The sequence below is a fragment of the Indicator indicator genome, chromosome 1 (assembly GCF_027791375.1).
Source record: "Indicator indicator isolate 239-I01 chromosome 1, UM_Iind_1.1, whole genome shotgun sequence".
Lineage (NCBI taxonomy): Eukaryota > Metazoa > Chordata > Aves > Piciformes > Indicatoridae > Indicator > Indicator indicator.
In genome coordinates this window covers 87699641-87843819 of record NC_072010.1, presented here as the reverse complement: position 1 = coordinate 87843819, position 144179 = coordinate 87699641, and the positions used below count along the sequence as shown (strand labels likewise).

General features: G+C 41.7%; 3 protein-coding genes across 3 annotated transcripts; 2 read left to right on the top strand and 1 right to left on the bottom strand.

The window, feature by feature from the left end:
- Window positions 1–70573: 70573 nt before the first annotated feature.
- On the top strand, window positions 70574–92772 carry CCDC80 (coiled-coil domain containing 80). Its single transcript, XM_054389129.1, has 8 exons — window positions 70574–70606; window positions 70980–72886; window positions 79193–79349; window positions 83898–84034; window positions 84602–84750; window positions 88109–88212; window positions 89796–89876; window positions 92426–92772. The coding sequence occupies exons 2-8, from the start codon at window positions 70988–70990 to the stop codon at window positions 92770–92772; spliced, it is 2874 nt and encodes a 957-aa protein (XP_054245104.1). The 5' UTR covers window positions 70574–70606; window positions 70980–70987.
- Window positions 92773–100116: 7344 nt separating this feature from the next.
- Window positions 100117–112078, bottom strand: SLC35A5 (solute carrier family 35 member A5). Its single transcript, XM_054382169.1, has 6 exons — window positions 111937–112078; window positions 111039–111137; window positions 109292–109413; window positions 103852–103919; window positions 101651–102446; window positions 100117–100608 (listed from the first exon to the last, which is right to left on the bottom strand). Exons 1-6 carry the CDS (start codon window positions 112064–112066, stop codon window positions 100540–100542), a joined length of 1284 nt encoding a protein of 427 aa, XP_054238144.1. The 5' UTR covers window positions 112067–112078; the 3' UTR covers window positions 100117–100539.
- Window positions 112079–114698: 2620 nt separating this feature from the next.
- Window positions 114699–140009, top strand: ATG3 (autophagy related 3). The gene is made up of 12 exons (XM_054382820.1): window positions 114699–114786; window positions 117754–117795; window positions 120654–120703; window positions 121797–121867; window positions 123587–123694; window positions 125764–125813; window positions 127834–127915; window positions 128420–128454; window positions 129218–129373; window positions 130330–130457; window positions 138971–139039; window positions 139798–140009. Exons 1-12 carry the CDS (start codon window positions 114715–114717, stop codon window positions 139877–139879), a joined length of 945 nt encoding a protein of 314 aa, XP_054238795.1. The 5' UTR covers window positions 114699–114714; the 3' UTR covers window positions 139880–140009.
- Window positions 140010–144179: the final 4170 nt, after the last annotated feature.

Genomic DNA, 144179 nt, shown 5'->3' with positions numbered 1-144179 from the left:
CACATCTCTTTAAATTTGTAGAAAGAGCCTTGATGTCTGCACCTGGATTCCCACAGATTTTGCCATCCACCTCTGTCGTACTATCACACAGGTACATCAAAACCTTTAAAAGGCAAAATCTTTTTCATAGTCACTCTTTACTCGGATTCAGTGTGGAGACTGGATTTTAAATTATTTTTGTTATTGTAGATACGTAAAACAAACAAGATACACATTTTGCTAATTTCTCAGATAAACATTCTGTTTGGTTTTAAGATTATCTCATAAAAAATCACTTCTAAAAAGATACACACAAGCAGAAAAGCTTGCTGGGATTATGAGGTGTATATATAGACATTGCCTTGCAAGGGAAAAGTATTCATACTTTTCAGTGGTGTTTTACTGCTGCTACAGTCCTGCTCACATTGCAATATGGAGCAACCTGGCAGCAAAAAATGATTCCACCATCTATTCACCAACAGTTTTAAGGAAATTGAGATGTTATACCGAAACATGGTTCTTCTGCCTGTGGCTGAAAAAGGTGGAGGACATATTTGAGCCCTGGGTAAACAAACGCGTCAGGAAGTCAGATGAGGGACCCCAGAGTCTTTGCTACAGAAGAAATAACAAAAATAATCTTGTGCTTATAAGAGAAGCCAGGGGCCCACTACAACTAGCCCACTACAGACTTTTGGAAGGAATGAGCTTTCCAGTAAAGGAATGAACCAGTTTCCAGACAGGCTTGCCTTGCTCAGTGGCTGGGGATTGACAATAGATCTATATTAACAGTGCTGGGAATAGCAAGTGTGACATGAAATCTGATATTTATGATGTTATTGCAAGCACCACATACTTATAAATTGCAAATTCCTATAACTTTCATTGGCAAACCTGTTCCCTACTCCACACAGTACAGGCTTACAAAGTCTACATGCCTCAAGAGCTACAGTTCCAGCTCCATAAAAGCAGGTTTCTGGCCTGGAGGTGGATACGAGCATTTGTATGATAATGGCAATATTCTTTTCTCATGAACTTAATGTTTGTTTGAGAGTCCTCAACATTAATTTCCTATTAGGAAAAATACACTCTCTCTCACGTCCTGATCTCATGGTAAGATACTGGAACAGGTTGCCCAGGGAAGTTGTGGATGCCCCCTCCCTGGAAGTGTTGGATGGGGCCTTAAGCATCCTCGTCTAGTAGAAGGTGTCCCTGCCCATGGTAGGAGGAGTTGGAAATAGACAATCTTTAAGGTCTCTTCCAACCCAAACCATTCAATGATTCTATGATTCATCAACCCCTGCCTGATGCAGAGAAATTTTAATATGGAGATAAGATATTAAAAGGCAGCTATTGTCTGATTCTACAAACCTCTGCTGGTAAGCAGTAACTGAAGACTATTGCTGTGGTGATTTCACAGTATCACAGTATATCAGAGGCTGGAAGGGACCTCAAGAGATCATTGGGTCCAACTCCCCTGCCAAAGCAGGATCATTTAGGGTAGTCCACACAGGAATGCATCCAGGTGGGTTTTGAAAGTCTCCAGAGAAGGAGACACCACAACCCGCCTGGGCAGCCTGTTCCAGTGCTCTGTCATCCTCACTGTAAAGAAGTTTCTCCTCATGTTGAGGTGAAATCTTCCATGTTCAAGTTTGAACCCATTGTTCCTTGTCTTATCACTGTGAACCACCAAAATGAGCCTGGCCCTCTCCACTTGACACCCACCCCTCAGATATTTATACACATTAATGAGATTCCCTCTTGGTCTTCTCTTCTCCAGACTAAATAGCCCCAGGGATCTCAGTCTCTCTTCATAGGGGAGATGCTCAAGTCCCCTAATCATCCTCGTGGCTCTCCATTGGATTCTCTCCAGCAGGTCTCTGTCTTTCTTGAACTGGGGAGCCCAAAACTGGACACAGTATTCCAGGTGTGGTCTCACCAGGGCAGAGTAGAGAGGTAGAAGAACTTCCCTAGACCTGCTGGACACACCTTTCTTGCTGCATCCCAGGGTCCCATTGACTCTCTTGGCCACAAGGGCACATTGCTGTCCCATGGAGAACTTGCTGTCCACCAGCACTCCAAGGTCTTGCTCTGTGGAGCTGCTTTCCAGCATGGCAGCCCCTAACCTGTACTGGTGCCTGTTGTTATTCCTCCCCAGATGCAGGACCCTGCACTTGTCCTTATTAAACTTCCTGAGGTTTGCCTGCACCCAGCTCTCCAGCCTGTCCAGGTCATATTGGATGGCTGCACAGCCTGACAGGTGTCAGCCAACCCCCCCAGTTTTGTATCATCAGCGAACTTGCTGAGGGTATTCTCAATCCCCTCATCCAGGTCATTGATAAAGATATTGAACAAAACTGGACCCAGTACCAATCCCTGGGGGACACCACTTGCCACGGGCCTCCAAGTTGACTGTGTCATTGATGACAACCCTCTGAACTCTGTTGTCAAGCCAGTTTGCAACCAACCTTACTGATCAGCCATCTGTGCCACTGCTTCTGAGCTTTTCTATGAAAATGTTATGGGAGACAGTATCAAAAGCTTTACTGAAGTCAAGATATATGACATCCACTGCTCTTCCCTCATCTGCCCATTTGGTCATAATTTCATAGAAGGCTATCAGATTAGTCAGACAGGATCTCCCTTTGGTAAATCCATGTTTTCTTTAACATGACAACAACTCATCTCTAGGTAGTTCACTGGGATCATTACCTGCCAATCAACAGATCCATGCACGAGGCTGGTAAGACTAAACAAAGCTGGAGAGGGTTTAAGGTCATGTAACCAGACTCCCTTTCCCAGTAGTATCAGGACATGTAGAACAGAAATAGTTTCAGTAACATGAAAACAAATCACTGACGAGCAAGGTCAAATTATTTGGTTGTACAATCCGTGAAAAAGCAGCACATCTCAAAAATCATAGGTCAGAGCATACAAAATCTTCCTTAGTGTGCCACAATGATCTCCATACCCCACTACTAAGCCCCTCTCCTACAGGTCTGATATTCACTTATGTCCACCAAGGCTTTTATTCCTATTACCATTGGATCAGAGCCAAACGATTCAGATTACCGCTGAATTTCAACCTTTTCCTCTAAACTCGGGAATGTGAAGACATGGGTCACATATGTTCCTAATCAGTAACAACAGAGCCAGGCCAGAAGAGATTTCTACAATGGAACTACCAAAGGCAGTGAGGACAGCTACCCTAGACTTGTCCCCCCTGTCTGGGTGTGTAGTGGCCCTAACCCACTGGTGGTTCTTCTAGAGATGGTACTTGGATGCAGCATTTCAGTAGGCTCACACTTAGCAGGTTCAACTGGTTACAGAGAAAGTGCCACAGAATAACTTGAAGTTTACCTCCCAGTTCTATATGTACTTCAGAGCCCTACAAATATTGGAATTACTAGGTTTTGGAATAATTTGTTTCTTTCCCAGCTCACTATGCAACAGCCTCTTAAGCCAACCCAGAGAGGCAGCGAAAGAAAGGGTTGGAGCTGTGTAACAAGAGCTGAGGTCACAGCAAACCCCTGAGTTCAAGACATGGAAACCCTGCCTGGTGCTTGTAATTCCAGAAGTGGGAATTCAACATGGGAATTTGTGAGCTAATTGATGAGCTCCTGTGGCAAGAATGTCCCTTATTTTTATTCTGCAAAGTACACAGTATATTTATACCTCTACAGGGGTATTGTACTTACTATGACAACAGAGAAAAATTTGGTTTTAAGTATTCGATGATTTTCACTGAAGATGGATGAATGAAGTTACAGTGTCTGCAGAGGTCGTGCACTAAATACCCACAGCAAAATGTATACAAACATTTCACATGCATCGAAGACAATAAACTGAATCTCCTCAGCACTTCCCTTCATCCTCCACATCATAGTGTTCACAACTTTTGCTTATTTAGTAATATCAGTTGGTGTGCCTAAATTTGCATTTCACAGGATTAGCTGATTTTTTTCCACCAGCAGCTTCTCACACCATGTCACCAGCAAGGTGGCTGAGGGTACACAAGAAATTGGGAGGGAACACAACTGGGACAGCTGGCCCCAACCGACTAAAGGGGTACTCTATACCACAGGATGTCATGCTCAGCATATAAAGATAGTACAAGAAGAAGGAAGGGGTTGACTTGGGGTTATGGGATTTGTTTTCCCAAGTCACTGTTACACATGATGGAGCCCTGCTTCCCTGAAGATGGTTGGACACCTGCCTGCTGTTAATTAATTCCTTGTTTTGTTTTGCTTGCATGCCCATCTTTTGCTTTACCTGTTAATGATACTCAGTCACGTCAAAAGGCTAAAGATGAGAGGCACTACCAGGACCTACCCCAGAAATCTGAACATCCACCCGAAGGTATCCTTGCCGTAAGGTCTAGGGCTGTAAAAATCATCCTAAAGTCTAACCTCCAACAGAGAGTAAATTTATTTCCTACTCTAATAATGGATTAATTATAGTAATTTACTTCAATTACCATGCGTCAGGTAGAAATAGGTCATGGCTCAGTGTGGTAGTTTTAGACTATGCCTTTAAAATTTTTCACAGATCTTGAGCAGACAGTAGTAAATTGTAAATAAATCACTACTGGGTGTGAAAAGGAAAATAAAGATTATTCTAAACAATTCCATCGGAGAGATATCTCCCATAAGATTTGGTTCCCAAAACAATTTCTCTCTCTTCTTGCTTTGGGCTGGGAGATACTAACTTGCTTCTGCTTGACCTTAGAATCATAGAATCAGTCAGGGTTGGAAAGGACCACAAGGATCATCTAGTTTCAACCCCCCTGCCATGGGCAGGGACACCTCACACTACATCAGGCTGGCCAGAGCCTCATCCAGCCTGGTTTTAAACACCTCCAGGGATGAGGCCTCAACCACCTCCCTGGGCAACCCATTCCAGAGTCTCACCATTCTCATGGTGAAGAACTTCTTCCTTACATCCAGTCTGAATCTCCCCACTTCCATCTTTGTTCCATTCCCCCTAGTCCTGTCACTACCTGATATCCTAAAAAGTCCCTCCCCAGATTTTTTGTAGGCCCCCTTCAGATACTGGAAGGCCACAATAAGGTCACCTCAGAGCCTTCTCCTCTCCAGACTGAACAGACCTTGGCTGCACCACTTTTATTTTGGCTAGTCTAATATCCCTGCTTTGGTCTCTTGTCACTTTTGTACAGGGGGGTAAGGGAGAGGCAGGGAGGGAGAAGCTGTTGCATCTCCCCTGGTCAAAGACCAGAGGGATTCTTGTGCTCTTTGTTAATTGTACATATCTGTAAATATTGTAAATACTGTATATTTTGTATTCGTTGCATTTCATTGTAGAATGTAGTCTGTCTTGTAAACATAGCTTCCATTTACTTCCACTGAGCTAGTCTGGCAAAGTTAATTTTGGGGGGAATTTTTCAAGCCACCACACTCAGAGGAAAAGTTATCAGTAAAGAACAAAATTATTTTTCAGTGAAAAAAGGCCACAGCAAGTTGTTTTTCTCTCCCTCTTCCCCCAGTCTTGTTTGTCCTGATTTGGGCTCACAGGTTGTCTCCCCAAAAAGGCTTGGAAAAACTTTTCATCATGATCTCTTCTCAAATCACAGTGAGTTCCCTCAGCATATTTCCTGGCTTGTTTTTTTTTTTTAATTTCTTGCTAAATTATTTCAAAACTGGAGCACAGCTTGCTTTATTTCTACATAACTGAGAAGCTGAGGTTTATTTGATGTGATCTCCAAGTGCAGAAGGAAAACAGGATACTGTATCTGGCAGCAAATATGTGGCAATCATGCAAAGTAAACTCTTGATATGTTTGTAATCTCTTTGTTGGCTTATCCCTGATTCAATTTAAGGCTCTGGGAAAAGCCATCAAACCTCTTCATGTGAAGTGTTAGATGGAACTTATTAGTCATGGCAATTTGCTACTCATGGGATGCTGGCACTTGGAGAGCATTTTGGAGAGCATGATGTATTGAAAGAAATAAACCTAGAGTTTCAAGTCCTGAGTCTCTTAGTCCTCCTTTGAGTTACCAGTGAAAAGAAAGTTCTAGGTAGTTTAACACACAAAAGTTAGGCATCTGAAGGAAAGCATGAGGGAAAGTTCAACTTGCAAACTTTTGGGTTTTGGCTTTTGACAAACTTTTTTTGGCTTTTGTTTTCTTCAGCCCTTAGTACACTTCCAAATGCATTGCATTAAACTCGTTAAATCAAATGGGAAGAGTGGTTGCAGATTGTTAAGGGGATGCAGTTCTAAAAGGGTACAGCTAGAACACAGAAGGTACTTCCAGTATCTCTTCCAGACATCATCTTTTTTGCACTGCGTTCTTATTCTTTTTTAGTTTTCAGGTGACGAGACACTATTCACTGAGAAAAATCGACTCATCTATTGCTATTTCTATTTTCAAAAATCACATGTTGCCCACTCTGTTCCCCCTAACTTATTCTAGATGGGTGAAAACCCCCTTATTTCAGGGAAGCAGGACATACACATGGGCAACAGGTGCTCCAGATATCTACACATCCTATTAGACTTTGGTGGAGGTGACCTGAGGGTGGGACATTTGTCAGACACCTAAAAATACTACCAAGATATATGGGGCCTGAAAGAAGAAGAAGGATGAACCTCCTCACTCAAATATCCTTAGGCTCACCTAAAACATACATGAAGTGCTCACACAGCCTGGCTGGAGGCTAGCTTGGCTGCCATGCATCAGTTTGGACATGCCATGACTCTATAAGACAGGAAAAGTAAATGGGACCCTGCCTATGTAGTGGCCCTTGGTCCCACTCTGCTGGTTTCCTTGGGGCACAGGAGGGGAGTCAGTAGAGGAATTTGTGAGTAAAAACAAGAAGGAATAGTAGGGTGGAGACAAAGAGGAGGAAGGAGCCCACAGTGGGAAGTATCCAAATGAGTGCAAAGGAGCTGTGCAGCAGCAGGTGAAACGAAACACTGGAAAAAGAGCACAAGCTCTCTCCCACCTTCAGAAGAGCTCAAGGGAGCCGTGGCCACCAGGTCTGACCTCATCAGGGGCTGTGCAGAGTCCAGTTCCTGTTAAGCAGCCTCCTTAAGCTCTTGCCTGTGCTTCCCCTCGGGCGGCTCCTCTCTGTGCTCTGCCCAGGGAACATCCCTCCTTTACCAGCTGTAGTGCTGTAATGTTTAGTGTCTACCAGCTAATGGCCAACCAACTGCCAACCACCACAGCAACCTTACCTCCCCACCACAGCATCTCTACACTAGGGCTTTTCCAGTCTTTCCCCACCTATTGCCTAGGGCAGGCCAAGGAGCAGCATCCCAGCAGCAAGCTTGCAATGCCCAGGGACATTCTATCACCCTCTGGGGAGCAACCCATGTGTGCTAAGATACACACTGAAATTTCATACAGCATTTTCATGGCCCTGGGGCAGGGCAAAACAGCCTCTTCTGTAGGGCAGGAGGGTCAAGGCAAGATTTAGTGCAATATGAAGTGGGATTTTTTGGAAGAGAAGCTGGAGAGCACTTGGAAATAGCTCTATTTTCATCACTGCCAGGTCTGGTGTCTGGTATACTGCTAGTAACACCACCCTACCCAGACTGACAAAAATAACCAAGGACAGAGTCATGTTTCTCTGTTTAACTGCTTTTGGTCTGAAATAAAATCAGGGTGAGACACCTGGTGTTTCAAGGCATCCTTTGTAGAGCAAAGTAAGGTAAAATTGCCAACGAGGGTGAGTTATGCTGGTTTAGCAAGAAGCTTGCTTCACAGCCACCAGTGGGCCCTTGAACATGAGCCAATTTCTTAGGGTGGCCTGTGGTGTTGTGCTCTTGCCGGCACCTCCTCCTCTGTGGCTTACAAATCCCTGCCTCAGAAAGCATCTATCTTACTGCACATCAACATATATTAGGATGAGAAAAAGGCCAAACCAAACTTTCCAAAGCTTATTCAGTGAAAAAGCTACAATTTACAAGATTTCATCTGGCTTTTTTGATCACTTTTTTATCTTCTCCCTCCCCTCCCTCCCCCTTTTTTTTTTTCCCTCCTTTTTTCTTTGAAGGACAGGCAAGCTCACTTAGTTGGAAAATAAAGAAAGAGGCTGTGAGAAATTTTGAACTAAATGGAAAAAACTTTTTTGGCAGATTGTAGGGAAAACACTTCCAAATGCTGACCACTCTTTAAAGTTAATTCCTTTAGCTAATTTCCTTAATTCTTTCCCTGAGCTATGAGACAAGTTGCAGAAACAGATGGACTGGCAATTATATTTGACTGTATCTAGCATCTCTTTATAAATTCTTAACCCTCTCTTTCTGTGTCTCCTTTCTTCTTCAGTTAAAATGGTGCAGAAGTGGATGTCAGGCTAAGTTTTGGACTTTGCTGAGAAAGCAACCACAGCCTATGCAAGACAAAGTATGATGCATAACCAAGCAATTCCTTAATGTAGTTCTTAGCATAAGTAAGAGAGGTAGGGTAAAACAAAGCACATTATGGCTTGGACAGAGATACAGTAGAGATGCTAGTCCTTCCAAACTCCAAAGTAGTCCATGAACAGATATCCCACCTTGTTAGAATCTGGAGCAGCTCCTTGACTACCCTTATATTGAGGCCATGTAAACTTTGAGTACTTAAGTTGAAGATAGAGGAATTGTAGTGGCACAAATTCAGGCTTGATTCCCCTCTATGAGGCTGTTCCTTCTTTGCAGTTTTCTAGAAAGCACAGCAGAGAGCCAGCCCCAGCATCCCTATCTTCCAAAGTGACTGTGCAGATATTCCATTACCTCAGTAAGTTCTATCCCCCTTACCATCCCAAGAAACAACAAATAAACGCTACAATGAGCTACTGCAGGCTCACTCCAGACATCTTTGTGGAAGAAGGAAATAGGCTGGCTCCTCTTGTATGACTTTCACTGTCCTACAGTTGTCTCACCATATTTTTGTTCATCCTGACAGAAAAAAAAATCAGTGACCCGTCTGTCAAAGCTGTCTCTGCTTCAGTGAGCTGCTTTACACATTTGTTCACAGAGGGCTGAATAATGGACCAGTGCCAAAGTCCTAATCAAGAGAAAAAACTACTAGTAGTTACAGCTCCTCAGCATTATACATGTTTCTGAGTGGAACTGATTAAGACTGTTGTTTGGAGCAGGGGAACTGTGTCAGAGGTGCCACATCCCATAAATTAATTTAAGCTGAGGTAACGTATGTGCCAACAAACAGCAATATATCTGCTAGCTCAACAAATCTGGTAAGCAAATGTCTGGGAGAAACAAGACCATCAACATTTTCAGGCATTTAATTCAACCAAGACAGAGTTGTACAACTGAGGGCACTTTTGCAGAAGTGCAAATTTATCCATGGTTTGGTAAAAAATGAAGAGTTTTGGATTTCATTAATTTGAAAGGGGGAAAAATAAAAATTTGAGAAAAACAATTGGTGTCCAGTCTCAGTTTAGCTAGACAGGAAGAATGGTCTAGTTCTCAAAGTATGGCATTTGCCACTAGGGATCCCAGAGTTTCAATCCACCCCCTCTACAGCTCCTGTAGCACTCTACAGAAAAGTCATTTAATTCTAGTCCAGACGGTGAACTCTGTGTGCTGCTGAGCAGATTAGTCATACAAACGTGTTCCTTTCTGTGGGACTACTCATGTGAGTAAGATATCAATGGAAACGGGGAGAATATCTGGCCCTCTGTATGGAGTCACACAGGGGGAGAAAAAGCTACCAGAAATTTTAATTGGTCTGGCCTCCTTGGAAGAAAAATTATCTACAGTGCTGCTAGAAGAAACAGAAAGAAAATTAAGAGACCTTGCTGACGGGAAAACCTATTAATCGGAACAGTGGTCTCTTTAAGTAACGGAAGATTTATTGACTGTTTCAAACACAATTAAACTGGACTAAGGAGTCACAAATGCAGGGAATCAAATAAACCCATCTCACCAGGGACACTGAGTAAATGAGTCAGTAAAGTTCTTCTGTTTGTAGCACCCACCATGTCTTACAGCAGATGACTAATATAGCTGAAAGAGGAGCATGCTTCCTGGGAGTGCAACCAGAGAAATGAGGACAACCAAAAGCCAATTAGAAACGTCATTTCTCTTTTGAACCAGAACTAGAATGTTGTTTTGTAGCCTTTGGAACTTCAACTGGAATTAGACCTTCTCAAAATTTATTTTAGTTAATTAGCAAGGGGAGGCAATATTTGCTGTGCCTGAAGTTCTGTTTCACTGGATATTTTCCAGCAACTAACTGTTGTGAGTCAGTTCCAAGTTACCAACAAACCATTGTGGTTAACAAATCATTAGTGGCCCGAACTGAAACTGAGCAGGAACAATTTCAGTTCCAAATAATCCTGAACCGGAACAGAGCTAAAACCCCAACTTACTTGACCCCCTGATATGACAAATCCTTGCTGACACTGCGATTACCTAATCACATGGTTTTACCTGAGGGGAAAAATCTGATGTGAAGCAATCTTTCCTTAGAAAACCATGTTTTATTCACCACATTACCTTTGAATTACTGTCAGAAGATTATCTGTGTCTTCACTACTTGCCACAGAATTCCAAAATACTAGTCAAAAGACATAGTGGTTTATTCGTCTTTCAGAAAAGTAAGATGCCATACAGAGAATACAAACCAGGGCTGGAAGCAGAATGTAGGAATCCTGGTGAAAATCCAGTGCCCTGTCCTGCTCTACCTGTGCAGTAAGACACTGGTGCTCCAGGTACTTGCAAAAGACCTGCTTTGCCCTATAAAGAACACAGCAGGCAGGTTCAGAGTAATTCATCCCTCAAGAGTGCTGTCTTCAAGAGCACATCTTCCACAAGCAGGCATCAGCTGTATTTTGTGGCAATGACATGTTCAAATAAGGTTTGATTCTTCCTTCCCCACCCCCCCCCAAAAAAAAAAAATTAGGAATATGAAGTAGATTTTCTGGACTACTGTAAGTCTAGACTTTACACCTGGGCTGCCAAGATGTGTTTAGACAAGGAAGTGTATAACTGAAACACTGCATGGTTCAAAATCCGTGTGGGAGCTACAGTTTGCATGAGACCGATGTTAAGTGGTACTAGGCCTGGATTATGGACTTGGATGAACCATAAACTAGAATATTTTTGAAAAATGTTCTTATCTTCATAGAGAGGCTGGGGAGAAGAACACGTGAAGGTGAACCAAACAAAGTTTTTATCTCACTGGAATTTACAGAGTAATAGAGGACATGTATGATAGTTTATTTTTTCTTTCCATATCAGAGAGGCTTCCCTTTCAGCAGAGCTTAGATTATTTTCCCTCTGGAAATATTCCTCTTTCTGAAGCCTGTGATGTGAGAGGGTGGTTGTTCTCATTTCAGGGGAAAGAAAAGAAAACTTCCATTAATTCCAAGGATTTAGTGTCATGTTCTGTTACAAGGACTTACAGAGTTTAAGCACCATTTACACTATCGCCTTTAGCACTGCTTAGGCAGATATTTATACTCCCTCCTTCAATGGGCCATGGAGGTGTTGATGATCTTAGAGGTCTTTTCCAACCTCAATGATTTTATGATTCTCTCATATACTTGCACTCTTACATTGTCAAGAGATTAAAAGTGCCTTACAGCCAATAAAGATGAGGCTTTCAGTTTCCACAAGCGTGTGTGCGAAGGATTGCAGAGAAGTCCACAACCCCGGTTCAGGCCTTGTCTCTAGAGAATTATGTTTGCACTGTCCAGATACCAAGCTAGTTCAGAAACAGTTTGACATGGAAATCACTTGGACTGACTGACATTACTGAGAAGATGAGACTCCTTCATACACAGGACAGAGGTTACATACAGCTGGTTCCCCTCTCTCTCCAACATACTACCCTTAAGGCATTCTTGTACATTATATGGCAGAAATTATATTGCGTTAGCCAATCCAAACTCAGACTAGGCATGAGGGAGCTAATACACTGTAAATAGTAAGTCACAGAAAGTTCACACAGTCTTCCAACATATTCAGATACGCAGCATGTAATTAACAAGTTACAGGAGACTGAGAGCTGTAACTGGAAAGGCAGTTCCTGGACAGACAGAAGAACAGGTCCATGTTAACACTCAGAAGTGTTAGGCCTGCCTGGAATTCACAGAGGAAAATGAGTTAAAGAAGAGGGCAACAATTGCATGTTTTGTGCAGCACTTGGCTGCACTGCCAGTGAAAGGAAAAACAGACTCCAGTTCGCAAGCACTTCACTGATCCTTTGCTTTGTTTTCCCTTACCTCACCCTAACACCTTTCAAATTACCTTCTTAACATAAACTACTCGTTGAATTACACAGAGGGTTAGTATTTCCAGGAGATTTAGAGAGGAGTGATAGTCACACAATGGCATCTGCTGCTGATTTACATTTATTTATTCAACAGTGTTTTCAAGTCTCTTGCCCAAAATCCAAACAGCCACCCTCTCAGTGTCAAAAGAATGCACACATGCAACGCTGTCTGAAATTTTAATTGCAGAAAGGTCAGGAAGTTCAGACTGAAGGTTCCCAGGGCAGCTCTAACCCCTTTCCTCTGTGTGTATCCCGTTGTTACAATGGGGTCTTTCATTACATAATCAGGCAGAATGGGCAATTCAGCCTGCTGTTCAACCTATAAACCCATCTCATATGCTGCAAAGGATCTCCACTCCTTTACTGTCACCTCAAAAGAACTTCTTTACTACCTCTCTGGATCCTTAGGATTACTAATCATGTTCTGAAAAACCCTACAGAGCTAGTTAGAAGGGAGTCTGCATGTCTAAGTAATAACACAAACACAAAAAAGTGCTCAGTGCATTTGTATCTTGAAGAAACTGCTGGACTCACTGATTAGTGCACTCACTTCAATTTAGGTACATCTTTAAACAGTGCCCAGGTGAGTTATTGTACCCAGAACATGGAGGAAGGGACCGAATCCAAGTTCTCCTAATTGTTTCTGTGATATACAGAAACTGATAAAGTAGGTTGTAGTGAACCACTTTGCATGATGACCAAAAAACCAAAATTAACAAAACTAACCAAAAACCCCAAACAAAAACAAACAAACAAAACCACACAAAACCCACTATATGACCTTTTCAAGATGGATTTGTTAAGTTCATGAACAGTCCTAGAAAATCTAGGGGATAATGACATCAAACAACTACATCTAGAGAGTCTACAAATCTTACTTAACCCTGTGGTCCACTTTTCCTCTAATTTGGTTTACAGATCAACGACTCTCAGTTCCATATCAGCAGTTCAGGTGTTACTGCCATCTCCCAGCAATTCTTGGTCATCTGCCGGAGCTGATGCTCTGTAGGAGATTTCGAAAGCTCTCAGAAAAGATGTGAATCATTTTGTGTGGGCAACCAACCAAAGCAAGCCTCTGCCTCTGCAGAAAGCTTCAGTGGGTCTGACTCCTTTATGTGGCATGGGTGGAATGCAAAGTATGTTTATACGAAGCCTTGGGTGAGCAAAAGATGTTTCTCTTTTCTATATGGTTGTTCCATTGATATATGTGCACATTTGGGAAAGAAGAAAATTAAGAGATTGTTCCTCTATACAAGCTTAAATTCCTAAAAAAATCAGAACATTAAAAACAAACAGGCAAAACCACAATATAACAGACTTCTCTCCATAGCAGTGGTTGTTTTTTTGTATGGTGACAATGTACCAAAATAAAGTGTGAAATGTCTTCTTTTCTTACTATCTTAGTTATCAATTACATTATATCAGAGCCTGCATACTGCAACTAAGCTGTTTTATCATGCTAAATTCTCTACACAAAGAAAGAAAGGAAACACAAGGAAAGTCCTCACTAGGGGTTCTAAGGGTTATATTGATAAGACAAATATTAGCAGTTTTATAGATGTGAAAACAAGGTGTGAGGAGGATTAAGTAATACACAAACCCAACGACTGAGCTGGAATTGACACACAGGTTTCCCAAGAGTATGCCTTCACTGTCAAGTATCTTCCTTCCCAGCCAGTCTGGGAATACTTAGCCGTCTGTGCTGCATATAAGTCCTATTACCCTTCATGTTCTTGCAGGAGTGAGCCAAATGGGTCTCAAGAAGAGGAAACCCAGGACTATTTATCAAGACAGTTCATTCTACAGTCCACTCCAAACAGCTGGTATAGACATAAACTGTAGGTAGAAACCGTGCCAAACCCAAGTCCACTTTTACAGCACGATCTCAGAATGCTTTGCACTCTCAAGCATTCCAACAAACCCTCATGCTACAGGCCCTGTGTGTAATTTATACCACTGAATTAATCTGATGAAAACATCGTCCCTGTGAGCTGCAATATAGTCCTTTACAATGCAGGCATTTTGAAGGGAAAGAAAAAAATATTTTGACCTACTGACTATATCCAGGGATAAATATGTGAGGTCTGTGGGAGGTGAAACAGCATTCAATGTGTGCATTGCCAGCCTTTTCTAGAGCACATTTGGCTTGAGGAGTAGGTAAGCCACTCACTGCACCTTGGTCTGGGAAAGGTGCATTTGGCAATGTAGGTGTATCAACATGATCAGGTGGGAGACTCAAAAAGCAGGAGAAAACTGAATAATTTATTTTCATTAAATTGGCTGCTACATTAAAACTGATTGTGAGATATTGTAGGGATGTGAGCTGAGAAATACGGTATCCCACCCTGGGTAAGCCATCCGCTTTGATAAAAGCAAATCTTCACTGATGTTGAGTAGAACTTACACAGTTTGAATCCAGATTCAGATTTTGAACCTTTTCTTCTACATACAAATGTAATAGCTATTTGATCAAGCATGAAGCATAAACACAGTACAACAAATGTGAAAGTCAGAAAGGATCTATTTACAAACACCCCTACTTCCTCTCCAAGCTGTGTGATATTCAAATTCTAGTTTTACTTCCACTTGTTTTTCATCTCTGAATGTTAAAATGTTTTGTCCTCAAAGATATTCCTGCACAAATGGAAATAAAACATACTAAGTCAGAAGCAGAGTTATTCTTCTAGGGAATGATGTGCTAATTCTACAACACACTATAGCTCAAGCATTGAAACAGGATTAATTTACAATATCCACTGATTGAAAAAGGGAGAAGGACCAGACCTTACACTGCACAAAACAAATGACTGGATATCAGCCAGCAAATATCTACCTCCTCCATTAACGAGTGCTGACTCCACCTTTCCAGGAAACCTTCCATAGCGGCACTGCTGTGGCAAAACAAATGCTTAGTTTATTCAGTCTTCCCAACCCAGCTGCTGACACCAAACGCTCACAAACTGTGGGATACATCCCTTATCTTCAAAATTCCTTGAATGTTTTCAGCAGCTATGCACTGCATCATAAAGAAATATAGGCAGTTCTCAGGAGGATTTTTGGCTTGCACACAACAGCGTGTTTCTGCCCAAAACAGTGTGTGCATAATATAAGTCCAGCAGCTTCAAGAGATCTCATGATATGAATAGTGACTGGATGTATAACAGGCTCTCCTTTGCTCATAGACCTTGAGCCAGAACTCTTTAATGTAGGAGTTAGATGAGAGAATTAAAGATTTGAAGAAGAGATTATTGTGAAATCTTAGGCCACAGAGAGTGGAAGACAAGTAATGATCACAGCTTTTTATCTGTGTCTATTTACTTATCTAGCATCTTACTGCTTGTGCAGAATCCTAAGAGATTCTGTCTACAGACCTTTACACAAATCTGGGTATTCCCACAAAAATATTGTATGCAATGGTCAGACAAGTATTCACAGAATCATTTTGGTTGGAAAAGACCTTTAAGATCATCAAGTTCAACCATTATCTAATGCTGCTAAGTCTGGTATTAAACCATGTCCCTCAGCACGATATCTCTGTGTCTTTCAAAAGCCTGCATGGATGGGGATTCAACTACCTCTCTGGGGAGCCTATTTCAGTGTTTGAGAACCCTTTTAGCATTTGTGGGGAAAAATTTGACCAAACATCATCCTTCCGATTATAATGTTATGATTAAATTTTACCTATTTAACGATATTTTATTCCCCAACTCATTTAGGCCAACAGGCACTCCAGGAAAACCAAAGGATGTGATTAACACCTGTTACAATAGAAATCCGCTTTCTTCCCAGGAGAAGAGGTAGAAAAAGGAGAAATTCAGTGAGCACTGGTAGAACTACCTCTTGGTTGAATTACTAACATATGATGTAATGCACTTTGGCTGTCCCTTACAGCTTGAGAGCAGTTCAGACTGCCATTCCTGTCTGCAAATAGTCAGAGCAGGCACCATACAGACATACTTGAGCTCATACCAAGGGTGAGGTTGTGGCTGAGGTCAGGGCAATGTTATGGACTCCACTGAAGTGGAGTTAAACACGGTAAATTGGTTGTCTTGATCAGAGCTGTGGAATAGCAGCCAGGTCCAGATTATAATTCAGATAAAGTGCAACTCCATCTACTTCTTGATTTTCGCCTCTCAGACAATTTAAAAAAATTAGATAGCTACTAAAAGTCAAAACTTTAGCTGAATAACTTAACAGCCACTTTGTAAGGCAGGAGCCCATATCACCTCAGCCAGGGGCCTTCTGTAACAGACCCCATGTTTATTCACATGAATCTTCCAGGGGCCTGTGGCTAAATCCAGAAGAATTCAGGGGGAGTTGTTTACATGAGGACAAGCATTCACACCTGAATAACTAAGTGATCAGTAAGTACATTCCTTTAAAGGTTTTTTTTAGCCCTAGTTTGACAGCTTTTGATAAGTTTCTTCCCCTTTATGAAAGCTGAACAGGAGCAATGGAAATCTTTCTCAACACTACTTTTAAAACTAGCTTTAGGGTTCAATTGTCCATAGGTCTGCCTTGCTGCAGAATTTGCTGCAGCTGTTAGTGCTTGTTGCTACACAACCACCTGCTAGAACAGGAGGGAACATTAAAGAGCTAAAGAGACTAAGGACTAGACAAGTTTTGTTCATCACATATTTGAACTAGTGATTACAGGTGAAAGGTTGCAAATATTAGTATCAATCCATCTCACCCCTCCTCCCCTTCAGCAAAACGCTCCACTAACCTATTTTTTAAAAGTGTTTTGGCTGGGTAAAACACAGGTATCAAATGCAGCATAGTTAGGGGATTTTGGTGCAGAAAACCTTCATCACCTTGGCCTTTGGAAAAGTTAACAAAGATGTGAGAAGTCTACTCTGAAGTTAGTCTTTTCAGTCTATCAGAAACCAGAAGATCTGAATGCACAAATGAAAAAGAAGCAAGCTGCTGAGGCTGGGTAACAGACACACTGAAAGTCCTGATGGGACCAAAGAACAGAATGGATGAACTGCAGATGACAAAATGGGCTTCTCTTATGCATGACGACTTTTGGGCTGGATGACTAGAAGATGGTAAGTGTTGCATTAGTTGCTCATGAAAAGTGCTCTGTTATGTCAGAGTGAGAAGTAATGTATTGAACACTATAGAAGCATTACAAGAATCAACAGCACTCCCCTACCTGTAATATTCTAATTTACCTCCAAAAGAGCCACAGAGGACATTCTAGACTTAAATAACAAATGTGACTAGGGGCAGAAGGTTTCTGTATAGAGGGAGACAGAGGCTATTGAAGTCAGAATGAAGATGCTCAAGAAAAATCAGGAAATTATCCAAAAAAATTGCACCATCACTGATCACTGACACAGAATGGGGCTCCTTACCCCTATCTTCTGGATCAGAGGGTTGGAATGTTAAAGTGGAGGGAAACTAGGTGCAGATTAACATCAATCCAAAAAGGTAAGTAGTATTTTGAAGAGGTAAAGTCAAGCTCACGTCTCAGAGAGGAGAAAAGAAGAACCCAGTCAGTCACTGAGGCAGTCAGTAAGGTCAGTAATTCAGTAGCATACAGGAAAGAACTAGAAATTCTATAGGGGTAAAAAACCCACACAGGGTAGAGGATGTGAGTGACAGAAAATGCTATGAAGTAAATTGTGCTGGGCATAACCAGTTTGTCACTGGTGAAAGGAAAGGTGGAAGGACATAATTACAATCAAAAGCCAGTTATTTAGTATTTACTATTGGGACTGCAGTAGCTTTCCTGAAGCAATTAATAGTGGTTATATGTGGATACAAAATACCAGGATAGGTTTAACTAACCCCATGTGGTAATTATTTTTTTTTTTAATTTTAAAAATAGCCTACAGAAAACCACATGAGGTTTAAGAAATGATGAAAGGAATACACTTGCCAAGTGAATTGCATATGGTTTCCCAGGATATTTTGCAAGAATTAAAATAAGCTAAAATTTAAGACATTATGATAATTGCTGCAATCAGATAAGTTAAATTCCATGCTCAGTTATTATATTACTGTTTTCTTCTTGCTGCTTTCTCCTGTGGTACAGGTATGGCTGAATGGAAGATAAACCCATCCAGTGAAACTTGTATCTTGTCACACTTCTCGGTAAATGTTCCACAAACTTTGCCAGCAAATCGAAAAGAGTCACATCAAAATGCATTTTATGAAGGAAAATAGTATCTTCTGGAACACTTGGCTGAAAGCAGTGGAATCAGTTCAGCTGTAGTTCAAATGGGAATTCTTATTACAAAATAAAACAGTGGTCTACTGCCCAAAAGCAGCTGAAAGGAACTGTTATATAGTACATTGTATCATCACCAGACAGCCTGTGTATAGAAACAGCCCTGAATATTGTGGTCTAAACTGTCCCATTTGTTACATGTGTGCAATGATTTTTACAGCTTTAAGTTGGGGAGATTTGGCCCAAAAAGAAGATAAAACCAATGACCTGATAATTTTGCCTCCTTCTGGAACAAAGTAAATTTGCTCACTGCAAAGCAGCTGCCTTTCAAATGCCTGCACAGCTTAGGAGACCTTACAGTAGTCTAATTCCTCACCAGTGAAGTCAGGCCGTAACCATGGCAGCTGTGAGTGCTGATCTCCACTGTATGAAAAGGTCCAGGCTGATAAAGCAGATTGCTGGACAAGTGCATACGTGCCTGTGTCTGTGTATATATAAAGTAAGAAAGTGTATGGCTTAGGGTGGGAGTGAGGGAGAGCAGAATAGCCCACCAGAACCTTTACCAGAGCAAGCTGCCAGCTGGATCCCAGCACTGCAGGAGCCCTGAAGGACACCGCTGAGGACAGACTGGTTGGGGGGTCACAGGATGAGGAGGCAGACAGGATGGGAAGGGATAATCCTGTAAAGGGGCATCACCCAGTGCCAGCTGGTTCTGGCATAACACAGTGATGTTGGCCCTCAGGGGGAAAAACACTAATTCCAGCCTGACCTAGGTCTAAAAATTATAGTTGTTGCACAGAGAAGAGAGCAGGAGAGAGCTCTCTTGCTCCAGTGACTGGAGTGACTGGGGCCCAGCAGCTGGCAGGACACATATCTGTAGAGATGGAGGAAAGGACAGTCTCCCTTTAATCATTCTAAGTCTGGCTTTAGGTCAAGTTTTTCTTCATCCTTTTCCAGGGAAACTGGAGCCTTTGTCCCTTCCTTTCATTAGAAGAAATGAATGTATGATTGATGATCCTGGAGCCTGATGTATCCCACGTATTCAAAGATTAGCTATAGCAGAGGCTACTGCCAGCACAGCACATGTTGATGTGTCACAACCCTAATCTCCAGGCTTCTTCTTAAGGACGTGGAGCCCATTTCCATGGCCTAGTCAGACACTGGCCTCTGTCCTGCTGCAAAGGCACAAGCACGGGGTTGATGTTGTAAAGAGGGGTCTTTATCTACTAGGAATCAAGCTGTGGCCCACCTACTCATCCCAGTGAGGCAGCAGGGACATACTATTTACATGATGGCAAGTGCAATCAAACAGGCAAAACTGAGGTCAAAGTCAAGTGAGTAATTAAACCCCTTCCTCTTACCATCCAGGCACACTGGTACACTTTGAAAATGGGTAGTTTCTCCAGAAAGCAAGTCCATTTTGGAGGGGTTGCTGAACTGAATCTGAACAGAAAACCATTATGAACTGGTATTTTTTCATCTCATATCAGACAGGAACCATTATTATTTTGCTGAAGCTGAGCCAGAATGAACAAACGTTGTTTTCTCTGGTTCAGAATAACAGATCAGGATTTGGCATCTCCACCAGGGGCCCTTCAGCATAGGAATGTCTTGTTTCTAGCAGGCTCTGAACTTCACAGTTGATGCTCCTTGTCAAAGAAACTTGCAGACCTTTTTTGTTTTTTTACTTTCTGTGTCAAATATTCCACGAGACTGCTGAGACCCTTCTGTGTCTGCTCCTTCCAACCCAAGCACCTGCCTGCACACTTGATTGCAGCTTAGGTGCACACGTGTAATGGCTTGATACACGTGCACTTGTGTAATCACAGAATCACACAATGTCGGGGCTGGAAGGGACCTCAAGTGATCATCCAGTCCAACCCCCCTGCCAGAGCAGGATCACCTATACCAGGCCACACAGGAACTCACCCAGGCAGGTCTTGAATATCTCCAGAGAGGGAGACTCCACAAGCCCCCTGGGCAGCCTGTTCCAGTGTTCTGTCACCCTCACAGTGAAAAAATTCTTCCTCCTGTTTCCATGGAAATTCCTATGCCTCAGCTTCCACCCATTGCCCCTTGTCCTGTCATTGGGCATCACTGAGAAGAGCCTGGCTCCATCCTCTTGGCACTCACCCTTTACGTATTTATAAACATGAAGGAGGTCACTCCTCAGGCTCCTCTTCTCCAAGCTGAAGAGCCTCAGCGCCTTCAGGCTCTCCTCATAAGGAAGATGTTCCGTTTGTGTGCTGGACTCTCTCAAGCAGTTCCCTGTCCTTCTTGAACTGAGGGACCTAGAACTGGACACAATATTCCAGATGTGGCCTCACCAGGGCAGAGTAGAGAGGGAGGAGAACTTCTCTTGACCTACTGACCACACCTCTTGTATTACAACCCAGGATACCATTGGTCTTCTTGGCCACAAGAGCACATTTCTGGCTCATGGTCAACCTTCCATCCACCAGGACCCCAAGGTCCTTTTCCCCTTCACTGCTCTCCAGCAGGTCAATCCCCAACCTATACTGATCTATGGGGTTGTTCTTTCCTAGGTGCAAGACTCTCCCCTTGCCCTTGTTGAACTTCATTAAATTTCTCCCTGGCCAACTCTCTCCAGCCTGTCCAAGTCCCACTGAATGGCAGCACAACCCTCTGGTGTGTCAGCCACTCCACACAGTTTGGTGTCATCAGCAAACTTGCTGACAATGCTCTCTGTGCCCTCATCCAGGTCACTGATGAATATATTGAACAGCACTGGTCCCAGTACTGACCCCTGAGGGACTCTGCTAGTTACAGGCCTCCAACTAGACTCTGTCCCATTGGCCACAACACTCTGACTTCTTCCCTTCAACCAGTTCTCAATCCACCTCACTACCTGATCATCCAGACCACACTGCCTCAGCTTAGCTGCAAGAATGCTGCGGGAGACAGTGTCAAATGCTTTACTGAAATCAAGGTAAACCACATCCACTGCTCTGCCATCATCTATACACCTGGTTTGATGTCCAAGTGGACACCAGTGATGAGAGGTATTCCTCAGGAGACAGTACTGGGACTGGTGCTATCTAACATCTGTGTTGGCAACACAGACAGTGTGATCAAGTGCACCCTCAGCAAGTTTGCAGATGACAGCAAGCTGTGTGATGCAGTCAACAAGCCATCCAGAGGGATCTTAGCAGGCTTGAAAGGTGTGCCCATGCAAATCTCATGAAATTCAACACAGCCAAGTGCAAGGTCCTGCATATGGGTTGGGGCAATCCCAAGCACAAACACAGGCTGGGCAATTAATGTATTACAAGCAGCTCTAAGGAGCAGGACTTGGGGACACTGGTGGATGAAAAACTGAATGTGAGCCAGCAATGTGCACTCACAGCTCAGAAAGTCAATCACATCTTGTCCTGCATCAAATGTAGCCAGCAGGTCAAGGGATGTGATTCTCCTCCTTTACTCTGCTCTGATGAGACCCCACGTGGAGTACTGTGTTCAGCTCTGGTGCCCCCTATTGTAAGAAGGACTTGGACCAGCTTTGATAGCCTGAATAGTAGAGGATTACAGTAAATAACAGCTATCCCAAATTACCCTCATATTCCTTACTTGCTGGGACCTGTGCCACCTTTCCACCACTCTGAGGTCACCAGAAAAGCTAGAGCTTTATGCTGACATGAATAATAATTCACAGGTGTTGTAAGAGCAGAAATTTCTGGAAATTAAATAACATATTAAATCTGAATAGCTTAGTCTCAGATGTTTCTCTCAGTTAACTAGTTCTCAGAGATTTCTTTCCTGCTCCCCTGCACACAGGCTTTTTTTTAAGAAATCCTCTTTTCTTTGGGTCAGCTTTATTTTGTGATGAGAATGAAACAGGAGCACAAAGCTGAAGACTAAGTGTAACTGGAAAGATCAAGCTATGAGATTTGTTTTAAAAGTTATTTGATACATAATGAATTGCAAATTCAGTAGAGTACCAGCTGGAAACAACTAAACCCTATACTAGCAAGGGATGGGAAAGAATAATGAAATAAGCCAACATCGTAGATCTCCTGGAGAGAAGGCTTCTGGCACAGCAGGGTAACATAAGCAAGCATGCTATATATAGAATTGGTCCTTGGGTGAATACACAGATATTAAAGACAACCTCAAAAAGAACCTCAGTTCAGATGCACAGAGAAATACATAGGATGGCTCTGTGGTTTGAAGCCTGGGCTGGGAGCCAGGAGTTTGCAGTTTCCCTTTTTCCCAGTTCAGCTTGTCTGCTTATACCGACAGCCCCCAGCCTTTGTTGACACACAGGCAATGATACTGAGGAACTTACAATCTGCAGACAAATGGTGCAGGTCTCTTTTTGTCAGCTGGCTGTGCCAGAGGCCCAGGGGATCTTCTTCTCACACTGTACGCTCTTCACAGCACAAGCTGTGTCTTGATTTGGGCACATGCCCCCACCGATGCAGCTGGCCTTCCAAAGTGTGCAGTCTCTACACATTACCGGAGTCCCCTGTACTGTGCTCTCCTATCCTGTACTAAACATTCACATGTTCCCTGACAAGGATGGGTGTCAGAACTTAAAGTATTAAACTTTTACACTGAGGAGCAGTTTTTAATATATTAGCTTTTATTTACAGTGTGCTCAGGTGGCCAAGGAGGCCAACAGCATCCTGGCTGCTATCAGGAACAGTGTGGCTACTAGGAGTAGGGAGGTGGTTATGCCCCTGTCCTTGTCACAAATGAAGCCATACCTCAAATACTGGGTTCAGATTTGCACCCCCTACTGCAAGAAGGACACTGAAGTGCTGGAGCATGTCCAGAGAAGGACAATGAAGATGGTGAAAGGTCTAGAGAAACGGGTCTTGTGAGGAGTGGCTGAGGGAACTGAGATTGTTTAGCCTGGAGAAGAGAGAGTTCAGGGAAGATTCCATTGCTCTCTACAGCTACCTGAAAGGAGGTTGCAGTGAGGTGGGTGTTGTTCTTTTCTCCATAGTATCAGGTGATAGAACGAGAGGAAGTGGCCCAGAATTGTGCCAGGGGAGTTTTAGATTAGATATCAGGAAAAATTTCTTTACTGACAGAGTGGTCAGGCGTTTGAACAGGCTGCCCAGGGAGCTGGTGGAGTCAGCATCCACTGAGGCATTAAAAAAACTGTGTGGACATGACACGGCACTTCAGGACATGGTTCAATGGCCATGGTGGCCTTAGGTTGACAGTTGGACTCGATCATGTTAAAGGTCTATTTCAACAGAGACAATTATTTGACTCTATGATTCTTGTTTACAGTCTTGAATTTCCCCCAATATTCTGATTAACCATTTTGCTGTAAACATATGAGATGCTTATGTCTACACCAGATCATGGAGAATCAAGAGTGAATATGTAGGAGTGATTTATTTCTGCAATGGGTGTTGTCAAAACATTTCTCTTTTGGAGGATGATGACTGAATTCTGTGTTTTAGAAGCAATGAAGTTACTAAAGGAGAAGGATTTAAAATACAATCTTTGTTAAGATGGGTGTTCCACAGAATAGGAATTCTTTTGAATTCAGTTCTGCACATCATAAATTTTTAATTAATTCTGGACAACAATCCTTAAAAAATATGATATGTTGACAAGCTATGAATATTGGGCCAAGTACTTAGGTTCTTAAGCAATTTTTCCTACAGTCTTCCTCTAGGATTCATTAAAACAAAGTTAACTTGGCTCTCAGAATCTGTTATTTCTTAATAAACAGTACATAGGAGTAGCAGACTTCAAAAAGACAGATTTGCTATTATATAATATCCTTCGGCTTCAGGAATAATTGCATTTGAGAGAAGACATTCTTGCACTGTTTTACGTATTTTTGTTATCCAAATCCTGAATGCCAAACCATTTGCCGCATCTCCTTGGGAGCTGAAAGAAGCTTGATCCAATTTACACCTTTAATTTCATTCGTTCCTTGTTCTTTCTGTTAATCTAAAAAAACAAACACACATACACACAAAACCAAACCAAACCAACAAAACAGTTTGAACAAAACTTAGTCATTAGTTCTGAGACAGAAGCACATAACTCTAGATACAAGGACTAGATAAACGCTGTAGTCTACCTTTTCTTTGGGGACAGAGGAAGGTGACAGTATTTTCCCAAAAGGGTTTCATTCACTCTGCCCAAAAACTGTAACAAAACAACACTGGTGTAATGGCTTTGTAGGACTCTTTTCCTCTGCTTCCCCCACTTTGGTGAAGTTAATTTCTGCTCTATGAAACGTCTTCTGTGCACATTTGTGAGTAAGAGATAACATTGCTGATGAAACAAATAGAGACTGCTTGCCTTCTGTCTCTCCTTCATAAAATCATAGAATCATCTGGTTGGAAAAGGCCTTAAGATCATTGACTCCAACCATAACTTAACATCTCTCTGTACACAGCTGTTAGACCATGCCCCTAAACATCTCATCCAAACGTCTTTTAAACACCTCCAGGGATGGTGATTCCACCACTTCCCTGGGCAGTCAGTTCCAGTGCCCAATGTCCCTTCTGATGAAGAAACATTTCCTAATATCCAACCTAAACCTCCTTGGTGCAACCTGAGGGTATTTCTTCTTGTCTCGTCACCTAGGAGAAGAAGCCAGCTCCCACCTCATTTCAGGTAGTTGTAGAGACTGATGAGGTCTCCCCTCAGCCTCTTCCTTTCCAGGCTGAACAAACTCATCTCCCTCAGCTGCTCGTCATAGGATTTGTGTTGAAGATGCCTCACTCTACAGACATTGCTTGGGACCTTTATTTCTGTTCTTACCTCCACAAACTTGTAGGAAAACAAAGACCATTGAGATTTCCATCAGGTTCAAAAGTTTACTAGGTGAAACTGAAAAACAGGCTTAGGAAAGATAGCCTACTGACTCAGTGGAAAAACCCCAAACAAGAGCCCAACCAATCTCCTTTTGCTTCATATTAGGAAAGCATTATCATACAACCATGGGATACATTGGGTTGCAAGGGACCCTTGAAGATCATCTCGTCCCACGCCTCTTCAGTGAGCAGGGACATCTCCAACTAGATCGAGTTGCTCAGGGCTACATCAAGTCTGACATTGAATATCTCCAGGGATGGGGCTTCCACCACATCTCTGGGCAACCTATTCCAGTATTTCACTATCTTTCTTGTAAAGAACTTCCTCCTAATGTCCAACCTAAATCTACCCTGCTCAAGTTAAAAATCATTGACCCTCATCCTAATTATAGCAGAGAGAATGTCTGAGGAAATGAAAGTGAGTGAAGGTCAGTTAGAAGATTAATCACAGCACACAAGTGACACAGCCACAGCACACAAGCCATTTTTTAAGCACAGGGTGCAAGACCATGAGATCTTCCAAGTCCACACTCCTCTCTGTATTTCTATAACATCTGACATGGACAGATGTATTGCTAATGTTAAGCTCCAAATCAGTATACTTGAGAAAAGAATGCTCCAGAGGGACCTTATAGTGGCCCTCCAGTACCTGAAGAGGGCCTACAAAAAAGCTGGGGAGGGACTTTTTGCAAAGGTCTGTAGTGAAAGGACAAAGGGAATAGATTGAAGCTGGAAGAGGGAAGATTTAGATTACATATTAGGAAGAAATTCTTCACAGTGAGGGTGACAGGACACTGCAACAAGTTGCCCAGGGAGGTCATGGATTCCTCCTCCCAGGAGGTGTTCAAGGCCAGATTGGATGAGGCCTTGGGCAAACTTGGTCTAGTGGATGGTGGCCTGTGGCAAGGGGGTTGGAACTAGATGATTTTTAAGACTCTTTCCAAACCAAACCATTCTATATTTTACTTTCACAGACTTGTCTCATTCAGCTAAAGATTTTCTAAAGAGGTTAGCAGTTTAGCTCTGAATATTTCACCCAAGGCTAAAATTCACAGTGAAGCTCTCATCCTTGGTGCTGCAATTTCTTCATAATTTCAGAAAAAAAATATTTCCACTTATTTCTGTGCAAATAAAGGCCAAGGAAGTGGCAATGCCACTTGCATGACTCAAAACTAACTACGTCTTTTTTATCCAAACTGAAATATTTCAAGCCACTGGAATGTATTGTAGTCTGGTTCTTTTGTGCATTTGGGATTAAAAATAGCCAAGATATTTCCTTTTTTTCCAATAGCCTTCTATATTGTAGAGCTAATTTTTTCCTCCTAATGAAAAAGTTAATTAAAGTCTGCTGGATACAGCTGGATTCATTTCATAGAGCAGAACAGCACGTGAAGTACAGCTCTACCACACACACAAAAAAACCCCAGTTCTCTATGTTCTCCTCCCCCTTCCCCCCCCCATTTTGGCTTCATTTGCTTTAGCAAAGGAAATTTCATCATGCAAAATGTGCAACAGGATAAATTCTGCACTCAATCTTCCTCACTCTTCTCCATTCAGCCACATTCCTCTCAGTGTCCCCATTCCACAAGGATGTTCCTTTCAGGCTAGCCAAACCTTCTGCTTTGGCACAATCACTCTAGAAAACTGGGTGACAAAGCCTAGAGCTGCAGTCTGATCTCATACAAGATGCTGCTTTGAGATATCCAAGGCAGCTGTTCTATGATCCCAAGAAAGTGACTTGGCAGAGGAGAGATGTTTCATACTTCTGCCACCTCCCAGGCTGATTCTCTTCCACTGATCTGACCCATGGGAAGACTTTCTACATAGGGAGTTGCATTTCAATGTCCATTCAACTCATGGATGCTGTCAAAAGATGTCATGAAATATGCTTACACCACTTGCAACCTGCCTAAAGGTAGATAGCAACAAGTTTAATTGAGTGCAGCAACCAAACTCTCCACTAGCATGTGCAAAAGAGCTTTTTTCAGCATCAAATTCATCACCTAACAGCAAAAATTCGGCAGCCAAAGTGTAGAGTATAGAGATGTGTACATGCCAGAGAAAGAAGATAAATGGCTTGTTTGATATCTCTCAACGTTAGTATTGTACCTGAAGCACCACCACACTCCAGTGACTATTCAGTTGAGTATATACAGTCTGACCTTCTTTTTTTCACCCTCAGACCTCAAAGCAACTAAAGGAAGTCTTGTTAAGAGAACAAGACATTTTATAGAGTAGGAAGCTAATGCATGCTGAGATAATGCAAACAAAATGAGGAGTTTAGACACCAACATAGTGGGGCAGTTCAGAACAGCTGGAGAATCTCTGGTAGAGCAGTATTATGTTCTAACCATTTTGAAATTAGAAGAAAGAAAATGAAGAAGAAAAACAAAATAAAGTTGTTTTTTTTTTCCCCTCATACGTGTCATAGATCAATCTGTGCTTTCAGTAACAGGGAAAAAAAAATTAAAAAGGGAAAAAAAATTAAAAAAGGAAAAAAGAGAGAGAGAGAAAGTTCATCTGGTTCTTCATCATCTGTGGAGTACATACTCCACCAGTTACTGTCATTTCCTCACTCTTCAAAGGGTTTAGTACTCTCTTATTTACCCCATCCAAAACAGAACAATAAGGCCTATAGAGACCAAAATTATTCAACTACATAGTACAGTTTCCTCAATAAAAAACAGCTGGTACTGCACAAAACAACATCAGAGCCATGGACTAGTAGGCTCTTTGCAGTCCTGTGCTCTCAGTAGTAAGAACCATGTTGCTTTATTTAAGTAGAATGCAACTCATTATGAGCCATGAGATGACAAAAACAGGTAATTAAGACACAGACCCTGCAATGTTCTAGGTGTCTTTTGCCGAATTTTAATTCCAGTATGAACAGTTTCACAGATTAAACTGGAAAATAACAAAGCATTATTGCTAGAGGCAGCTGACACAAAGCAGGACAAAGGCCAGCCAAAAGCTCTGTCTTGCATAAACTCCATAGATGAAAGTTTCATCATTTTTATAGAGTGAGAGTGAGCATTTTATTTAATTAAATGCTGTGATATAGACACCAATTTGTTTGTCCTTAAAAATAAGTTAGTAAACATCTGACCACTTTAAAAATAAGTTAGTAACATCTGACCAGTGCCCAGTAATCTTATGAACATCTACTGGCAAGATATCTGACCAAACACGAAAATAAGGGTTGCTCACTCTCACCACTTTTTTTTTTTTTTTATAAGAGTATCTCATGAGAGATTCATTTCTGCAAGACCACATATGCTTTTACTCATCTGTTTATTCACATCCTCAACTGTGGTAGATGGGTCAGTTGACCTAAAATTAAGTGACAGCTTGGGTGACCCAACCAACCTTGTTTTTCTTATATATACATATACATATATATATATATATATATATATATATATATATATATACACCTTCTTACAGAAGCATTTTCATGTTTCAACTTTAAAACAACTGTATATTTACTGGGGAAAAAATAATAAAAAATAAAATAATTGTTCCAGGTAGCTGAAGGATTAGATGGAAGCATGGTGGGCTTGAAAATGTTATGTAAACCCTGAGGAAAAAACTACTTTTAAATGTAAGTTTGATGGAAGCTAAGCAAACTCGCATGGAAGATGGAGACGAAAAACAGAGGACAAATTGAGTAAACACTGGGGTCATCAAGTGGCAAGGTGAGATACATCAAGTGTCATTCTGAGGCCACAGGTGATCATGACATGAATAAATACAAACGAGACCTGAAAGCCACTTATTCTTGTCTCTGCAGCAAGAGAATTAGTGCAAGGAGAGAATATTACAAGAGTATTTTGTATGTACAGTCACTCAGCCACTAATTATGGATGAGGTTATTGCTTCCAAAACCAGCTAGCTACAGTGCCCTGCTGTGACTGGCAAAGAAGGGACCTTGTTCTGCAGATGTAATGGTTTCAGTTTGGTATCATGATGTCAACACTTCGGGTTCTTCTGAGTAAAAACCCAGACATCTGGTCATGACAGACTCTCCTCTTTTCAGAAACTACAAGAAACTGCCTCTACTGTTGGGACCAGACTGACCTGGGTGGTTGCATTCCACTTTCTGTGGGTAGCCTAGCCCCTATTCATGCAAACCAGCACAATTTGGGACTCAGAAAAAAAGTTTCAGTTTATTCTTATCTCTGCTCTGAGAGGTAGGTTTACTTTGGTGTCACAAAACCCTACCAGTTGTTTTTGTTCCACCAGTTCAAACACAGGGATGGCTCATACCAATGTTCCTTTATAACTAAACCTCAGTGGTTGGATGGGTAAGATGGTAACATTCCAATTTTAGATAATTTCTGTTTATAAAACACAGATTAAACTGGCAATGGACTTTTACCTTAAAACTGTGCTAATTTTTGCTACTGAAGTGGTAAAGCTTGTCAAAAAGAGCTAAAGGAACTCACATTTCTGATATTCTGAAGTGGGAGCTATATAGACCTGGCTATTAACCTTACCAGACTTTTTCAACAGTAAAGAGTATGATTGGTTCCTTTTCTTTGCTTATATGAAAAACACTTTAGTGATGTATTATTTGCAATTTGCTGCCATGTAGAAAAGCCTGTTGCAGTCTTGCTTCTGAGTAAGATCATTCAGAAAAAAGTCATCGAGATTCAACTATCCATTAAAAAGCAGAAGATTTTACAATAGCAAGGGCAAGAGGCAACGGTCATAAACCTTCCAAGGCAGAAGTTCAGTGTAGTCAGCAGAATTATGCCACAAAGCTGTCTCCTCTTCAGAAAAGTTGCTTTATTTGGTAAGGTGCCTCCCAGCACATCCAGTGGAAAAGTTGGGTTTGTTGGTTTTTAACTAGTGGAGAAGAAATTTTTCTTGTGGCAGGCCCTCAGGACTTTGGTCAGCCACAGCTTTGCAACCAAAACTATCCAATGGTTACATGATATAAATACCAAGCTTTAAAGAAAGAAAAGCAGAGAGAAGCTCTGTGACCAGGGCTTGGCTTTTCTATAAATATCTGCCTAAGTACAGCACAATTAGTTCTAATACACAGAAGATGGATTTCAACAACTATGTCTAGCAACTAGCAAATCATTGGACCAAATGTTTAAAAAAAAAATGTTTCCTGGCAAAATTTTGGTTTTGTCATTCCCTCTGACTATTACAGAAATATCTCCATCTTCTCAGAGATAATTTCTTTACCTCATCACAGTTTCTTTCACAATGCTATTGACTCAGGGTACCACAGAAATGCCTAGAAGGGCTTGAGCTGGAAGGAAGCACAGAATGGCTTGAGCAGGAAGGAGCTTTAAAGATCATCTAGTTCCAACCCCTCTGCCATGGGCAGGGGCACCTTCCACTAGACCGTGCTTCTCAAAGCCTCATCCAGCCTGGTCTTCAACACTTCCAGGATTGAGGGAAACCCATTCCAGTGTCTCACCAGTCTCATAGTAAAGAACTTCGTCCTAATGTCCAATCTAAATCCACTCTGCATAGTCCCTTGTCTTATCCTCACAGGCCCTTATAATTAGTCCCTCCCCAGCTTTCTGTAAGCCCCCCTCAGGTACTGGAATGCTGTTATAAGTGGCCCCAGGAGCATCCTCTTCTTGATATTCTTATCCCCCCTCTAGGAAGACTCTGTCACATCTAAAGAGTAAAAAGAGAACTGCAAGAAGTATTTATTAACTTCTATAAAATGCAAAGCATGAATTGCCTAATATTACTTTAGCTCACTGATGCTATTCATCACCAACCAGGGCCAATATTTTTTCATTGAGTATTTGGAAAGGAATTGTCATTCATAAGATAAGTCACCATAAACTACAGGTGAACTCTAGATAAGCTGTGATGATGGAATTATACTGGTTTATCATGTTCTATCCCAACAGGCTGATAAAACAAAGTTCAATGGATAGACTAGTTCTTAGACAGTCTGGTGCTCACTTCCCAGTCAGCAGTCTTCATTTCAAGATTTCAACAAGAGGAGCTTTCTTCAGGTGAAGTAGCTGTCCCTAATGTTAAAGAGCCACCAGATTGATGGTGTTAGAAGTTAGAATAGAGGGTGACCACAGTGTGAACTAATGCCTTACCTGCATGAGGTACTGCATTAGCAACACAGAATGGAGCAAATGTGGGATGAGCCCGCTAGAGTTAAAATATGCCGGTCTACTCCACAGACATGGGAAATCCTCCAGGCAGATCAAATTAATGCTGAAGTGAAGGTGCCACTCTAGCAATTGCTACTTTTCTTCACATGAAGCAATAACACACCAGTACTTTGCAGTGGGGTTACCAGACACAAGACCGCTAATGTTCATAAGTGCTGCACTAACTACATCTTTTCTGCAGCTAAATAACAGCACAGAGTTAAGTGTCCTGTAGATTAACTACATATCCAGTGCCAGATGCTGGAGGGGATAAGAACTTCGGTTTAGGCAAGGAGGAATTTTTTCACTTACATAGCAATTTCTTTAGATCAATCGTTTTTTTAGTCATGTCAGATGAGTTTAGCCCAGTGATATATTTGGAGTTGAAAGGCTGTGGTTTTTGTCTCCATTGTCTCAGTTTTGGCACATAGGGATAATGAATTTCACTAACCAACAGTACATGTATTCATTGGCATTGGCTGCTGTTGACCATGGGAGTCAACCCAGTTTCTTTATGCTCCTTTTTTTGGAAACATTCAAACAGAGATGAGGAAAGGAAGGTGACTCTCAGTAAACATTCCTTCTCCACAGCCCTAAATAAACAGCAGAGAAATTATACTCTGCCTAAGTCCTCAAACAGCTTTGATTTTGCTTAGATGTTATGAAGGAAGTTCATCATAACACAAAGGGAATTAATTTACATTCTTTCCTTTTTTTTCTCTAAGACATTGAAAATATTAACACTGGCTCTGCCTGAGTAGCATTTAATGTCATTATCTCAGCATTTAAGCCAAGTGCAATGCTGACTTTAAAAGCAGGCTACAGTCTAAAAAGTGCCTCAGTAAAAGTGATATTGGGGTACTCTACATTCACTCTCATTTATCTCTCACAGAAAAGACAAAAGGTAAAGGCAGTTTATTCCTAATTTTTTAGCTGTCAGTGTTCTGGTATTAAAAACGTTGGAAATTGTACCAAAAATAAACTAGGAGAAATCAGTTGCCAGCTTGATGAAGGAAGTAAACAAGTGCTAACTCATCTTCCTGTAGCAGACGTGGCTGGATGTCATTAAAAGAAGAAAAACCTCTCTGTAGCTCAATTCTCTCCTCATCATCTCAAAATCTGCAAACACATTGTCAGTGACCCCTTTCCCATTTAGCTGACATTTTAAAGGATCAGCTTTAGAAGTGCTGCCTTTCACTTTTACTATTTTTTTCTTTTCCTTTTCCTTTTTCCTTTTCCCTTTTCCTTTTTCCTTTTCCTTTTCCTTTTTCCTTTTCCTTTTCCCTTTTCCTTTTTCCTTTTCCTTTTCCTTTTCCTTTTTCCTTTTCCTTTTTCCTTTTCCTTTTCCTTTTTCCTTTTCCTTTTTCCTTTTTCCTTTTCCTTTTTCCTTTTCCTTTTTCCTTTTTCCTTTTTCTTTTTCCTTTTCCTTTTTCTTTTTTTTCTTTTTCTTTTTCTTTTTCTTTTTCTTTTTCTTTTTCTTTTTCTTTTTATTTTTCTTTTTCTTTTTCTTTTTCTTTTTCTTTTTCTTTTTCTTTTTCTTTTTCTTTTTCTTTTTCTTTTTCTTTTTCTTTTTCTTTTTCTTTTTCTTTTCCTTTTCCTTTTTCTTTTTCTTTTCCTTTTCCTTTTCCTTTTTCTTTTTCTTTTCCTTTCCCTTTTTCTTTTTCCTTTTTCCTTTTTCTTTCTTTAAAGAGGAAGCCAAGACAAGCAGCCTTTATTCTGTTTGCTACTGTATGTAAAGTACCTTCATAACCACATTAGGGTTTAAGAAAAAGAGAACACGCAAGGCTTCAGATGAAAGGATTTCCTATTCACCACTAAAAAAATTAAGAAGCAATGAAAAGAGGCAAGGCCTTGTTTCTTTTTACCACCTACACAAAACTCTCCTCAGGAGAAAGCACACCAGGCACAAATAGCCTCAGTGTAAGAGGGTTCAGGTAGAGGCTTTTATTTCATTAGCTGTGAAGATAAGGGCTCCCTGCAAGTATTTGATGATGGGCTGATCATCTTGAAAGATCATGGTCATCGCTTCTTTCTGCTGCGTGAAGTAGCAAGGAGAAAGGAAGTTAAACTGGAATGAAAATACCCAGTGGAGATGCTTCCTGAAATAACTTTTTTAACTAAAAGGGTACTGATAAATATTTTTAAGCTAACATCAGCTGGTTTGACAATTGAAGGTTGCAAAACTTGCCCTGAACACAGGGTCAGGTGCTGAAAGACTCTTTTGTAAATGAGGTAAACTGCTGTGGATAGACAGAAAGCAAAATACATGCATGATCACAAGCCTTCAAAAACCAGTCCTACGTAAAGGACTTAGAAAAGCAAAAAAAACAGGGAACCATTCAGTTTTCAAATCAGCCAGGAACAGATTCTCTTGCTTTTGAACACTTATTTTTCTGCCAACAGCAACAAGTTGAAAACAAAAGGGCTCTTTAAAAGAGTTATTTCAGATTTGCATACTGCAGGCACACCATCCTAGGTGAGATCAAAAGCATGACTCCACATGACACTTCTTCCTCAAGGTGTCTGGAAAACAGAATGAGAAAACTCAGGACCAAGTTAGACAACTTTGTAGAATCACAGAAGGTTTTAGTTTGAAAGAGACTTTTAAAGGTCATCTACTCCACCCCACCCCCTACAGTGATCAGGGACATCTTTAACTAGATCAAGTTGCTCAGAGCCCTATCCGTCCTGACCTTGAATGGTTCCAGGGACAGGGCTTCTACCACCTCTCTGAGCAATCTCTTCCAGAATTTCACCACCCTTGGTGTAAAAAAACCCAAAATATTCTCCCTTGCGTCTAGTCTAAAACTCCCCTCTTTTAGTCTAAAACCATTACCCCTTGAAATGTTGCAACAGGCCCTACTAAAAAGACTGTCCCCACCTTTCTTATAGTCTCCTTTAAGTATAGAAAGGCTTCAATAAAGTCCCCCCTTTTCTTTTCTGACTGAACAACCCCATCTCTCTCAGCCTATCATCATAGGAGAGGTGGTCCAGTCCTCAAATCAGTTTTGTGGCCATCCATTGGACTCACTCCAACAAGTTGAGGTCCTTCTTGTGCTGAAGGCTCCAGAGCTGGACAGACTACTCCAGGCTCTCACAGGAGCAGAGTAGAGCAGCAGAATCACCTCTCTTGGTCTGCTGGTCACACCTCTTTTGATGCTATTTGCCTTCTGTGCTCAAGTGCACATTGCTGGTTGAAGCAACCAATGCCTCCAAGTCCATCTCCACAGGACTCCTCTCAATCACTTCATCCTCCAGCCTGTACTGCCATTAAAGATTGCCCTGACCAAAGCTGTAACAATGTGAGAGCTGAAATACCCGTCCCACACCGACAATAACCAGGCTAGCTCAGTCTGGAAGCAAATGAAAGCTGTATTTACAAGCAAATCTACAGTCTATGACGAAATGCAATGACTATGTACAAATATATACTACTCAAAACATTTACAAATATGTACAATCAGCAGAAAAGCACAACCAAGCTCCCTTTGCTTCCCCCAGGGGGTCTTCCCCAAAGAGTCTCCCCCCCCGCCAGAAGGAATCCCCCCAGACCCCTCTGGCAGAAGGCAGAGAGTCAAGAAGCAGAGAGGCTGTTAGACTTAGCTTGTCAAGGTCAGTGTGTTATCTTCAGCCAGAAAAGAAGAAGAAGCAGACAGACAGAAGCTGAGCAAGCCGAGAACTGCCCAACTTCCCCAACCTTGTTTTGAGTAGTGGTTCTTAAACATTTCTGTCTCTCCAATGGAAGTGTTTAGAATAATCATTATTTTGCTTTCTTACACCCAATAGAGATTTATTCACATTCGTTCACTTTCTCTGCTTGAATTTTGTGGAAAAAAAAAAAAAAAGAAACAACAAAACACCACAGTCTTAAAACCATCAGAAAAGTGGTTGAATCTCATGAAGTTCTCTCCAACTTAGAGAGAAGAACGCTGGGGGGGGGGACATCAAAGGCTTTACAGAAGTCCAGATACGTGATATCTGTAGATCTTTCTTTGTTCATTGATTCATTCACTCCATCACAGAAAGCCACTAGATTTATCAGGCAGTATTTGCCCTTGGTAAAGCCATGCTGGCTTTCTTACATCACTTCCATGTGCCCAATATACCTTAGTGTAGCTTCTAGCAAGATCTGTTCCATGATCTTCTCAGGCACAGAGGTGCAGCTAACAAGATGGTCATTCCGAAGTTCCTCCTTTCTACTCTTTTTAAAGATGGGTTCAGAGTCACCAGAAACTTCACCTGACTGTCAGGACTTTTCAAATATCATGGAGAGTGGCTTGACAACTACGTCAGTCAATTCCCTCAGGACTCTGGGCTGTATCTCACCAGATCCTATAGACTTATAAATGTTCAGGCTCCTCAGGTGGTAATGAACCTGATCTTTTCTTACAGTGGGAAAGACTTTGCCTTCCCTGGTCCTTGTCTTGTGGTCCATCAACTTGAAAGGTGCGAGGAGTGAGGTTGCCAGTGAAGGCTGAGGCAAAATCGTTGTTGAGAACTTCACAGCAGTTCTCATTACTGCCATCTGCTACCACTGAAAGGCTTTGGCACTCCCTACAGCCTGTGACCTGGACAGTTGCACATTTTTGTGTGACCTTGACAAAGACAGCTTTGATCTTTTAAAATGTTGGTCAGAAACATCCCATTTTGTCACTCAGTGTGGATGCAAGAGAAAAGAAAAAGGGAGGTCAACAACCTGTTTAGCACTTTGCTTGAACTTGAGGACCTTGGAGGAAGAGGACAGGAAATGTTCAACAAATACAAGCATTGGGCTGGGATAACTGAGCACTCTGCTGGAAAGCATGGAAAAGCAAAACAAAGCAGCTGTACTGAAAGGAGTCACCTACACACATGGGTGACAAGTACATAAGCCTTAGCACCCCGTGGCAGGAGGAATTAAGACTGTATGGGAACAACTTCAAAGTATTTCCAACCTGAACAAACTGCTAAAGGACCAAACACTATTCATGTATCATCATTATTATTACAGAATTTTCTATCTGAATCACCAAAATATTTCATTTTGATACCCTTTAAGAACTTTAATGAGGTGATGGGAGCCTACAGGAAGGCTGGAGAAACACTTTTCATAAGGGTGTCTAGCAATAGGACAAAGGGGAATAGTTTTAAGCTGAGGGAGAGTAGGTTTAGACTGGATCTTAGGAAGAAGTTCTTCCGTATAAGGGTGGTGAGACTCTGAAATATGTTACCCAGGGAGGTTGTGGATGTCCACTCCCTGAAATTGTTCAAGGCCATTTTGGATGAGATCTTGAGCAACTAAGCCTAGTTGAGAGGTGTCCCTGCCCATGGCAGGGAGATTGGAGTCCCTTCCAATGTGAGCCGTTCTACAATTCTGTGATCTTGAGAGTGTGGGGGGAAGGGAGGCAGTGGGGAGAGGGGTGTTTGTTACAAAAAAAAAGAAAAAGAAAAAAGAAAAAAAGTGTCTTACCTTTTCAAAGACAAGTAATTTTGCATTTAAAAATTGCATTTTTAGCTTTTAAAATTGTGTTTTGATGCAAATTTCCATGTAATATGAGTCAGAAACACTTGAAAGTGACTCTTTCCAAGTTCTCACAAGAACCTAGAGGGTTTCCAGCAGAGCAAAGCATTTAAACCAAGCCTGCTCTAAAGAGGATGCAGTTCCCTCCTGTCACTGTCATCCATACCACCCCTTCTAACAAGAATACCCTCAGAGAAGAGGATATTCTGCTTTCTATTTATGCAAGATCCTACCAAAATAACGGGTTCTAGTGCCAGCTGTTTCTAAAGCTATACAGTCCTGCCTACCTCTGATTTGCTTATCAAAGCATGTCCTAGGACCATAGCTAAGACCTAGTAGGGTAGGCACATGCCTGCCTTCTGTGCAGTTACTGAAGAGGGCTCTTTCTGCAGAGTATTTTGTGCTGGACCTTGAAATCGTTTCCACTGTGCTCAAATGTTAACAATCCCATGGTGTTTTTCAGTTATCGGGGTTGTCCTTAAACAAAATCTCACTTCATTTTTCCTTTTTAGGCAGAAAGCCCATAGCTAATTGGATGCATTCTCTCTTTTCTTCAGTGACTAAATGCAGTGCTGATGTGTGCATATAATGTGGGAATCACGTTAATCATAGGCACACAGATTTCAAAGCCAAGAGTGTTGGTTGTGATGACCTAGTCTGATCCACAGTGTAACACCAGGCATAGAATTTCTGCCAGTGATTCCTGCCTCAAACCCATGATTTTGCACCTCAGTTCCCATCTGTATAAACTGAGTTGCAGCTTCCAGACACAGGGTTTGTTATGCCTCTCTCTGCTACATGAAAGAGTTCTTTGTTTCCAGAAACCTTGTACCACACTAAACTCTTGTGGGCTCTCACCAAGCAACCACTTCACCTTCTCTTTGCTAAAATGAATAGATTAAGCCTCTTGTATCTACCCCCAAAGTAAGGTTTCCAGGCTTTGCATTATTCTCTAAAAAGACCACACAGACCTACACTTTTGGTATGTCCAAAAAAACCCAGACTTGAAAATCTGAGGCTTCTGCAGTATGGGCTGTTCAAAGGCCACACTGTTAATTGTCAAGAAGTTAGTCATAGAAGAGTAGAATTGCCTGGTTGGAAATGACCTTAAAATCATAGACTCCAACCATAACTTAACATCTCCCTGTACACAACTGTTAGACCATGTCCCTAAGCATCTCACCCAAATGACTTTTAAACACCTCCAGGAATGGTGGCTCCACCAGTTCCTTGGGCAGCCCGTTCCAGTGCCCGGTGACACTTTTGAAGAAGAAAGTTTCCCTAATATCTAATCTAAACCTCTCCTGCTGCAGCTTGAAGCCATTTCCTCTCATCCTGTCACTTGTTACTAGGGAGACTAACATCCACCTCAGTACAACATCCTTTCAGGTAGTTGTAGAGTGATGAGGTCTCCCTTCAGCCACTTCTTCTCCAGGCTGAGCAAGCCCAGTTCCCCTAACCACCTCTCATAAGACTTGCAGTCAGGACCCCTCACCAGCCCCTTTCTGGACATGCTCCAGCACCTTAGTGTTCTTATTGTATTGAGGTGCCCAAAAGTGAACACAGAACTTGAGGTATGGCCTCCAGTTGAATCCACAACCTTTGCTTTGTCCCTGAGCATGTGTTATGTCTTCACCTGATATTTCTTGGTTTATCCAAAAGAATATACCTTGTGCAGAAAATAAGTTTTAAATGGGTCTAACTACTCATAAGTAGGGCTGTGGATCCATATTCATAGCAAGGGCTAAGAAACTTGGTACACCCTCATAACAAACACAGGGCTTAAGCTAAAAGCAGTAAACGGTAAGAATTATTTCAGCAGTTATGAAGGGTGTCACAAGCAGTTTTGGCTTGTCTGGTTTAGACTCAGAATTTTAGTTTGGTCTGTGATTGTTGGCTTGGCTGAAGGAGCTGCTCCAGTGCTTCCTGTTACTCTGCTTGACCTACAATCCTTGTATGCAAGTCAAATGTTAGCTCCCCAAATATGCTGTTTCTGTAACTACTAGCAAGACCACACGTAATCCTTGTCAAACTAGCCCTAATTTTCATGGCAAGATTCTCAGGTTTTGCAGTGATCTGATGTGGAAGAGAGATTTCAAGTAGTTCACCAATGTTGAAATGTACTAATGTTTTCAAAGAGATTCATCAGCAAATTAATAAATAGTGCAGAATCCCCATTGCTATAGCATCTATGTTGGAAAGATATATCACAGTTACACAGTGTAGTAGGGGTTGGAAGGGACCTCTGGAGATCAAATCTGACCCCCTCTGCCAAGGCAGGTTCACCTAAAGAAGTTCACACAGGAACATGTTCAGGTGGGTTTTGAATGTCTCCAGAGATGGAGACTCCACAACCTTTCTAGGCAGCCTGTTCCAGTTCTCCAGCACCCTCAAATTAAAGAAGTTCCTCCTCATGCTGAGGTGGAATTTCTTACCCTTCAAGTTTGTGCACATTACCCCTTGTCCTGTCACTGGGCACTACTGAAAAAGCACTGGCCCCATCCTCCTGACACCCACCCTTTAAGTATTTGTAAGCATTTACAAGATCCCAACACAGCCTTCTCTTTTCGAGACTAACAAGATCAAATTCTCTGTCTTTCCTCATAAGAAAGACATTCCAGTTCCCTCATCATCTTTGTAGCCCCTCATATAGACATATACACAGACATATACACACAAAACTCCAGTTTGCACAATCCTTGCACCTAATTGCATTGTAAAAGTCACTGATTTTAAGAAAGCAAGTGAGATTTGTGAAGTTTAACAGAGATGCCTAAGTGCCATGTATGTTCTTTAAGGTGTCCAAGATACTAAGCAGTCCATAACTGCATGATATCAGAGGGAAACTCATCAATAATTGCCCTAATCAAGCTAATGAGAATTGAGAGCTCACTTTAAAGAATAAATTTCAAATGTTTGCTTTTTGGGTTTTTTTTTCAGGGCTTTTGTTTGTTAGTTTTTCATTTCCCAATTTTGGTCATGTATTTTTTTAAAAAATAAATCAAAAGTTTCTTTGTCCAAAATCCGTTTTGCTACACACAGCTGCTTTCACCTGTTTATATTTATTTATATTTTATATATATATATATAAAGATATAAAATATATAAATATATATATTTATATTTTTGCATCTTAAAAAACAGGGAGCAGACAGAGAAGGAAGGAGCTTGGCAAATAGAACAAGAAAACATTATCAACATTTCCCTCTAAAACGTGTTTTTCAAAACAACTCTTTCAACAAAACATATTTGTAAAATTACTTTTTTTTGTTTTTAATCATTGAAAATCCATCAGGTATAAAGACAGCAAGTCATACACTTTCAAGATGACGTTTTGAGCTATCTGCAAACTGAAAAAGTTTTAAGGTTATTTTCATAGGCAGTAAGACACGACTCTTTTCCTTTTCTATAAATGCTGGGAGTCTCAAGCCCCATTCAGTGGTAATAGATGGCCTAAATCTTTGACATACATTTGGCACTATTAGCATTTACTCTAAGTGTAACATTACTTTTTTCTTGCAAAACTCTGAGACACACAATCCATACAGAGTGTGAGGTAATGGTTTTATCCACTGGTCAAGAAAAAAGTTAGGAACCAGAAAGCTGCTTTTTCAGCAGAGTTGAGTCAGTGTTTTCGTTTTCAATGTGCTTTGCACTAAACATCACTAAAGCCCTTTCACTAATTCTGATCTTGTGATTTCTACCACCGACAAGTAGAAGCAGAACCCAGCAGAGCAAAGTGATGTAGCATTAGGGTATTGTTTCAAAAGCAACATCTAAATGTGACAGCTGCTCCATTGTCTGGCTCTTTAAACCCAGCCTAGGATTTTCCTTATGGGACAGTGCTCCAGCAAAATAAATAAATGGGCAGTAGTCAAAACTGCAAAGCCCTCTATAAGATGTTATTGTGTTCCAAGCTCAGCAATAATAGGAGAGACATCACACTAAGGCAGACGTGCACTTCTGCACTTTTGGAAAGATCAAAGCTTGCCTTGTTTGCAATAACTTTGGATAGCTGCAAGATGGCTTGAACCAGCATGGTCTAAAACAGAACAGGGGAAAATGTCATCAACATCCTACAGGCTAACTTAAATCCCAATTTCTTCATATTGTGTCACTGACTGAAAAGCCTGAAAAACAGCATAATTGCTTTGCAGCTGGTAAATGGCTTGATGGTGAGGAGAAATGCAAGTGGAACAGGAAGCACCATAGAAGGCACTACATCTGTGGGGACTTGTGGAAAACAAAGAGCAAAGATTCCATACCTTCAGGTGGAAATGCTTTACAAAAGGCTTAATTACCAGAAGGCGTGTTCCCCACATTTTCTACACCAGCTTCAAAAACAAACACTCCACCAAATCTTGGCCATTGTTCTTACAAAGGCCTCAAACAGAGGCAGTTCCAGCCAAGTGGAACAGCCATCACCAGGTGCCAGATACTTCCCCATGAAAACCTCTCCGTAAGTTACTGGTCCTGACTCTCCATACATTAAGGTAGGGGGCCTTGATATTTCCTTCATCTTCTTTGCATGTTCTGCCACCTGCTCTGACAGAAGTTGAGTGAGATGAAAGCTTATACCAACTTTATCCTATGCCTGGAGGTCTTTCCTTCCTGTCCCTTGCATCAGGGAGAGCTGTGTGGCCACCAGCAGAGTCAGGAGCAGAGTTGAGCTGTTGCATTGGCCCACAGGCTTCCAGGGATGGCTCAACATGGTTGTGACAGGCTGGACACACCAGAGCATGCACTGGCTGAGTCTCAGTGGCCTTTAAAGTGTCACAACTCAACCTTCAGAAACAACCCATAACTTCTGAATTGCCTCAGCCTGAGGATATTGGGGTTGGACTCAAAGTTCCCTTCCAACCCCTAACATCCTGTGATATCGGCTTACACACATGGAGTTGTTTCAAGAGCTCAGTACCCTGAAGAGTTCGGCCCAGTGCCTGCTGGGCTACAGTGCTCCCACAAGAGCTGCAGCCCCTCAGCAGTAAGGTTTTAGGACACTGGGAGTCTCACAGCCCCAGGCTAGAGGGATTGCAAGTGTGGCCATGAAATGGCTTTCTGGATGCAGGCAGGGAGCGAGGAAGTCCTGGAGGAGATTCCCAAGAGCTGGCAGCTTCCCCACAGGAAACCTTGGCTGCATTTTCTGCTGTGTGGGTTGTGAAGATGGATGTTCATGCAGAAATAGTGTGTGAGGTGAGACATACCCTTTTCTTCCTCATTAGGGACACTAATGTCTCTGGAAAATCAAGCACAGGATCACAGAATGGTAGGGGTTGGGAAGGATCTCTGGAGATGATCAAATCCAACCCCCCTGCCAAAGCAGGATTACCTAAGACAGGCCACAAAGGAACACATCCAGGTGGGTTTTGAAAGTGCCCAGAGAAGGAGACTCCACAACCTCTCTGGGCAGCCTGGTTCAGTGCTCTTATAGTAAGGAATTTTTTCCTAGTGTTGAGGTGGAGTTTCCTGTGTTCCAGTTTTGGTCTGTTGCTCTTCATCCTTTCACCAGGCACCACTGAACACCTTGCTTAAAGACAATGATTGGTTAAGCAGGACACACAATATAGCCCTCACTTCTGCTCCTTTAGCCTTCAATCAGTTTCATTCAGGATCAGGGGCTGATCTCATACAGTCTTATAGAGGCACTACCTCATTGGGCAGCTAACATAGGTCAGCTGACACAGGAGGTCTGGTTGCGTCGTATACCTTCAGTTAATTCCTGTCAAAACTGACTAGTTACACTAGTTCAAAAATGCAAAAATTAGCATGTAGCATGCTGTATTCTTCCAAAGTATGAGATACTACTGCTGACCTGCTGCTCTGGTGAACATTTATAAAACCTCAAATGTGTTCCTCATGCACATTAGGTAATCAGCCAGGGCCCCTTCAACTGAAACACATTGTACCTTCCATATTGCAGTCATCCTGACATAGATTAGAGGTAATACTTCATCCTGCTCAGCACACCAAACATCTCAGTTTTGCCTTGCTGCTTAACAGGAGACACATAAGTTATTTGTAGAAGAGTGAGTTGTTACTGTTGTTAGCTGTTGGTGGTGGTTGTTGGTGTTGGTTATATGTACTCTTTCCCTTGTAGCATTCTTTGGAGTTCCAGTGACAGAAAAGAATCTTGCTATGCTAGATGCCATACAAAACCAGAGCTAAATGAGCTTACCTTCTAAAAACCCATTTAAAAAAACCCAAAGCAACAAAAAAAACCCCAACCAACCAACCAAACCTACAACAAATCACCAAACCACTCAAACCGAACAAAACCAAGAAACCCAACCAAAACCATGTTCAAATGTGATGCAGAACAGTTAAAGAAATAGGACCATTTGGGTCCACAATCACCTAGTGTTTTGATCTGGCAATATGAAATGGCTCAAGGGAATGACACAGGAAAACATCTAAATGCTGGGTGCTGGGGGGAAGATTAAAGGACAGCTGATTTCAAGCACCTGAAACTAATCAAGACTAAACAGAGTTTGTACTGGTGGCTATACACTAAAGTGACTGTGGAAATGCAGTTACATTTTGGGATCTCATTTCTCCAGGTGTCTCCTATCCCAGCCTCTTGAGAGCTTTCTAAGAGCAGCAGTTCTACAAGCCTAGACAGCCATTGCTCAACTATCCTCACAGACAGAAAGAGTTTGGGGTTTTTTTAATTCCTTCCTTAAAGATCTAACACATCTTCTTTGCTGAACTTAGGTCAATTTCTTCTTCCCTTACCCCATTTTGCCCTGTAGAATTGATCATTGTCCCATCTGTAACACCCTTAGAAATATCTGAAGACTATTACATTTCCCACCTCTGCTCCTGTCATGTTCTCTTTCCTAGACTAAACAAAACTGATTCTCTCAGCCTTTACTCACAGTTAGTGTTTTCTAAGCCTCTTATCAATCTTGCTGCTCCAATAGTGACTTTTTCATGTTCACCTACATCTTACTGACAGTGGAGTCCTTCCAAAAGGGACATCTGGCAGGGTGTGAAATAGAATTACAAAGAAGGGAGAGCACTCATACTGCAAGAAAAACAACAAACTAAATATCATCACTAGAGTGGTAGGATTAGGTGAGACTAAATATATTGTTTCTATCTTTTGTTTCTTCTGGAGTGGAAGTAGATGGAAGAGGCTGCAGCACTAAACATTTAATCAACTCATGCTTTCATGAAGAAGTCATTAATAAGACAGCTCTTCCCCTGTCTCTGGAAAGCAGTCAGTGCCCTATCAGAGGAAAAGATGGATTAAAGGATGCTTTGGCTCAGAAGATTTTAGTGTCACTAAAATACTTTTACCTGATGCTGATGAAGAAGCAGCATAATGATATCAGATCTCAGGCACACACATGTCCCTCCTGTGCAAAGGAACACAGTGGAAAAGCCCTTCAAGCTGCTGTCTGCCTTGCTGGCTCTGTAATAGCAGACAGTACTGTTTTACCACACAATTTTGTATCACAAAACCACCCCAAAACTCTCCTCTGCCATGTCATCTTTTAGGTCCACAGAGAATGCTTCTCATGTAGCTTTTCAGCCTCATCTAGTGTAAGCCTGATTTGGTTTATGTTTAGTTGCAGGTGGTGGGTTTGGAGGGTAGTAGGGTGAATCAGAAAGGCTTCTTGAGAATGGAGCCCCTGTGGCATGTTTATTAGCCAATTCAAAGACCATCAAAACCCGTTATTTTTTTCTGGACTCTGAGATGAGTTTTTTATTTGGCACTGGCTCACATGGTAGTGGACTCAGCTGTAGAATCAACCTACTCCACTCCCTCTTTTTCCACTTCCAAACAAATCACAGGGATGCATCCAGCTCTGCCCCATTCTGCTGTGGAAGTTTACTGGGTCCCTTGCTGGGGCCATCTGTCAGCACCAGCTTTCAGGGGCAAAGCCCGAGAATCTTTCACAGAACAAGCCAGAAAAGTGTGAGAACAATTTGGGGTGGAGGGGAGATGGAGGAGAGACTATTTTTTGCTCTAAGTCCTAAAGGAAAGTTTGAAGCCACAGTTTGTTTATCATTTGATTGTATCCAGCTTTTACTATGAGAAATAAGGAAAGGGAAAGCTATGATTATCTGGAATAGGTTCAGATCCAAACTATGCTGCTGAGAAAAGGAAAAATATCCAGAACAGCCACATGCACAAACACACAGCTAATTCTGCCAATTCTTTACTTGGCTGTATCACTCCTCACCCTGTACACCTCAACTACTGCCTCACCCTCCTCAGACTAGGGATTATGCTGTGCTGCTTCTCCAGTACTCCTATGCATTGACAGCCCAACTCTCTCTCTGCCCCATGTTTCTTTAATCATTTACACCAATACCAAGAGAAAACTATGAGGTCAATATACAGAGCTTCAGCCAATGGAAATCAGACAATCATCACCCACATTAGCGAGGCGTCTACTCTACTGCACATTACTTCATGGGATGAAATTCAGGGAAGAAAGCCCTGCAGTTCTTATCATAGAATCATAGAATTGTAAAGGCTGGAAGTGAACTCAAGGATCAGCCAGCTCCAACCCCCCTGTCATGGACAGGGGGCACCTCACACTAGATCAGGTTGCTCAGAGCCACATCCAGCCTGACCTTAAAAACTTCCAGGGATGGGGCTTCTACCCCCATCCATCTTCTCTAAATCCACCTCAGTTTGTCTAGACATGTACTAGCACTTTCTCTTCATGTTGTCTCAATACCCTTTTTCTCACTGATTCCTCTCTGCAGCTCTTGCCATCTCCAGCAACATTTGTAAAAGGCTGTCTACCCCACAGAAGACTACTTCTCAATAGCTGTGTGTGTGGCACAGGCAGGAGGGTGTTCTTGGGGTTCTTTTCCTGCTTTGATCTCACTCAGTTTGTGACTAGAGTGGTAAGACTATATGGTCAGGATCCTGTTGTGGCCCAGCCTCCATTGCTAACCTAGATCCTTTGTGAGAGATTTAAAAAATCAAAAAGGAGATGGAGGGATTAATTTAAACCAGAAATTAAGTAATAATACTATCACAAAATAGATGTCTATTCTTCTGGAATCTTTGGGCTTAAGCATTTACAGATGGGAAATATGGACATCTTTCTGCATATTATTTTTCCCAGTGCATTTTACTTGGCAGCTCCAAAACCTTATAGCAGGAAAACGGCTGTAGCATTTGGGAGATGAGTTCAAAGCCTTGTGCTCTAGCAGATCATCTGGTGTTTGACCTACACAAACTGAAAGCCTTGGGAAAAACACCACCCTGGAATTTTAAAATCATTTAAAACCAAGATCTGTGTGAGCACTGTGCTTATGCACATCCAAAACACATGCAGAAGTTTAGATCCCAACAGGAACTGGGATCGCAGTTGATATCATCCATACACGATATCAGCAATGAGCTAAAGTTCCTACATGCACTCTACTCACCAAACAAATATGAGTCTGTTACATCTTAGGTTAATGACCTGAGGTATCTCAGGTCTTTCACCGTGGTTGGAGCAGGTTTTTATTTGATAGTAATAAATAGATTATGCAGTCTGAAGCACACTCAGTCCTGGCAGCTCGTCTGGCCCAAGATAATCAGGTAAATGGTGATAACATCGTTACCTGTCTGAGCAGAAGGTGCCTCAATCTAACTCCATAAGGATGAACTCTAAGACTAAGAACTGAACTTGGTCTCCCTATTCCACCTAGTCCCCATGCTTCTTGCCTAGCTGGGGAAAAAGTATTTCCAAGGGCATTGTTTGTGACGTGCACATCAAGAACATCCACATCTGCATCCATACCTCTGAGCTGGCTTCCAGCACACACAGCCCGTGCATGTACAGCCTGCCCGCTCTCTGGGGTCTGGGATCACACATGGAATTCAGTCAGCCAGGACACGTTGTGTTTATCTGCCTACATGAGCCAGAACTCTGCTCCTGCCAACAGCCATTATTTTTTATTCTATATCTGTCTGCTTTTCCTAGCACTCTGTGTCGTAGCATCTAAAATCCAGCAAGGCACAAGCAGTTGGATGGATCAAATAATTTTGTTGAGGTGCTCAAATACACAGTGGGTGGGTAATGGCTTTTTGGTCAAAAGCCATGTTAAGACTGTTGAAAAGGAAGTCTTGACAACAAATCTCAGGACTTGCAGTGCCCAGTCTTAATTGTGATGAATTTAAACAAATTATTTTTTTTTTTTAAAAACTATTTTCTTGGGTATCCACTAGTGAAGTTCAGATCATGCTGGTAGTTTAGGATTCACATTGTGACTTATCCTAGGTGACACACTGTGTTTTTATTCACTTACTTTGCTCAGAAACAATCACTTGATATTTTATGATAAACATCTGTCAGGAAACAGATCATATCCTATAGGAACAGGAGGAAACTAAGCTTTGTTCATGAAATGCTAAGAATGTATTTTTAATGACAGAAGCCTGAGGCAATTTCCCACAATTAGTTTACAGGAGTATGTCAGAAAATCTCTGGCAGGCTGCACAGTGCTCATAAATCTGCACGACTGTGAAGTATTCCAGGGTCCCTTCAAAGGGACTGGATCAGAGGCAAATATAGCAGGATGCCCTTCATGTGGTAATCCCAGCCTCTGCATACCAAGAGGTATCAGAAATCTTAATGAGGAATCCAGTCCCCAGAGACTTTTACCTCTAACGCACACCAAAGAGAAGGGAGGGGAGAATAAATAAATAGAAGTGCTCACATCTTTTGACAGATTCAAAATGGGCTTCCAGAGTCTTTTAATGTTCTCTCATTGCTGATTGGCTGTGACCCTGTAAGATGAAAGAAGTCAATATATTCTTCACTAGAAATAAGGCCAAGTTCCCAGGCAAAATTTAATGCATCTCCACTGGTGTTACCTCCAGTTTCTCCAAGAAAATGCCTTCAGTGCTGTATCATGTAAGATGGAAGGCAGAATGTATTTTCTGCCAGGATGTAGGAGAGTCAGAAGTGGTACATTCAAGATTCAGAAGGATAGACCTGCTTTAATGAAGGTAGAGTCACCCCAGTCAGGCTCACAGCACTGGGAAGCTGTTTACGTAGGAGAGCGAGCAGCAGCTGCCCAGCACCCAGGCAGGCTACACCTCCAGGGAGGCAGCTAAAGTAAAGACTGCTGTTGTCCTGTGGTGGGAATGGTTTCTTCCCACAGAGATGCAAGCACCCACAAAGCAAATCTAAAACAAGTTAATTTCTTCATTAATTTGCCGTTAATTTCTCTTAATTTTCAAACCCTGGAGAGGTTATACAGAGGCCCTGATGAATATCACTGCTCCACTGGCAGGTACAACCGCAGTGACTGGGGAAATTCTTTTTGTTTGTTTATTTGGTTTTTTGTTTGTTTTTCTTTTTTTTTTTTTCCCCTAGGGAAGAAGGCAATGCCAGTCATTGTCATCTTTACAGTCCTCCAACACACTTCCTTTGCTTGCCTCCCACAAAGCCATGCAAACATTTCCTTATTCTCTGCTTGTGGTTTCCGCAGACTCAAGATAAAATCTGAGTGAATCAAGAAGAAGAAAATAGTAAAATTGAAACAATACTACTAAGAGAAATAGCAGTATTTAACAACTCCTTCAAACTTTGCATCTGTGCATCATAAGACACTTCACAGAGACCTGGTGTGCTCTGGTGGGTGATAGTGCCCTTTTCAAAGCAAAGGCCACTAAGACAGAAAGTGAAATGCAGTCTCCTGACTCATAGATCTACGTTTTAAAACAGAAATTCATTATTGTGGGAAACATTTTGCAATATTCCAAGTTAACACTGTTCAGCCTGGAGAAGAGGCAAGTCCCTGGGGAGACCTTATAGAAGCCTTCTAGTACCTGAAGGGGGCCTACAAGAAGTCTGGGGAAGGACTTTTTTCAAGGGCTTGTCATGACAGCACAAGGGCAAATGGCTTTATCCTGGTAGATTTAGACTGGGGATTAGGAAGAAATTCTTTACATTTGGTGTGGTGACACACTGGAACAGGTTGCTCAGGGAGACTGTGGATATCTCCTCTGTGGAGGTGTTCAAGGCCAGGCTGAACAGGGTCTTAAGCAACCTGGTCTAGTGCAAGGTGTCCCTGCCCATTGTGGGGGGTTGGAACTAGGTGATCTTTAAGGTCCTTTCCAATCCAAACCATTCTAAGATTCTGTGATAATTCTTACAAATGAGGGCCACTTCCTTGGCAAATCTGATTTCCAAATCATTTAACAGTTACTCTCCTTAAATTAGCACTCACATATTTCTGTTAAAAGCATAGTTAATTCTTTTTTTTTTAACTTCCGGGCGGGGTTATGTAGTTTATTCTTAAATATGAGTTAAAACACACATTCTGTTCATCAGCTGTTATCATTCATCCATTTCTTTCATAAGACCAGATGGTTTTGCTTTCTGATACTGGTGTGCTACCAAAGTACCTGTGCCTTTTGTAAATATGGTATGACATAGGGCAATAAAAGCAATTTAAATGTATTAAATTGAAGTCAGAATTGAGATTGAATTGAGACAGAAGAATAGTGAAGAGGTGATTTGGTACAATCAGCATGGGTTTACCAAGGGCAAATCCTGCCTGACAAACCTGGTGGCCTTCTATGACAAAGTCACAACATTAATAGATGAGGGGAGAGCAACTGATGTCATTTACCTGGACCTGAGCAAAGCCTTCAACACTGTCCCGCACCACATCCTGGTCTCCAAACTGGTGACACATGGGTTTGATGGGTGGACCATGAGATGGATAAAGAACTGGCTTAATGGCTGCACCCAAAGAGTGGCTGTCAATGGCTCCATGTCCCAGTGGAGGCCAGTGACAGGTGGAGCCCCTCAGGGATCAGTCCTGGGACCAGTCTTGTTCAACATCTTTGCTGGTGACATGGACAGTGGCATTGAGTGCACCCTCAGCAAGTTTGCTGATGACACCAAGCTGTATGGTGCAGCAGACACATTGGAGGGAAGGTATGGCATCCAGAGGGACCTTGACAGGCTGGAGAGGTGGACACAAGCCAACCTCATGAGGTTCAACAAGACCAAGTGCAGGGTCCTGCATCTGGGAAGAGGCAATCCCAAGCACAAATACAGGCTGGGCAGTGACTGGCTGGAGAGTAGCCTTGAAGAAAGGGACTTGGGGGTGCTGGTGGACGAGAAGCTCAACATGAGCTGTCAATGTGCACTTGCAGCCCAGAAAGCTAACCAGATCCTGGGCTGCATCAAGAGAAGTGTGGCCAGCAGGTCGAGGGAGGTGATTCCCCCCCTCTACTCAGCTCTGGTGAGACCTCACCTGGAGTACTGCATCCAGTTCTGGAGCCCCTATTACAAAAGGGATATGGGAATGCTGGAACGTGTCCAGAGAAGGGCCACCAGGATGATCAGAAGGCTGGAGCTCCTCTCCTATGAGGAGAGACTGAAAGAGTTGGGGCTGTTCAGTCTGGAGAAGAGAAGGCTCCGAGGTGACCTTATTGTGGCTTTTCAGTATCTGAAGGGGGCCTACAAGAAAGCTGGGGAGGGACTTTTTAGGATATCAGGTAGTGATAGGAATAAGGGAAATGGAATAAAGCTGGAAGTGGGGAGATTCAGACTGAACGTGAGGAAGAAGTTCTTCCCCATGAGAGTGGTGAGAGCCTGGAATGGGTTGCCCAGGGAGGTGGTTGGGGCCCCATCCCTGGAGGTGTTTAAGGCCAGGCTGGATGAGGCTCTGGCCAGCCTGATCTAGTGTGAGGTGTCCCTGCCCATGGCAGGGGCTTGGAACTAGATGATCCCTGTGGTCCCTTCCAACCCTGACTGATTCTATGATTCTATGTTTCTAAATAATGAAAAACTCTTATTCAAACCTTCTCTTGAAATAAATAGGGCAAAGCTTGCCCTTTGGCAAGGTCTTTTAGAACATATAGAGGAACATAAGACTTCAACTCCATTCTGAAGTCGTTATTCAGAAGTAACACAGCCTGAGCACCAGAGGGTTAAGGAGAGTGAAACCTCCTTGATCTTTCATTCTTATAGAAGTTGTCTTAGTCCCATCAGTGAGAGACCTTGGGACTATCCCGTTGATTCAGCAGATTAGAGATGCCCCATACAAGGATCTACACCAGGTCAGACAATATCCTCTGCCTGTTTCTCCCTCTGTTTCTGTCTTCCATAAAATGAAAATACTTCCCATTTGTAAAGATCTTTTAAAGTTAGAGAAGAAAAAACAGATTGAAATGCAACAAACAATTATCCAGATGACTTACCAGTATATAGACTCCAGTATGCAAAGACCCGACGACCAAGACAACATCTGCAGAAGGCAGTTATCTTTCAAAAATAGGTTTATCCTTCAATTTTAGATAAGGAAATTAATTGTCCAATATTTTGCATTTATGCCAGCTACAGACAACTAACACCAATACAGGGACCTGAGCAGCCCCAGTAAGTCAGTGGCTTTAATTCTCATTATATTCAGAATGGTGGGGCCCAACTGGGAAAGGACATCAGGAACTTCTCACCAGCTGGCAACAATCAAGAACTAAGTACATGGAGTGAGTGAGTGCTTCACTTCAGACACTTGAATGAAGTCATGTTTTACAGTGCTAATGTAAATACAGTTCAGTGGAGAAGATGCTGGAAGGAAGCCACAGCAAGGACATAAATTCGTGGTGCTGGAAGACCAGTTTGGCTTGGCCTGCTGAAGCAGTTCACAAAACAGTCCAGCATCTCATATAAATAAACTTTTTTGCCCAGGTAGTAAATGAAGAGAAATCCTGGATTTTCTATCAGATGTCATGATTCAACAGATGGTTCCATTTCCTCCACAATTCACCATTGTCTTGAAAAAGACCAAGTAAAATGAAAGAAGTTCTCAAATATTTCTGTTATTTCAGCTAGCTAGTTCAGTTGAACAGTGCATTAAGCAAATGAGAAGCTACTCTCTTCTTGCTTATTCTCTTTTGCATCACTGTAAATGTTAATTGATACTGTTCCAAACTAGGAGAGCTGGGCTGTGAGTGTATATCTTCAGTGGCCCCTCTAAAAAGAAGCCCTCAAAATGTTCCTCCAAAGAGTATCCATACAATCTTCTTGGATTATTAGTTAGTAGCATTCTGTAGCCTTTCCATTCGCCTCTTGCAAAGCTAAGTCTGAATGAATGCTTAGGAATCCCTCTAGCACCTGGTTTGCCTGACACAGGAAGAGTGTTGGAGGTCAACAATGTCTGTAGGCATTTGTCTTCACTGACATCTGCAAATAGTCTGATAGAGGCAGTCTGAACTCAGCAAAAACACCACAGAGTGGTTTAACATTTTGGATCTGGTAGATTAATCTAGTAGCTGTATCTTCTGTCAACAGTAATGGATAATGCCCCAGATTTTGTGTTGACTCAGTGAAGGTCCTCAGTTTACCTCACTGCTTGCAGGCTGCTGTTGAAGACTGTCAGTTTCAGGAGGTGTACCTCTTGCAGGCTTTCTATTTCGTTCTTCAACACCCTGCTCCCTTCAGCTTGAACCTGTGTGGTGGTTGATCAAAAGTAGCTACTACATTTTTATTCTCTCCTCTTTTTTGAATGGTTAGCTTTGTTCTCTTGCAGTCTTTCAAATAAGCTGGAATCACATGTTTCTCAGACCACAATGTCTTTAATCAAAGAATTTCTATCTGTGACCACCAAGGCTGCATATTATAACACAATATACCTAGAATTTCCTTCTTCCTCCCCTGGTTTTGAGGACAAAACATCATTCCCTCTTCTCTCAAATAATAAGAGATCACTGAACTCCACAGACATTGCCAGCATCCCTCCCAGTATCTTACATGTCACAGCATTCTCTGGGGGAAAGCCGCCTCACATAGCTCTTTGCGTAGTGTTCCGAAACCAAGAAAAATATAGCAAGCTGCTGCAGTACAGAAGACACCAGCAGTGCAGCATGCTATGCCTGTTCTGTAGGATGACACCTAGGATGCTTGAGCTCAAAAGGAAGGCTGTGGGTGCAGGGTCTCCAATACATCTGGAATTCACATAATGCAATATACAGCCTTTGCCTTTACTCCTGACTCTAATGCTTCTCTTGACCTATAGAATCTCCAGAGACATCAGTGCAAACTCTAAGCTCTGATTCTTTATAGGTGCTTTTATCCCTAATATGAGCATGTGTCCTCAGTATGATTTTAGAGAGTGTGCATTTGACTGAAGAAGCAGGACTGAAGAAGAACACAAGCAAATTTAGATACCTTATTAGACATGCAGTTATAAGGGTCTTCGCTTTCCAAAATGTATTAGATTCCCAGCTTGACCAGTCAAAAATCTTTGATAGTGTTTCCTGTGCAGTAAATGAATGAGTCAAACATACCCAAAGCATTTCTGCAGTTTGCAGACGTGGTCCAAATAAATGTGAGCTCCTTCCGAGGTCAGTTGTTTAGGCCAGCTCCCCAACATACTCCATCTTTTTCACATCAGAATTTACCAACAGCTGGGACACAGACCCTGGATTTAGAGGGTCAAGATTCTCACATCTGGGATTATCATTGCCATCTCAGACATGCCAAGTTGCCAGTGGATGCTGCAAGAAGTGACTTATAATGGCCTGTGGAGAAAGGACAAGGGACAATGGTCTTAAACTAGAGCAGGTAGATTTAGATTAGACATTAGGAAGAAGTTCTTTACTATGAGGGTGGTGAAACACTGGAATGGGTTGCCCAGTGGAGTTGTGGATATCTCATCCCTGGAAGTGTTTACGACCATAGTGGATGAGTCTTTGAGTAACCTGGTCTAGTGGGAGCTGTCCCCGCCTATGGCAGGGGGGTCGGAACTAGATGATCTTTAAGGTCCCTTCCAACCCAACCATTTCCATGATTCTATGATTTAAGAAGCAGAACTGAAATGAGCAATAAGCAGCAATGTAGTCATTCATAAGCAAGTTTAAACTCCAGTCTTCAAGCCAATGGAGGGGAAGAGAGAGAAAGAAGGGAGTCTTATCCTAATGAAGAAAAGGAAAGCTGACAACACATGCAGAAAAAGTGGCATGTGTGGAGAGTTAGAACAGTAGTACATCTAGAGCGTACTTTTAAAGCCAGAGAAAGAGGAAAATCTTCTCAGCCACAGTCAAAGTAGAAGAGATGGTGCCGTGAAGGGAAGGTTTAGTGGTGAGTTAGTTTGTACCCTCCATCCTGTCATCAATTGCCAGTCCACCAGCAATTGTGTTTATGCTGTGGCAGGCAAGGCCTGAGTGAGCCTGGAATATGTTGCGTAGCTTTGAAGCCTGTCCTCTGCTCTCCCTGCTGCTTTCCTAACGTGATCTTGGATTTTCATTCTTTTTGGTATTGGTTTTCCATGCATAGCTGCCCATCAGGCCTGCTAAAGTTGAAAACCCTTCTCTGACATCAGGGCTGCATCATCATTGTTATCCACGCTCAGGAAAAAAGCAGGTTACTTTGGGGCTTTTCAACAGACAAACTGGCAGCTAGCACTCTAGCATTCCATGGGATGGAAAAACTGCATGAGTGGGAATCCTGCCTTTTGTGGCTAAGGACAGGAAAGACAGAAACACACAGATGAGGTGATGAGAGGCCCACTAGTAGCAGTAACAGAAAAAATACATTTTTAAAAATGAATCATGCATTCCAGGGTTGAAAATATGCAGTGTCCTAAGACTGGCTGCCTTTAACAGGACATTATGGACATTTTAGAATTAAAACTACAGAACTTGGGTCGTATCCTTAGGAAGCTTTTCAAGGTAATACACAAGAATACAGGATAATCCAAATATTAATTCATGTTCTTTTCTTCATCCTCATAGCCCATCATTTCATTGACTAAAAGAGCTGATAAGAGATAAACTCAATTTCAAAACTAGCAGGTCTGAGTCCATGGCCTGCGTAGACAGAAAGGGAAGGGGAACTAATAGTTCTGAAGTTTATTCCAAATAAAAGGATCATAGAGTGGTTTGGTTTAGAAGAGACCTTAAAGATCATCTAGTTACAACCCTCTCTGCCATGGGCAGGGACACCTTCCACTAGAGCAGGTTGCTCAGGGCCTCATCCAGCCTGGCCTTGAACACCTCATGGGAGGGGGCATCCATGACCTCCCTGGGCAACCTGTTCCTGTGTCTCACCACCCTCACTCTAAAGATTTCTTTCTAATATCCAGTCCAAATCCACCCTTTTCCAGCTTAAATCTATTTCCCCTCATCCTGTTATCTCATGCCATTGTAAAAAGTCCCTCCCCAGCTGTCTTGTAGGCCCCCTTCAGGTGCTGGAAGGCCACTATAAGATCTTGCCAAGGCCTTCTCCAGGCTGAACAGATGCAACTCTCTCAGCCTGTCCCCATAGGGGAGGTGCTCCAGCCCTCTGATCATCTTCATGGCCCTCCTCTGGACCCAATCCAGCAGTTCAAAGTCCCTCTTTTGCTGGGTGCACCAGAACTGGGTGTAGCACTCCATCTCACAAGAGCAGAGTAGAGAGAAATCACTTCCATTGTCCTGCTGGGCACACTTCTGTTGATGCAGCCTAGGACACAGTTGGCTATCTGGGTTGCAAGTGCACATTACCAGCTCATATTGAGTTTTTCATCAAGAGACACCCCAACTCCTTCTCTTCAAGAAAAGGAGTGACATATCAAGCCACCGACATTTTCTACCCCTCTGTTTCCCTGTTTGCAAACTATGGCTAACACAAGGGCTTCCATGAGCCACTGGCTATGTTTGAAAAGTGACCTGCAGAGGCTTGCATATTGCTAAATGTCAGCTCTCAGTTCTAGGATCTCAAATAGGAAATAATAGATATAGACAACATTATCCTCTATGCTAGGCCACAACGTGTGAAATAGGAAAAAAAATACAGCATTGCCATAACAGCTCCTTTGTGAATGGCGCGACAGGGACTGAGGTTTGTGTTTATATGCGTCTGTACAGATTCTCATAAAAACACTGGCCTGAGATGGGTCACTGAATGTACTAAATGAAGGCACCATGGCATTGTTCTGCATTGTCCCACTTGATTCTAATAAAAACACTTATCAATGCCTAGCCACATGTATTTCTGACCTGATAGATAACATGTTATTACACTTGCTTCCTGGAATAACAGAAAAGGAACCTACCTTCTACAGAGGCGGATCTGTGGTCAGAGATTTTATGACTAAAATAGACTTACCACACAAAGAGGGCTTCTAGTTATCACTTCATCGCACCTCATAGCTTCTGTTCAGACTACACTCTGCCTTCTAGAGGGCATCCAGCAGGATGGAGAATTCTCCCGGTCTGAATGTGCTCATTTTTTCCCTACATACACAGGGAGTGGAAAGTTTTAAAATACCATTTTTCCCCCTATGAATGAGTTTGGCCTGTGGTGGAGTGCTACTGAGAGAAGAGTGTATCCCTTAATCACAGTCCTCCATTTGTAAAGTCAGCTAGAGAAAGGGGCTGAGGGAAGAGACGTGTGGCTTGGATTAAAGGGTTATTCCAAAATTTTCTGTTCAGTGCAAAACCCAGACCAAATGTTTGCATTGTGAAACAGCCAGAACCCTTCAAAAGGGACAGGATGGGAGGAATACAGTAGATGCAGAGTAACTTCCTGTTATGACCTGACCAAGGATGGCAAATGGAGAACCAGAGTAAGAAGGGTCATTAGAAAGGGTGAGAATTAATTTACAAGCTTGCTGCAGGATAAGAAGGGCTTCACCATTCCTCAGAATTATTATATTTTTTTCATACATAAAATTTTCATTAATGTTGTTGTGGTTTTTTTCTTAACTAGAGAAAAAAAATAGTACCAGATCCAAAGTTAAAAAAAAATTAAATCAAGAAATAATTCAACATTTAACAAAATACTGAAGTTTGAAAAAATATGGGGAAAGAATATTTGTGGCTTTCTAGACAGCTAAAGATTGTAGAAGGAGGTTATTGGCTATTCTACGACTCTTTTTGCCTCTCATTCCTCACAGATCTATAAATCTTGGAAGCTTGCTATGTAGCAGACTTATCGAGTGGAGGATCATCAGTAAATTCTCAGCAAGGCTTCCATTTTAATAGGCCTCTGATTAAGGGGAGGATATTTTAATTCATTCTAAAAGAAGAGTACCAGTTTAATTTACATACTGTGTTTATCTGGGGGAGATTTCCCCCTGAAACGTAACTGGGAATGGTTTTTATTTATATTAAAAGGAGAGAGGCATTTGTATATCACAAGACCTCACACCAAGACGTGGAGCTAGAACAGGACTGTGGCTGACAACCCAACTTCAATGCTTCCTGGGAACAGGTTACTGCTTCAGTGGACAATTATAACTTTCATTTAGAAAACACTAACAGCTCGTATCCTATGGTTCAAAAGTTCCTAGCCTGTCTCTTAGTCTAATTGTCACTGTAAAATATTAACATTTCTCCTCCTTGCAAAACCATTGGCTGTTCAATTCCATGGAATAAAATCTGACGAAGGAGTTTCAGAGTTTGAGGCATCCGTATGTGTCACTAGATGGCGTTGCAAAACAGTTACGGTATAGTTTGGTGGCCAATAGCAAGGCTGTGAAGATCGTGTAATAGACTTATGGAATCGTTTCAGTTGGAAAAGACCTCTAATATCAAGTCCAACCATCAACCTAAGACCACCATGACCGTTAAACCATGTCCCAAAGTGCCACGTCCACACATTTCTTGAACATCGCCAAGGATGGTGACTCCATCACCTCCCTGGCCAGCCTGTTCCCATGCCTGACTACTCTTTCAGGAAAGAAATTTTTCCTAATTTCCAATCTAAACCTCCCCTGGCACAGTCTCAGGCCATTTCCTCTTGTACTATCACCTGATACTAGAGAGAAGAGACCATACCCACCTCACTACAACCTCCTTTCCAGGAGCTGTAGAGAGCAATGAGGTCTCACCTCAGACTCCTTCAGACTAAGCAACTCCAGTTCCCTCAGCCACTCCTCATAAGACCTGTTGTCTAAATAGGCTGCTGTGTTACCATGCAATGCCCCAGACAACCTCTCTGTGTCTGCGTGGTCACTAAAACAGGCTTGTATACCATCATCCATCTCTTCTAAGCTTGTTTAATTCAGATGTGAATAGACTGAAAGAATTGATCCATGGAAATCATCAGTTTTCTTTCTCTGCAACAACTCCTACACATTGCTTCTGCAGGGGAAGTGGCACAGTCTTTCACACAAAGTTAATCCACTGAAACCAGGGGCAGTGGGAAAGTTAAGGCTGTTTCCATACTGAGTATGGCCATGACTTGGAAAATTTGTCAGGCACATTTCTAACATCAAGCAAACAACTCACTCACTGCCTTCCCTTAAAGACTGTGAAGTACCTGATTTTCTAGAAATTGAAGTGCTATGCCTATTAATATTTAAGATCAGTTCATCAAACTTTAACAGTTTAAAAAATAAAAGCTAGGAATTAGCTTGTCATGCTGTTGAGAGCTCCTTGGAATCAAGCTGATATCCCACCTCCCATTACACCTGGACCAGGGCTGCCAGCTGAGTTAAGCTCCAAATTACAACTGCACTGCCACTTGCCACACAGGTCTTCCTTCAGCTGCAGCCGTGTTAGAACTGGCATATAGGAAAAGAGAAAACTATTTGGCTGCGCCTTTACATCTTAATAAGTTTGCTGATGATGTGTGAACCTAGCAGAGCCCAGCTCACTCGTTGACATCTGTGCCTGTTCTGTAGGATCAGTAGGCTCATGTTTATAATGGGTCAAGTCACACCTGAAGCTTGGGTGGACACTTCCTATTTTCCTTCTTTCTGCATAAGATGTGTATGTATTCAGTACTCACCAGGACTGGAATGCCAGAAAGACACGGAGCAATGCAAAAGACCAATCCAGTCATCTAGGACTTTTTCCCCACCAACAAGATATTCTCTAATGCTCTGCCCAGCTCAGATTTAAGTGACTCAGGCACATGAGATGTTGCTATCTCTCTTGGGAAGCTCCTTGCAAAATTATAATACATCTCCTCAGCCTCAAAAGCCTCACTCCAGACTTGCCTTTGTCTGGTATTCCCATTGCCCTAAACTTCCTATCAAAAAATCTTCTGTTCTTTGGTTGTTCATATCACAGCCTGGGCTTGTTGCTTGCCCAAACTTAACATACCTACTTATTTCACTATCTCCTCATAAATCAGTCTCTCACTCTTTCAATCACTTGTGTTGTTCTTCTCAAAGAGAATTAGACCTCTCCCTCTATAAATAGTTTTGTTTGGTGTTCCACTCTGCTGCTGATCTTTCCATTAGCAAAACTTCTTGACATTTTATAGCCCACCGTCTGCTGTGCATGATGGCATGCAGATGTTAGTCACACACATGTCAGACTTTTCTGGCTACTGGTAGAGCAATAAGGAAATATTTCTCTAACACGAAAACTTGAGATCTTGCCTTAAATGAACTAAGCAATGAAAGGTTAGTGCTATACTGGGTTCTCTTTGTTTCTTGCTCTTGATAAATAAAATCATATTTTGTCACATTTGTCACATTCTTCTCCTTTATATTGTTTCTTAAAAATCCCACAAATCTCCTCTTTGCTAAAATGCTTCCACTCCACTACCGCTGAGCTAATTGACAAAACTTTGGCCACTGGTGGGCTATGACAATGGCCTGGCACTCCTGCCTCCATTCTCTCATGGTCCCTTGAGCTCTGGCATCCATCAATCCACCTAGTGTCTTCAACAGAGATTATAGTCTCCCTGAAAAAAATATTTTCTTCCTGTCCGAGATTTTTTGATTGCAAGTACACTAGCATGTTGACCACAGCCAGGCTCCTTAGAGCTACCATGGATGAAGTCATAAAACCATTCTCCTTAAATGAATTCTTAACAGTTAACAAGAGTAAGGTTGTTTTAACATCAAACAACTGTCAGCAACAGTTATTTGCAGACAGTTTTCAAGAGATGGGGCATTAGTGGAGGTGTAAAACCAGTAGAGTTCGGCAGGTAGTTTTTGATAAATTGCAACGTGGTTAGTCCATAATAGATTGGGTTTCTTTCTCTGTCTTGGCGTGTTTTTTGCCCTCTGGGAGGGGTAGCAAATGTAATACTGGCAACACAAATTCGAAACAGAGAACACTCTGTGGAAAAGGAATGAGACAGACTGGGTATCTGGTCATCTCCTTTGTATCCTGCAGTGAGGTATAGATCCAAAAGGTCTTGGAGAATGTGGATATGTGTCCTCATGTTTCTGGGGATTAGAAAATTACTCCCTATGGGAGGTGAAGTGAGTTGGTGACTTTATAAGAATATGCATCATATGACCATTTAGTATTAACCACCTCTGTCCAAAGGACAATTAAGAGAACTAGAGGGCCAAATACAGTGGCATTTCTAACTGCAGTAGACATGCTGTGCTAGATGCCTTCACATCCGAAGGTGGTATTAGTGTAAATTAGACTTCCTTACTCCAACAATGTGACTTTCTAAGATATCTGCAGCACGTAAGATAACTTACCTTACTATACATTACTTGGTACTTAAGATAATCTCTTCTTCACAAGCAGCAGTTTTCAGTTCCTTGCTTTTCATTTTGAGTCCATGGACACACATATACACTCACAAAATTTTGTATTTGACTGAACTATTTCTGCTGTATCTTGATTTTCCTAGTGCTGACACATATGAGTAAAGCGGCTTTAACAGTTCTGGTCGTTTGTATGTTACATTTCCATTGCTACTGGATAAAACCCAGGTCACCTCCCCTAAGTGAAAGCAGGAGCTTGCTATAGTAATTGTGGAAAAAATAACAACATCCAGACATGAAAACTTGGACCATTTGTTTCACCTGGGATCTCATTTACAACGTATTTCCTTTCTCGTTTCTTTCTCTTTAATTTTTGGAAGGCTGTGATCGCCCTTAAGTTTTCAGCTTAATTGTGTAAATACAAGCAAAATCCAGGATCCTTCACTGAAGACTGCAACTTTGCCATTGATCTCAAGGCAGCAGGGCTCACGTATCAGGAAGACATGTGGGTTTATGCACAAGACTGCCTTTAGCATGAAGATGAGAAAGCAAAACCAGCAGTGGAAATATCCTGACTCTCCTTACTGTGAAGTGAATCTGCCATATAGATTCCTGCTATACAGATTGCTCTCTCTTTTTCGTTCTTTTTTGGAGATCATGAATTATCAGGGAGATTCTTGTTATCGGTATATGTCTCTAAGGTGACATGACAGGGAAACAAACAGAAATCTTTTGGACTTCCAGGTTTGCTCAGTACGAGCCTCCTGCCACAGTTTCTCCTGTGACTCATCCCATTCATTGGACAGGAATGTTGACAACATGGAACTGCTTTATCCCATGTATTTAAACAGATGCTGCCTGCACTGGGAAGTCATACTGTACATAGAGAGCTACTAAACTCGGTGGTAAGAGCTTACTACACTGTAGTAATACCAGTGCTTCCAGTACATGGGCACTAAAGTGCTCCAGAAACAGCTCACAGCAATCATCAGCTGGAGAAAGGCAGTGACAGTTTGTCTCCAAATGCTTAAAAATAGCAATACGGACAGCCTTTGTATATTGTAAGAGAATCACATCCAAAAAAAACCCAAAACAAAACCTTGAAATGCTATCTAGTATATAGCCTATCAAATGTGTCATTTCAGATATGAGCCTCTATAGGGGTACAATCCAAGAACAGCAGCAATATATTAATAAAACATGCTTCAAACACATTTTTTTTTCTGGCAGTTAGTATTTTTGCACTGCAGTCCAAAATATATAATGAAATCCAGATCTCACTAGTTGCTGGAATGTCCTTTGTCAATTACTGTGAAAAATGTCTCTCATCCTGCAGTGCAAAACTGAGCTGTGGAATTTATGTGCGTAAGTTCTTCCACCCTTAAAACTATTTTTTATCCTGAATGAAAATACTGACACTGATTGTGCATGGCAGAGACCACTCCCTACCTCTGCTGTATATCCTAATCCCTTCTGCACCAATTTTGTTTATGTGGATTTATTGCCTTTAGAAGGAGACTATCTCAGGAACCTCAACCCCCCAGACTTTCTATTATTGCTTGATTAAAAATTAGCACCATAGGACCATAGAACTGTTGAAGTTGGAAGAGACCTTTGAGATCATCAGGTCCGACCTCTTGCCTAGAGCTCACAATCCCACCACTACCTCTAAACCAGTATTACTGCACAGGAAAGAGATGCATATGTACATCTCCTCAATGTGAGACACTGTATCAGGATCCTTTTTTATTTGTTTTTTCTGCTAGGAAAATTGTTAGGATTCAATAGCATTGTTAGTTTTTGACCTGGTGAAAACCTCCCTACATAGCACCAGTTTGGGTTTCATTCCAATCTGAGTTGAGATTGGACCACTGACCTTAAAAACAAAAACTAACAACCAAACCCCTAGTTTGCAAATCCTTTGGACCAATGTCATGGCTCGTGACTTCTCACACCATTTTGCACTACTTCCTTCATATGTTTTTAGTTGAAAGCACCAGAGCAGTCAGCATTGTTCTGACCACTCAACCATCATTTTATGAACTATGATTTGAGAATGAGTTGTCTACATCATTCTACACCTGTTTCTGCTTCCAGAAGTAGTGCAGGAAGGTCACAGGATTCATGTGCCTGTAGCCTAGTAGAATGATGAGACTAAGCAAATTAGCTATTTGTCTCCTCTCTCAGGTGAGTAGGCTCTGCCCCTAGAAACCCACAGAAGAGAAATAAAATTCTGCAAGAAAACAGGAAGAACTGTACTTGCCATCCAAACAGCATACTCAGCAGGCTGACACAGGCCTTCCCAAAACAAATGAAACCCCTTACAGGAAGCTGTGGGATCTTCATCTCACTCTAAATGATTTCTAAAGCCAGCTTTCACTTGATTTTCATAGAATTGTAGAACCATTAAGGTTGGAAAAGACCTTTAAGATCATTGAGTCCAACCATAACCCAACTACCATGACCACTAAACTGTATCCTGAAACACCAGATCTGCACTATTCTTGAACACCTCCAGGGATGGCGATTCCACCACCTCCCTGGGAAGTCAGTTCCAATGCCTGACCATTCTTTCAGTAAAGAACTTTTTCCTAATATCCAGTCTAAATCTCTAAAACAATTTTCTAAATGCTTGAGTTTAAGCAGATACTTGGTCTTTTCTTCCCTGTCTCCTAGTGTGCTTCTCCAAGGTTTGGGGTGTAGACACTAGTGATGAAAACTAATTCAAGAAGAGAACTTAAGAAACCTGGAGTTCCAAGTATTTGTATTCCTTTTCTCCCTTTTTATGACTCCACATTTTCTCCTGTTTTTTTGTGATCCCTGGCCTGTGGAGCATCTGATAGTCAGAGAACCTACTGCAATGAGTGCCCCTCCCTCCTCTGCCACCCATCAATGAAAGATTCCAAAAGCATCTGGCAGAAAAGATGTAGTTCAGCCCAAGGGAGATGGGGGAGAGCTGCAGGCTGCCGCTGAGTAAAACACAGGAGTGCTCATACACATGAAGGAAAGAAGAGTGACTCCACTGAAGATTAAATACTGCAATGTGCCCAATAGCATATAAACAAAGGCAAGGGCAATGAATTCCTGCAAGTGAGCATAAATAGCCTGACGTGAAGAGTGGTACATGATATTATTTCCATCTGTCACTTTCAGGCTTGAACTGTCTTCAGCCTGACCTGAGACAAAAGGACATAAAGATTACATTCTTGTTCTACTTCATTCTCTTGCCTTGCCTTCCCTTCCCTCCATAGAGCCATGAGAGCACCAAATTGAGGTGAAACTTCAGTATATGCTTAAGTGCTTTTCTGACTTAGATCCATTAGAGGATTTGAATCTCTTCCATGGACTAGCAATGAATGTTAGGACAAGAATGCATGCAGCCATGTAACCAGTAATTTTTTTATATTCATCCCCAAAGCATTCTGACACATAATTACTGAGAGTAATCACTGAGCACAGCCCTATTTTGGAAGGCTCTTTTATTGCTGAACTGTAGCACAGTCTGTTTTTTAAATATGATCCTCCTCTACTCCTACCCTTCCAATTTTATAACCAAAACAAATCTTTAGGGAAAAAAAAAAAAACAACAAACCAAAACAAAACCAAAGAATCTTTTTTTATTTAAATTACAGAGTGCAAGAAAAAGATCTGTGAACCAGAATATTTTTTGTTAGGTAATGAGACCCACAAATATGTGCAAAAGTAATACCCTCTGTTTGCTAGCTGAATCTCATTGAAGTTCCTCTACCAGGGTAGAGGAGAGCTGAGTTTTCCCTGGTAAGTGCATAAGCTGATTTTATTGTAGGAGAGTTTCTACCTGATCCTCTTCCAAGTGTGAAAATCCATAAGTGATTGCATTTGGACAAAACAACTATCAGAGAGCAGACCTGAGACCTCTGAATTAAGAATTCAAGTCCTAATATTTGTGCAAAGAGAGAAGTTGCATAAGCACCAACTTCTCTCCTGCATACATCTGCTGTGTTCCACAAAATTGGGCCAGGAGAGGCTTTCCCTTCTGTTTAGAAGGGTCCAACATCAGCTGGCAGTTCCTCAGATGAACAGAAGTTGAAAGGAGAGAAATAAGAAAAAGCCATGTCTGAGAAAGGAGGTTGCATGGATCAGTGTTCAGACCTATGCCAGCACAAAGCAGTCTGGTGCAGAGGTGAATTTGCACCCAGGCCCTTGCAGCTGGTGAGTTCATTCCCATGGTCAAAATCATTTTGCCCTGCAGGCACATGATTTGGGAGAGGCAATCAATGGTATTTCATGGGACAATATTGAACCTGCACTTGATGAGATGCCAGTAGTACAGCTTCCCTGTGGGTTTATACTGATGTAAGAGAGGGACATTGGCCCTTTTCATTGATCATTGGAGCTGATGAAGTCTCCTTTTCCAAATCATAGAATCATAGATTCATAGAATCATAGAATGCACTGGGTTGGAAGGAACCTCTAGAGGTCAGCTACGCCAGCCTCCTTGCAGTAAGCAGGGACATCCCCAGCTTGATCAGGTTGCTCAGAGCCCCACCAAGGGATGGAGCCTTCACCACCTCCCTGGGCCACCTCTTCCAGTGTTCCACCACCCTCATAGTAAAGAACCTCTTCCTAATGTCCCAGCTAAATCCATACTTCTCTAGTTTAAAACTGTTGCCTCTTGTCCTAGTGCTACATGTCCTTGTAAACAGTCCCCAGCTTTCTTGTAGCCCCCCTTCAAGAACTATTTCTGTGACTGTATGTGACTATCCCAAGACTATTTCTGCTGTTTTCTAAATGCTGCACCATAGAGCTGTGTCATCAAGAAATCCTTTGCAGTACATTGCCATGGCTCTATCACTCCTGGTTTGCAAGGCCAGCAGATGGCAATCTTTGTATTCATGTGCTCTCCAGCAAAACACTTTCATGTTAGTGTACACAACACCAGTTGCATCAGTCATTTTGGGGTAGAACTTGTGTCAGTCTTGGCCAGATGATGTTTGGCTCTCTCTAGCTGATGTTTCCATCCCAGATGTCAACCAGATGTAGAACAAGAAATGGGTCCATGTGTGAGCCTTCCTCTCACCAGGAAGGTCTGTAAACCAGTCAAGGAGAGGTGCTAAATTCAAGGTCAGCTTCAGCACAGACCAATAATAACACCCAGACAACAGGATTTCACTATGTCTCAGACACATCCTGAACCTTTCAGGCTGACCAACCCTTGTCGGTACCTAGAAGGCTTAGCCTACCATTTAAAACATTTAATTTTAAAGTCTGTAATATTTATTTTCTTAAAGCCTGAAGTGTCACGTTGCATCACCAATTTCTAAGCAACATCCCCAGAGACTCCACAGAAAAAAATGTATATTTAAAAAGTGAAGACCCAAATGAGGCCAACGTATTTATCAAAAGTGCCTTTCTATTTTAGGAGCCTGATCTGACTAACCAGGCACTGCTCTTTTTATTATGGGTCACTGCTTTTGCAAGCCTCCCTGCATTGACTCCTTTTCCTGCTTACATGCAGGGGGTTACAGCGCAGTTCCCCCATTTACACTATTAGTTGTTATTTCCACAGCTGCTGGCTGGGTTGTGACCCCAGTCAGATCGCTAATAATAGCCTCCTTCCCTCTTAGGAAAGCCAAGAGCCAGTGGGGTTCAAGAAACCTGTCCGTTATTACAGCATGAACAATGTCTGGCTTCACAGGATTCAGGCTCTGGTGCTCTTCATTCCAACAAACCCCCAGCGGCACTGGCAGGGAAACCTACACCTGCTTATCTGGCTACCAGCTCCCCAGCACTGTACAAAGCAGCTTTCCCAAGCCTCTTGCTTCTTCTCACCTTCCTTGTAAGCAGTCTCTCCCATTCTCTCTAGGGGATTGCCTGGATGTCTGTTGAAATAGAAAGCTCTTCCCACTCCCTCCCCTGGCTGTTGTCTTCTTGTTGCGACCTTAACTCTCCAGGTTTTGTAGAAATGAGAAAGAATCCTAGTTCAGGAGGTAGCTGATTTTCCAGTTAATTCCTTAGCACCCAAAGTAGTGTAGCTGCGTGCACACCCCTTGTCACACTCGCTATACATGTTTTAAAGTCTGACACCTAAAGCAGAACACAGAAAGACTCACAGTACTTAAACAGATACATATTTTCCCTTTGTGGACATAGCATTAATTTTCAGTTCCTTATTAAAACCGTTCTGAGGGCTACAGGGTTTGAACATTGCATTCTACCTTTCTCAAATTGCTCATGTCAGTTTGGTGGGCTAAAGAGTTCATTTCCACAAGCCTCCAGACAGCTGCATTCTTCAGGGGTGGGTGCCATTTTGATCTCAAGTTTCCTATATAAATGTGTCCATAGGGATCTTATTCCATCCTTTTACCCTGGCTTCCAGTCCAGCCAAAAGCCTTGATTTGAAGACTAAGCAGCAGAAAACAACCACATTCCTGGGGAAATTATCTCAGGGGTTGGCTGACATCATTATTAATAATTACAAACAATTGCCATTACTTCAAGTCTGCAATTGTCAAGATTTAATTCCTAATCCTTGTTCATCCTTCTGCCCCCCCTGCCAGATTAAAAAAGCACTTCATTTTCAGAAGCCACTTTCCTTTGTATGCCTGAGCAGACCATGACCGAGGTGTGACTGTGACTTCCACACAGTTATTTCCCCTCCTCTCTTTCAATAGGATCATATCCAGGTATCAGGTCACTTTTTGAACCATTTGCAACCCTTTTGAAAAGCTTGATGTGTAACCATTTTATTGACACTACATGCAACTTCCCAGCTTCCCACTGGCATGCTCACAGACCTTCTCCTTGCTGCAGTATCTCAACAAAAGCTTTTTTCCAGTGTCTTACATATCGTGACCTTTAAGACTCTTACAGAATAGTTACCTTCTAAGATACTGTTCTTTACTGAACCATAGATGTGTTTAGACTAGAAAATACCTTTAAGATCAAGTCCAACTGTTAACTTAGCACTGCCAAGATGACCACTAAACCATGTCACTAAGCACCACATCTACACCTATCTTATGCATGATTCATGTATCTTTTCACTTCTTGTTGTATGACCTTGCATTGGCCCCTTAAAGTATAAGTTCTCTTTACCAAGAGGTCCACGTTGGCCTGTATAAATTATTTACTTTCTAAGAAATCCTGATGCCAAATATTTCAAGGTTATTCCTCACCTCAGATAAAGATACTAATAGCAATTGGCCTTGAGGATAATTCCCATGGCTCTGTGTCTTCTTGTGTGCTAGTCTCTTCCTACAGCTGCCTTACAATCTATCATCTTCACTAATCTGCCACTCTTGAATACATTTAAGACAAATTCTGTAGCATGCTACTCTTTACATCAGATTGGGAGAGCAAAGCTGTGTGTTCTCACAGAAAATATTTATGCTCTATAGATCTATGTATTCTATATATCTATATGTACGTATGTGACATATAATTCTATACATCTATAATATGATAGACAGCAGAGATAATATAGAACCTTCGTTCTTTGTTGTCATGTACTGAGTGTGTTTTCCTTGGTTTCATTACACCTATGCAGATAAGTGGTGTTTTGCCTCCATATGCTTTCAAATTATCACCAAACCCAAGAAAACTGAGGTAATGTATTTCTGGGTTTGTTTGTTTGTTTGTTTTTATTGCTGTTGTGTTTTGTTTTGTTTTGTTTTTACTAATCTATCCCATATTAAATGCTTGGTTTCAGCTTTGTAAAGCCTTTTTTCTTTCTTTTTTTTTTTCAATCTTTTTAATAAAACTGGAGGAAACATTGAAATGCAAACCTCATTTTAAAGTTTGGTTTCTTTAAAATGTCACAATGAAATGGTATAATGTTCAGAGTAAATTTTTTTCCTGTCAAGATTAATAAACCAGCAGCCCTACCACTGATTTCACTGGAAAATATTACCCACACCTGTTCTGCAGAACTCCAGTTTTATGATCCTTGTGAGAGGTACCTCCCAGTGGATGTAGGATATGATATGGTATTATAGGATAGGATAGGATAGGACAGGATAGGACAGGACAGGATAGGATAGGATAGGATAGGACAGGATAGGATAGGAAAGGATAGGATACGATAGGATAGGATAGGATACGATAGGATAGGATAGGGTAGGATATATTGAATACATCTCTGGAGTCCTCAGCACAGTAAGGATGTGGACCTGCTAGAGTAGGTCCAGAAAAGGGATATGAAGATGATCAGAGGGCTGGAGCCCCTTTTCTATGAAAATAAGCTGGGAGAGTTGGGGTTGTTCAGTCTGGAGAAGGCTCCAGAGAGATCTTATAACAGCATTTCAATATCTGAAGGGGATCTACAAGAAAGCTGGGGAGGGCCTGTTTATAAAGGGCTTGTGGTGCCAGGACGAGGGGCAATGGTTTTAAACTGCAGCAGCGTAGATTTAGGTTGGGCATTAGGAGGAAGTTCTTTATAATGAAGGTAGTGAAATACTGGAACAGGTTGCCCAGAGAGATGGGGGAGGCCCCATCCCCAGAGACATTCAACGTCAAACTTAATGGGGCCTTGAGCAACCTGATCTAGTTAAAGATGCCCCTCCTCACTGCAGGGGGGTTGGACAAGATGATCTTCAAGGGTCCCTTCCAACCCAGTGCATTCTGTGATTCTGTGATAGAGGCCAAGCACTTTCTCATTTTAATGTGATCATGGGCATTCAGCATCCTACCCTTCCGCCAGGGCAAACCACTGGCCACAAAATGCAAAAGCTGTGGACACATATTAGCAAAACCACTACTAATTTTTCTCAGTGCATTGGACAACTTCAGGAATAATGAAACAAATAAGGAAGAAGAGAAAGAAAAGAAAGGGTTTTTTATCCTTGAAACATTAATTTTAAGGGAAGTAGAAGGTAGATCTTCCCTTCCTCTAAGAAAACTGAAGTCAAATACAATATATTATCATGGAAATGTAACAGCATCTCTGTAAATAAGTGAAATATTGGAAAATAGTACAAGTAGCATTAAGGTCCTGGATGTTTCTATGTGTTGTCCATTGACTACAATTAAGTGGTGTTTCACACTAAAGGTGCACAGCACAGTAAAGCCAGTGTGAATCACCTAAAGACCAGGTGCTGGCAGTATAGCTGTGCCAGTTTATGTCAGCTCAATAGAATGGTGTCATTTACACCATGAGGGGAGAGCAGAGGACATGACCCTGTCTTTATCCATGTCTCTGTAGACATTTCTGTACCTTTTCTCCTTTTTCTTTTTTCACTGATAGTGCACATTCATGGGAAATACATACAACTCCTGTTTTAGTACAATAATAAATATCCTGATCTCTTTAAAAACTGCAACTTAACAAACAGCCATGCTCATCTGGTGTTTGCAGAAAAGACTATACTGACATACATAAGGACCTGAAAAAGAAATTGAATCTCACTGGAGAAGTCCAGGAAAGCAAACAAACAAGGAAAAGAAGGATAGAAAGCAGAAATAATGGGGTTTTGAAAAATTAACTTTTAAACACCAGAGCTGTTATTGTCACTGATGGGGAAACACACTTCTCACAGGGTTATTTTTCCTTGAGACAGTGTCTATTTAATGGGAGGAAAGAGAAAGACGTGGTTGGGGAGTGCCAGGAAGCTAGGACACGTAAAGGAAAGAGTTAAAGCTGGAGTCACCATCTCTGAAGTGCTCTGTGATGCTGTGCAGTATTTCAGCCCCCAGAGCATTCCTCCTCCTCCTCCCTCCCTGTGCTGGAGTGGGGAGGAGGCGGGTTCTGCTGAGCTGTTAAATCCTGAGTGAAGTTTCCCCCGTTTCCAGTGGCCACCGTTGTCTGAGGCTGGTTCGGAGCAGGGCTGGGGTTACCCTGACATATCTGGGACTGTGGCCAGCCAGGAAGGGAAAGGAAAGAAGAGTCTTTTACAATTTGCTTTTGTCCAAGTGTGGAGAAAGGGGAAAGGGAAGCGTCCTTTTTTTTTTCTTTTTTTTTTTTTTTTTAGCATCACATTCCTGTATTTTTCTTCAGCCTGGAATATTAATGCTGGTGCTTTCCTCTCTGGAAACAAAAGAGCTAAACGGGACTGAGGAAGTAAGGAGTGGGAAGGAGGCTTGGGAACTTTAAAAGAAAGAGACTCGGACAGCTGGGAGTTCCCTCTTCTTAAATGAAATCCCTGCCTGTGTGGGTAACCAGTACAGCAAAAAGCCAGACCTGCAGGTAAATGGCGAAGCAGACGTCCCAAAGGAAATTTCCACTAACCTCATCCCACTTGTCAAGAAGCTGAAGAAGAAAGAATCTGAAAAGATATACGGGAAGACAGGCTTCGGGACCTGTTGGGCTGCATAAAGTTAAATCATTGGGCAGCAGTACATCTGTATGGCACTGGTCTCCTTTTAAAGGAAAAGGACGTGAAACCTCATCTCTGGAAGGAGAGCTTCCCTGAGAGAGTAAGTCTCGAGTGAAATTCTTGTCTTTCTGCTCTGTGTGCTGGACCCTTTCTCTGTGCGTGTTTGCATGTGTGTATGTGAGAGCGTGAGAGAGACAGAGAGAGGGATGCAGATCACAGTGTCCTTTTGGATAGACAGAGTCATGTTACAGATGGATGATCTCATCTTTTTGCATGAAATGATCCACTTTGTGCTTTCTCAAAAATAAACTGTAAACAGTACAAAGCCAGCAGGACAGAACTGAGGTGTGATCAGCACTTTGAAATTGCAACAATAGCCAGCTTGATCTTTGGGTTTTTTAATCACTTGCGCAAGATATCAGCATACTGCTAACATCTCACTTTCTTCTCTTTCTCCTCCTCCCCTGGAGCAGATTGCACAATGAACTGGAGGCCAGCTCTCAGCTTAGCCCTGCTGTGGGCAGTGTGGCTAGTGTGTGGCTCTGAGAAAACAGGGAGGCTAGCAGAGAGAGTGAGACATGGAATAAGAAAAGTGCCGCTGGCTTATAAGGCTCCAAGCAGTCTCATGAGAAGGTCTGAAGAATCCTTGAGGAATTCAAACCCAAATCTCCAACACCCTGTCACCAAGAGGGATTCTTCAGCACCTCCAAAGGCACCTGCCAATCTCGGGCATGGAGAAGCACGTTCCCAGGCCAGGGGCATAGGGACCAGAATGAGACGAGTACAGAGACTCACAGCTGCAGCCAAATACTCCAAGTCTGAAATGATTAAGGATGAAGGAATATCTTCTGCCTCACAGTCACGAGCAGTACGCTTCCCTTCAGGGTCAAGTTCCCCCAATGTCCTGGCCAGCTTTGCTGGGAAAAATCGGGTATGGGTCATTTCTGCCCCCCATGCCTCTGAGGGTTATTACCGGCTCATGATGAGCCTGCTGAAAAACGATGTTTACTGTGAACTTGCTGAGAGGCACATCCAGCAGATTGTGTTGTTCCACGAAGAAGGGGAAGAAGGAGGAAAAGTCAGAAGGATAACCAATGAAGGAAAAATCCTGGAGCAGCCACTGGATCCTGCCCTCATCCCTAAGCTCATGAGCTTTCTGAAACTGGAGAAGGGGAAATTTGGGATGGTGCTGCTGAAGAAAACTCTGCAGGTGGAGGAAAGGTACCCTTACCCAGTCAGGCTAGAGGCCATGTATGAAATCATTGATCAAAACCCCATCAGAAAGATTGAGAAGATGAGGCAGAAGGGCTTCATCCAGACTTGCAAAGCAGCTGGAGTGGAGGGACAAGTTGTTGAGGAAGGCAATAATGGGGGCAGCACCCAGCCTACACCTGGTGGTGGACATGTCCAGGTGTCAACAAGGAAGGAGGAGCCCAGGAAGAGCCACAATCAGCCAACAAGGACCAAACTAGTGAGGAAACCAATGACAACCACAGTGGCCACTCCCCTACCTACAGTAAAGGCTACTACCTTCCCTCCCACTTCCACAACTACCCATGCCACCACCCGTGCAGTGACAACAGCAATCCGATCTACAACCACCACCACACCCCTCCCCACCACACAGAGAACCTGGACCACAAAATCACATTCTACCACAGAGTACCACAGGCTGCCAGTAGCCCCTGATGCCACCACACCACGAATCACAGCTTCTGAGAATTTCTACTCTCCTGTGTGGAAGGCAAGCCGCAAGGACCGGCAGCGTGGCCACCCAGAGAAACACCCAGTGGCCACACGGAAACCAAGCAAAGCTGCTGCCCGCTATGACAGCTTCACAGAAGTCCCAACAGCTCCCTCAGTGCATCACACAAAGGCAAATGTGGGTAGATTTAAAGATAACAGAACAGACAGGAAGGACTATAACCATAGAGACCTAAATGTCACACCAGGGCAACAGAAAGCAACTAAGACTAAACCAGTGAAAAAGAAGGCCCAAGAAAAGATACTGAGCAATGAATATGAAGATAAATACGACCCGAGTAAGCCTGCCAGTTCCCATTTAGAGGAAGAGTTTGCAGTGAGAAATATTCCTTCAAAGAAAGGAAAAGAATCAAAGAAGCATGAGCGAATAGATAAGCCTGAGAAGAAGAAGAAGAAGGACAGACCTGACAAGCTGCAGAGGAGTGAGAAGCAGTCCAAGAAGGACAAAGCTGAGAAAAAGAGCAAGCAGGACAAAGACCGTAGCAAGAAGAACAAGAAGGGGAGCAGGACTGAAAATGAGGATTTCCCCAAGCCGAATAAGAAGCCTTTCCTACAGCCTCCCAGGAAGTTGGTGACCGACCTCCTGGAATACTTTGAAGGCAAAAGGCGACTCATTGTAAGTAATTTGTTCATCTGATTACCTAAGTGAAGTCACTTCTCCCTCCTAGTAGAAATATGTGGAGCAGAAATTTTGTGGTGGTTTTGTATTATTCCTTTCTAGTGCTCTTGCTTAAGAGGTAAAATTTCTAGACCCCAATGATCATTTCCAACAGGGAATGTTTAGCAGCCTCATTTGGAAATCTTACATACAATATGAACATCAGTCACTCAGGAATTAAGCTAAAGCCTCTTCCCAGACACTTCCATGAGCTACCCTATAGCTGTCAGATTATTTTGTTTCCAGTGGCTGTGTAGGTGTCAGGATCTGTATAGTTATGATCAATAAAATGAGGCTCCAGTGTGGATTACATCCATTCATCACTTTGGGGTACTTGCCAATGTTACCACATTTCAATGCTCAGCGTGTCCTGCCAGCTGGCACGCTTGTTTTATATTGGTGCTGGTGTCCTAAAACTGGAAGCAAGCCAGGTAGCTTGGCAGTGCTAGTGCCTGTCTGACTGAGGAGATGCATGGAGGCATATGATCAGATGCCCTGAGGTAGGGTTCTTACATTTGCCATTCTTTCTGTTGGGAATTTGGCATTCAAATCTCCTAGACATCTTCAGAAATATCATGCAAACTGTTTTGTTTGGGTTTTTTTCTCCTGCTGTTTTTATTAAACTATAACAGTATGGTAGCTTTTCCAGTCTGAGAAACTCAGCGTCATCTGGAGTCTCTTGTCCCAGGGTTTAATAGTATTGTATGTTTTTCCAAATACTTATCTGAAAAAACACTTCACCTGGGACAGGAAACAGCTTAGCTGTAGTACAAATGTTTTTCCTGGCAGATGGCACACACCATGAAAAGTACACTTTGAAAAACAGTTCTTTAAAAATATTATTGTGGGTGCTGGTTTCTTGCAATTATTCCACTGTGAGCTGGCCTGTTTCACAGTTATTGTCCAACAGTTAGTGTCACAAACACAGCTTTGACTCTCATGCCTCATGTTCCAACACAAACAGATAAGATGCTAAACAAAGATTTAGAGAATCATAGAAGCACAGAAAGCTTTGGGTTGGAAGGGACCTTTAAAGTCCACAAACACAGACACCCCTCCGCTTACCCTCAGTAAGGAAGGATATCTTTGTCTTGGACAGGTTGCTCTGAGCTCCCCCATCCAACCTGACCTTGAATGTTTCAAGGGATAGGGCATCTACCACCTCTCTGGGCAAACTGTTCCAGTGTTCCACCACCCTCATTGTAAAACATTCCTTCCTCATATCTTGTCTGAATCTCCCCTTTCAGTTTAGAACTATCACCCCTTCTTCTGTCACAACAGGCCCTGCCCCCGTCTTTCTAACAGGCCTCCTTTAAGTATTGATAGACCACAACAATGTCTCCCAGAGACTTCTCCAGGCTGAACAAGCCCCCAGCTCTCTCGGCCTGTCCTCCACCCTTCTGATCATTTTTATGGCCTTCCTCTGGACCCGTTCCAACAGGTCCATGATTTTCTTGTGCTGAGAACTCAAGGTGAGGTCTCGTGAGAGTGGATTAGAGCAGCAGAAACACCTCCCACGACCTGCTGGCCATACTGCTTTTGATGCAGCCCAGGATGTGGCTGGCTTTCTGGTCTTCCAAAGCATATTGCCAGGTCATGTCCAGCTTTTAACCCACCAGCACCCCCAAGTCCTTCTGTGCAGGGCTGCTTGCAATCCACTCATTCCTCAGCCTGTATTTGTGCTTGGGATTGCGCTGACCCAGGTGCAAGACCTTGTGCTTGGCCTTGTTGAACTTCATGAGGTTTGCATGGGCCCACCTCTCAAGCCTATGAATGTCCCTTGGGATGACATCCCTTCCCTCCAGCGTGTTGACTGCACCACTCAGCTTGATGTTGTCAGAAACTTGCTGAGGGTGCACCCAAGCTCACTCTCTGTGTCATTAATGAAGGTATAAAATAGCAGTCACCAGTCTCCATCTGGACATTGAGCTTTCGACCACTACCCTCTAGATGAGACCATCCTATTAATTCCTTATCCACTGAATAGTCCACCCATCAAATCCATATCTTTCCAATTCAGAGAGAAGGGTGTTTTTTGGGACCAGGTTAAAGGCCTTACAGAAATTCAGACAGATGACATCCATAGCTCATCCCTTGTCCACTGATGCAGTCACTCCATCACAGAAGGCCACTAGGTTGGTCAAGCAGGACCTGCCCTTGGTGAGGCTGTACCCACTGTTTTGGACCACCTCCCCATCCTCCATGTGCCATATCCCATATCAGAGCTTCAAGAAGCAGTTGTGGATTCCCCCTCCCTAAACATGTTCAAAGCCAGGTTGGATGAGGCCTTGAGCAACCTGGTCTAGTGGAAGATGTCTTTGCACATGGCAGCAGGGCTGGAACTAGATGATCTTTGAGGTCCTTTCCAACTCAAACCCATGTGTGCCCTTTCTGGAGGTATTTAAGGCCAAGTTGGATAAGGCCGTGAGCAACTTGGTCTAGTGGAAGGTGTCCCTGCCCGTGGCAGGAGGGTCGTAACTAGATGGTCTTTAAGGTCCCTTCCAACCCAAACCATTCTGTGATTTTATGATTCTATGATCTGCTCCATGATCTTCCCAGGAGCAGAGGTACAGCATCCTCCTTTCTAGTCTTCTTAAAAATGAGTACAATATTTCCTTTCTTCCAGTCACCAGGGACTTCACCTGACTGCCAGGACTTTTCAAGTGTCATAGAGTGCCTTGGCAACTACATCAGCCAAAAGTCAGTTTCCCTGAACAGGAATTTAATTGGACAATTATTTAATTGGACCACTGGAATTTAATTAATCATTCTGCTGATGATTCACAGACCTGAACAGAAGCCCATTTTCTTTTCCCCTTCCCCATTCTTCCAGCAGTAGGGACTGTGCAGAGCTAGCAGACTTGTATTCGCCAACCTGTTGGAAGTAAAGACAAGACATATATTTGAAAAACGTGAACTTGATTGAATTTTCCAAATAATGCCTGTCTTATACTTAGCCAACTCAAAAGCTCAGAGAAACTGCACAGAAGTTATGGTGCTTTGAAATTGGGTCATATATCTTAATTTTGTGGCTTCTAAGAAGGAGTAGTATCAGGACAAATAAAACTGCATTTGTAAAAAGAGTCAAAAAACAGAGCTCACAGATGTCAGGCTGCTGGTTCTTTACACCAACACAGTCCCTCCAACTTAAAGGATGATCTGACATTTGAGCCTTCTAATACTAAGTCACCTTTCAACTGGATCTCCAAGAAAAATGTTGCACAATCTCAGGTTGTCAGGCCAAAATTCACTGAAGACATATGATTATGCCACCATGCACTTCATTTTACCAGTATTTAACACCATCCTCAGCCTGCTTTCTCTGAAGTTTCTTGGAGAATAGGTTTGATTTGGTCATCAGTAAAGCAGTGGCTGAACTCTACTGTCTCTTTGCCGTGCAAGGCACTGTGGGAATCAAGGAACTTCTCAAGCTTCTTTGAAATCACACCACCTATCAAACTGTCCAGTTCTCTTAGGGTCAGTCTTTCCAGCTTGATGAACTCAATCATTTGTGAGTCTCCAATCTCACTCCCTAGAGAATTCACCCACACTGCTGCAGAAGTGGCTCTGCCTGAGTCATTCCCCATCACTATACGTTCATCTTTTAGCCGCTTGAATAGACTGACTCCCAAGGAGATTTTTTCAGTCCTTTTCCAAAAGTCTTTTGAGAGGGATGTGGTATTTTAAATCTTAAACATCACCGAGGATTTCAGATTGTAAATTTCACTGTGAAGTTGAAAGATCCAGAATTTTGAAGGCTATTCTAAGTTAAGTTCAATTAGTCACTGAATCACAGAATGATAGGGGTTGGAAGAAACCTCTGGAGATTATATACTCCACTGCCCCTGCCAGAGCAGGTTCACCTAGAGCAGGTTGCATGGATGGCATCCAAGCACGTTTGAATGACTGCAGAGACAGAGACTCCACAACCTCTCTGGGCAGCCTGTTGCAGTGTAAAGAAGTTCTGCCTCATGTTTAGATGGAACTTCCTATGTTCAACTTTGTGCCCATTACTTCTTGTCCTGTCAGTGGGCACCACTGAAAAAACACTGGTCCCATCCTCCTGACACCCATCCTTTAAGCATTTATAAGCATTGATAAGATTCCCCCTCAGTCTTCTCTTCTCCAGGCTAAAAAGCCTCAAGTCCTTCAGCCTTTCTTCACAAGACGTTCTAGTCCCCTAATCATCTTTGTAGCCCTTGCTGTACCCTATCAATCAGTTCCCTGTCCTTCTTGAACCAGGGAGCCCAGAACTGGACACAGTACTCCAGATATAGCCTCACCAGGGCAGAGTAGAGGAAGAGGAGAATCTCCCTCAACTCGCTGGATGTACTCTTCTTGGTGCATCCCAGGATACTCTTTGCCTTCTTGGCCACAAGGGCACAAATATAGGACCCAGATGCAGAAACTGAGAAAAATATGTGGGTTGTGAATCCTTCAGCTCTGCCTCTCTATAGTGCGGCTTTTGTTTCAGTCTTACTAGTGTTGAGATATCTTGGCTTATTGAGTTCTGGGGTTTTGTTTATTTCTCTGGTGATGCAATTGTGACAGTTTGTATACAACACTCTCCATCTATACACACACATGTATATATGCACATACAAAAAAGTACTTGCAAATACAGATTTGGTGTGAGCCCCACTCGATTTCTTACACAATTTCTTGCCTTTGCTTGGTGTCAGCTTGGCCAACCCTTGTAATACCGTTTTTGATGTAGTAAAACAGATATTCAGACATGAGTGGATCTTCATTAAGATCAGGAGTCTTTTTAGGTGAGAAGACTCCAAGTGTTCCTCTTTCTTCCTAAATGGCAACTCCCATTTCTGCCTGGGTTAAAACAATCCTGGCACAAAGATTTGATTTGAAGTTTGATTTGCTTCTTAAATGTTCCCTGCTTTGTTCTACAAGGTTTGATGACGTAGATCAAATTCAGATTTGACTGCATGTTCCTGCTTAGAGCCTCCAAAACTAGGAGGACAATATAAACTAATGGTCTGGTTTTGATCTCAGTCCTGAAATCCTTTTCATGATCCTTTTTTCATTTGAAACATTTCTGTGCGATTTAGAAGCAATGTGTTACATGTTATGGCCCCAAAAACAAATCCTCTTTGTGTCTGACTCTCATTCACCTTCATGTCCCAATGCTGTAATTGTGCCAGGGGGACTTTGCATAAATGACAGTCAGATCTCCTAAGCCCAGAAATGTCTCTTACATATCAGTACTCTGATGAACTGGATTTATAAGAAGTATATCATAAAAATTAGCCCCCAGGCCCTATGAAGGCAGCCAGAAGATGACTGTACCTGTTAAATAAGTTTGCAGTTGAAGGATTCTGGTGGTTATTTATGACCTTAAACCATAAAAATTTGATGCAGATTCAAACTCCCTTTGTATTTAGGCATCAGTGGCAGGTGCTTGATGGCAGGTCACGGCTGTCAATTAGAATGATTACATTGCTAGAGCTGCAGCATTCCTCTCTACCTTCTGCTGGAAACTGCTGCATAGGACCACTGCACGTTGTTATACACACATAAACCCCCATTCCCTGGAATACCTGAACCTCAGTCACTGATGAAGTACCTAAGTTGTGTGTTTTAAACTTTTTAAAAGTTACATCTTTGCAATTGTCAGGAGGCTTTGAACTAAACTGTAGAGATTTACACACTTTTGTTGTAATTGTTCCTTCTCCTGCTTTTCCCTCACATCCATGTCTTCTCAGCAAATCTAAGGACCTTAAGACATCAAAATGGCTTAGAACAAACAAAAGCTAAATCAGCAATTTTCAGATGAGGTCACGGTGGCCTTAGCAAGTCTTCAAGGTCTTCATATGGCCGTTGGTTACATGTATGTTCATGTAGCCCTAATTGTATCCACTCCCTGACAGTCAGAACAGCCACTGAGAGCCCTGCCTGGACCATGAGAGGAGGCCAGAGCAGGTGCCATAGCACTGCTGAAGGCTGTGAGGGAGACCTGGTGGGACAGGCAGGGCAAAGGATAATAGGAGAGTACATGGCTTTCTGTAAAATCCACTGCCATTTCTTCTAGCACCAATATGGAAAGGCAGTGCAGGAGCTGGTGCCACCATCTGGCTGTACTTCCAGAGGTTTTTCTGTGGCTGGTTGAATAACTTTGCATCAAGCCAGGGGCCAAAGGTACACTCCTGCTTTGTTTGCAGACAGTGACTAGTTTTCCTTCAGCAGAATACTCATCTGCTTCATTCCTTATTCTAAACATGCCTTTTTTTTGTTCCTGCTACCAACCAGCTGATCACAACCCCCAAGGCGGACAACAACATGTACGTACAGCAGCGAGACGAGTATCTGGAGAGTTTCTGCAAGATGGCAACAAGGAAGATATCAGTCATCACGATTTTTGGCACCATGAACAACAGCAGCATGAAAATTGACCACTTCCAGCTAGGTTCTTTATCTTTTAATATTTTCTTTCCATGTCATGGGAACGATACAGACAACAAAGGGAGAAATCTCACCAGCTTGGGTCAAGATCTAAGCAAGATCATTTGTTGTGGTCCATCTACACTTTCAAGCTTCCTTCTCCTTCCCTGCTAACTATCCTGCTTTTGCATCTACTTCAGTGTCTCTGGTGTTTTCCATGTTTAGGTTTCCAGTCCTGTAACTTCAACACCTTCAGCTTCCTTTGTGGGAATTCTTAAAGCCAGTGAAACACTGAAAAGGCAGAAAAATGTGATGAGGTCAGGAGACAGAAAAAAGAAATTAGGTTCTTCTCCACTGATATCATGGATACCAACCTCAGTGTCTAACTGAATGGCTGCCCTAACATAATGCTTTTGCAAGATACTAGGCATGGGTGGCTTGATACTGGCTAGCATGATTTAAATGCTGCTAAAAGAAATTGGCTGTTGTCATGAAGGATGGGAGATTGGGGACAGGAAATGCTGAAGGGAACTGTTTGAGATTATAGTCAAAACTTGGCCCAAGTTAATTCTGTTTTAATTCTACCACGTAACATTTTCTTGTGCCTCCCAAAGCCATGGAAAAAGATTCATTTCCAGTGGCATGCAAGGTCTAAACCCAGGGCAGAGAGAGGCATGCTAGTTAGACTCCTTGCTGTGAGTTCCTTCCCTTCCCAGAATCAGTTTTTCTAGATTTAAGAGCTGATTTCAATATATTCACAAAGTGAGTATTCTCCACAGTAAGGGGAGGTCCAGGTGCATTTTCTCCTCTGTACTGGTAAGTAAATAATCTAGGAGTTTTCAACCGTAGCTTTTAGATATGGACAACCTTAAAATTTTGCACCAGCATACCTGATATTAAAAGGTTTGCCATCTGAAGTCCTACCTCTTCTCTTTACCCACAAACCAAGACAGGGGAGTGAAATACTGGAACAGGCTGCCCAGAGATGTGGTGGAGGCCCCATCCCTGGGCCCTGAGCAACCTGATCTAGTTGGAGATGTCCCAGCTCACTGCAGAGGGGTTGGACAAGATGACCTTTGAGGGTCTCATCCAACCCGATGCGTTCTGTGATTCTTTACCCATCAATTTGACTGCTGATTTTTGGCCATTATAACTCAATGAAGACAGAGGTTTTGGAGGCACTATAAATCAGACTATGCAGAACATGCAAAGTAGCTCATTCAAATATATTTAGTAACACCTTCTTTACATACAGAGTTCCCATATAGATGGGTGACACTGAGCACCCACCTCTCTGAGGTGGCTTTGAAACAACTGGTTCAGGTCCTGGGGAAGTACCCACCAAAACCAGTGAGAACCTTTCCTTTCATAACAGTAAGTTTTGAACAGACTGCAGGTCCTACTCCAGCAAAGCACTTAAGCTCAGGTGTCTCTTAAATCATGTAAACAATCTCATTGCTGTCTACAGCTAAAGGTTAACACCACCATGAATGCTTTGCTGGACAAAGGCAAAGAAATAGAATAAAAACTACTGGGTTTGCTTAGAAGTCCACCACATCTCTCTTCTGGAAATTCATCTTGGTTTTTACCAGACCTTGGGAAAAGATGCATGGTGGAACAGAAGGCTCAGGACCACGCCAGTTCCAGGATATTTCAGGTCTGACATACAACAGGTCAGAAGATTGCAGATTAATGTCTGTCTTCCAGCCCTGCTGGAATCCTTCTGCTGCTCTCAGAAGGAGAGGACTTAGTGGAGGACCAGGATCCTTGCATCCCTGAATAACAGTGAGGCTCAGATCCTGCCAGACTGCCCATTTGTGTACCTGTTTGACAAATCTGGAGCAGCACAGGATTTTCCACATCAGGCCAAGGTTACTTAAGGTCACATTTGTGTACCTAGACCCATATGCCTGCTAGTGAGCTCATTGGGATTAAATTTAGCTCCAGTCAGGCTAATACACACACATTCACTCTGACACAGACCATACCCTTTCAGCCTGTTCCAAACTTAATCTAAACCCAAACTTTCCTCAAACCACATAAGTTTATGTAACAGTTCAATTCTCACAGGAGAAATCAACTTGTTGGAGAAAAGGAGACTTAGAAGGGTGTAAGTTAAACCTTACATGAAGTTCACATTATGTCTTCATCTAAAACAATCCTGAGCTTTTTAAAAAGTTTAAACAATGTACACGTTTTTCTATTCTGCATCCCTTTCTACCCTACCCTTCCTGCTTGCATGGCCTCTTCATGACTGCTCTACTTCAGCATCAGAAGTAGCAAAAGCTCCTATGAAATATTTTGTTCACAGTATGTATATTGTAGTGAGAAGCATTAGCACTCAGCATGATGAGGTCTACTTGTAGTGCCTTCATCATGGGACTAAAATACAAACGACACCAACAGAAAAGTCCATAGAAAAGTCTTTTCATTTGAAATTTCAAACACATTTTGAAGTAGTGAATGAAAGAGAGCTCAGTAACACTGCTTTGCCAAGACCAGCCCGTACTGAAACCAAAGAATGTTTCCCAGCTTCCCATTGGAATGACACAAAATCTGAGTGCCACTGCAGAGTTCTCCTCACGCTAAGTAAGCCCTGTGGTCTCTTTTCCCCAGGTCATAGGAACAGGGCTTTAATCAGCTAAGCACCAGTCCTAGGCTGTCTGCCTTACAGTTAAAGCCAGTAACTAATCTATTAGACTACCGTACTGCTACAACAAACAGCTGAACTTCTTTGCAGCTGCACACAGTAGGACACTGGAACAGGCTGCCCAGGGAGGCTGTAGATGCCACTACATCTCACACTAACATCTTTTGCATTATTATTCCTCCATAGAGGATATTGAGAAAGTCTTTTCTTTTGTAGGAGTTGTTTGCAGGTATAAGTTTGAATTTTTTGTCTATGTTTTGGTGGTCATGCTTGCCAGTAGTAAAATGTAAATCTCATTTACGAAGCACTGATGCACAACTTACATATATTTTATGCAGCAATTATCCAATTAGTACATCCAGCAACCCATCCCATTGGGAATTTATAACATTGTCTGCAATTCTTTACAAAACTTTTGCCTGAAGCACACATAATCATGCAAAACTATGAAAATCATGTCTATAGCTTGATTAGTACAAAGAAATTTTAACATTTGTTGGTTTGTGGGTTTTTTCTCTAAAAAGTGGTCTCAAGGTATGAAACCTAAAGGTAAGGTTCTGATTCAGACATTTTCCCGAAGTTTTGTTCAGTTTATTACAAAGATCAAACCTACTGCAAAATTTCAGTCAGATCAGTATGTTCCTTAAAGGCTATGGGTATTTAGAAAATTATTTTAAATGCTTTATTGTGTAATGGATCAAATCCTTTCTGTTGCTGTGTGATCAATTTGGATCAATTAATCTCATTTCTATTTGCTGGTGAATACCAGTGGAGCAGGAGACTGGAAAGTTGTACATCTTGGTCAGCTCTCATTTCTCTGACTTCAGGCAGGTCGCTTAAGCTGTGGCTAAGATTTCTGAGTGGGGATATGTATATTTACATTCAGAGTGGTGTCATAGGGAATAAGCAAGTAAGATTTGCAGAGAGCCTTTTGGACATTCCATTTTGCGTGTGTCTTAGCTGGTCTTTAGCTTTCCAGGCTCACAGCTGTGTGTGGAGACATGTTCCAGCATTGTTGCAGCTGTATAGCGCTGTGCTGAATGCTGCAGCTGAGGATGAGCTGATCAGACAGAGGGTTTCAGGACTTGGCCCTAATACACCCTAGTTTTAGGGGAAGGAAGGAACTTCAAAACCTCCACAAGCTTGTCTTGCACATACTTCATATCTCTGCCATAAGAGATCTTCTCTTTAAGCGTTTCTGAATGAGTTTTAGGGAAGAGCAATGAGTAGGTACAAATCATTCTTAAGTATTTTCCTTCAGGGTGCTAGAATGGGAAACGAGCACCAGCAAGCAGATGGAGGAGGAGTAACACAGCAGGGTATATAGAGTTAAAGAGCTTGGACTGCAGTATTCAAGACACAGTAAACACCTGCTGTTTTCTTACAATTTCTGGTTTCTTATAGTCACTAAACCTTCCATGTAACTTTTTAATACTGGCAAGGTTAATCTAGTGTCCTGGCCAATTTCAAGCTATTCTAGCTATATTTTACTCACTTGAATTCTCTATCCTGTTTCATTTGGATATGGTGCTTTCCCCAGTTGAACAGTTTCTATTTTCTCTCCCCTAAGGAGCTACATTTCAGGAGCTGGTGCAAGAATTAGCACATGGATATACCCATGTAAGCATATTGAAAAAAACTAAAAGATCTCTCCAGGAAGGAAAAGCAGCCAACATTTTCCAAAAGCAAGTAGAGGAGTTAATTATTGAAGTCTATGTGTCCTAGGATTTTTAAAAACATTGGGACTGAAAACTGGACAGTTAAAGGCCACAGTACCATACTGATGCTTTTGAATATCTTGTCTAGGCAGCGGGGAAAAGGGCTTCTGAGAAGTGAATTTCCCCCTTTCTTTTGAGATGAAATTAAAGGCAGAGTGCTGTGTGATTCCATTACTATTTTATTTCTTCTTTGTCTCACCTTAAGACAATGAAAAGCCCATGAAAGTGATAGAGGATGAAGATCTTGTGGATCAACAGCTCATCAGTGAGTTGAGGAAAGAATATGGAATGACCTACAATGACTTCTTCATGGTGCTTACAGACACAGACATGAAGGTCAAGGTAAGAGTTTTAAATCCCTGAAAGAAAAGGCATTGAAAAATATGAAAAATCTGAAAAAATTTGGGAAATTACACTACAGGCTTGTATGCAAGACACATATGAGACTGATGCAGGCCTTGGTCATTTCTGGAGGACAAGATAAGGGACAGTAAGATAAATTTTCAGAAAGTAGGTAGCTTTCTTCATTTTCTGCTGCTAGGAGATTTCGGAAATGTTAGGCTTCTGCTCGAATAGTGAGCCAACACCATAGGAACAGGACACTCTCCCCACCCCCCCTATATAGACACGCCCTTGCAGGGGTTTTAATGTAGTACCTGGCATTCTAAACCACGCAGCTTGGCTGCTCAATAGGATGACACGAATACCGAAAACATGCCACTTCCAAAGAGCAGTCTGACTGCAAAACCAGTACATTTCTCATGTTTTCTAATCTGTTTTAGGCCATGTAACCCGTGTGTAAACAGGAATACTTGCATCCCTGTATATGCTGCAGTGCTGTGATGCATGCAGGAAGACTGCTAATATGTACATCCTTTTATTCATCCATTCTTTTTTTTTTCTGAACAGCAATACTATGAAGTACCCATAGCTATGAAGTCTGTGTTTGATTTGATCGACACCTTCCAGTCACGAATTAAAGACATGGAAAGACAGAAAAAAGAGGGCATTGTCTGCAAAGAAGATAAGAAGCAATCCCTTGAGAGCTTCTTATCCAGGTATTACTTTCTGTTCATATCTACTGTAAGTTCTAATAATTATTGTCTTATTGGAAAAACACCCACCCAACTATTTCTGACTTTTTAATATAGGTTTCTCAGTATTTACAGTGTTAAGCAAATAGAGAGGTAGCCATAGCTGAATGCAGTCTTGTGCTGAGCACTGGAAGTCAAGATGCACATTATGTTTACTGACCGATTGCCAGTTCTTTGGACACTAACTTTCTGTACCTCAGTACCCCCCACCATTCCATGGAGATAATAACACTAATTTGCATTAGAAGAGCAAATAAGGATTAATTCACAGACATTAGCTCAGTTTTGAAAATATGAAGCACAGTGTTTTATGTGTTCCAATCATCAACCATCTCAATCTAACCCCTTCCATGTAGCCCAAATCAGCAATTAATTCTCTGTAACTTCCTTCTTACCCTGCTTGAGATAACAGTTGGTCTTTGCTAGTATTAGTCACACATATTATTAAAGGTCTTGCAGATGTCTCTTGCAAAATGTTTGAGAGAACCTTCCGCAGAAAAGACAGTTTTAGTTCTGCAGTCTCTGTAAGGCGTGTTACAGCTCTACCTGCAAGACCTAAATTTCAGGCAAGAAACATGTCTGGATTGTGGGAATTCAGATCCACAAAAGAGCTGTGCCCTCTCTACTACAGAAAAATTCACATAAAATTAGGGCTATGCCATAACTCTAGGCTTTATCTGCTACTACTGCACCCTCCTCACCTGCTATCAGAATCCATGGGAATACACCGTTAATGCCAGAAGGCTATAAAAATTCCTGAGGCAACATGCTGGATTATGACTTCTGGAGGAAAAGAACACCAGGTAAATGAAACAGTTTGTTGGCTCATAAACATTTTAAAATTCAATAGCCACTTCGACAGAAAGAGAACCTTTAACAAGATCCACCCCACCCACTTCACCACCTCCTGTTTAGATCTCAGTGATTTCATCTTCAAGAGCCCCAAGAAGAACCACAGTTTGGAAACAGCTGGCCAACACAAGAGTGAGTTTTTATGCTGGGAAGCGGCAAGCCTCAAATCCTCCTTTGCTTGGAAACAGCCCTAGTAATAAACACGCATTAGAAAAACAGGCAGGAAAAATGCAGAATGTTTCATCTTTAAACAGAGCTGCTGCTGCAGAGAATGCATTTGTTGTCTGTGAAACAAGCATCAGGCTTTAAACACTGGGTGGACTTCAGCAGCTACATTAACTGGTCAGATTCCCAGCAAGACTCATTCCAGCTTTGTCCAAGATCATCTTCCCAGCTGAACAAGAGTCCTGGCATCATCTCCTCAGTGTTCATTATTGGAGAGGTCAGTTATAATAGTGCAAATATTGTTCTTAACTAGCCTGCCTGGCATGGAAGGAGAGACAGACCTGTCCTGGGTAATGCTTAAAAGCCACATGTATGGGGAGGAGATGCTTCAGTTTGTGGGGAGGAATTCCCCTGTAATACAAAGACACTGGCTGTGCTGCTCTCTGGGCTCACAAGCAAGACTGGGGTGCAAAATAGGTAGAAGAGGAAAGAAAGGGAAGGGTTTGGCAGGTTTGTCCCGACAGGAATATTGGCCTATGGCTTCTGATGTGAACTGATAGCTGTGAAGGACCAACTGAGTTAATTTCTCAACCCACCACACTACATCTCACCCTTAACAGGTCATCCAACCTGGCCTTGAATACCTCCAGGGAGGGGCATCCACAACATCCCTGTTCCAGTGTCTCACCACCCTCACTGTATAGAATTTTTTCCTAATATCCAGTCTAAATCTGCTCTCCTCAAGCTTCAATCCTTTCCCCTTGTCCTATCGCTACAAGCCCTCATAAAAAGTCTCTTCCTGGCTTTTTTGTTAGCCTCTTCCGGGTACTGGGAGGCTGTTACAAGATCTCCCTGGACCTTGAGTGGCTTTCAACCCTTTTTGTCTCTGTGCATCTCTAAAGGAGATACTCAAAAAATCAACAAGGAATTAAGAGTGTCTTAAAGCAGCTCACAGATAAATTTCCATCCTGATTTATGCCCTAGATAAAATATGATCCAATGTTTACATTCTTGGTCAATGTTTACAGGTAGCCAGGTCATTTTGCTGTACAAATTATCAGAGATTGCTTTTTTTCCCTGCATTTTGTCCCTTTCTTTTACATCACATATGTGATTCTTGATGCTGCTCATTCCTATTCACCCAGTTGTATACACACATTCATGTCTTTCTGCTGCTCTTCCTGGGCAAGACTGAAATTGCAGAGTTTTGCTTTTTAAGGATTTACTTTTTTAAATTATAAAAATATATGCAGTATCAGTCAGTCAACAAGACAAAGACATTAGCATCCCCTGCTCTTTCAGCGGCTTCTTTTGTGAGTTTGAGCAAGTTCCATCATATTTTTTGCTTCTTTCAAGTGGAACAGAATTGAGCCTTTGAATTAGCCATTATTTTGAGATCTTCACACGGCAGACTATTATTATAACAGAGAAACATCTGCATCCATTTAAAAGATCATTTCCTGCTATGAAAATATCCCTGCAGCTTTGCAAACTCCTATAAATGTGATTTATTTAGGTTTAATGGAGAAGTACCTCTATTTAAAATAAATAAATAAATAAATGCGGGGTGGGGTGGGTGTTTGGAAAGTATTAAAACGTCTATTGTTAGAATTTTTAAAGGTTTCAAGTGTCCTTATGGCATTGCCTTTCCTTAAGAGGACAACAGAAGGTACTCCTTGTGCAAAGCTTTGGTTAGATGGGGCATGCAATATTAAAAAAATATTCAAGATTTATCTTATTGCCCTATGCATGCCTTTTATAGCCAAAGGCTCACACAACCACATACTTACAAACAAGCTCAGATTTAAAGGTATTTTGAGCAAGTGTGGTATAGAAGAGGTCAGTGAATATTTACACAGAAGTATGAGTTATGTCTGAAATGAAGATACACCCTTCTTCTCAGACAGCTCTTGGACTGCAGAATAACTGTGCAGTTCCAGCAGTGGTGAATGACGTAAAAGCTGAATGCCTAGTGAGAAATTCTACAGGATTTTTTCTTTCTCTTGAATATACACATCTCAGCACTGTTGTTCTAACTACTGAAGGGAGCTTTGAGCAAAGATTGGAAGCTTTGCAGTGTTTGTTCAGCCAAGCAGCAAAACTGCAGCTGTTTCTCTAAGTGTTTTGGAACTGTAAAATTTGCAACGGACTTTATCATTTCCCAGTGCTAGATAGAACTGGGAAGATCTCCCATCCAGCTGTTACTTAGAAGCTGTGAGAAGTATGCCTACAGAGAACATAAATGTTGAGAGGATTTGAGTCACATGTCACAACCATGCCCTGCCACACTTTTGTCTCTTTCCAGGTTCCGATGGAGAAGGCGGTTGGTGGTGATCTCTGCTCCCAGTGATGAGGACTGGGCTTATTCCCAGCAGCTTGCTGCTCTCAGCGGACAAGCCTGCAATTTTGGTGAGTCAAAAGAAATTATACTCTTGCTCCCTGAGACCACATCCTTCCTGGTGATGTGATGGATTCCTTTACTCAAGTCTGAACCTAGACAGTCTGAGGAGCCTGACAACTAAAAGATTTGCCATAGCTACTCTAAATCCAAATGGAAAAGACATTGCTACACAGGTAGCACACCCTGACAGCTAAGACCACTAAACAAAGAGCTCCCTAGAATCATTTGTATGAGGCAGAAAAGGTTAGCAGTCCAAATCTTCTCTCCAAGCTTGCACTTCAGGAGATCAGTTATATTTTCTATTTCTTACTGCTCAAATAAACAACGTAAGTACAATGCTTTGGGAAGGGCAGATCCACTAATACCTAGCTCAGAAATGGGTTAGTTATCAGGGAGATACATGGACATCTTTTTTTCCCCCCCTTTCCTTCCTGCTTCGTTGCCAAAAATCTGTAAAACTATGAATGGAAGCCAGTTTAATGCAGCAAGGATCCTGCTAGCTTTCTATGTACTTAAGATCCAAATACATAGTGGAGAGAGATGGGCTCCTCCAGGAGGCAATTGAGAGCAAGACCCAGAAACACTATTCTAGATTTCCATTATGAAGCCTAGAGAGACTTACGTCTCACCTCAGGTTCCTAGCAATGCAAATACAGTACAGGGCCTAGATTTGACTCCTACAATAGAATTAAACAGGTCCCATACAAAAGCTATATTTAAATATATTTCAGTTGTCCTTAAAGGGAGATCTGCACAGTATTACTGCTGATTCATTATCACTTGCCTTTTATTCAGAGCCTCAGCATCATCACGTTTGTAACTACCAAAGTATATGGTGATATGGATCAGTGTAAAATCCTTTCCAAAAAATGGAATGTAACTAAAACAGTTAATTCTTCCCATCATTTGATAGAGCCAACTGGAAGGAGATCCAGTGAGTTCCTAAAGCATTTGTCCTCAGTGGATGTTTTAACCAAGTGATAAGTTTCCAAGCATCCTACCTCTAAGTTGTAAAAAACAATTCCATCAAAGATTATGTAGGTCATACAGGAACAGCTTCTACAGCCCCCATGGTCCTTCTTCAGAGCAGAGGCAATAGTCCAAGCCTCTGACCAGAACAAATGAAAGAAGTGAATGCCCATCATAAGTCATTCCCTGCAGTCATTTGGAGTTTAACTATGTCTAATTACTTTGTAGCTGTGGGTATGGTAAGTAGCAGCTTTACTGGTGAACAAAACAGTGCAGAAACATTCTGAATTTGGGCAATAGCCTCTGCAATTCAGTGGTTTTCTGATGTTTGCATCCATATGCTACAAAACCACACCAAATGCTCTTGTCTCTGGGACACTAGAAACAGCTTTTGTGCAACAGATACGGCAGTTGCTCAACACAATAGCTTATTCCCATGCTTGCAACAGCTGATGTGACTGGCAGAGACTCCATAAAAATCAGGTTACTCTTTCTCCTAGGATGGTGGCTTATAATGGACCCTAATTTAACATACACAGACCTGTCTGATTAAACTGAATTCTGCCCAAGAATGAGCATAAAGAACTGGTCTGACCTAGAACCTCCTTCATTTCCTCCACAGGTCTGCGCCATATAACTATCCTCAAATTGCTAGGACTTGGAGAAGATATTGGAGGTGTCTTAGAGTTGTATCCAATTAATGGTAAGTGACTTTTCAGTTTCTTTGGTACTACCCACAAAAGGCATCACATAGTGCTGAGTGTTTCTTTGCTGTAATTTCTTTAGAGGGATGGGCATGACTGTGGTTTTCTCTTTCTTTTTGCTTCTCTTAAGAAATGAGACAAAAGCAAAAAGCTTTCTTGGTGCTCCTGTGCTAAGCACTGCATATCATCTGTAGGTCATCTCATATCTTTATTTTCCACTTAAACAGACGGTCCCAAATACAATCTTCTGCCTGCCTTACTGTCAAAGACAAAGGGATGTCTGTGCCTTTTACACACTCAAGATTAATCTGAGTAATAGAAACACAGACTTGGAGAATTCTCCTATATAGGTCCTCATTCACCTTCATAGAATGGTTTGGGCTGAGAAAGACCTTTTAAAGATCATCTAGCCCAACTCCTCTGCAATGGTCAGGGACACTTTCCACTTCATCAGGTTGCTCAAAGTCCTGTCCAATTTGATCTTGAACACCTTCACTGATGGGGCATCCACAACTTCCCTGTGCAACCTGTTCCTGTGTTGCACCATCCTCATCCTAAAAAAAATTATCTTCCTTTTATCTAATCTAAATCTACTCTCTTTCTGTTTAAAGCCATTACCTCTTGCCTTGTCTCTATGGGCCCTTGGTGAAAAGTCTTTCTCCATCTTTATTAGAAATTCCCTGTAAGTATTCCACTTGCATCCCAGCAGGCTACTTCAGTTAGCTACTATCAGGAGATCTTCCTGCCAGGGTACATTTCAAATGCTATAGGTGCCTCTACTACCTAATCCCAACAACTGCCTCCATCAGTGGAAGAACAGAGAGGAAGAAGCTTATTTATCCCATCACCATTCCTACTGCTTCGTGCACGAAAGCATCTTAGTCCTTCTACTGCATACAATCATCAAGTCCGTGTCTACAAAAGAGTATCGAAGAGAGGACACAGGTGTCGTACTTCTTCCATCAACACTCTTGCAGCCTCTGCTTACTTTTCACTGAAGGACTTCATGACCTTGGTTATCATTCCTATTTATTAAGATCAGCAGATCCCTTTTCAACTTATTTGTCCTGAACATGGTCCCTATGGCTTTGTTTGATATACCTTATCTCTTGTGTGGGGAAAAAGCTAAACATTTCATCTCTATCTATCCCTGAAGCAATATTCACAATACTCTAGGTCTTCTGGCAAACCATTTATTTTACAGACTTTTGTCTTTACTTTAGGTTCATTGTAACCTGTGATCAACTTTGTAGCCTTTCTGACTTCTTTCCCCAGCTCTACCATATTTTTTTTGGAGGTGAGAGAACCATAATTCCATGCAATATTGGAGATGCACACAAACAACAGGTTTCCATAGTGACATAATAATATTCTGTTTTGTTTGTTATTATTTTCCTCATGTTTTATAACATCTGTTTTGGCTTTCAGCCATTAGTGAGCACTGAAACAGCCTTTCATGAAACTATTATAGCCCCAAGATCTCACTGCCAAGTGGCAATCATCAGACTTCACCATTTCTTACACAGAGTTAGCAAATCTGTCACCATGTGCATCATTTACTTCAATCTGAATAGAATTTCCTCCATCATTTCATTAACCAGTCACACAACCTTACATGGGTCTTCCGCACTGCATCACAATCACCCCTTGCTCTTACTACTCTCCATATTCTCACTACACTTCCTGACCCCCATACTCATACCTAATGTGCATAATTTATAAATGCCAGTCCCATCACTGGATGGCCTCCCTCTACTCTAGAAACTGATCATTCACTCCCACCTGGTTTCTGCTTTTCAATCAAACTGCCAAAGTTCTTTTTGAAGCCTTCTGGAAATCCACAGAGCCTGTACCAGACCACCCTTAGCCACCTACTTGTAGATTTCCTTTAGAGAGTTATCAGCAAGTTTGTAAAGCAGGATGCCACTTGTAAGATTGCTGTTGCCAAGCCAAGTATGTATGTGTGTCTGTGTGTATGTATAGGTGCCCACTGGTCCTAGTTGTCTTGCAGTTTCTACTCATTTATCCAACACAGACTTCACACTTCCAAGCTTGGAGTTCACCAGGTTTTTGCTAGAACACGTATGTTAAAGTGGATGTGATGTCTAGCACATCCCGTATCTCACATGACAGTTCAGGAGGGAAGCTCTATATTGCAATTAATGACCCAGCAAATTCATCCTGCAATTCTTCACATTGTCACACTTCAATTCTTGGGATTTCTATGACTATGACTGTTTCTCACACATGCCCTCAATGACCCAAGTTGCACAGAAGCCGAAGTGTATGTGTGTTGGGTGACAAAAATGTGTGCCGCAGTCTAGTAAATTCAGCCTAACTAACCTAACAAAACTATTACAAATGCATCTTTACTACACAGTGCAGCAGTTTTGTTTTGGAACCAGGAAATCCTGAGCTTGTAAATGACAAGTTATCTGACATGCACAACTATTGGGCTGTATCCTATTTCACACTGCTAACTCACCTACAAACTATCACCATTGCCTAAACAAAGTATCAATGTTGGTTTTATGTGATCATTTTCTAGGAAGCTCCACTGTAGACCGAGAAGATATCCCAGCTAATTTGGTGAAAGATATCAGAAACTATTTCCAAATTAGCCCAGAATATTTCTCCATGCTTCTGGTTGGGAAAGATGGAAATGTCAAATCCTGGTATCCTTCTCCGATGTGGTCTATGGCGATTGTGTATGATCTGATTGATTCCATGCAGCTTCGGCGACAGGAAATGACAATTCAGCAATCTCTTGGCATGCAATGCCCCGATGATGAGTATGGTGGGTATGGGTACCATAGCTATCACCAAGGATACCAGGAAGGTTACCAAGATGACTACCGTCACCATGGAAGTTACCACCATGGATATCCATATTGAAATGAGCAACTTAGCCTCCAGCTGCCCTGTGTCTGTCTTCTAATAGCTATCCAAGCAATAGGTGGCCAGTTGCAGAAAGCATTCCTAGTCCACCATCCATGCCTCATTCTTCCACTGTTCAATCAAGGAACTTTGGTCATTTGCCTTCTCAAAAACAGAGAAGTCTTTACAGTGAAGCAATTCAAAACAGTAGTATTGAAGCTTTAAAAAATAAAGACTCCGTTATATTTTTAAACTTTTATAAACAAAGGGCATCAGCAGGTGCTGTTTGTATTAAAACTAAACCAAAAAAAAAAAAAACACACCGACCAAAACAAAACCCACAGCCCCCATGGACACTACTGTAGGACAGGACACAAACTGTCTGGCAAATATTGCAATGCTCTTCTTAGTATTGTTTCTAAGGAGAAAAAAAACGAGTGTATTTATTGGAAAGTGAGATTGCATTGTGCTCATGAAGAGGTGCAAAGAATCACACTTCAAGACTTTCCCAGAAAAGGAAAATTTAAGAAAGAAGCATGGCACAGGCTCTTTAATAATAACAGCAATAACAATAAAATCCTTTTGAAGTACTTTGTCTAAAAAGACAGCTTCCCTTCTCAGTGCATTAACATTGTAATTAGCAAACTCTGTCAATGAAAATAAGAATTTATGGCTATGGCAGGATTTGTTCCAATAAAATACAGTGTAAAGTTCTTAACTACAAGGCTTGCTGGACAGCCATTTATTCTTTTAGTTGGAGTCCCTCTTCTCTTTAGGTCCTGCCCACCTGGGAGTTAAATCTGAGATAATGAAAGCCAAGTGGAAACACCAATCATAGTTACCATCGTCTGAGATACAGAAACCTGAAAAGCATTATTTTCACCAAAAAAAAAATTTCTCTTTCACATATATTTTAAATCAGTTGTAACGACATAGAGAGCTCTATAATAATGTTTTTAATTAAACTATTGCTCTAAATTTCAAATTTTCTTCTATCTCTTCTTCTAATAATCTAGACTGTTTATAAAACTATTTGGGAATAATTTTATCTGCTCTACTTCTACCACACTTTATGAAATTATTTCCTTCTCCCTTCTCATTGGTGTCTTTGGGCATTGTATTTACTGCACCAGGCTATTCCTGCCGTGGCAGAACTGCACTCATTGCCATGCTTTCAACTCCACATGGCTCAGATTTCCAAACATTAAAGATCCAGCAGAAAGACTTAGAAATATCCTGAAGTGAAGGTAACATGCAAGCCTTCATAGTGGCACAGTGGTCCCTTCTGATGTTGAAGGCATGCATGACAGAGACGTGGGTGCACACACCAGGTAGATACATGCAACAAGGAACTTACCAGGCTTTACCATTACAGCAGTAGTACAGAGAGAAGCTACAGCTTTAAGCTGGCCAGAGCATACCCCACAGTTTGAGTTTTAGCATTATACAGATTTATTTATTTATTGTCCCAGATGAAAATAGAACTGGAAAAAGCAATGATTTCACGCAAAATCAAGTGGTTTCTTTAGAAATGTAGTCACAAAAGGTCAGACTTTCCTCACCTTTCTTCATGTCAGAAAGGCAGACAGATGTGGAGAAGTTACAGGACCTGGCCAATTCTTTAGTTTAACAAACCTGGTCACTCTCTGGGGAAGCTGCCCTCCATACCACAAGGTCTAGTCTGCACAGGGTACAACTTCCAACTTACCTCTCTCAGGTGCCTGGAGCTAAGCTGGGGAAGACAGGCAAAACCAGATGACTGTGAGTGCCAGTGGGGTTGGAACTAGATGATCCTTAAGGCTCCTTCCAACCCAAACCATTCTATGATTGCTGCCTACACAGAGCTTCCAAGCTGTCATTAACTAAGCATGTCCACAACCAAAAGAGCAGACAGAGACATTAAAAAACCAGGGAGGAGCTGCAGAAAGAATCACAGAATTGAAAGGTTTCTAGAAGAAACTGAGAGGTCTCAGAGCTCAGTTTTAGAAAGTAAGTACTTATTGGATCAGTGTATTAAGGTCAACTGCCTAACTTTCTTTGCCTACAGGAAAGGCAGAGGGAAGTACACCAGATGTTCCATAGATAAATACCTTCAGTGTGTTTTCTTTTGGGTGTTCAATTTTTCTGTAATCTTATTTTTAATGTAAAGTCTTTCAATGAAAGCACTTTTAACTCACGTTACAAACCATGGAAACTAAATGTCCTGTGCTGAGCAGGAGGAAGAGACAGTTAACTTTCAAAAGCGTGCAACACCTGATCCAAACTGATTTTTTTTTCTCTCCTCCTTTCTTGAAGTTATGTTGTGCAAGTACCAAACCTAGCCTAGGTATTCAGTGGGAGTTGAATTAAAAAGACAACTCCAAACAAGTTGTTCAAATACAAGGCAGGTTGGGAGTTGTTCACATACAAGGGAGGTTGGGATGGGCTCTTAACCAAAACTACATGCTCAAGTATCCACAGAGTGTGAGAATGTCAGTATTATACTGCATTCTGGCTCATAATTACCAAAAAAACTTTAGCAATGATTTAAAATCCCAATTTTGTAACCTGCCTCTCCCTATGGAAAACTAAAAGCAAAACCTAAAGGAACAAGCCAAATATCCATTCAACAACAACATATAGGTATCTTGAAGATTATAAAGATTCAGGAGCTACAATACTCCAAATTAAGATTCCATTTTGCAAAAAAAAGCAAAGCAAATCCAAAGCACTGAATCTGACCCTCCGGAGTCACTCTAAGGACAGGCTTACTGAGATTAAGGTCCTATTTCTACAGCCCTTGGTGGGAAGATTTTATATGATGGAAAGAAAAAACTCTTTTTTCTTATACATCTTTCCAGAACTTGATTCAGCTCCATGATGGCCATTTTCATCCACAGCACGATGGTTCAGTTGCTACATTCACAAAGCGTCTGAAATTTACCCCCCCCCCTCCAAAATATTGCTTTAATTGGTTATAAAAAACAAACAAACAAACATGAACACATCTCTCATCCTGGGAGGTTTTGTAAACTATTTCCGCAAATCTGGAGGGAGGAACATAACAAAGCATCCTCAGCAGCAATTAAGTTTGAGCATTTGTGAATTAGGCCTCTAAATCACAGCTTAGAGCTCTCTGCCCAATGTATTCATTACAGTCTACACACCAAACTAATGAATGCTGCCATCCAAAAATCTTCTCATGAACTTTCTTATTGTCATTTCATGGAATCATATAATGTTGGGGATTGGAAGGGACCTCTGGAGATCATCAAGTACAACCCCCCTGCCAAAGCAGGATCACCTAAGGCAGACCACACAGGAATGCATCCAAGTAGGTTTTGCGAGTCTCCGCAGAAGGAGACTCCACAGCCTCACTGGCCAGCCTCTTCCAGGGCTCTGGCACCTTCACAGTAAAGAAGTTTCTCCTCATGTTGAGGTGGAACTTCCTGGTTCCAGCTTATGCCCATTGTTCCCTGTCCTATTACTGGGCACAACTGAAAAAGACTGGCACCTTCATCCTGACACCCACCCCTCAGATATTTATAGACATTGTCAGATCCCCTCTCAACCTTCTCTTCTCAAAACTAAACAGCCCCAGTTCTCTCAGTCTTTCTTCAGTAGAAAAACAGTTAAGTTTTCCAACATGGAGCGGGTCGAAAACCACACAGCAAAAATGCTTAATCCAGCAAGATTCACATGATGTGTTTGATGCATATAAGGCTATGCTGCCATTCAGTGAGATATGGACAGACTGGAGAGCTGGACAAAGGGGAATCTAATGAGGTTCAACAAGAATAGGTTTTGAGTCCTGTACCTGGGTAGGAACAACACCATCCTCCAGAACAGATGGGGGGTTGACCTGCTGGAAAGCAGCTCCATGGAGGAGGACCTTAGACAAAAAGTTATCTATAGGACAGTAATGTGCCCAATGAGGCAAATGGTATCTTGGTGCATTAAGAAGGGTGTGGCCAGCAAGTCAAGTGAGGTTCTTCTCCTTTACTGGTGAGGCCACATATGGAGTATTTATTGTGTCCAATTCTGGGCTCTCCAGTTCAAGAGGAACAGGGAACTACTGGAGAGAGTCCAACAGAGGGCTATGATGATGATGAAGTGTCACGAACATGGGTTTTATGGGGCAAGGCTGAGACCTGGAGCTGTTTAGCCTGGAGAGGAGATGACTGAGAGAAGATCTTATTAATGTTTATAAACATCTGAAGAGTGGGTGTCAAGGAGCAGCCAGTCTCTTTTCAATGGTACCCTGTGACAGGGTAAGGGGCAATGGACACAAACTGGAACACAGGAAGTTCCACCTCTACACAAGGAGACACTTCTCTATGGTGAGGCTGACAGAGCACTGGAACAGGCTGCCTAGAGAAGTTGTGGAGTCTCCTTCTCAGAAGACTTTGAAAACCCCTCTGGACACATTCCTGTGAGACATGCCCTAGGTGATCCTGCTTTGTCAGGGGGGTTGGACTAGATCTCACAGAATCACAGAATGTTAGGGGCTGGAAGGGACCTCGAGAGATCTTCTACTCCAATTCCGCTGCCAATGCAGGATCACCTATACCAGGTAATGCAGGAACTCATCCAGGCAGGTCCTGAATATCTCCAGAAGTTCCTTGTAATCACTACCATTCTGTGATTCTATGCCACTATGGAATAGGGTGGTGAGACACTGGAACAGCTTGCCCAGGGACATTGTGGATGCCCCCTCCCTGGAAGTCTTCAAGGGATGCGTGGAGCCTTGAGCAACCCGGTCTAGTGGAAAGTATTCCTGCCCATGGCAAGGGGGTTGGAACTAGATGATCTTTAAGGTTCCTTCCAGCCCAAATCATTCTGAGATTTTAAATGCAAAGCAATCTAAGGGTAACAGTACTTCCACTCCTCTTGGAAATACCTCCTAAAGTTGATAGCTATTATCCTAAATGCAGTAAACTCAGGAAGCTAAATATTGCAAAATGTATGCAACAGGAAAAAAAAACAAAACAAAAAAACCCTAAGTTTCATTTCCCAAAATAGGAAACCCATGAAATCCATGTTTCTGGAATTTACATTGAAATATCCTTTCTGAATTTGCCAACAACACCAAGCTGTGTGGTGCGGTGGACTCTCTTGAGGGAAGGGATGCCATCCAGACAGGCTTGGGAAGTGGGCCAGTGCCAACTTCATGAGGTTCAACGAGTCCAAGTGCAGGTTCCTGCAACTGGGTCAGGTCAGTCCCAGGTGCAAATACAGGCTGGGTGCAGAATGAGTTGAGAGTAGCTCTAAAGAAAGAGACTGGAGAGTGTTGATTGATGAAAAGCTCAACATGAGCCAGCAGTGCACTCATGCAGCCCAGAGGGAAAAACATGTCCTGAGCTGCATCAAGTGGAGTGTAGCCAGCAGGTCAAGAGAGGTGATCTGCCCCTTTATTCTGCTCTTAGGAGACCCCACCTTGAATACTGCATCCAATTCTGGTGTCCTTATCATAAGAAGGTCACAGAACTGTTGGAGCAAGTCCAGAGCAGGGCCACAAAAATGATCCAAGGGCTGGAGCACCTCTGCAATGAGGATAGGCTAAGGGAGCTGAGGTTGTTCAGCCTGGAGAAGACCCTACAGGGATCTTACAGCTGCCTTCCAATACCTGAAAGGAACCTAAAGAAAGGCTGAAGAGGGACTTTTTGTAAGTGTGTCTAGTGATAGGATGAAGCGTAATGATTTTAAGCTGGAAGAGGGTAGATTTAGACTGGATATTAAGAAGAAATTCTTTACAGTAAAAGTGGTCAGACAATGGAACAGGTTGCCCAGAGAGGTTATGGATGTCCCCTTCCTGGAGGTGTTCAAGGTCAGGTTGGAGGAGGCCTTGAGCAACCAAGTCTAGTTGAGAGGCATCCCTGCCCATGGCAGGGAGTTTGCAGTAGACAGTCTCCAAGGTCCCTTCCAACCTAAGCCATTCTATGATTCTGCAAACAACTACGATTCGTTTTCTTGAAATGGTCTCCCATGCAAGGACAATGAGAGTAGCTGTGAAGAATTTTTCAACCACAACATTCATTTTGTTTTGTACAGTTATTCTTAATATACCCTAGAAAAAAGCTAATACTCCCATTAAAGAGTAAGCAATGAAAATAATTTTATTAGATTCCTAGCTTATAACTTGATAGTGATGGCCACACACAGAAAAAAACTGCCCCTCTTGATAGATCAGTGACAGGAGGTATGTTAATTAATATAGCAATGAGCCATCAATACAGGATACATAAGCTGTTATATACAGGATGGCACAAAGGAACAAAGGCAGGACTGTCTTCAGTCCACAGAGAAATGCTCACTAACTGATTACTACACACTGTGGTATGAGGCTTTGACACTGAACTCATTGCTTATCTTCTCAAGAATTCATTTCACAGTATCTTTCAACTATGAAAGACATTTTTGAAGGGAGGAAATTATAGACCAACATCTTTTCCAGTGTTCTGAGAGAACAGGCTTTAGGAACGTACCAAGAATCTCTTATCTGCATTCCTACTCCCTTTCCCCTTTTAAAATTCTCTGAATTACTTGGAACCTATTTTTCATCTCACTCAAAATACAATCCAGCAGATGCCTCAACAGTGACTCTGAGATCAGTATGCCTGGCACTCTGCAGTATGAGTTCTCTCTCTACAAAATGAATGCAAGATCTTATCAGTCTGACAGGGTGGAGCAACACTAAATGATAGTACCACCTGCAACCTCCTGCTCAGTGCTCCAGATGCTGAAAGGTATCACTTGTGCAATAATGGTTTTCAGGTAATTGCCTCAGAGCAAACTAAGCTTCTACACACAAAAAGCCTTCTAAACACAAAAAAAGGTCCTGTAAAGCATTCATAATGTATAACACACTTTTGTTTTATTCAAGCTCTTTCAAAGTTAGGCCACATAAGTTGCATGTAAAATTCACTATCTGCTATGAAGGCATTCCACGTTTCCATTTCCCCAGACACTGGGAGACAGGCACACAAAGGTCTCACAATGAAAACGTGAGGACAACTAGCGGCTGAAATCAGTGAAATCTGTTCTGCTCTCAGTCACATCAGAGAAGAGTCCCAAAGGACGGACTCCACAGGAGTCAGTATAGAGTTACATTGATGTGAAAACAGGAATGAAGACAGAATTAAGACCATTCAAACTCAAATCACACACTAGACACCCGACAGATCAACATATCCTTAACTCAAACAATTTGATTTACTATACATTCTCAAGTCAAAGTTTGATGAGGTTGATTCAGAGGGACTCAGCTAGGGATATGTCAGTCTGAATTACCAAAATACAGTAAAATAGCCAATAGGACTCATTATTTATGAAAAGAAAACTTACTGGAGCATTTGTACATTGGAAGATGCAGCAAAAATATTAATCAATGCTCACATCACTTCTGGAGGTGAACAGTTTCATCTTTGCTTTGCTAACCAATGAATTCATACAGGAAGTTACAGTGACTCGAGACAATCAACCACAGCAGTAAAGACATGATTAGAGTCCAGGACTGCCCTCCACAGTGCAGCACCTGTCACCAAGACCACTCAACCTAGGATCCAAGCCTCTTTTTGTTTGCATCAGTTGCAAATATTGTTTCTTTCAATAGGATTCTGAACTCCTGATGGATAGGAGGATGGAATGCAACTCACTATATATAGGGTATCAGTGTTTCCTCATTCACCTGTGACATCCAGACCTAAAACAGTCTCAACTGGTCTGCAAGTGGGGAAAACTGACCCTTTGCTATATTAATAAAATATTAACATTCTCTCACTATGAGCAATATAGCATCCCTCTGAGCTAGAGGGAGTCTTCATCTGTATCCATGTCACTGCTTGGTTTGTTCAGCCTCTCAAACTCTTCTCCATCCTACAGGAATGAGAAACAAAAGAGAGCAAATGTGAACAAAGTTATCTTATTATTAATACAAAGAAACAAGGAAAAAGCCAAAAAGGGGGGGAAAATAAAAAGAAAAAAAAAGAAAAAAAAGGGAAAAAAAAAGATAGTAGAGGTAGTTTTAAAAACATCACTTATATAAAATTTAGACCCAGCAACTGAAATTTCTTACCGGCGTGTTATAATCATCCTCCAAGGTACATATGATACACATGCTCATAAAAACCACCCCCTTTAACACTTTAGTGACTCACTCCATAAAATAGCACATAGCCTATTCCTTCATTGGGAAGCCTGCTCACATAGTGCTATTTGGTTTAACCATAGCTGCTCATTTTTAAGTGTTAAAACATGTAACACCTGCTATAGAAAAAAAAAAATATATGATTTTGTGTTACTGACTGCTTGTTAAACAACAAGCTAAAAAGGCACCACAACCAGTTCCGGAAAGCATCTCTTCCCAGTTTAATGTTTCTTAGAATTAAATGAAGACAGCACTCTCTGCTGGTTGAGATGTGTTACAAAACAACAGGGAAAAAAGTTAAAACTCTATATTTAAATGTTATCTTTTTGTCTTCAGGTTATCTTTGACTGTTAAAGTAGTAACATAATCTTAGCATCAAATATATTAACTTTTTCATGATGTGGGCTTGGCTGTGCAGATTTATCAGTTCTACTTAAGTACAATTATTTCCCAGGTATCACTTCCAATTTCTGGAGGCCCAGGGCTAGTAAAATATTTTGGTTATAAAGGTTTCAAGACAGGATTTATGCAAAGGCGAAGCTGCTCACAGGATTCTCCGTGGTCACATCATGAAAGCAATGCTTATCTAGGCTTCACTAAATGAAAAAGTGGAATATGCAAAGCAATGCCCAATCTATTTAGAAGATTTTAAGAAGTTTGGTGTTTGAGGTGAGGGCTGAGTCCAGTGAAAATGCATCTTCCAAATATTTGATAGCACGACTGAAGGTGAAACAAAAGAGAAACCAGGAGACAAGTTCTGAAAAGCCTTACCCCGCTTGACCTCTCCCATGCATCTCCTTTGACAAGTTTGCCCCTTTCCCGCAGAGTGATGTATTCTAGGCCTCTTGGTTTGCTGGAATTGTAAATGAATATGGAGAGAAGCACTACAGGAGCTTCCAAAAAGAACTCTAGAGAAGGCCTGAAGTCAAAAATGATGAAAGAGACGGTGGTGATGATGACAGTGGTGATCTGAGCAGTCATAACATGGAACATATTGTCTCGGAACTTCAAGATGAAGGCTACAGACAGCCCCAGGAATGCTGTGACAAATATGAGAGCCACTGAGAAGATGTTGTGCCCATAAAAGAAACCACAATTCTCTATCTGCCTTCGGTCCTTAGTCCGCAGCCCCAGCATAAGCCCATTGAACAGCACCCCAAAGGCATAGAGTTTGCTGTTCTGCGTGAAGATGCTTTCAGCAAGCTGATCCCCATCTTTCAAGATCTTTTCGTTGTAGATGTTAGCCAGGGCAGAAATGAAACACTGCACTAGAATAAGCAGATGGCCCAGACTGAGGCAGAGAGGCTTCAATGCTCCTGCCATAGTACTGGTGACATTCCACTGGAAGCTGGGAAGGAAACTTGGTGATACGCAGTTGCCTTTTTCCAGGCATGCTTCCTCAGGTCTGGTATAGAGAAGGCAGTGGTTAGATGGACTGAAAAACATACTGTGATGGAATCCATGTACAGCCAAGCTTTGCTGATGGCCTCCAGTTCCTAGAGTCAGCGCAACGATGGACAGGAATAAAATGACCAGAGATGCCCATTGTACCCAAGAGAGTTTTCGCCTAGGGATAGACAAAAAGAGCCACTAACTTTAGAAACACAGTGGCACAAATTAAATGACATGAGAAGAAGCTCTACAAAACACATAAAAGACAGACGTCACAGACAGAGGAGACGGAGACAGGTACCGAGAAAAAAAAATCTTGGCTTTTCAGAACTGACAGTAAAATGCCAAAATGCAGCATGCTTTTCTATGGCAAGGGGGGGCCAGCCTGGCACTCACAGAAATATAAAATGGAGTATTCTGTAGAGACAATTTAAGGAAAGTCTTTCAAGATCATGTTAGTTCTAGATACTGACCACTTAACAACTTAAAAGCAGCTATTGTCTCCAGAGGAGCACAGGTCTGATGGATAAAAAGAAATCACAGACACCAAAATAATTACTCTCTTTCTTTGGTAAGCTTTCACTACATTTCACATTTCCCCCATAGTTTTTTGCACAAACAGGCAAAGAGGAACACACAGGACTTCTGTCACACATGTAATGAAGAAGGGACATAAAACTACTTTTTAACATAAATTATGCAGTTGACTAGAAACACATCAAGGCTGGCACAATACCACACACGATACCTCTTATCTTTCGCTCTCACGTACCTCATACCCTTTTGGTAAATGACATTTATATTCAGTAAAGTATTAGAACAGACTGGAAAGAAGTACTGCTAATCATGAAATACGAGATTTAATCACAGAATGGTAAGGGGTGGAAGAGACCTTCAGGGACCATGGAGTCCAACCCCCCCACCAAGGCAGGTTCACCTAAAGAAAGTCACACAGGAACACGTCCAGTCGGGTTTTGGATGCCTCCAGAGATGGAGACTTCAACACCTCTCTGGGCAGTCTGTTCCAGTGCTCCATCACCCTTACATTAAAGAAGTTCCTCCTTATGTCTATATGGAATTTCTAATGCTGAAGTTTGTGCTCATTACCCCTTGTCCTGTCACTGAATGCCACAGAAAAAAAGACTGGTCCCATTGTCCTGACACCCACCCTTGAAGTATTAATAAGCATTTATATGATTCCCCTTCAGTCTTCTCTTTTCCAGACTATAAAGACCCGATTCTCAATCTTTCCTTTAAGAGAAATGTTCTAGTCCCCAATCATCTTTGTAGCTCTAACTATAAAGGAAATTACACAAACCTCAATTTTGACCGTCCAACAACTTTATAATCACAATTTCAGTTATTTTCTATTACAGCTGACCAAATGTATACAGATAAGAAGGGACTCCTAATAAGCTGCCTACACCTTCAGATGTATAAAACAAAGCCATCTCTCCAAGTAGGTATAGTCGTAAGAAAAGAGAATTATTGCTCCCATCAGACAAAGAGAAAGAATGTAGCTTAACTTCATCAAGGCTAGGAAGACAGAAAATTTTATTTCTTTAGTGAATATTACTTACTTTAGGACTATCCTGAAGAGAAGAGCTGTTGTTATAATGACAAAATTTGAGAAGAGCACAGCCATTGCCTAGAAAGAGAAGAAGGGAAACAGTTATACTCCAAACAGAGAGGACATGAAAAGCCTACCGACTTCAAGTGTTCACCTTTCTGTAATGTGCCAGAGTGAAAAGCATCATCCTGGTACAGAAATTTCTACCTTACCCAAGTGCTAGAACAACATGCCCCTAAATGACATTCGAGTGATGTTTCAAAATCTCAAGCAAACCACAGAGCCTAAGTTCCTCTGTAATGAGGAAAGCTGTGCTGAAACAAAGATGTGAGGAAACCAATCCCAGAGTAAGAACTTACAAAATTATTTAGTTTCCTGTCAGGTCAGTTCCTCAGTCAGTTTGATCAGTTAGCTGCAAAACCAGCTGTGCAAGCTAAAGAAGGAAGTTGTTTCAGTATGAAAATAAGAACTGGAGAAGCTGAGGGTGCTTCTGGCTGTAATGCAAGCTTGCAGCATTCATGGAATCCCAAACTTGGACAAAGCACTTGACATAAAATAAGTTTATTTTCTGCAAGTGCATCTGCTGCCTTCATTAGCCTGGAGACGACTGAGAGAGGATCTCATTAATGCTTACAAATATCTGAAGAGTGGGTGTCAAGAAGCAGCCAGTCTCTTTTCTCTGCTTGCCTGTGATCAAATGAGGGGCAATGGACACAAATGGGAACACAGGAAGTTCCACCTCAATATAAAGAAAACTTTCTTTATTGTGAGTGTGTTGGTTCGCTGGACCAGGATGTCCAGAGAGGTTGTGGAGTCTCCTTCTCCAAAGACGTTCCGGACTGGATGCATTTATACATGACCTGCTCTATGTGATTGTGCTTTGGCAGGGGTTTGAACTAGATGATCTCCGGAGGTCCCTTCCAACCCCTACCATTCTACGATTCTCTGATTTATCAGAGGTAAGGAGGCACTTGACTTGAATTTTCAAGACTGCAACTGTACTAAGAAAATTCACCTGTTTCAAAGTAGAACTGAAGACAACTCTAAAGCTCCTGTCTAATTTGGGACTAGCTGCATAATAATGACAATACCTGAACCCATGGCCATGACCCCAAGCTGCAAACTCCTTGGAGCAAGGCTTGTCTTTGTCGTTTCTATATTAGACACACTATACTGGGACAATGGCTACTTTAGGCACTGCAGTTACCATGAAAAATTAAAATCTACCAGGACCACTGGGGACAACACTGGTGATGGGGGTGTTTCCCAAATCATGTGTTATTCAGGACTGCCTGGTATAGAAAGTACACATACAAAAATCTAGGCATCTGAACTCTTTCATCTAATTCAGCCTTAGAGTGAGAGCTCTAAGACAATTTTATGCACACACACAAAAAATATGGATTCAGAAATCTAAAACACAGACTTGACCCTGAATTTTCTCACCTTGTTTCCAATTCTGCAGTAGCAAAGTCCATTTCATTTACTAGAGAAAATGCACGGGTCCTTTCCCCTTACCTTAGTTCCACTCTATTCCAACACACTTTCTGCTGAATAATAAATCTCACAGGGTCTCAAATAATCATAGAATCTACAAGGTCGGAAAAGACCTCAGAGATCATCAAGTCCAACCTATCACCCAGCTCCTCATGACTAACTAAACCATGGCTTCAAGCACCATGTCCAATCCTTTTTTTGAACACCTCCAGGGATAGTGACTCCACCACCTCCCTGGGCAGCACATTCCAATGGCAGATCACTCTGTGAAGAACTTTCTCCTCACCTCGAGCCTAAGCTTCCCCTGGTGCAGCTTGAGACTGTCCTCTTGTTCTGATGCTGGTTGCCTGGGAGAAGAGACCAAACCCCACCTGGCTGCAACCTCCCTTCAGGTAGCTGTAGACAGCAATGAGGTCTCCCCTGAGCCTCCTCTTCTCCAGGCTAAACAGTCCCAGCTCCCTCAGCCTCTCCTCATAGGGCTTGTGCTTGAGATCTCTCACCAGCCTCATTGCCCTTCTCTGGACACATTCAAGTATCCTTCTTAAATTGAGGGGCCCAGAACTGGACACAGTACTCAAGGTGTGGTCTAACCTGTGCTGAGTACAAGGGCAGAATGACTTCCCTGCTCCTGCTGGCCACACTATTCCTGATGCAGGCCAGGATGCCATTGGCCTTCTTGGCCACCTGGGCACACTGCTGGCTCATGTTCAGGCGGCTGTCAGTCAGTACCCCCAGGTCCCTTTCCACCTGGCTGCTCTCCAGCCACTCTGACCCCAGCCTGTAGCTCTGCATGGGGTTGTTGTAGCCAAAGTGCAGCACCTGGCACTTGGACTTGTTGAATGCCATCCTGTTGGACTCTGTCCAGTCTGTCAAGGTCCCTCTGCAGAGCCCTCCTACCCTCTAACAGATCAACACCTCCTCCCAGTTTGGTGTCATCTGCAAACTTACTAATGGTGGATTCAATCCCGTCATCCAGATCATCAATAAAGATATTGAACAGGATGAGGCCAAGCACTGATCCCTGGGGGACACCACTAGTGACAGGCTGCCAGCTGGATGTGGCACCATTCACCACCACTCTCTGGGCTCAGCCCTCCAGCCAGTTCCTAACCCAGCGCAGAGTGCTGCTGTCCAAGCCACAGGCTGACAGCTTGGCCAGGAGTTTGCTGTGGGGGACAGTGTCAAAGGCCTTGCTGAAGTCCAGGTAGACTACATCCACAGCCTGCCCCACGTCCACCAGGCGGTCACCTGATCATAGAAGGAGATCAGGTTGGTGAGGCAGGACCTGCCCTGCCTAAATCCATGTTGGCTGGACCTGATCCCTTGGGTGTCCTGCAGGTGCACAGTGATTGCCCTCAAGACAATCTGCTCCATAATTTTCCCTGGCACTGAGGTCAGGCTGACAGGCCTGTAGTTCCCAGGTTCATCCATCCAGCCCTTCTTGTGGATGGGCATCACACTGGCCAGCTTCAGTCATCTGGGACCTCTCCGGTGAGCCAGGACTGGTGGAAAATGATGGAGAGTGGCTTGGCCAGCTCATCTGCCAGCTCTCTCAGCACCCTAGGATGGATCCCATCAGGTCCCATAGACTTGTGAATACCCAAGTGGCTCAGCAAATCCCTAACTACTTCCTCCTGGATTTCAGGGGGATTATACTGCTCCCCGACCCCGTCTACCAGTTCAGGAGGCCAGTTATCCTGAAGTCCTCCTGCCTTACTATTGAAAATTGAGGCAAAAAAGGTATGTAGTACCTCAGACTTTTCTTCATCTTTGGTTATAATATTCCCCTACAAGTCCAATAAAGAGTGGAGGTTTTTCTTGCCCCTCTTTTTGGCATTAATATATTTATAAAAATGCTTTTTATTGTCTTTCACGGAAGTGGCCAGTTTAAGTTCTAACTGGGCTTTTGCCTCTCTAATTTTTATAAGCTAAAGACACTTAAGAAACCACAGCTGAATTTTCACATTCGGTAAACACTATGTAATGAGAAAAATACTGGCTAAGCAAATGAATCTGGCAGAAACCCCTCTGAAAAACAAAACAAAATGACCCAAACAAAAACAAACAAAAAACCCTCAACCTGATGCAGAATGTAGAAGTGATCCATGCATACTCTGGTTTTGCTTTACAGTCAAAGCCCCTCATCCAACCTCTCTGATAACATAATATGATCAAACGCTATAGCAGGATGGATATAAGACATTAATTTTGAGTTGCTTTGTTCTATGAGGCCTCAAGGACCTCCATCCTAGATGGGAAGAAGTAAGAAAAAAATTTACTAAAAATCACCATGCCACTAAGTTACAAGGCACAAAGTCTCCAAAAGTAAACCTCATCAGTAGAAACTGCTAGCCTCTAGAGTATACATAGTTACAGCTGAGACTTCAAGCAAAATGAAATAAAAGTCTCAGCAAAGCAACTCTACTTCAAGAAAATGCTCGCCCAGGCACTACTTAGTCCCAAAACTACTTAAATTTTTGAAGTCACACAAAACCAAGTTCAGACAGGTACAACTGCCTTCTTTCAAGCATCTTGCCTCCATCTTTTCATTTTTACAGATTTGTACTCTGTCAAGGTATTCTGTCTTACAGGTATTTGTTTATCTCTTTTACCATGGTAATGGTAAAATTTCATCTAACCATCATAACAAATATCCAATTAAAAGGTGTAAGACACTAAGTGTTTTTTAATAAAGGAATCTTAAAGCACATGTTCCAAGGGGAGAGAAAGTATGAGGGGATGCGTGCACGTAAATTATAAAAGCTGTGCCTATTACAAAAGATTACTTTAACAGAGCCAGATCATATTGCTTAAGAAAGCAATAGTGTTTATGTAACCTTCTAAACATCAGGCTTTGCTATTACAAACATTATAGTTGAATTTCCTTCCTAAAGTGAAAAAGAATTCCAAACAACAAAACCCACCCTGACCAACAACCCCAACAACAAAAACCTAACCAACAAAAAAACACCCAAAACCAAATAAACTAAAAAGCCCAAAACAAACCTACCACCAAAAAACCCTGACAACAAATCCCAGACCCAGGCAATTGTGCATGTTATTTTAAGATGTACAACTCCTGATTTTTAATTAGATTTTTCCAGCCAAGTCTTGTTCTAGACTCTGGCCTGTCCTTGACAGATAGGTACACCTAAAAGGCCAGTATTTTAAAGAGAAATTCTGAAGGAGAAGGAGCAGAAACATTTATATTTACTTCTAATGTCAAACAGGGGCAGCCATAGTAGTTTATGGCAAGCACTAAGAATGTGTTTCCATCTAACTTCAAACAGATTCTGAACCAAAAAGCATCCTAGCACAAACATAAAAGAAAGCTCAGAAACTGCTATCTTCTGAGCACATGTAGATTCATTCCTAAGGATCAATGTAGCTTGAAGAAATTACCACTTAAATTTTCTTCTTAAATGTAACTGATAAACAAATGCAAAAAAATAAAAGTTAAGCAGTTTTCTTTCTCCCCTCCTCAGTTCCTGTTACACTTACTCTCTTTGTGGCATTACATTGAATCACTTTTATTTAGTCAGTGAGGAAAGAAAACAAGTCATCATGTGAAGTCACATACATAAAGTTCTAGAAGCCTCACAGAAAAATACAGCTCAAGTACTAGCAGGATTAGCAAATGAACTAAAAGAGAAATACAGAGTTGAAGAAAGTGAAAGACAGAAAGCAACAAAAATCTGCCTAGTACTTAAGCAATTCTGCCTATTTCTAAATCACTTTGGATGGAGAAAATTGCTATAGAGACTCTCCTCTACTGAGAGCTGTACAACACTGACCAGTGGGCAAGAGGATGGGAAGGTCTGACTGGCCCAGAAACAGACCATTCTTTTACCTGCAGACCTTGCCTTGCCAGTGTTAAAACTGTAGAGAGCCTAAGGACGTTACCTACCCACTATGACACTGGGAGACACCTTATCCAGTGTATGCATACTTACTGGCTGCAGGTAGGACAGCACATAGAAGACAATCAAGTTATCCAAAAAGTAAAGAAAGGCAGGAATTGACCATTTCATGGAATTACAAAAATTCTTCCAGGAAAGGCATTCAGAGGCATGATCTGAAATGAAATGAAATCAGTAAGAAAGACATCTTTCTTATTATCAAAAGATAATAAAGAATAGGTACCACTGTTTTGTTTTCAGGAACACCACTGGACTGAAAAAAAAGTAAGGTACCACAGCCCCCTGGTGACACAGAGAACAGATCCGGGGCAGAAGACACAGGTAGAATATCCCAATGCCTACACAGTACTTGTCCTCTAGGAGCAAAAACTCAATTATAACCTGTTCTTTGAGGGCCAAAAGCACCCTGAAGTCCCCATACAATAGCAACATCAACACTAGGTATGATTTTGCTGATGATTCTCAGTCAAATCAAGAACTGAACCAATGACACAGACTGTGAATCTGTTCACACAGCACACAAAGGGCAGCCAGCAGCATTGGAAATATGCAATAAACCAGAACTCAGTATCTATAGCACACAGCACATGATCTGGGTAAAAAGAGAACATACAAGAAGGAAAAAGAACAAGACACAAAGAATGACATTTACTCGTATTCAGGACACACACTATAGGAGGAAGACTGTGATAGGCCTTAAACTACTCTGATAGTACTTTGTTAGCACAGATTTAAGACTACAAATGATATCTAACCCTCTTCTGAACCACCAAGAAACTGAGCTCAGCAAAATTCAAGACATCTGAAGAAAAAAAAAGAAAGAACTGGAAAATGTGTAATTGGCAGTAGACAATTATGGCAAACATTGACTGAATGTATTTACTGTCTTAAGTACTAAACTGTCGACACAAAAATCTCATCAGCTTGCCAGAGCCATGACTGTTGCATGGAGATGTGGACAAAACCAACAGTTCAGTTTCACACGAGTCTTCAGTGCCTGACACCCTCTTCCAATTTAAGTATCTGTTCTCTATGAAGTTAAACTCTCATCCTCTTACACCAGGACATAAAAGCCAAGAAATAAAAAAATTAAAATAGCCTGCAATGTAAAACTAGTAGCCAGTGAAGCCTGAACACTACTTTTTCTGAACAGCAGCCCTAAGATCTGACTTCACAACAAAGGTACCTTTAATTATACCATTGATGTGTTACTTCTGATTCAAATACCACTACACATACACAAAGTTTCTCCAGTGGAAGATGGTGGTACTTCTAAATAAAAGTGCTCAGAACAACAGAATGTACAGGCCAAGTCTTCTGTTTGTGCAACTTAGAAGCTTCTGTTCAGTTACAACTTCAGTGAGGTGACTCTTATTACCCTTGCACAATACTGGGTTAAAATATTTAAAACGTTAGACTTATGTCTTCATTCCACTTTCTAACACAACTTACCTGTCCTTATTTTGGCTACCATACAAACAACTCAAGAACACTTGAATTTACAGCACAAAGCAGAATTATAAAAGTAAAGTTTAGTTATAATTCTGTATGAAAGACAATTCCAGTGAACCTTAACAGAAGGACCTAGTCCATATTATTACATGTGAATCCACCATTTAAAAAAAGAAAAAAGAAAACAAAACAAAACAAAACAAAAAAAAAAACTCCACAAAACCCCAAACCGAACCAACAAAAAAAATCAGACAAACAACAGAAAAAAATCAGAAGTAGAAAAAAAGCTTAGAAAGTCAACACATTTTAGTTAAATATAGGTACTCACCTTTTTTCTTAGCCCAGAGTGCCAAAATCACACACAGGACCAGTTTTACAACTTCAGAACATATGTTTACTGTCGTAGGAAGGTAATCATATTTGTTATCTGTGGGATTCAGCAAATCATCGAGAGTACACAATCAGATTCTGCCTCCTACATTTATGAATTAGAGCAAGAAACTATTTTAACCTCTCCAGTACAATTTTTACACTTTTCACAAATGCAAAAGGCTATGTTAGCACTTTCACTACAAATACTCTAATTGTTACGGTATACAACTTCCTCAATGGCATCCTTTCCGGGATTAAATCTTTCCTCATGTGGTCGCAGTTTACAGCAGAACTTTTTGGAAGAAGTAAGGAATATAACTGTTTAAAAAAAAAATTAAATGGGGATGTTTTCACCAAACAGCAACATTCTAATTTTTACCCCCTCATGAAAAATGACTTCCAGGATGACATAACCTTCTAGGATTGTATCTGTTGTTAGCATATTTTGGTAATATTTTGTGAAAAGGGGCACACTAATAATAGCCAGATATAGCACACCCACTATGATACTTTTCTCCTAAGCAAGAAAAATACTTCCATCAAGACATGTACCATTGACAGTATTCACACAACAATTTAGTCTTTGAAAATCAGCTATAAAGTAATTACCTGGCTCATCATTTAAGGGTGAAATCTCCACTTGGACCATAGACCTTGCAACCCAAGTTATCATGTTATGTTAGATCACTGGCTATACAGAGATTTTCCAGTAAAAAAACACGTCACTACTTATATAATAGAATACTTATGCTAACAACTCTGCAGGTGGACAACCAGGCTTTTGTGTATCCATTTACCCCAAATGCCAACCCTGTCTTAATTGGAGGTATACTATGTTGATTGCCCAACAGCACCTTCATTCGCAGAATACTTCATCAGGAGGATTCGACTTGAGCCCAACACAATAAAGACTCCTCCAAGCAGAAAGGTATAGATGGTTGTCTTGGAGCAAAGCACAAATCGACCACAGCACTTGGTCTTCATTCTGCTGTCTTGCTGTCAATGCCCTTTGGATGACAAAATGAAAATACACTGTAAACAGTACTTCCCAAAACTGGTTACACAAGGTGAAATGTATTTTACTGCTTTGTGTTACTTTATACAAAAAGATGCTTACACCACAAGCCATGAGCATGCCTGTGGCCAGCAGTGTTCCCCAAGGATCAGCATGGGTCCAGTTTTGTTCAGTATGACATGGAGGAGGGGATTGAGAATACTCTGAGCAAGTTTGCTGATGACATGAAACTGGGAGGGGTGGCTGACACACTGGAGGCTGTGCTGCCGTCCAATGAGATCTGGACAGGCTGGAAGGCTGGGCGAAGGTGAACCTCACCAAGTTGCATAAGGACAACTGCAGAGTCACCACTACAGACTAGAGGTTGTTCTGCTGGAAAGCAGCTCCATAGAGACAGACCTTGAACAGCGAGTTATTCAGGGGATAGCAATATGCCCTCATGGACAAGGGCAATAGTATACTCAAGTACATTAAGAGTGTGTCCAGCAGGTCGAGGGAGGTTCTCCTCCACCTCTACTCTGCCCTGGTGAGACCACAACTGGAATACTGTGTTCTGTTTTGGGCTCCCCAATTCAAGAGAGACAGGGATCTCCTGGAGAGCTACAAGAATGATTGTGGGACTTGAACAACTCTCATATGAAGAAAGACTGAGAGACTGGGGACTATTTAGTCTTGAGAACAGAATGCTGACAGGAGATCTTATCAACGTCTATAAATATCTGAGGGGTGGGTGTCAAGATGAAGGTAACAGTCTTTTTTTGGTGGTGCCCAGTGACAGGACAAGGAATAATAGACACAAGCTACAACACTGGAGGTTCCACCTCAACACAAGGAGACATTTCTTTATGGTGAGGGTGACAGAGCACTGGAACAGGCTGCCCAGAGAGGGTGTTGAGTTTCCTTCTCTGGAAACTTTCAAAACCTGCCTGGATGCGTTCCTGTGAAGCCTGCCCTACGTGATCCTGCTTTGGCAGGGGGCTTGGTCTTGACGACCTCTAGAAGTTCCTTCCAATCCCTAACGTTCTATAATTCTGCGATCTCATTTTACAATTATCTTTTTCTTTTTTTATTAAAAGATATGCAATGGGGACCTAGCAAAGGCAGATAACCAATGCATATACAGTCACTCAGAAGGTGACACAAATATATCAGTTTGTCGGAGGAGTGCAGCTGTTAGAATGCTGATTAGCTAAAAGGATTACATAAACTAAATGCTTATTTTTCTTTAATTACTTTTTAAAGTGCTCTTATTCCTAATTCCAGCAAGGCAGTTTTACTGCTGTGGCGCAAGAGCAGCACTTCAGCACAGGCCCTTGCACAGGAGGAATACAGATTGCTGCCAGCAGAGTCTCGGCTATACCCGTGGTCTCCATCTCCAGCGCTGCCGTTACTCAGACGAACCGTTAATTGGCCCCCAGGCCTGAAAAACCGGCTAGCAGACGGCCAGAACCCGACCCTGTGCCGGGGCCGCCCCTTGGGGCCGGCTGCGGACGAGACTTTCTTAAAGGCCGAGACATCCTGTAACAACTGGCACCGCCCCACCCCAGCGCGGCCAGCCGAAACGCGGCACCACGACAGGGCGCGGAAGGAGGCAACAACAGCGGCTTCAAGCCAGGCCCCGACTGCCAGCTCTGCAGACCTCGGGAAGACAGCCCCCGCCCCTTACCTCGCAGCGGCGACGAGAGCGCAACCCCGTACTGAGGGAACACTCGCCTGGATCTGCTCACCGCCCTCTGCCACGTCGCTACCTCAGGTCGACGCCAAGCTGCAGCCAGGAGCGGGGCCGCAGCCTCGCAGCACGAGCAGTGCTCCAAGGCGGCAGCAGCCGGTGATGAGACGCCGCCACCAATCACACCTGGCACGCGGGCTCCAGAAAAGCCGCAGCACCGAACCGCACTTCACCCACGCTGAATGCTCACAGGACCCATCACCAGCCTCTTCAACACAGTCCCCCTCCCGACAGGCCGTGCAGAAGCACGGTTATGTCCCTCAACGTCCTGCACCAAACTCCCCGCTCCCCCGGCACAAGGGAGGACGCTGCCCAACTCCCGCCCCGTCCCATCGCACTAGCCTCACCTGGAAGGGCGGGGCAGGGCGGGGCCCTCCCACCCGGTAGCGCGCGCGCGCGCGCCCCCTGGAAATCCTCCTCGCGCCGCCGCCCGCTGCGGGGGCGCGCGCGCGCACCTCATCCCCTGTGACAACCGGCTCCTGCCACGTGACCACGGGGAACCGCGCTCCTCCCTTTAGCCACGTGACAGCCGCGGGGCGCGCCTGCGCTCCGGGAGTCGTCGGTGCCCGCTGCCGCCCTCTGCTCCTTCCCGCTTTGCGCACGTTACAGTGCAGGTGAGTAGTTGGCTGTCGCCATCCTCACCGGTCCCGCGCAGGCGCATTGGCCGCTGCGCCGGGCGCTGACGTAAAGTTGAGCGCCGGTGTGTGTGTGTGTATGATGTGGGGGTGGGCGGGAAGAGCTCTGGGAAGGGCGGGGCGAGGTCACGTGGCCGGCACGGGTGTTTGGGGGTGGGGAGTAGGCGGGTCGTGCTGCCGGGGCGGCCGGCGCCGTGGAAATCCTTAACCAGAGGGCCAAGTGGTTGTCCTCTTGGTGGGGCCTGCCGGCAGCATGCAGAACGTCATCAACACGGTGAAGGGGAAGGCCCTGGAGGTGGCCGAGTACCTCACTCCCGTGCTCAAGGTGCGGGCCCGCGCGAGAGCCTGGCGGGGCGACGCGAGGGGAGGTGCTGGAGCCTTTACGGGCGGCGGGGTAGCCGCAGGGCCGTGAGACAGTGGGGTATCGGGTGGTGATGGAGCGGCCCCGGTCTCCTCTGCTGTCCCTGGGGTGTTGTCTGCAGTGTGGCTGCTGCCCGCCTGCTGGCGGCTCCTTACGGCCGCTCCCGCCTGCGCGGGCATTTCCCTGCCGTCCCGGGAGTTTCTCTTGCCTTCCTGGAAGCCTCCCAGTGGCCGCGGCTGCGCTCGTCGCGCAGGCCTGAGGAGCTCTACCGTTGCGGCGGCTTTACCTAACGGGCGAAGAGAACTCCGAGGGCGCGATGCTCCCTCGTATCTCAGCAGAAGGTTGAGCTGGGGCAGCCTTGCAGCAGCAAAGCTATGCTCAACCTGCTCTAAGGCCTACGGGATGGAGGGAGGCTTGAGTTACAACTCATACCGCATTACAGGTGGGAGTACTCACATAGAAGGTGCAGGCCTTCAAAGACCAAGTGTTACTCATTCTGATGTTCGAGGAATAACTTAGTTGTGGCTGCCCTTTAAGCGATATCGTCAGAAAGGAAAGTACAGTACTGACAGGTTTAACCCTGGGTTTAGGGATGCATTGCAATGGTTATTTTGGGTAAGAGTGAGACAACAAAAACCTAATTGCACTTCCATCCTGTGAGCAGGTATAACATTATGTAGCATAGCTTATTTCTGTATCGACGTTACCGTGTTAGTACGGGCCTCTTTGTGCTAAAGTAACACCAAGTAGTAGAAATGGGCTGTTTAGCTCTTGAGACTGAGTTGTAACAATCGGCTTGTAGAAGTGGATGGCACACCTGTTATATTTTCTGTTATTGATTACTTGTGTAGAAACAGCGTTGTTCTGAAGTTGTTAGACTGTATGCTATCTTCTGCCTCTTAGTTACAAATACTTCTACTGTAATTGTTTATGACAGCAGTCTCTCTGCCTGTGGTTTTATGGTATGACCTATGTGTCTTGTACTCTGCAGCGTCGTTCTTTAGGCAGAAAATAGCGATATTCAATTATTAATTGAATGTTTGTGGTGTATAGTATACTCTTGCCTGGATAGTGGACCTTTCTAGAGTTGCCCACCGATGTGACATTGAAGTTGTGTGGAAAGGTGAAGTGACTTGTTTACCATAGTACAGCTGCTGTTGCACAGCTAGCGTAGTTAATAGTGGAGGAATTCTTTTGCCCAGGTGTACTCCCAATAGGTAGGAGGCAGGAGCTGAACTTTCCAAAAGTGGGAGGTGATAATATTATGTGTATGTTCACCCTTTAGGAGGGGTTGAAATAAATACTGTAACTTGGTAGGTAACTTTGGAAGCAAACTAGACCTGTGTGTCTCCTTAACTTACTTACTACAGAATGTACAGAGAGCCAGAAGTGAACTATTGACCCTCACGAAAGAGAGGATAGGCATTTTACACCTTTTTATTAAGTAAATCCGGAAATACAGGTTTGTTCATGCTGCCTACTGCTTAAAGTTCATTTTAAGGTTAAATAGTAAGTTGTCTCCATTGAGGTGTTGCATAAAGTGTTATTGAGAATTCTGCATTTCATAGCAACCCAAATTGCTAAATTAGAGTTGTTTATATTTCTCTGAATTCTGTTACTTAGCATATAGTGATGTTACAGCATTTGTATAGCTGCTGTTTTGTTTTATCTTAATCTTGTTCTTCAGTGTCTATAGAAACAAGGGAGGAAAAGTTACCAGTTGTGCATGAAACAGGCATGCTGATTTCCTTTTAGCACAGATGCTAGCATGCACCAAGGTGAAGCATCAAGAATAACCAAGTCAGTCAACGACTGGCTTTCTTTAATGATTTCTTAATGACTCAATATGGTGAAGTTGTACCAAGAAGTGAGATACTTTTAAGTTGCTTCTTTTTGTCTTCATAGAAAAAGATTGAGTTCTTTAGGGCAAGAAGTTAATCAAGAAATAACTGATGATGTGAAAACTTAACTTCCCCTCCATTGGTCAGTTTTAAGACTCAGCTTGATGGGATGCTGTGCCATCTCATTTGAACTGCACTATCACCTAGAAAAGTTGGACCACATGATTCTTGGGGTCCCTTCCAACGTGGTGTTCTGTGACTAAGTGAGCTATGCCATGGTTGAATTCTGTTCTCTTTCAAAAGCCATTCTTAGGTAGCTCTAGTGCTGGGAAGCAGTACATCTCCTTGGTGCTTTTGAGACTCTCCTGGAGGAAAAAACAACCAAACAAACAGAAGTATTAAACCAAATACACTTTGGGTTTGAATATGCTAGTAAAAGTTGCTTCCTTAAACTTTATGAATGTCATCTTTAATGCAAAAGTACTTAATTTTTTCATGCAGAATTAAATTGCATTATTGCTTCCATCTCTTTTTTTCGATAAAAAAAAATCATGATGAGAAAATCAAAAACTATTTCCATAAGATGCATAATGAAGTCACAGAGATAAGTATTAAAAGAAGTTAACAGTTAAGACTTTCTACCTGACTTTTCGTACCACATGGCAAAGTTGATTTAGTCATTCATTTCATGGCCTTTAACTGCAAAACCTCATGTTGATGTATTGCAGTGCTGTTTAGTGCCTAGAACAGAGTCCTGACTGTGAGAATCGCTGCTTCCAGGACAGTTTCTGTCTCTTGGTGGGCAATATAGTACCAAGTGAGGGATCTTTTCTTTGTTATTAAAGTAATCAGCTGGAGGAAAAAAAAAACAAAATGAATTTGTATGGGTAATCTTATAACACCCCATATTTCGCCATACATTATAGGATATGGACATCAGCTGCTGATCAGCACTGGCAGAGGTTGCCTCCAGTCTGGTTCACAGATCTCTGTGGACAGAGTTAATGCCAAGACAAAAGCAGAGTCAATAAAGTGGGGTACTTTTGAATTGTCAGCAGTTCTCAAAATTTCTCAACTTTCTGTATTGCAGGAGTCCAAGTTCAAAGAAACAGGAGTAATTACACCTGAAGAAGTAAGTATTTAGAAATTTTGAAAGTAACTATGTTTTACTCAGAAATGACCACGTTCATCTTGACAGTTCATGTCCTTGTCAACTAATTGTTGCCTCTTGAAACATTTTCCATGCAGTGGAAGTTGTAAGTGGCATTTTTTCCTTATGGACAAAGTAGAATAACAGAATTTCTCTCAAGCTGACACTTGGCATCTGAATGTGGAATGCTTTTTTTTCTGTATTGTATTGTGAAAAGTTTGCAACAAAACTTAGTGCTGGGTCAACAGCTGCATTTGTCAGAGTTCAGGACCAAAACAGGTATATATTTAATTTGGAAGTTTTTCCTATAAGCAACTTAAAGGGGAACTTGTATCTGGGGAACAGTTTCTGCTTGTCTCACTTTTGACTCTTTTCCAGGGTTCTGGGTGATTCCTTACCTGTGCTCGTCCACATCCAAGTATCTAATGATGATTATTTTTTCTCCACTCTTCTCTATAGGCTACTTCAAACTGGTTGTGTTTTGGATTGCTGCCAGGAAGTCTTTTAGAGTCTACTGTGAAGAGAAACAAACAGGATTTTTTTTTTCTAGCATAGTAAAAACAAATTATGCAGTGCTGTTTTGACTTTGCTGTTCTGCTTTTACTCATAGTAAAGTGCTACTGATCTGAAAAATATGTCTTTAAAGGGGTATAAGAAAACAATGTTAAGAGTGTTAGGTAGAATGAAAGAAAAGTGAATGCAAGACTATGGAGATTGGAAAAGATAGAACAAACGATGACTGATGCAGGCAGATAGTGTAGAAAAAAATACTTTTCCTAATGTTGGTGCCTAGCATTTTTCTGCTCAGTTGCATGGCAAGAAAGCACTCATACTTCTATGATCCAGAGGAGTACTGCTCAGAAAAACAGGCTTAGCAGCATGATGATCTGCTCTTCTCATAACCATACATGTGTATGTTTATGCATTTATAATCTATATTAGATATGAAACAAAGATAACAGAACATCTAGACAAATTCTTAATCCCTTTTTGGTCTATGACTGAAAACTTTGTAGTATTTCTGAAAGAAAAGGTGCTTTCTGTAAAAAGTAGCAAAACCCACACTGAGTTAAACAGTTTGCAGCATTTCAGCACCATTAATAGTATGTATTCTCTATAAAGTTGGATGCTAATAGGATAAATCAATTGAATACTTCAAGGAAGTAGTCAAGGGAAACAATTACACAGCAAGATTAACTTTTTGTGAAATTTAGATGAGGTTGGAGCATGGATCTGCTGATTGTTCTTTTCAGTCTTTCTTCTTCCCTGATTTTGGTTTTTACATAGTAACAATTGCTAAAGAAAAATTGGAAGCCATTGATAATGATACTAGGATGTTATCCTTGAGTTAATTTGGATTTCCTGGGTAATGAATCTCAGTTAGACTGTATTTTAGTCTGAGACACTGGCTGTCATACAGACATTGGGGAGTTCCTGTGCTTTGCCTCTGAAGATGAATCAGTTAGCAATAAGGGTAACAGTGATTCATTAATCAAACTCAATATCTACTTCCTCTTTTCATATATATCTTTACTTGATTTAATTGCAACAAAATCTTTACTGTCAGGATTTCTTGCTAGGTAATACCTCAGAAAGGTACACCTGTTTTCATTTTAAATGTAAGTACAGGCAAATATTAAAAATCATTCCTTCTGGAAGCAGAAATAAGATATTGTTTTAAAATTGACCTCTTGCCACTTCTGCAATATTGACTGAAGTATGAGATGATGTCAGTGCTTGAGAAACAGAAAGTGAAACCAGCTAGATAATTTTGTTCCCTGTGATGAAGGAGATGTAAGTGAAATGTCAAGTATTGTTTTAGGGTTTTGTATCTGTTATACCCACAAAGAATACTTGAATTTTTTTCACCTTTAATAATATATTTTAACATTGATCCCACAAACAGTGTTGCAGTTTCTCAGTTTCTCAATCCAGGGAATTTTAACTAATTTTAGAGTTTCATGTTTACATATTTATTATTACGTAAAGACGAATGAGTTTCAACATTTCCATGTGTATTAGAAGGGATTGGTGGTTTATTTAAAGTGGTGATTTTGCTTTTGCTAGAGACTTCTGTTGGAAAATGGATGAAAGAAAGCATGTTGACAGAGATTAAATCTGTTAATCCATATGCAGTGTGCATTGTGGTGTTTTCCACTGTGCTGGTACGCAGGACGTGGTGAGAAAATGGCTGACACACTGCAACCCCAGGCAGCAGTCTATAAACTGGCATTTTTAGACAAGAAAGCATCTGCAGCAGTAGGTGTGCACCTCATTTTCAAAAGTAATTGCTGCAAAGACCACACATTTTAAAAAGCCGTTTCTTCAGTACAAAATTATATGCAGTTTTTCAGTGTACTAAATATCTTATTCACGTTTAGCTAACAGTAATGAGCTATTGCAATGATGTATGTTACTTAACGTATACTGTTTGTTCCTCTGATGCAGTTCTCTCACTGATGCAGTAAAGTCAGTGTCAGTTTTCTTGCTGCAAAATTTTTTCAAACACTGAAAGAGAAATAAATACGTTTTTTACATTAAGCTGTATAAACTGGTAAGAGTGGCAAATAAGAACAGTTCTTGTCACAATGTAAACAACAAGACAGGGTCTAGAAGACTCAAATTTTCTGAACTTGTAAGTGTGCTTAATATGCATTTCCCTCTAGTGAAGTGGGTTTACTTCTGTGGTTTTCATGGTTAGCTGAGATAGAGTTAAAGCATCAAATTGATTTAAGCATTTATTAGCTACATAGTTAATCTGACAAAGGAATGTGCAGCTGAAACATTACTATCAATTACCATCTGAAATATTACTATCAATTTTTTCCCTGCCTTAACAGTTTGTCGCAGCTGGAGATCACTTAGTTCACCACTGTCCTACTTGGCAATGGTAAGTAAAATCAAGGAAGCTAGTACCCCTGTGTATGCTTTTGACATGTTTAGAGCAGGACATGGACTCTTAGAGTAGAACTTGCTCTGTTTTTATGATGAAGCTGTCCTTAAGTCAGGCAAGGGCTTATTTATTGCTCTGCATAGCTGTAGTTGAGAATTTGTTTGGGGATTTTTGTTTGTTTTCCTAAGGTTTTAGAGGAAGTAAGCTGGTACATACTGTGAATGCTTTCAGTGCTTAGCTGCTGTAGCAGTATGTCTCCTTGAGCTTGTCTTGGTGATTAAAAAAGCAAAGGCCATGTGCAACTGGAATTGCTAGGAAGTAGTTGTGATTGATATATTTTAGACAAACATTTGTAAATTTAGTATGTTCAAATGGGCCCACATTCTATGACTTTGTGCAGTGTGTGAATGATATAAGGGTGCAAATAAGGTGCATCCTCATGTTGTATTTGTCTTGCATTGTAGAACTAATCAGTACCTAAGTGGGCATTGTCTGTGCAGATGGTATCATCAAGGTTCTTTGCTTCATACTGGGCCATGAATTGCCAAAGAAGGAATTAATTCATTGAAATAATTGTTTCTTACCTTTTTACTGTTTCCTTCAGACAAAAGATCATGAGTCTGGCCTGTGTGCCAGCAGTTTGGAAGTCAGAACGTTACTCTAAACCAAAACCCACTCAAGGTGAAAGCAAGTGTTTGAGTAATTTGGACTTGACAATGATTACTTGAGCTCTAGTGACTATGGGCAGGTTTTATTTCTGGTGGTCTATTTTTTGCTTTTTCCTGACATTGCTTTCCTCAGACTTTTGGGACTATGTTGTTGCTGATCCTAGAAAATTTTGTGATTGTTCTGTTAACCTGTCTTTGACTATTTTAAAGGGAAAGTAGTTTTAATCCAAGACTCCAATCCCATAGGGGTGGCCAACCTTTTGAAGTCTTTGTACAGGGAAGAGTAAAGTCATAGCAAAGAAATTCAAGAGAACAGGCCAAGAGGGGAATGCAAAATGTTCCTGATAAACACTGAAAGGAGAAGAGCTTTTGTTTACAGGTCATCAAATTCTCAACCTTTTATGGTGCACTTCATTTTACAGGGCTTCAGGAGAAGAACTAAAAGTTAAGGCTTATCTACCAACAGACAAGCAGTTTTTGGTAACTAAAAATGGTAAGGCTGAAGTTTAAATACAAGTGTTCATAGGATTGATAGCATGGCTGACTGTGCTGTCAACTCTCCTGATTGCCTGTATTGGCAGGGGTAGCAAGTATCTTTGCACTTCAGATGCTTTGGCTTTGTGATATTAAAAAAGTCTTCCCTATGTACCTCAAATCTCTTCCTTAGACCAGTTGTTAGGAAGGGTTTATACTGGTAATATAGCTTGCCTTGATGAAGTAGAAATTAAGCTTAAATGTTGTAAACCTCCTTGTCTGTCGCTCCTGTCCTCCAACTCATAATCAGCATGTAAAAGTAAATTATGTTCATTTTGCTCTTACTTTTGGAAAACTGAGGATATTGAGGTGTTTCCAAAACGTTTTCTCAGCGACACTGATAATTCTAGTACAAATCCCCGTTATCTCTGTTAATAACAATAATATAAAATACAATTTGAAATAATTTTTATCAACCTAAGGATTGCACATAGGTAATACTTGTAGTGACTACCTTTTTAATGAGTGAGAAGGTTAACATACTGGCACAACCATGGGGGAAATTATTTTTTCAAAAGATCTTGTGTTAAAATTACCAAAGTGAATGCTGTTAGATGTCCCTTTAGTACTAAGAATAGCCTGAGAAGATTTTACCTGCAGTGGATTGTATTTTGTATTTATATTTGGACTTTATTTGCTGCCTTTTGGAGTCTTGCAGTATGCTATCATGTCATAACACTTACAGTAGTGTTGGGCAGGCTTTCCTGAGTTGGTCCTCCTGGCTGGATCGCCAAGGGATTTATTTTGTTTCTCTTCCCACCCCTGACATCCAGGGTCCCTCATTGCTCTGATCTTTCTAGGTCACATTTCAAAATAATGGGTTACTTGCTGATGGTGACACATTGGCATGCCACCTGAGTAAAAGTTGTGGGTTATGGTTGAGGCCAGAGCAGTCCTCTGGACCTCATTTTGGAAGTCTTTGGAGAACTTCACTGTGAGTTTCACACCCGTATCTTCCTTTTCAGAAAGGTGTAAGAACACTTTGAAAATTCTGTACTTCATGCAGCAGGGTGTTTTTTTTTCTCCACATTGGTGGAAAAGCAGTCTTTTTTTCCTAGTCCTTGTTTATGATGTTGCAAAGTATCTGTTTTGCATTAATCATATCTGTGTTCTTTCTTTGGGTGTTTTCTATACTTGAATGGCTCTGTAGCGCATATGACTGAACTTTATTTAATACATTAATTCTAACCTGCTGTAAACTTCTAGATGTTAATTTCTAAGTAAATATACTTAATATATTATGTAAACAAGATTATACAAGCTTTTTAGCAGAATTTGAAAGACCAGTTGTTTGGTAAATTGATATTAATCCAGGCAAAATTGTACTTAAGCTAAAAGTTACGTAGTTGTGAGGAAAACTTCTTCTGAATTCTTAACAAATGAGAAGCTCTTTCCTAATCCTTAAGAGTTTTGGGTGAAAGTGCCCTAATGGGTAACAGAAGAATGAACTTTCAAGACCACTGCAAGTGTTGTACTGTTCATGAAATAATCTGATACAGCACATGAACATATTTAATTTTCTGCTTTTGCATTTGAAATGTGGCTTCAGCATTCATTAAATAAGGATATGAGAGACTGCCATGTTTCAGAAGGCCTTGTAGGATTAAGTTATTGCTCCAGTCTGGTTTTGTGTAGGAATGAGTGCATTTTATTTTTTGTCCTTTTTTATTTTTTGCAGTACCATGCTACAAAAGGTGTAAGCAGATGGAGTACTCGGATGAGCAGGAAGCAATTATAGAAGAAGACGATGGTGATGGGGGATGGGTAGACACATTTCACAATGCAGGTATTCAGAGACTTGCTTCAGACTTTGTGTTTGTTGATCTGAAAAGTTTTCGGTTTCTGCTCTTAGAAAGTAAAATCTTTCTTTTGTATTGATGACTGCATACTAGTGTTTAACCCAAAATCTACATTGCCAGAATAATTGTCTGAAATAAGAAATTGTCTGAAATAAGATGCATTGACAGCTAGCTACTTGATTCTTGTGTAATGCCCAGCTGTTTAACTGTGTATCTGTATGTGCCTGAAACAAGCTACTTGTTTTAGAGAGGCTGACAGTAATTTCAATATTCTTTCATTAAAGTTCTAGGAAGTTACTTAAAATTAGCTGGGTAGTGGCTTATTCCTTAGTAAGGAGATCCTGTGAAGAAAATGCTGGTTTAAACAATTTTCTTGAACATGCAACTTTTTTTTTTTAGTAAGATTGCATGTGAAGCATTTTGAGATCTTTATCTTGATGTCCTCAACTGACTTAATTATTTCAGTGTTTCCCATTGTGTTAAATTATTGGATTGAGCTAAAAGGAGAAAATCAGAAAATAGCTGTAGTATCTGAGATGTCTGGGGGAAGTAGAGGCAGGGGCACTGAAAGGAAAGAAAATACTGTTAAATAGAGAGATCAGTGTGGGAGTTGAATAGGCATTTATTTGTTTTAGTCTGTGTCTTGAAGGAGAAAAAAGGCAGGAGAAGATTGTTTGCTGTAGCTTTGCTGCATCCATGAAATAAGGATGCATTCCCAATCCCTGCTGTGGGTAGAATCCTTGGATGAGTTTTTCTTTTCAGGGTAGGCTGCTTTAGTCACTGTGCTGTGGTTGCACAACTATAACACTCACTGGGCCTGGCCAGGCCCTCCAAATGCTGTTAAATGAGATAAAAATATCAAATTCCACCTATCTGACGTGAAGGAAGGCTGAGAACTGAGTTTCTTCAGTCTTGAGAAGAGAAAGCTTGGGGTAGACCTCACAACCATGTACAAGTACATGAAGGGTGGCTATCATGAGGAGGGAGATTCTCTTTGTAAAAAGAGTCACATGGTAAAGACAAGGGCTAACGGGTGCAAGTGGCCACTGGGGAGATTTGGACTGGATGCCAGAAAACTTTTTCACTGTTTGGACATTGGCATAAACTCTCAAGGGAGGTGTTGAGTTCCTCTACATTACAGTTTCAAGGCCCATCTTGACAGGGTACTGGGCCACCTCATTTAAACTATATTCTTGCCCTGAAAAGGTTGGACTAGATGATCCTTGAGATCCCTTCCAACCTGGTATTCTATGAATCTGTGAATCTGTATAGATATCCTTTATAAAGCCACTTTTTCTGGTGGAGAAAAAGCATATGTAAATAATCACACAGCCACTAGCCACAATCATACAGTGTTTCCAAGCAGAATTCAAGTGGCATTCCTTTTCTTTAAACAGTTATTTCTGATGAACAATTGTCTTGATTCCAGGTTCGTTCTCCATAGGGATGTAACTTACTTTTGTCTGAAGACGATAGATAAAAGTTCCATGTCAACACTGACTTTTGTCCTGCATCCCAAAGAGTACTGGGAGATGGCTGCAGTAAATCTAGAAAGCTAATGGGGAGGGACTCAAGACTTGATACGGCTGTGATTTGGGATGTTTTTACTCCTACTTTCTCTAGGCTAAAAGCATTGAGTGTTCTGCTTTATCCTTTGTCATGAATGCTTTGCTTTCAGTGTACTCAGAAGCATTAGTAAGTGCATGCTCGTGAAACTGAGTTCCATTATTGTGACATCAATGCCTATCCTGAACTTGCTTTTATGCAAAAAAAATCCTTAAAATAAAAGTCCAAATCACTTTGCACTGCTCCATCAGTTTGTATAATGTGCAAGAGCTGTTCTGTTGTGCTCCGTGTTACTAGTATGGTTTGTTTATGAACGTCCAGCACCAAGCATCCTACCACTACTAAATAAACAGCCTTTTAAATACCAAAATTGTTGAGATGTAACTTGGAAAGATCACATGCTGCTTTCTGAAATCTTTGCAACCTTTTTCTATACTAACCTGTAAGAAAGAAACAAGTTTTTAACACAGACATCTTCTTCAATTAACAGGTATAGTGGGTGCAACAGAAGCAGTTAAAGAGATCACACTAGACAGTAAGGTACTTGTTTCTCAATTTTCTTCTTGCTTTATTACAGGACCTAAAGGTAAACAGAAGTAGTCTAGTACTTCATGTGCAAGATTGAAATGTGCTTTGTCACTAGGTGTTTTGCAGATACACACTGACCTTCAGAGCCCATCATACTCATCTAAGCATGTGCATCTTCTTATTACTATGTGTTTACTGAAGCATCATTCTTTTTGGAATGTCTTTAGCCACTCTGTTCCTGTGGCAGGCTTCTCCAATCTGAAAACGAAAATGAAAATCTGTTTACAGTGATGATGTACCTTTGTGTCTCAAAAAAACAAATGTTTGGATATGCAGGTTAAAGAAACTTACATGGAAAAATAGTTTAGGGATATAAATAATTTCTTCATAATCTTCAACTACTGCCAGCAGAGTTTGAATGCATTTGGTCCTGTTTGACAGGATGGTGCCCTCAAGTTTAGAAGTACTAAAATTGTTTAAACGTGTATGTCTTACAAATTCATCAGCTTCTACACTTTTCCAAAAGGTCACTCTGCAGCAGGAGCGAAATCTGAAAGTGAACTGAAGAAGCTGAGAACAGTTGGAAATTTGTTAGCTAGCATGTTTTAAGAATCGTGGAGAAAGTCAGCGACACAAAATGCTTTAAAGGTGTGTTAGGCTCCAGAAGAAAATTTTTCACAGTGAGAACAGTTAGACGTTGGAATAATCTCCTATTATAATCTCCTAGAGAAATAGTGGATTCCCCTACACTGGTCAGTTTTAAGACTCAGCTCTACAGGGTGCTGGGCCATCTCATTTCAACTACACTTTTCACTAGAAAGGTTGGACCAGGTGATCCTTGGGGTCTCTTCCAACCTGGTATTAGGTGGTGGTTGTACAGTGGAGTTCAGTCTGTGTACTATCGGGGTTTGTTAAACCATTCAAGCACAAAGTTCTGGGTTCTAAAAATTGAGGAGAAAGAGAATGGGCTGCTGCACGCTTGTAAATAGCTCAAAATGCTTTTGATACAGTGAAGTGCATATATTTTAAGTGAGATTGAGCTAAACACAGTAAAAATGCTGTTATTTCACAAGTCTGTAACAAAAGGGTGGAAGAAACACTCTTTTTTTGTTGTAGGAAATCTTGCTGCTTGTACAGTACTTCATTGCTTGGACCACTGGTCCAATGCAGAAGAAAAGCTTTTCTGCTAATATTCTTTTTTGCCAAAGCATTTGACAGCTTAAGTTCTTACTGATTTTGGTGTTTTGGTTTTTTTTTTTTTTTTTTAATAAGGAAAGCAACCACCTGATGCTTAGAATTAGAGCAGCTTCTAATTGTAATCATTATTTGGAGTATTCTCCTGAAGTCTTCACAACCAGTGTGAATCCAGACCTCTCCCTTTTGAATTTTGCCAGGGTTGTCTCTTGGGTTCAAATGCCCAAAAGAAAAAGTTGGCTGAGGGCTTGTACCATATTTATTTTTATTGGACTCTGTTTCTTGTGACAATTATATCAAAATATTATATTTTTGGGAACTCTTCTGTGTTTTAAAAAAAGTTATGAACTGGATGACACTTCTCATTACAGGATTTTGTTTTAGGCATTCCTGTGAGAAGCAGGGAGCTAGGCTTGATCATCTCTATGGGCTCTGTCCAACCTGAGATATTCTGTGATAAATGCTGCACAATTGGCTGTGGCCTGGGACCTACAGAATCTTAATCTACATGTTTAGTTACAGCCTTTCATTTGAGATAGGTTGCTTTTTGGAAAAGAAATTGGGCTGCTCAACACTATTTTTATTCTTCTTTACTTGGGAATTAAATAATTTGAGATTACAGAGTCAAATGAGGACTTTTGAAGTGGATTTTTAATGTCTTACTATGGCTTTGAAACTAAGATCAGTTAATAAACAAATATAGTTCTTATATTGCAGAAATTATTTTTTCTGGTTAACTGTATGGATTGACTAGACTTACACCTTAAAGTTACTAGGGCTGTTAGGCTTTGTAGATGCAGTAGTCTTTAAAGCAGTGTTTTCAATTTAATTTCTAAAGGATAGTATAAAAATACCGGAATGTTCAGTGTCTTGTGAAGATGATGATGAGGAAGATGAAGGAGAAGCTGCAGACATGGAAGGTATTTCCTTAAGTTGGGTGGCATGTGCTTTATTTCAGGCTTTTAATAAAAGCTGTACACTTTAAGAGAACACTGCTCTTTCTTTTCATGGAATGCATGCTAAAAAATTCAGCTATGCATGCTTTTTATCATCTTTTATATGGTCTTACTGGTTCATGTTTATTATAGCTGGTATGCCAAAAGCTGCATAAATGTTAGTGACTGGGAAATTAATTTGGAGAGCAGAGCAGATCCAAGCAAGTATAAATTGGGGATTTATCACAGATTCCTTCCTGCTTCTTATCTACAATTAAACTCAATCTGCCTTCCTGCCTAAAACCACTCAAGAATTCTTGTTCCTCATGTGCTTACTGTTCTTCTGGTCAAATTTGTATTAAAATAATATATTGTGGTTTGGGGACTGGGAAATCTACCTGAATAAAAGATATTAAAGTGCATGTAGATTGTTTTAAAGAAGTTTTTGTGAATGAGCTGAATGCAGAATTTTATGGGTCTTCTTTTCAGAGTATGAAGAAAGTGGGCTATTGGAGACAGATGATGTGAGTGAGCAGTTCTTTATCTTGTCTGTTACAATATTTATCACCAATATGAGCACAAGCTAAGTAAAAACAATGACAAGTGGATGCTATAACATCACATCAATATTGTTATGAGCAGTGGGATTATTGACCCTGGTTTTCTCTGGGTTTGTCTCCTGCCAACCTACTGCAGTAACCTTAATTCTTAGGTCCTCAAAGATTTTGATCATGATAATTTTTTTTAACCTTTTTTGCTCTGCTTGCACACAGGGCTGTGTTCACTAGAGGTTAAAAATGCAGTGGTTCTTGAGGCTTGCACGTGGAGGATGAGTGGCTTTGTAGGTTCAGTAGATCACACTGATGCACCAGACCATCATGAGTGAAGCAGAGGTCGTTGTTACTTGTGATACTCTTAAGTTCTTCATGTACCTGCATAAACTGAGACTTCTGCCTTACGAATTTCATTTGAGTTGTCTGTGGGGTTCAAAAATTACTGGTGAAAGAAGGTGAAGGATGTGACAATGTAGTCGCATGCTTCCTTTAAGAAGTAGAACCATTTAAAAAAAAAAAAAAAAACTTCCCCAGAAATAAAACCAGAAACTGAATTTCTTAATTTAAATGTAAAAACAACCCCCAAAAGCCTATGTTTGTGTTTGGGTTTTTTGTTTTGTTTTGATGCTCACTTAAGAATGTTCATTTCCGTTTTACAGCTTTACCACTTAGGATGTGAATGGAGGGTACCCAAACAAGACTATACTCACCTTTTCATTTTACCTTGAACCAGGCAACGCTTGACACAAGACAGATGGTAGAAGCTAACAAAGCTAAAGTTGATGTTGGAGGGGAGGATGCTATTCTACAGACTAGAACTTACGACCTCTACATCACTTATGACAAATATTATCAGACTCCAAGGCTCTGGTTATTTGGATATGATGAGGTATAGATATGTTGTTGGCTTTCCCCCCACTTCTGTGAAATTAATGTCAAATAGCAAGGCTACTTGTTGCTTATTCACAGTAGAAATTTAAAGGAAAACTTGGTGAGAAAACCATTATACAGACCTGCAGACAGGACTTAAAGAATCATAGAATGTTAGGGGTTGGTAAGCGACCTCTAGAGATCATCTAGTCCAACCCTGTTACCCCAAAGCAGGATCACCTAGGGTAGGCCACACAGGGATGCATCCAGGTGGGCTTTGAAAGTCTCCAGAAAAGGAGACTCCACAACCTCTCTGGGCAGCCTATTCCAGTGCTCCAGCATTCTCACCATAAACAGTTTCCTGTATTCCAGCTTGTACCTATTGTTCCTTGTCCTATTACTGGGCACCACCAAAAAGACTGGCACCTTCATCATGGTACCCACCCCTCAGATATGTATAGACTTATAAGTTATTTCCAGGAAGTAGGAACAGTTTTACTGAAAATTGTACTTGATAACTGAGCACGTTTTGAAGGAAGGAAATTTTGCTCTGTCATTTGAGATTCTATTAGTTCTGTAGATTTAGTAATAACTCCAGTAAAGTTAAATCAACTAAGGAGGTATGTGTTGTAGTGTTCATCAAAGAGAGAAGATTAGATAAATCACACTTCCTTTTAATGATTGAGTTTTTTGAGCTAAAGTTGGTTAGGGCCTACAGCTCAAATAGATAGGAGCCTAGGTGGTTCTCAAATATATTTGCTTTACAGTTCACCTGGAATATTAAAAACAAAAAATTGTGTGGTATTGTTTCTATACCATATGGATTTTAGTACACTCTAGAGTGTACCTTCAGAACTATTGTATATTAGGTATTTAATTCTTGGTGCCTCATCTGTTAATGGTGTTAGAATCTTTTGTTCCTTTTCAGCAATTCTTTTAGTTACACTTTCATTCTTGTGTTCCTTTATCCCATAGCAACGGCAGCCTTTAACAGTAGAACATATGTATGAAGATATTAGTCAAGATCATGTCAAGAAAACAGTGACCATTGAAAACCATCCTCATCTTCCCCCACCACCCATGTGCTCAGTTCATCCATGCAGGTGAGTCTTTGTGTCTGGTCTGATTCAAGATCTACGCATGAGGCACTTCACTGGTCTTGTTAAGAATTTGGTTCAGGTTTTTTTTCTGGACGTAGTTCCACAACTGGCTGCCATAGTGACCCGTTAGCTTCCAAAGGAGTATGAAAGGCAGATACCAGCAAATCTCTGAAGTCATTCCAGTGCCCTCTGCCACAAATGTATTATGCCTGCAATCAAAGCTGTCTTCTCAGCTCAACTTGCTTTTCCTCCACTTCCCTGCAGACTCCAGAAGATGGCAGACTACTAGAACTCTATAGAGCAAAGTTCTCTTGTACCTTCATTTGCTTTTTTTTTTTTTTTTTTTTTTTTTAGGGAGGACAAAACTATACTGTATACTTGGGGAGCAGAAAAATCTATTAGAACATGAAATAGCTCTTTTTTGTTTGTTTTGTAGTAATTACCTTCTGCTTCTCCAGAAGTCCTTGAATTTTTAACACTGGTCCTTTAATTACCACACTGAAATATTTCTTGAGCACAACTGCAAAACACTTCAGGGTTTAAGGTCTTTTCTGTTGTGTTTTCACATTTCTCAGCCAAGACATAGGGAGTTTGTGTTTTGATTAGCTGCACAGATTTATTTTTATTCATAGATCTTTGAAAGATGCCTTTCATCTTAGATGTAGGCTCTGACATCCTTTTAGATGTCTCAGTGATACAGAGACTGTCATAAACAGCGTCACTCCTCAGCTCCTTGATGGTATGAAGTTCTTGAAGGTACGAGTTTGGGGTTTCTCTTTTTTTTCTTTTTGTCACCCTTTACATTCGTTTACCAAAAAAATGCAGATTGCCCCTTCTTTTGACTTAAATATTTTTGGGATCTCATGTCATTATCTGAGGTGTCAAATAATCAGCTTGCAGTTGACAAACTTCTGGTAGTTTTTGCAGACTCAAAACATTCATGTTTCTGGTTTAGGAATTATTTGATCATAACATTAGTCTTGGGAAGAGTATTTTTTTCTCGGGAGCATGAGCAAGGGAGCTCTGTACCACATAGTCTATGGCTACTTTTGGTCTTGCTATGAGGATGTACACTTAGGAACTTTGTAAATACATATATCGTGCTTCTTGCAGTTCATACCTAAGTACTGCTTTACAACAGTCTGGTTTTACCAAGCAGTCTTGCATCTGGACACTATTGTGCAGAGAAACCATTGTACAACTGGGAAATAGTTATTTCCCCAATTTAGCTGTGTTGTAGAAACATTAAGTGAAGTTTATTGTTGGTCTTTAAATTCTCAGGTTTGAGTCTACACTAGCACAACAGACCTGTGAAAATATCAGTCTTGTTGCTTGAGTGGTACATAAAGCAGAACTTGGAAAACTTAGGAAAAGAATAAAGAATGGAACAGAAATCTGCAGGCAGCCTGTATTAATCTGTGGAACCACCCATATATTGAATACTGCAGTACAACTCTGGTCATCTGTTCTGTAGTCTGTGAGGTGAAGACTAAAACTGGGAAAGATACAGACAGGCTCCTTCCCATAAAAAATGACTGAATAACTTGGGACCCTTCAGCTTTGTAAAAGGCACCTGCGGAAGGAGTTATGATTTTGATGACCTCCATTATGAGTGGCACAAAGTGAACTAATAGGTGTTCAGGGTTTTTTTGTCTGATAGTAAAATTAGTGGCATGGCTGCTAGCATGTTCAGAGACAGAAAACAGGTTGGACTCTGCACACAGCAAGCACCTGATTAAGCTGAATTTAACCAATTTGGTTTTAATGGAAGAAAAAGTGTCAAGAATTGTTACAAGTAAAGCTACAGCATGCTCCAGGCTTAGAAAGCTGAGTTGCATATTGCCTGAAACTGGTGGTGGTTTTGAGAAAGCATTACTAGATGGTTGTTCTGGCCTCTTTCTTGAGCACATACTGTTATGTAATATAATAAGCAGGAAAGAGAGACACTTGGTTTGATCAATAAGGTATTCTTGTGTCTCATACAAACATATCAATCTTAACATATGTCAGCCTGTCAGTGACTGTTTTGTTTGCTGTCTGCAGGGTTTTGGAAAGCAAATGAATGCAGCTCTTTGTGCAACTAGTGTTTGTGAAGGACTATCAGGTAGGATGAAGGAGGAAGGTCATTGATAGAAGACAAGTAAGGGAAAAAAGCCTGAAGCTAAGGCTTAATTTAGTGATTGCAGGAAGCCCTGCTAATAAATTGATTGCAAAGAAGGTTCTTTTATTGCATGCAGGCTGGGAGGAGAGAAACAGGTATTTGTGACAGTCCTCACTGTCTAGGTAGGCCTATGGGTTTTGTACTAGGATGTGGCTGCAACATGATGTGCTTAATTTTGCAAATACTTCTGTGGAGTAAGGACCAATTCAATGCTAATTTGTGAATTTTGACTCAGTCTTTATGGAGGAAAGTCATCTGTGCATGGTTTTTACTTCTTCCTCTGATGCCCAGTGAAGTGCCAGTACCTTTGTTATGTAATCCACATCTACACTCAAGTGGTTTGCATCATGGCACTTGTTCCAGCTAATCTTAGGCATGAAGGAGGTGATTAATATCACAATCAGACAGATTTCTTGGTAATGTGGAGAAAATTGTCTAGTCCTTCTCAAAAAGCAATCTTTGACTGGCAGCTGTTCCACATCAGAAAGGTTTGTAAAGGTCATCTTGAGATACGGAAGAAAAGACAACAGCTTCTCTAAAATGGAGAGTTTTCAGTACGTTCTCTGACTTTCCAAGGTGAGCTGTTCTGTAACATGGACCTGTTAAGGCTGACAGCTAAGAAAGTCTGGGCTTCTGAAGTGAAAAATTGAAGCCAAAAATCTTGCTTTGTTCTTCATTAGCCAGGAAGTCCCACTGTTCAGCTTTCTTATTGCTTCCCTTCATGTTACAAGAATTGTGTAATGTAGGGTATCTGGATGGTCCTAAACTTATTTGGCTGTTTCTTGTGACGTGTGTATCCCTGTGTCATGCGTCAGAAAGGAAACAAATGGCAGTGCCACTGTCAGCTGTCTGAGATTGTTTCTATTTTCAGTAGCTAATTGAAACTGTTCATCTTGCAGCTCTGCTCTAAGTTGTATTTCTTGTCAGCATTTTTATGGTATTGGGAGGAATGTAATCAACTTCCTTATTATTTGCTGCAAACTAGTCACAATTCTCAACTCCTATGTTAGGAAGGTTATGAAGGGACTATCAAACTAGTTAACTACTAGATACATTTACAATTAGATCTGAGTTACTTGCTCTAATTCTCTGTTCCAGAATTAAACATCAATAGACTCCTGAACTTTTTCCTTATGTACTCTAAATATCTGCAGAGAAGTGACAAGAGGCAACTGCAAGGAGAAGTGCATTGTAGATCTTAAGGTTAAATATCATGGATTCTCTAATGATGCCATTGATGGGTTTCTCCATACCCATCCATTGTGTGTGAATAGTTAAACACTGAATGAAATTCTTGGGTCACTTTTTTTTCTTGAAACTACACTGACCTAAAAAATAAAATTACATTTTACCCACCTTTATGGAAGCTTGAAGTTGTTGTCCATTGCACTGAAAGTCCTGTGGAGGCAGGGCAGGGGGGATGCAGTGGGAATGAGTCATTACTGGTGTTGGATTTTTGTTCCCCATATGTCAGGAAGTCTTTTTTTAACTTTTACTCTCTGATGGTATGTATTTCCCTTCCCTCTGATATTCAGGCAAGGTCAGCTGTGCTGAATTCCCATGTGAAATTAAAACCACATATTTTGACTGATATCTCTGTTTGGTTACAAAGCAGGGGAAGGGTTCTTCAGCTGGATAGTGAACATTGATTAGATGACCCTTTCATCAGTAATCTAAGAAATCATCTTTTTTCAACTTATTTTTAACCCCTTAATGTTGTATGGGCTTAACTGACATTTATCTCAGTTTTTATTTTCAATAGGAACAGCAGTATTGCTGACTTGGAATCAATTATTATTCATGTTCTTCTTACTTGAACCACCTCAAGTTAGTTGATCTATCAGAAAGTAAATTAGGAGATTTAGTAGATGTTTTAAATGTCTGGTAGCTCAAGTCATTCAAACAGGTACTAGAACAAGCACTGGTGAGCATGTAGTACATTTTCTTCATAGAATGGTCTGGGTTGGAAGGGACCTCCAGAGGTCATCTAGTCCAACTCTCTCCAGTAAGCAGGGGCATCCTGAACTAGATGAGGTTGCCTTGAGCCCTGTTGAGGTTCACCTTGAACATCTCCAGGGATGGGGTCCCAACGACTTCCCTGAGCAACCTGTTCCAGTGTTGCACTACCCTCATGGTAAAGAACTTGTTCCTAACATCCAGTGTAAATCTACACTTCTCTAGTTTGAAGCCATTGCCTCTTGTCCTATTACTGCAGGCCTTTGTAAACAGTCTCTCTCCATCCTTCGTGTAGGTCCCCTGCAGGTACTGGAAGGCTGCTATTAGGTGTCCCCAGAGCCTCCTCTTCTCCAAGCTGAACCACCCCAGCTCCCTCAGCCTGTCCTCATAGCAGAGGTGCTCCAACCCCCTGATCATTTTCATGGCCCTCCCCTGGACCCACTCCATCAGGTCCATGTCCTTCCTGTGTTGAGGGCTCCAGACCTGGATGCAGTACTTCAGCTGAGGTCTCACCAGAGCAGAATAAAGTGGCAGAATCACCTCTCTGGATCTGCTGGCAATCCTTCTTTTGATGCACCCCAGGATGTGGTTGGCCTTCTGGCCTGCAAGCACACACTTCCTGCTCATGTCCAGCTTCTTGTCCGTCAGCACCCCCAAGTCCTTTTCCACAGGGCTGCTTTCTGTCACCTCATCCCCCAGTCTGTATTGATAGTGAGGATTATTTTGGCCCAGGTGCAGAACCCTGCACTTCCTCTTGTTGAACTTCATGAGGTTCACCTGGGCCCACCTCTCCAGCTTGTCCAGGTCCCTCTGGATGACATCCTGTCCCTCTGGTATATTGACAGCACCACACAGCTTGGTGTCATCTGCAAACTTGCTGATGGTGCACTTGATCCCACTGTCTGTATGGCTGATAAAAATATTAAATAGCACAGGTCCCAGTACTGACCCCTGAGGGGCACCACTTGTCACTGCTCTCCATCTGAACTTCAGTCCATTGAGCACTACCCTCTGGATGTGAGTTAAGAGTTATTTCTGGAAGGCTTCTATTCAGATGTAAGAAAAAAAACCATGGATTTCTAGACAGCAGGACATTTTAGCTTACATTTATTCAGAAATTATCTGATTTCCTTTGGGAGGTATTGGGGGTATTATGCATTATTGATACTAATTCCTCAAAATTTTCTTGCAGAAGGAAAATGAAAACAGGAAACAAACTTTTGGAAGTTTATAAAGCACCCACAAAGCTTTCCATGAGTAACTCTGTGAATGTAATGTAAGAGTGTAAGAATGACCGTTACTGTGGCCGTTACGGAATTCCCGCTATCTAATTAGTCCTTGGAAAACGGAACAGATGTCAGTAAGATGTATGAAGTGGTAGGGTGACCTGTGTCCTGTATCAGTACAAAAACAAATCCTCCATTATGGATGAGGTCAAAGCTTAAGTTTTGACAGCGGCTGGGTTCCTGTATAAGCAACTGGCCTTGCTGTCTGCCATGGCATTGTGAGGATCCACAACTGGAATCAGCTGTGAGGAATAGCTGATTCACAAAGATCAACAGGACAGCAAATGACAGATGCTGTCCTTCAGTATTTCCCCAGACTTGCATGTTCCTGTTTACAATGTGTCCTGGTAGCTTTGCAACAGCTTCCTTCCTTCCTTGTGTTTGCAGTTGCTGGCAGCATGATTAACTTCGGAGGCAACTCCTAAATGCCAGTTATTAGTCAGGGCTTTAGATTTGCATAATGCTGTCCAAGCATGGTCAGAAAATTATGCAAACTTTGTTCTCAGGATTTTTTAACTGGTACTGTTAACTGGCTTGCAGTAATGCATAGGTGGGATGTCTGTAGTCCTGCATGACATTGCTGATAAAGATTGCCTGCAGAATCATTAATTTAAAGCCAAGTTGAAGTACAGATAAAAGCAAGATGAGTTATACAACCTGGGAGTTTGTGTTAAAAACATATGCAGAATCACAGAAAACATCCACTTGGAAGAGGCCTCAAAGATCACCCGCTCCAACCCTCAACTCAGCACTGAAGGGTCAACACTAAACCATGTCCCTAAGCACCAGGTCCACGCTCTGCTTAAACATCTTCAGGGACAGTGACTTTACCACTGCCCTGGGCAGACCATTCCAGTGTGTGATATTTCCTCACTGAAAGGGTTATTTTTTTAACATCCAGCCTGAGCCTTTCCTGGTGCTGCTTGAAACCATTTCCTATAGTGCTGTTGCTTACCACCAAGGAGAAGAGGCTGGACCCCTTCTCACTCCAACCTCCCTTCAGGTAGTTGAAGAGACCCATGAGGTCTCCCTTCAGCCTCCTCTTCTCCAGACAGAACAACCCCAGCTCCCTCAGATGCTCCTGTGGGTCATGTGTTCCAGGACCTTCACAAACCTTGTTGCCCTTCTACATAAAACATAACCAAACAGTCGTCCTCCCTTCTGATGTGGTATCTTCTTCATTCCCTGGTTTATGCTCAGGTGGCCAAAAAGGCCAACACCATCCTGGGCTGTAAGAGGGACAGTGTGGCCAGAAGGAGTAGGGAAGTGATCATGCCCCTGTACTCTGCACTGGTGAGGCCACACCTCAAATACTGTGTCCAGTTTTGGGTCACTCACTCCAAAAAGAACATTTTGGTGTTGGAGCGTATCCAGAAAAGGGCAACAAAACTGGTGAAGGGCCTGGAGAACAGGTCTTGAGAGAAGCAGCTGAGGATTGTTTAGTCTGGAGAGGAGGAGGCTGAGAGATCATCTCACTGCTCTTTACAACTCCCTGAAGGGAGGTTGCAGTGAGGTGGGGGTTGGTCACTTCTCCCTAGTATCCAGTAATAGAATGAGAGGAAATGGCCTGAAATTGTGCCAGGGAAGGTTTAGGTTGGATATTAGGAAAAATTTCTTCACTGAAAGGGTGGTCAGATATTGGAACAGGCTGCCCAGGGAGGTGGTGGAGTCACCATCCCTGGAAAGGTGTTGAAGAAACGTGGGCATGGCACTCTGGGACATGGCTGAATGGCCACAGTGATCTTAGATTGATGGTTAGACTTGATTTTAGAGGTCTTTCCCAGCTGAAACAATTCTGACTCTATGGGGCATAAGAACTATCCAATAAAGAAGACCATTATGTTTTAATTTGCAGTGGTCATTAAAAGATTTTAAGTCTTCATCTTCAGAGATACTCAAAACTGGATCAGGCAAAGTCCTGAGCAATCTGTGGTGGTTCACTGAGAATCTGTGGTGTTCACTGAGAAAGGAGTGTTGGACTGGATAACCAGTCTCTTCAAATTTTAGCTATGTTGTGATTCCATGTTATACTCTCACCATCAGCTTTGTGCACAGATGTTTGTATGGTTCATATGTTTGTATGGTACATGTGTTTGTATGGTCTGCTGTGTCACTGATGACTTAATGTCAAAACATAGCAGCCTGAGGAAATGTTTGCCCTCCCCTGTAAGTGCTTCCCAAAAACACGAAGAGAGAAGTGATCTTGGGAACTGATCTGCCAGAAAACTCAAGTTATCACCAGAGAAAATTTCATAACCTAAGTCAGTCCCAGAGCATCAGTTTTGAATTGATGTAGAATTAGTTTAGCCTGCTTTCCTAGGAAACTAGGGAATGTTGAAGTGTTTGATACCTCTTAACCTCTTAAATGCTGTGGAAGCAGTTGAAAAAACTTGCAATGATTTCAGGGTTGATGTGAGAACTTCTGATGTCTTGCTGCTGGTCAGGATTACCTTCTGGGGATTTAATTTGGTAGCTTCCCTGGCATTTAGCAACTACAATTACACTAGAGACAAGCAGTATGTATTAACTCTCATTATGGCACTCGGTCCACATTGTGGCGTAGAACATTTTTTGCTTTCCATGTGAGTGGTAGGAGCCAACCCTTAATACTGACTTTCATTTATTGATGGTGTTGCTTTTCTCAGTAAACTGAAGGTTTCCTCTTGCCGCTTGTGAAACTAGCGGTCCAAAACTATTTACATTGCACAAAACCTAATCTTAATGAGGTGAGACCAGCATCTACCTCTATACAACTACCTGAAAGGAGGCTGTAGAAAGGTGAGTGTTGATCTCTTCTCACAAGTCATTACTGATAGGACAAGAGGAAATGGCATCAAGTTACATCAGGGGAGGTTCAGGTTAGACATTAGGAAAAACTTGGATACCAAAAGGATTATCAAAGACTGGAACAGGCTGCCCAGGGAAGTCATTGAATCACCATCTCTGGATGCATCTGGATATGGTGCTCAGGGGTATGACGTAGTGGTGTCCCCAGCAGTTAGGTAATGGTTGGTCTTGATGAGCTTAGAGGTTTTTTTTCCAACCATAGTGATTCTGTATAGAGGGAGTTACGTTTTCCTTAAAATTTTCACAATTTCTGATCTGTTCTTCAGGCATGCAGAAGTCATGAAGAAAATAATTGAGACTGTTGCAGAAGGTGGAGGAGAACTTGGAGTTCACATGTATCCTTTTTTTCATTGCTGCATGGTAATGATTTCTTCTACACTTTCAGTTCTCTGCCTCAATTCTAGGTGAACAGACACTTTAGTTTATGGTTTTCCAATATACTCCAGACTGCAGATGCAGGCCCCTCATGCATTTGAAGGTGATAAACACAAGGGAGCAAGCAAGGTCTCCTCTGCTAAGGCAGACTTCTTAGTCTAGCAAAGCTGATGTCTCTGCTTTCCCTCATCAACAGAAAGGAACTCTTTTAAAGGATGGTTTGGAACAGGAACCTGTTTTGTTTTCTGAGGCACTGAAACAGTGAGGAGCCTGTTTTCTCTGCAACTACAGGAAGGTAGCTGGGGATTAGTCTTGCTAGGTGCAATTAACCTTGATGTTTGTTAATAACAAATATTAAGTATATAAATGGAACGATAAATGGTGTTTGTAAGATCTATTTTAAAGAGCTCCTGCTTTAACCTAAGCCAGGAAGATCCGGATGCTTGGGCAAGCATCAGATGTCATCAGTAGAATTATGCATTAATTTCCCATTCTCTAACTGTATAACTGCTAAGTGCTATTTTCCTACTGGCAAAAAATAATGTTGAGCAGACCACTAAATATGATTTCTGCTTTTCTGTATTCTCTCTTCTTTCTTTCCCCTCCTCTTTTTTCCCCTTTCTCTCCCCCACTCTGTTTGTCTGTCTTCCCCTCTTTTCACCCCCTCAAGCTTTCAAGATTTCTAGCTCTTGCACATTTTCCTTAACAAGAAGCTCAGGTACCTTCTTATTTTCTTGAAATTTGTACAGGCGGTCATTCCAACAATAGAATATGACTACACGAGGCACTTTACAATGTAACTAAGAGAATGTCTTCCTCCAATTATCAGAACTTTTTTTTTTTTTAATAACCCATCCATGTGACTTATACAACAGTATACACAATTTCTGTAACTAACCTTTCATCAAGTTGATGCATTAAAATAAAATGTTCCATTACCAGCCTTTTTAATAAAAATCTTTGTGTGTAATAGAAATAAATTGCTTTCATTCCTGTACAGACAATGCACGAAGAAGTGGGGTTTTTTCTTCTTTGTAAGTCCTTCAATTTCCTGTCAACAGAAGGCTGTCTTTGACTATATTGGAAGCTGAAATTCGCTTTCCTTGTAGAAGCTTAATGCTTTTGGTTTCATTGCTGATTCCTAAAGGCGCACTTTTTTTCTTTCCTTCCTTCTGTTTAAATTCATTGAAGAGCTATGTGGGGTTTTGCGAATTATGAATGATTATGTTTACTCCAGCTGGAGGAGGGTTTTGAAGGCTGAAAGGAAATTAATGATCATCTTGTTAGGAAGGTGTGACTACATCTTCAACTAACCCATTTTTGAAGGATAATTTGTATTTACACTTGAACAAGTGTTTTCAGGCTGAAATTCTTTTGAGACAAAGGAGGAATATTAGTGTATAGTCTATTAATCCTGTAATAAAGGTAAGTACAGTCTTTGAAAGCTTGGTGGTAAAGGAAGGAGATTGCTGTGGTAGAGGAAGATTCAGTTTTGATTATTCTCTGCCTCAACTGCAGTGAGTGTTAGTTTAACAGCATGGCTTCCTTTTAGAGGTATATACACCTGGGAATGTCAAACACTGCAGACACATCCAGGCTCTATCAGCCACTTTGACAGATTTTTATTAATAAAAATGGAAGGAAAATACTATTTTATTACATACTCTATTTTTTATATATATTTTTATATTATTCTTATATTTTTAGGGGTTTTATATTTTGTGTGTATATATGTATAGATGATTCAAAACTGTCCTGTTCCCCCTCTCACATTGATTTAAACTGTTTAGCTTTCAGGACAGCATCTTTGTTTCCAGCTTACATTCTGTATGGTAACCTGAAGTTGGGTGTCTGCAACTGACCCAATTTACTGTTGGGTAGGAAGGGTGGTCCCTGTCCTGTCAAAACTGGGTCCCACTTTGGGTGTCCTCTGTGCCATGCTATTACTTATGTGGAGCCTGTAATCAAGTTTTGTGTACTATGCTTAATTTGGCTTTCTTTTTTTGATATCCTTGTTTCCTCTTTCTTGGCCAATATCTTGAGCAATGTCTGTATGTGAGGAGCAATACTCCCTGAAGCCTGCTAAAACTTAACCACACCCAGTGAGTCATGCTGTAGGATTTGCCATATAAGACTAATTTCTAAGATGTTTTGAGGTTTTTGGTAGCAAAGGAAGTAGCTGCCCTCCACCCAGCAAGTATGGGGGTTTAGAGGGGAGCAAAGAGGGGTTAGGACTTAACCATGAGTAAGGTCTATATACGTATATATTTTATTTTTTTCTTTGCTGTGTCAGAATCTTTTGAAACTTTTCTTCCTAGAAGTTCTTTCACCTTCCTAAAGGAGGAGAGTAATTAATCTTTCACTGTTTTCCAGTATGCTGCTTTGTCAGGTTGTTGATAGAAGTAAGTAGCATTTTTCTTTTTCTAAGTGTAAACTGATGAAGGCCTTTTTCTTCTGACTGTAGCAGAAAAACAGAGGAGCAGCAGAACTGAAGAGAACTTGCCAATGGCTTCCATCAACACCATGATTATTTAGTGACTTACAGCATTTGTAGCACAGGAACATTTATGATCACAAAACCTGATGCTTGCTGACTCCTAGGGGGCACTCTGCTTGGCTGGCTATCAAAGTGGTTGTATTTAAGTAAACAAATTTGACCTGGGTACACTTTTGTAGCACTTGTACTGTATCTTAAGCCTTCTCTCTCCTGTTTAGAACTAGTATTTAAAAATTCCTGTTGGGAGTTAAAATTGCTGCTGTAGGAACTGCTATAAGTGTACACAAACAAAGCAACCTTCGTTGGAGCTTCTGGCAAATCCTACATCATCATTAATTAGCTGGATTTTTGCCTTCACATCCAAACAGCTCCTGAGAAATTCTGCTCTGCCCTCTCCAACTGCTCATCATAAAGTTCTTGTGACTCTTTACTTGCTTTCTGGATCTCTGTCTCTTAATCCTGGACCTTATTCTAGTTCACAGGTGCTGCATGCAGTGAAGATGTGGGTAGAATTTTGATTGCCCCACATCTTAACCGAAGTTGGGATTTTACCACAGGAAATGGGTTATGATGCAAAGGGAATAACTTTACAGATATTTACAATTTCTATCAAAAGCTCTGTTACGAAAACTTAAGCTGCCTAATCCTCAATATACATGAAAAAAATAAAATTAAAAAACCTTCTTTCCAATAAAAACAGAAAGAAAAGTCATAGTACCTTTCAAGCAATACAGGGTGGGTGTGCTTCTCTATTTAGTCTTCTACAAGTCTAGTCAAAGTCTAAACTACAAATTAATGAAGGGTGAAAATAGCATTAAAGAATGAGGGCAATTTCAACTTTGTGGCTTCATTTTTTTTTGGTGTGGGAATGTGGAGCAGGTTAAACCACCTTGCTAACAGGCAGCCTGATCCATTGGTAGAGAACCAGAATGCCTTGAATTTGGGTGTTGTAAAATTTGCAGGGACAGATGTAATTTAGTGTTTTCTTATGGTAAAAGCTTAGTGATGTGATGTCTACTTCTCCAGTGGAGAATAACCTTCTCTGCTAGTAACTTGTCAGAATTGGTGATGGAGTGATTTGGGTTGGAAGGGAGCTTGAAGATCATCTAGTTCCCACCCCTCTGGCAGGAGCTGGTACACCTTCCACTAGCCCAGGTTGCTCCAGTCCTCATCTTACCTGGCCCTGAACACCTCTAAGGAGGGGATATGCACAGCATCCCTGGGCATCCTGTTCCTGTGTCTCACTACCATTACTGTCAAGAATTTATTCCTAATATCCAGTCTAAATCAACCCTCCTCAAGCTTCAATCCATTCCCTTATCCTGTTGCAACAAGCCCTTGTAAAAAGTCCCTTCCCAGCCTTCTCGTAGGCCCCCTTCAGGCTGCACTTTTATCTCCCTGGAGCCTTCTCCAGGCTGAACAGCCCCCAGTCTCTCAGCCTGTCTTTCTAGGGGAGGTGCTCCAATCCTCTGATCATCGTGGCCTTCCTCTGGACCATTCCAGCAGTTTGATGTGCTCCTTTGGATGGGGGCACCAGCACTGGATGCAGTACTCTAGGTGAGATCTCACAGGAACAGAAGGGGAGAATCACTTCTCTCGTCCTGCTGGTCACAATTCTTTTGATATAGCCCAGGAGAGGGTTGTATTCTGGGCTGCAAGCACACCTTGCCAGATCATGTTGAGTTTTTTGTCAACTGCCACCCCTAAAGTCTATCTCCTCAAGACTGCTCCTGAGCTGCTCCTCACCCAACCTGTATTTGTTCTAAGTATGATTTTTAAAGCAAACAAACAAAAAAAAAAAAAGCTGAAACCCTCAAACCCAACCAAACAAAAAATGCAAAACTACACTAGATGTCAAAAAATACAACCCTATGGAAGAAGAAAAACCTTATCCGAAGTATCATCCCTATTGCTGGAAGAAGGTATGCATACTACTTGAGAGAGAGCTCTTTTGTGTGTGTGTGTGATGATCCACTTTCAACTCCAATAAAGGTTTGTGATAAAAAGGTGCAAATCTTCCTAGCTGCGAACTGCTGCAATCCTGTGCCTGGTTAACATCTTGTTGTAGATACTGGTGTTTTGGACTACTCTACTTCTTGACAGGAAAATAAAAAAAGCCAAGCTGAATATGCTCCTAGACTAATTTAGCCTGAGGGCAGCTGGCCTGATTTAGCATATCAGCTGTAAGACTGGGCAAATAAAGAAATCTCTTAGTAAAGAAGACAAACAAACACAGAGAATCCAAACATGGTTTAGAGTAGGAGTAAAATTCTTTGTGGAGCCAAACTGAAAAATTCCTGGCAAAAATTAATCACCCAGGAGGGGGAACAGAAAAAAACTACATTGTTAATGTAGTTTTTAAAGAGAGGAAGCTTGTGTCTCCTCTTTTTGTTCCTTAAAATGCATTTTTTTTTTCCAGGCCAAAAGCCTGGGTTAGGCAATGTTATTAAATACTGAAGTTTGATTTTTACAGTGTTTATACAATTCTCATACTTCTTTTTCTCTAAAACTATTTTTTTGAATTTACTGTTTCTGTGCAAATTGGTTTGAGTCCTGCTAAATAAATGGCTTTGACAAACAATGACTTGGATAAACACCCATTT

Bases quoted from the DNA above. Each gene is read 5' to 3' on its own strand.
- ATG3 (XM_054382820.1), top strand. From the start codon at position 114,715: ATGCAGAACGTCATCAACACGGTGAAGGGGAAGGCCCTGGAGGTGGCC. The intron at 120,704-121,796 runs GTAAGTAAAATC...TTCATTTTACAG, and splicing joins CACTGTCCTACTTGGCAATG to GGCTTCAGGAGAAGAACTAA. The intron at 130,458-138,970 runs GTGAGTCTTTGT...TCTGTTCTTCAG, and splicing joins TGCTCAGTTCATCCATGCAG to GCATGCAGAAGTCATGAAGA.
- CCDC80 (XM_054389129.1), top strand. From the start codon at position 70,988: ATGAACTGGAGGCCAGCTCTCAGCTTAGCCCTGCTGTGGGCAGTGTGG. The intron at 84,035-84,601 runs GTAAGAGTTTTA...TTTTCTGAACAG, and splicing joins ACACAGACATGAAGGTCAAG to CAATACTATGAAGTACCCAT. The intron at 84,751-88,108 runs GTATTACTTTCT...GTCTCTTTCCAG, and splicing joins CTTGAGAGCTTCTTATCCAG to GTTCCGATGGAGAAGGCGGT.
- SLC35A5 (XM_054382169.1), bottom strand. From the start codon at position 112,066: ATGAAGACCAAGTGCTGTGGTCGATTTGTGCTTTGCTCCAAGACAACC. The intron at 103,920-109,291 runs GTAAGTATGCAT...TTCTCTTTCTAG, and splicing joins TGCTGTCCTACCTGCAGCCA to GCAATGGCTGTGCTCTTCTC. The intron at 100,609-101,650 runs GTAAGGCTTTTC...TCATTCCTGTAG, and splicing joins CATGGGAGAGGTCAAGCGGG to GATGGAGAAGAGTTTGAGAG.